We start from the raw sequence: 144,179 nt of genomic DNA on the forward strand, positions 1-144,179 counted from the left end.
GACAGCAAAAAAATTCATTCTTTCATCTGCTGGAAGTCAGATCACAACAAATCCAGCCAGGAGGAGAGATCCCCAGCTCAGCAGTCCCTAGGTTCCCCTGGGGAAGCATTCCCTAGCATAGGCTCCCTACCCAAACCCATCCATCCATTCAATGATTGAGTGAGAGGCAAGACGTGTTGACCATCTAAACCTGACCCTGTAAGACCCAGAACCAGATGTATTTGCCCAGTCCATGAGACTGCCCTACCTTCCTTCTGCAAGAAATTCTCAGGAGTTTAGATGCTGGTTGCTCCAGGACATCAGCACAAATTTTACACCAGCAACTCTTCCAGCTCTTACTCTCCTCCCCTGCAAGAGGCACACCATCACGCTCAGCCAAGAGGGAATTTGCAGGTGTTCAATCCAACACGCAGGAACCGACTGGCAACGTTTGTTCAGTAAAATTTAACAAGAATCTCCAGCCCTCAGGTTAAAGCCACGCTGAGAATTTGAACTCGTGCCTGCCCAGGTGCTGGTGCTGTGGCAAACACTGACACCTGGATGCCATCTCCTGCTTCCCCGTGCTCAGTTTCAGGATTTATGTCAGATGAGCACGACTTTCATGCAAAACAAAATGACCCTCTAAATTCTCTTGAAATGTTCTGTTGTTCTCAGTCAAAGCATCACAGAGAAAAGTAGACTGAAAATGCTGTAATGTCAAGAGACTTTTTTTTTCACTCCAACAATATTTCTAAATGCTGGTGAATATTTACATCAATCATAAATACATCCTTTGCTCACATTTACCTTGAATTACGCGGTTACTGCTGAGGGTCTTCCCCTCTGATAAACTCTAAGGCAGATACTTTGCCCCAAAATCATATTTCACTTGGCTTAATTTCCCCAAATTCGAGAATTATCAAAACATTCTATCTGCAACAAACCAACAATAATTTGGAGTATTTCAGCTTCCTTCTGAGCTGATAACTCTCAGGATGCAGAGGAGCAGGTATTCTTATCAAGCCTCTGTGAGATTTACAGGGATAGATGCACCAGGGCCCTGACACATGGAGCCTTACAGATAAAACAACACACAATATTAAAATCAGAACAGGATTCACTACTAACACATGCCATAGTCTCTAAAGCTTCCAATTTCCAAAACATTCTATCAGCTTGGTTAAAGGATGGAAAATCTAAAGGTTAAGGTTTGTTTAGAATGTATTTTGTCAATTTTTCAATTAAGGTATCAGAGAAACCAAACTCCTTCCTGGTGTGAACCTACCGGTCTGATAGGAAAATAACTCCAGTTCCACTTGTGGTAATGCCTGCAGAATCAGGCCCTCCAAATTAAAAATATAAAATAAAACATAGCCCCATATAGAGCACAGGAAATTAAATGGCAAGGCTCTGTTTTCTAGTGGGACAGCCCAGCTCAGGGAGTTGCTGTACCCTTACCCCAGGCAGGGAATTGGCAGCAGCCAGTGTAATTCCATGGGGAGAGCCATGCACAGGGATGCTGGTGTGCTCCAGTGGGATCCCTGGGCAGCAGGACAAAGCCTGGGCTCTCCTCTGCTTCAGGGGTGGCTCAGTAGGTGACTGAGGGGGAAGCAGAGCTGTGGCTGAAGGTTAAAATCAGAGATTTTCAAGCAGAGAAAAAGGAAAGGTGTGCGGCATTTCCAGCTGTGCCATACTCAGTTATTTGCTTGCTTCCCACAAGGTGTGTTTCAGTGATTGACTTTCACTAACAATAATCCATAGGGAAGCCAAGTCCTCAGACTTATTCATGAATATTCCAAAAAAAACCAAAGCTTCAGCAGCACCTTGTGTTTGGGCAAATGTAAATATTGCATTTGCACATACATGTCAGACCCAGTTATCTACACACTGTACAGTCAGTGGACACGCTTCACATTCCCACATCTCCATGATTCTACAATCCAAAAGACCCAAAGTTAGACTGGAACTTCTGAATGGCTTCTGGTCTTAAAGACTTTAGACTGCAAGTGCCCTGAAACAAGTACCTTGAAGTAAAAATGTAATTTTTTAATTTCATGCTATACATTAAATAGATTAAAAATGCAAAACCTGATAATTTGCATGGGGAAATGGACACAGAGAGATAGTCTTGCTTTAAGAATCTCATGACAAATCTGAACATAGAGTTTGGTAGTGAACTGTGCAGCAAGAATACATAACCCTCCTTTCCTAGAAGTAGAGAATAGAAAATCCCACTAAAGACTTGTAGGCAGGTGAGATGAGGCTTTACCTCATTTGCTGCTGCAGCAGGAGATGCACTTACACTGCTTACTCCAAACAAACTCCAGTGTGAATGGTTACACAGCACTGCCAGGGGATGTCTTTGCACACCTAGTCAGATACTAAATATTACAGCACAGCATTTTGCAAAGAATGAGAAACACATCTCCTAATCCAGACAAATTAAAAGCATCAGCTTAACCTCAAATGTTTATTGCATTTCAAACAGCATTTATCAAAACAAAGAGCTCATCACAACATATATAGGTACTGGACCATCCAAATCCCTTCATTTGGTATGTCTCCAGCAAAACAATTAACACAAATTATTCTGAAACCCAACATATCTACACCAAAAAAAAAAAAAAAAAAAAGAATAAAAAGATATCACCCTGTCTCCTGAACAGAAATCAGTTCCATGTGGAAAAACCTACAGAAAAACCCTCTAAAGTATTGAAGCATCAATCTGAATTTCTGAATAAATAAACAGTTGTTCCTGTAGTTGAATGTTTTCACTCAAATCAATGATCAGATCCCACACGCCTGCTTAAATATGCCTGACTTTGGTCCTTACAAAATGACAAGATTACAGTATGATAAACCAGATGATAGTTTGAAGCGAGACAATGAGGCATTGTTTACAGAGAAGATTGAGAAACTGGTTTAACAAAAGGGTTCCGTGGACATCTATTGTATGTACAAGAAGGAGATTTACTGGAGATTTTGTAATTTCTACAAGGCTCTTTCCAACCAGCTTCATTAAGTTGAAGTAAATCAAATCATGCAGAGATCTGGCTCAGCCAGAGAGACATGCCGGGAAAGATAGAAAATGAAGAAGAACAGACGCGAGATGATAAGCTTTAGAATCTTTGGCATTTTTCATAAACATTTTCAAGGTTTTTAAATCTGTATATTCACCCATTTTCCCCCACACACTCGCCTATAAATACATTATACATGTACTCTTTATACACAACTCTGTATATGCATGGGTACACAAGCACACGTGCAAACAAAGAGCCATTTTTGTGGCTTTTTAAACCAGGATAATCTTTCCTCAATCCTTCCATTTGCAGCTACACACAGCTTTGCATAAGCAAAATACATGCTTTAGCCAATCAAGTATATGAAAATGTGCCTGTCCTTATTCAAAGGCACAGTGGGACTTTGAAAAATAAACTTAGGAAAAACTACTGAATCTGCCTAATAACCCAGTGGAAGATAGTCTGCTGTTAGTTTTCCTCCTTCAAATTTCCTGGAACAAGCCCACAAGATTGTGATATGGAACCACACACAACTCCATCTGGATCACAAATCCATAAGAAAGGTTTTAACAATTCTACCTTTTATTAGATGACTTTCAAAACCCTTTTTTTTTTTTTTTTTTGTAAAAAAGAATCCTATCTCTCAGGTTTCTGCATTTCTTTGTACTGTAAACTACCCCAGGGAATGATGGTGGTAATCCCTGCCTGGGAATCATATGCAACAAATCCAGCTCTCGTGCTGCCAATGACTTGTGGTGACAAATCACTCCCAAAATGTCCCACAGCACCTAAAGGACCAAGGGCTGCAGTATCAGCAAAATTAAGCAGGTTTTACACATGATTCTGTGTTTTAATTTCCCCAGTCAAACAACCTGACTAATGCTCATTTTCTGAAATACATAAAGCAAATGCACAATTGCTAAAAGATTGGTAAGCAAGCAAAAAATCACATTCTCCACAGAACACAAAATGGGGTCCTTTCTTCTGTCTTTCCATTGCTGTTTCCACTTGACTTCACTTTTGGGTCCTCTCCTTGTGAACCACCAGGAAAGACTGCAAGAAGACATCAGTGGTGGACCAAAGCCTGCACCCTATTGCACAACCACTTCTTTGGGCATGTGCTCTCTTTCTGCACAAGCACTTGTTTCTTTAAGGCTATAAAGTGTTGGTTTTTCTTTTCCTCTTGGATCTGTAGTGTTGACCCCTCTGGATTTAGACAGGAAAACAACAGCTATGCTGAAAATGTCTGATGAGATGGAATTATAAAAGGCAAGCCAACAGAGTCTTTTCAGGTCACCGAGTTAGCCTTTTCTCTTAATCCTTTCACGGCATAAGGTTTTCATGCATCCATTGCCAGCAATGGATCTCCGATGATTCCAGTGTACAAAGAGTTAACCACAGGCTGGGCTTTAAAAAAAAAAAAGGAATTTAAAAAAAAAGGAAAAAGGAAAACCCACAAGTGCTGGATGAAATATTGAGATACTGTTGGAGCTCCTAGCTCTTTCTGCTAATTATGATAAAAAACTTTTTAAAATGTACGCTGCTTGAACAGAAGATGGGTATCAAAGACTCGTTAATTCAGAGCTTAAACCTTTCTAGGCACAGTGATTTAACTCAGAAAAGAATAGCTTTCATATCTTAATGTAAATCTGTTGGATATGTTAAAAACTGGTTCAGAGCATCTCCTCACATCAGCTCAGCTGATCTGCTACACTAAGCAGAATTATCTCTTCCTACATAACACAGGGAGTGCTGCCACATCCAGCCTTGTCTCTGCAATCAAAGGGGGAAATAAAAAAAAGAAAAATAAAAGGTGCAGTTGCACCATCCTCTTCCATTCTCCTCCCCATCCCACAAAATAATTCACGTTTCACCTTGCTCTTTTTTTGGGATTCCGTGCCAAAAAGACAACCAAGAAAAGAAACCCAAGATAGGCGTTTATCAAAAAACCACATCTTCCAAGAAAGAGAAAGTCCGTGGCAGTGTCTCTAGTGTTGTTCTGCAGCAAGAGGGAGGGGAGGGGTGTGCAGTGCGTGCACGTGTGTGCAGGGAGGGAGGTGCTGCATTCCCAAACCCCGCTGCATCCTAGAGCGCGCTCCGCTTCTTCCTGATGGGGCTGGAGCTGCTGGATGGTTTCAATTCAGCCTGCTGCACCTGTAAAAACAAACAGGCATGACGTTCGCGCTTAGGTAACTCTAGCTCGCTGCAGCGTGTGTTAATGGCTCCCCCAGGACAAACCCAGGGAAACTAAGGAAGGTTCAAAAGTAATGAATCATTTTCTAAACACAGGAACATGGGGGATTAATTGCAGGAAGGATTTGAGAAGTCATGCATCATTTCTTGAAACGAAAATATTAAAAGCAGATTTTTCTAATGAGATACATGGGGTTCTACCTGATTTCAGAAATCTTTTTAGGTTTGTTTTGGTTTGGGAGTTGTTTTCCTTATCTTTCTGGCATTAACCTATTAGTTTAATAAACTTCTCTCAGGAGTCTCAGTTCAAGTGGATCCCAATAGACAGTAAGATGACAGTTGTCAAAACCATACACAGACCCTGGGATGCTGAAATACTTAATAATTTCAAAAAAGGAAAGTATTCTCCCAAATAGAACCTGGACAAAGCTACCTCCACCTTTCAAAACAAATTCATATACAATATAATGATTAAAACATGTGTGGTAAAATGTCAAGGATGATGTAATCTTCAAATTGTCTGTTGTGTGAGACAAAAGTATTCCCACTGAAATCATGTGGAAAATTTGGCTGAAAATGCCATCTTTTTCACTCCTCCTCTGTCTTTTGTCCAAGACATGTGTTGTAAAGGGGTACAGTACAGACAGGAGTAATTTCTAACTCACTACAGCACCCCAGTGAAATGCTGTGCATTGATAACATGTAAAACAAAGCAGGCAGAAGGGCTTTGGAGCTTCCATGGATGACTTGTCCCTAAAGTGTGTGGCTGGCACTATTTTCAGCACTGGTGGAAAACTCCAAGGTTTGTCCCATGCAAGGAACTTTTATCATTCCTCCCATAGAAAATGGTGATCACTTCCCTTGGAGAGCTCAAAGGATCCCAATATGATAGAAACCATTCAAGGAAATGTTGTTAGTGTAAATGTTAAATAAAGCATAAATAGAAAAGCAGCTTATCTTTAAACATAAACATTTAAAGGGCATATGCAAACCATCACTGCAAATCCAGTGGCCTCTGCAAGAGCAATGACAACAAATAAAAATACACTGAAGCTTAATGGCTCTATGATTGCCCCTGTTTAGTGTTCTTCCCTCCCACCAGTCCATGGTGAGATTTCTTTCCAGTTATTAGTGCCGCCACCAACCAGTGTGGTGGCCTCTTGAGATAAAGAAGCTTTTTCCAACCCTGCTTGGGTTGGAAAACCCAACACTGCACATGAGCAATTCAGTTTCTGTCTCCAACAGCATAAAGTCACTATGGGCAAGATTGTGATCCCCTTATTCCCAGTGAGCAGCACCTCACAGGGAAAGTGCCACAGAGAAAGGCACAACGTCAGAGGGATCCTGGGCGTCAGGATCAGGGCCTGGGGACACAGATTCCAGTCAGTGAAAACAAAAGAAAGAATCCTTTATATTGTGTGGCTTCATTACCCAGCAAGACTGTGTTCCCTCCTCCAAGAGAAACAAACAGATCTTGACATTCGAAAGGATTTATTGTTCAAATAATTTCCAGGAAGATAGGCAAGATTGCTGAAGACAATGCTGTTGTTTCAAAGAAATGGGAGAAGGGACAAGACTTGACTGAAACTGAGGGAGGATAGATTCTGGTTAGATTAAAACTTATAATTCCATAATGGTAGAAGATTGATCTGATCAACTGTAGAGTATTTTAAACACATGTCAGGGTTTCCTTTAAAGAAAAAGATGAGCAGGGCATTGTCCAAAGGAGGCCTGGAGTTCAAGCACAATGTCACAGAAATAATTCCCCCCATTCCTCCCCCTATCTTGAGAAAGAGGAGAATTCAGCAAATCCTTTTGGATGGTTATCTCTATCAAAGAGACTATTTTTCTCCTCCCTCTGCACAAATACCGGAGCAGAAAGGTGACGAAAACCATAGCTCAGTAACCGCGCTGAGTGATTTTCCAGATCATTTTTAAGTAGGTCTTTTCAGGATAATTTTTCCTCAATCATTTTATCCTTCTGACAAAGGATTTTGGCTCCCCTCTCTCCCAACAGTCTCTCTCCCCCCTCCTTTTGTGGATTTTCCCCAGATTCCTTATCTCCCTTATTCAAAAGTCTTTGGCATTGTATTCCCAAAGGGAGCACCCAGCCGCTCTCAGTGTCACTCCCTGCCTCTGTTGGCTGTGGCCATTCATTACTTACCTTTTGAACATCAGATGGTACCCTGGAGAGGAAATCTAGTAGCTCATTATTGTCGATGGCATAGGGATTTCTAAGCTTCTTAGTAAATTTATTTATGCCTAGGATAAAAAAAAAAAAAAAATTTAAAAAAATAAAGGCAAACAAAATAATACGAGCCTTTTCTACTCCCTCCCTCTAAATTTGCTCAGGAAAGGTGAGAGAGGGAAAGGGAATTCACAAGTAAAAATTAGTGTGAAAACAGTGCCTCAGACTTAAAGCCACACACATGGTCCCTGTCATGTGGAATCACTCACAAGTGCTTCCTGGAGGAAGTGGAGGACATCATTGGTAAAGGTATTTCTCTACTTTGTTGTGCTGCCAACAACATGGTGAAAAGTGATTGCAGCAAGAATTCATCCTGAGGGATACTATAGGGAGAATACACACACTGAAAACCAAGTGTGCTGTTAAATCTGCTACCCTACATGGTCAAATGAAGGGCTCTGAAAATAACTGGGAAAAATTTTCCTTCCATCTCTTCAGAAAATGAAAGCTTCCCTTCCCCATCCCTGATGGCTTATCCCCTTTTTGCAGAGCCACAATGACCAAACTGCCCATATGTTATGGAACAATTAAAAACCTTATGATAAGGCTCACTTTAGTTTGATCTTTGTGTAAATAATTAGGCTTATGAACTGCAGCAATAGCAGTCCATCTCCATGGACCTAGTAAAGCTGCAGTTGGCAGAGGTGGTCCCTCCCTAATCTGGACAGAAGATCCATGGGAGAGTAATGATCATATTAATGTGAAGTTCATAAGGTCTTCTCTTGCCTCTCTTAAGGTCTTCTAGGTGAAGAAAATCAGCTAACCCATTTTAAAGAATAGCAAAAGAAATTCAAATGTTGGTTGCCTCTGAGGATCATAATACAGCATTCAATTCCATCATGCCCCTGTCCAAAATCTCATAATGGTTTCCCTGAAAGTGATTTCAAATATGATGGCTGCTCCAGCCTTCTCCTCTCCCTGAAATGTACCTGCTTCACATCTGAGATTCAGCTTTTAAGCCATATACTTGTAGCAAAATGACAACACAATTTTCTGTGTACCTGATTTTTAAAAAACAGAAAATACCATAAGGTCTTTTGAGGCCTTGCCACAGGGTAGTTGTTTAACATGTATCATATTTGAAGGCCCTGTCACTCTAGATGATGTTGAATGGATGTATAGTTTTCATGTACTCACCATGTCTTCCATACAGGAACAACAATATTTTGTTACTGAACTTTTTACTCCCAGCAATTTCTCCCATTTCTTTTTGCTCTTTCTTTTGTTTGATTTAATCCTGTATTTCTTTGTTGCTGTTGCCCAAGAACGGCTTTTTTTTTTTTTTTTAATGCCACCTTCTCATTCCCTCCCTTTTCCACATCCAAGCCAGCAGCTGATGGCTCAGCCCAGGGGTCACAGGGGATCCCTACAACTCAGAGGCACATCAGGGCTGAGCTTCTGCAGGTCAGGGAGGATTTACCTGCACTGTGCTCTCCACACCTTTCTACCTCAAGGCGAGATAAAAGTTAGCACCCTAAATAAGACAGGAGGTGATTTGGAGAGGAAGAAAGCCTTCAGCACCTGGAATCATGGAGTGGTTTGGAGGGAGTCTTACAAACCATCTCAATCCAGCCCCCTGCCACAGGCAGGACACCTTCCACTAGACCATGCTGTTCCAAGCCCTGTCCAACCAAGCCTTGGGCACTTCAGGGATGGGGCTGCCACAGCTTCTCTGTGAGCCTCACCACCCTCACAAGAAAGAATTTCTTCCTGATATCTAATCTAAACCTGCCCTCTTGCTGTTTAAAGCCATTCCCCTAACTCCTATGCCCTTGAATGCCATCTCCTTCTGTGAAAGATGACTTCACATTTCTTCATAATGCCACCAGGAAAGTTTTGCTTTTTAAAAGCTCCTCTTTTAGTTCATTAGGTATCTTCATACAAATACTATCAAATCCATGACAAAAGGAGATGCTCAGTGTGTCCCACTGGGCACAGCCTGTCCTGACTGCCAGGATACTCAGACCCAAAAGGCTCCCAGGGTCCAAATCCACATGGTCCAGCTCTGCAAACACATCTTGTCCACTTCCTACCATTTCCCAGCTGGAGGGCTCCAGCACCAGGAAGCTAATTACTTTCCTGCAGAAGAATAATAACACTGAAAGTAGCTTATCTAGGCTAAAGCTCTTCTTGTGGTGCTGTTGGAAACTTATACAGAACCCTAAGAAAAGCAAATTATCGGATAACCCAGGGGGGAGAAATGGTAATTTTAAGAAGTTCATAACATCTTTATTCACCTCTAAGCAACAGCACTTGTTTGTCTGTGTAACAGGTCATTTAAAGCTTGTTTGATTTCACTCTGTAGACATATATTGTATTTATCTCATACAAATGAGACACAGTGGAGTACTTACCCCAGATTAAAACAATGTACCTCAGTGGTATAAAATACAAAATAACTGTTGCTGCTGCCAGGACCAAGCAGGCCAGGACAGAAAGGAAAGGCACCGTCCAGTTGAATGTGCTGTAAGGAAAAAAACACAATCCCTCTCAACATTTCTGTTCTTGGACACTGTCTGTGCTCTGCTACCCAATAATAATTTAATGACTCCTTTGCAGTGCTTGGTGCAGTCAGACACGCTGTAAATTGCAGGCCCTTTGGAAGGTGGATAAGTAGATTCCTACATCAGGATGCTAGAATGGATTAAGGGAGATATCTGAGAGGCAGATATCATGATAAGGAAAGAGAAGAGCTCTGGGGAGCTCAGTGAAGTTGTTAGGCACGTGAGTTGTTTTTGTTTCTTCTTCTATGTTACACACTTGTTACACATCCCTGCTGGCCACTCAGCTCTCCATTATGCATGAGCAGATAATCTGATCTGGAGACAGGGTGAGCCACTGGGTCACAGTGGGTGACACAAGGTGTGTGTCCCCTGCACGACCCAGGTGTGGCAGGTAGCCAGAGCCAACCCCAGCAAATAACTTGCACTGGATTGATTATGATGCCAAACTGTGAAGGAGCAGTTCGAGTAATTTCTCTGCGTAACATTAGGGCCATAATATTCTATATAAATCTGTCTATATATATATATACATTTTGTCCTATATCTTTACATTTCCAGCAATTCTTTACTACACTGAGTATAGGATGCTGGCTTGGATAAGCTGCAATAAACCAGCAGCAGCCCAAGCTTCTGCATTCCAGCAATCCACATCGGATCTTTCCCAAGAGGAGTACTCCTGAAAGGCTCAGTTACTACAGCATTTCAGGCTTTGGCCACATTGTAGTGAAAAACAGGATTTTATTTCACTCAGACCTCTCATCTGCAAGTCAATGATGGACTGAAGGTGAGAAGCCACTGCTAACACATCTTTGGAATTACTTTGCTCCCCCTGTGCTGTTGTAAGACATAACCCTATGCCTTGCACCAAATATTGAGATACCTGGACTACAAGGATGCCTGCTAGTCCACAGGAGGATTTATGGATCTGGGCATCTCTGTTTCACACAATCTGCCTGCTAACTTCATCATATCACAATGATGCAGAGTAGGAAGAAGAGAGAATGAATCTGGACCACTTATCAGGCTATAAAATAAGACAAACTTCCCTTGACAGACAAAATTAATAGGATGCTTCAAGAATTACGTTTAAGCTTCAATAGACGTATTAAATATTAAGTAAAAATAGGTGGGAGAGGACCCATCATTATCAATCAATGTAGCTTAAGTTAAAGCAAAAAAAAAAAAAAAAAGCAAAACAGCTCAATTGAGTTAAACTATGAAAACTCCCTGTGATTGTGTAACTGGAGTGACAGACGGAAACTGTAGCACAATTCAGTCTGTCACTTACAAAAAAAACTTTGATAGCAATTTTTTAATGGCACATCACTGCCGAGCTACAACAGAATCCTTCTGAAATCACATCGGGCGTCCACATTAATACCCAACGTGTTCTTTAAGACCATTGTTAGCAAAATGAATGCAAGAATTAATAGTGTTTAAGTGCTTGGAGTCTTCCTGCCATGCAGCTGGGCAGAACAGTGCCCTGTTCATAGACTGGAATACATCTTTGGGCCACTTCCACCCCAGCTGGGGTGTCCAGCGTGGCACCACAGCACATGTGGTTGTTGTATTTTTAGCTTGAACCCAGCTCCTTATTAAAGTGAGGCTCGGTCACAAACCATCACTTTGTGTTCAAAACAGACATCAATATGGATCAATTAAGCTCCAATAAAGACTGAGTTATAAAAGGTTTGTGTGTGTTTGTCCGTGGGATTTTTTTTTATTTTTGGCTCTTCACCTCCTTTGTAAGGTCAGAAATATTCTCTGTGTGTCCCCCCCTTGCCATGAGACCCTGAAAATCCCCTTTGGGCTTCCTCGTGGCAGCAGCAGGAAGCAGACAGCTCAAAATGGCAAAGGCAGAAGGAGATCAATGTGCTGGCCAGGGACACAAGTGACTGGTGACCCCAACAGCCAGGTCAGGATGGGGAGGGCGTGGGAAAGGCAACACTGACCACCAGCACCCACTTTCTGCAATGGGACTGAGCAGAAACACCTGATGCTTCTGTGCCCACATCTTCAAGCAGCATCTGTGGCATCCATGACTCCCCACCCCATCACAAACAAGCAAAATTCGGGCAAACATGAAAGCTGCATCAGTAAGGAACACTGCTTCTCCTCTCCTCTGTGCTCTGCAAAGGTTTTTTGGAATAAAAGACTGTAAGAGAGGAAGCAGTGGTGGGACTGGCCGGCTTAGCCTGCTGCACCTTTCAGCCATTTTTGGAGCAAGACAATTACTCCACCTTGATCCTCCTGGTTCTGCTTCATTGCAAGTCATGGTCAAGCAAGAAAAGGTTATTACTTACTTTTTAATCCTCTCTCCAAACGATGCTATTTCTTCCAGGATGCTTTGGACAGCTATGATGATCTCCTGGACCATGTGGATTCTCTCAATCAGCCCCTTTTTCTCAGATTCCTAATCAAAAGAAACCAGAAAACCAAAACTCTTAATAATTTGCTAGGGTGTTCACAGACACATGGTGAAAATAAGATTTCCAGCACTGCTGATCCATCCATGACCTCAAGTATTTCACTGAAGGAAGGACAGAACAAACACCCTGGGTTTATCACACAGAAACAACATTATTTGTATAGATCCCTGTATTTTCTTCCTTTTCCTCAACACATGGGCAGAGGTTTCTTCATCTTCTAACACAACTTGGCTGCAGGATCTCCACCAGGATTTCACACAATTGGGTGCAAAAGCACAAGAGGTGCTGGCTGCTCAGTGCTCCTCAAGAACAAAAATATTCTTGTGCAGAACTTCTAAATATCACATTTCTGAGCTTTGTAGGCCCCTCACAGCCACGCTGGTTTGTGTATATAAATTAGCAGCAAGATAGTGAATGCAATATTTTTTGAGCATTCTGTATACAGAGACTTATTCTTTTACTGGGGAAAAAAAAAGATCAAAGGAAAAAAAAATGTCATTTTCCCTTTGCAGCGGCCATCTCAACTTCATTTCTTACTGCTTATTTTAGGCAACAACATTACAGGACATTACTACACATGTGCAGAAATAAAAAGGAAGCACAGAATGAATTAAAAATCAAAATTACTTAAATCAGGCTTGAAAACCAGTATACAATTATCAGCATTCAGCATTTCTTTGCCAGCAATCTAACACACATACAGGCATGCAAATTGGCGTGGTTGCAGATATTCTTGCAAGAAATCAGCAAAACATTCACTTATTACAAAATGCAGAGCCCTGGACACCGATTTTACATCACATTTAGACACTTAAAAATCAGTCCAATTTAGAAATAAAAAAAAAAGAAACAACAAAAAACGAACGAACAAATCATTTTAAGCTGTTTTTTAACCAATCTGTTCCCAGAGAAGGGAGATGATGGTAAAGAGGAATGCCATCCACATTCCTCCTCCATGCAGGACAGGGTCAGAGGCTGTTTAAAATCACACAGGGCCACAGAGGAGAGGGCTCTTGCTCCATCATTTTGGCATCACCAAGCTAGCAGAGGGTCTGTATGGGGCTGAGGCAGGGCAGCACTCTGCAGAGGGTGCTGGAATAACCTGTGACCCATCCCTGGATGCTGAGAGGCAGCCATGGGAATGCAGCCCTTATCCCTCTTTGAATTACTTGCTGCCCATTTCTCTTCCCAGCAATTTCTGAGTTTAAAAAGCCAGCCAAAACCACCATGGAGTTATCAAGCTCCAGACATTTGAATATTTGCCTTTAGGTTGCAAGTCAGTGCACAATGAATAGAAGCAGCATTTTAAATAATCACACATTTGGGTGTGAAAATGAGTATTTTTACATTAATAAAACAACCAACAAAAAATGAAACCCTTGGGGTGTGAAATAACCCCAGAACAAAATAAATAAATAAATAGTCAGTTTATGTGAAAATAGCACCAAAAAGTCATTTTCACACAGCTCCAGTTATAATCTCGTTAGGCTCAAATGTAAATGACACATTGAAATTATATTTAACTATTTCCTCACTGGAATGGTACAACAGTCCTTTGGCCATAGCTGGCTTTTTTCCCACCAAATTTGCAAGCAGAAGCTGAGGAGCAGCTCATGGAAAACCAGACAGTGGGAATTTCATTCTGTCCAGATTCAGGCAGAGGGGTAAAGAAACCACTTAAATGAAGTGATATTGCAGGGCAAGCCTACTCTTGCTGCCCGGAGCTGCAAGGCAGATCATCTGCCAGCTCTGCCTGCATCATGCTGACTTCATTTACACATCCTCGATGGAGCTCAGAGATGTGGTGATAACACAGTTTAACCAACACAACACAACACAACTCCTTCTGCAGCCACGAAGCAGAGCCAGAAAATAAAAATAAATAAACCAGAAACTGCCAGTCCCTAAGTTATGACAACTGCATGCCCATGCTCACCTGGCTGCATGCTAAAATCACCCCTGGACAAGAGTACTTTCAATTTCTGATGCAAAATACGGCAAATAAATGTAAAGGCAGAGACAAACTGGGATTAGAAAACCTTGTAAATAAAATTAGTTATTCAAGAGAAAACAGGCTGCAACTGTGTGTACGCATGATGGGCATAATTGTTTGAAAATCCTGGGAATTTGTCAACGTCATTTCTTTATTATTTTTCTTTGGTTCTGGAAACCTGCAGTCTAAATACATGGACAGGATTATTAGGTCACTGGTTAAGCAACAGAGGAGCAGACAAATGAAGTACAACAAATGGGATTTTCCAAATTATTTAGGCTTTGGAGTGTTGTTTATGCTTTGTGAAGCCAGCACCTCAGAAAACACTGTCAGAAGCAGTAAGAGTCCATCAGGATGACAGTCACTGGACCCTATTTATCAGTAAATGGACAACTGTCATAGAGAGAGCTATATCTGAACATTGCCATGTTCATGGAAAATGTAAAGAAAGAATCCAAAATACATCTTCCACTTCACACACTTCTTCATCCGTGCAATGTCCCATCACCCAGACAATTCTTCTCCATTCTCTCCAGGTGTCATTCCTTTCTGATTTCTTTTGGACTCCATGTTATTACACTGCTTGAAAACTGGATTTGGATACCTGTAGCTTAAGATCGCAGCTCAGAAGCTTTTGCATGAATTGAAAACAAAGTATCCTGCCTGTTTCTGGCATTATTTCCCTAAAACCAGTTGTGATAACTTCCATTAATTCAAGGCCTTTGTGTCCTTTATTTCTTAGCTGATTACAGCACTGTGGGTGGACCAAAACTGGTCTCCAGCCTCTGGGAAAGAATTAACTCCATCAAAATGAATTTACAGCTGAGAATTAATTATATAATCAGTGTGTTACTTCAACTCTTCCTTGCATTTCCTGATTTAAGAATCCTTCATTTCTACGTTAATTGCCTGAACAAAACCACAAAAGGGGGTTTACAAAAGATTAAGTGTGTCAGGGGAGGGAAAAAAAAAAAAACAACACCAACCAAGACCCAGCAATTTCAGAAATTAAGTCTTTTGTTTGCAGCTAACATACACCAACTTGAAATCAGAAATGAAGAGACCAAATTTCTGCTGTACAAGAAGATGCTCCTAGAGTTTTCTATTTCTCAAATATGCAAGAGTTAAACAGGACATATAAACACACTCAAAGAGCTACCACAGCTCTGAGATCTCCCTTCCCCAGAAGGAGCTCATGCTGCTCTGAGACATTTAGGGTCAGTTGCAAAAGAAACCTTCACACAGCCACAGCATGGAGGGGCTCCCAACGCCGAAGACTTTAAAGGAGTGGGAATATGGGGCAGAGCAGGACAAGATGTCCCCAGCACTCACACAGCAATTCACAACAGGCAAGCTGCAGCAGTCAGAGCTGCTCTTGCGAGGGAAAAATCCTAAGAGTTATGGGGGAAGACACTGAAGGCAAAATTCTTCAATCATCTGCTCTGGAACAAAGGCCAAATGCCACCCATTAGTGCTTCTTCTCTAGCCAAGCATCCATTACTGAATTCAAAGCTTGGATGGTGGAGATCCCCTAACTTCTTTTGATCATTTGTTTCAATGATTAATAGCTTTCATCTTTACAGAAAGCTGTTTCCTATTTTTTAAATCTATCCTTCAAATATTTTTCCTCTGGATACATCCAAAGCAGCAAGCAATGCTCCAATTGCACAGACAAATTTTGCTGTTGTTCTCTAAGTGTATTTCTGATGTATACTGCAAGTATCATATGCACACAAGGAAAAGTTAGGCTTAAAGCCATGGGTAAGTTCTACATAATACTTGCTCACTTGGATTTCATAGAAAACACTTGCAGAGAAAAATCTTGCATGCAACTTTCAAACAAGTGGTATTCATCAGCAGATTTCTGGCATGCCAAGGGGAACTCAATATATAAAGCTGAGGAACACTTGGGGGCAAAGATGAGGAAAAGGGGAGGAGAAAACATAAATATGGATTAATGAAAAGGAGGAAGAAAACAGGATACAGGCAGCTCAGTCAGGAATGAAAATCCTGGATCTCTTCAGGGATTGGAAGAATTAGTCTGCCAAGCCCTGGGTTGGCCTAACTTTCAGGATTAGCTTTCTTACAGTAGCTGTCTCATTATGCTACTGCTGCTACAAGCACATTAGGGTGATGTTTTACCAGGATTTATCTAATGTACCAGTTATTAATTCTTCAGTGTATCAGCAACAAACAAGATTGATGGAAAGGGAAAAGAAAGGAAAATAGCTCAGGCATGCATTCCTTTTTGCTCCACTATTATTCTGCTTAAAAAAAAAAAAAAAAAAAACAAAAAACAAAACATGCTGTAGTTATTTAGGGAAAAGCAGAGCTGGGCAAAGTTGGATTTAATTTGCAACTTGCTCTCTGCTGGACTACAAACCTCAGACCTTACCGGTGTCCAGCAAAAGCTGTGCCAAAAAAACATCTCAGGGCCAAAACACTCGTCCACGAAGAACTTCTGAAACCAAAAGGATTTTATTGGGCGTAAACAGCAGACCACTGGCCTCTGCTGCCAGCAGGGAACACTTCACTACCGCTCCAGTCTAGCAGCAGAACGAAGCTCTTGTGGGAGGTGGCAGCCATGCAGTGACAGACAGTCTCTTGGTAGCGGAGACGAATTCCAGGCAGAGCTGTGCAAACAGTCACCACAGCAACCTTGAGCGGGCTCCTGCCTTCGGTGGGAGCCAAGGGCTGCGGAGCGGAGCCCAGCGATGCGCCTCGCTGAGTCACTGCCCTGCCCTGTGCTGCGTGCCCAGGGGAGCACGGGCACGCCGAGGGGACGGCCGCCAAGCTCTGAGCAACTGCCTCGTGCGGCCCTGCAACTGTGCATCACAGGATCTTTTCGTTTATTAACGCCACGCCGCAAACGTGCCCGCCTGCCTGCCTGCGGAAATTTAGCGGATCCAAGCGTACTCGAAATAATCGCCAAATAGAGGAAATGCGACACGTACAGGTCAATTTATGCTCTCAGTTAAAAAGGTGTGAAATCTGGAATAATTCCACCAGAGCCAATAGAATCACTTCAGGCTGGTATGAAGGGGAGCAACACTGGTCTTAAAAGGACACATTTGGAAGGCAATAGCGCATCATCCTACAGCTCAGGCTGGGGAACACTCCCTGAAGGGCAGAAGATGACCACTCCATGCCTTGTCCAGCCATGCCTGCACTTTCTCTGCCTGCATTAGATGAATTTCATCCATGCACAGGGGACCAGCAAAATTCTCCTAAGCCAAGCCCAAGAAAAATCTTATGTGAAAAACTCTTGGTCATAATTCAGTTTCTTTCTCTATGCACAGGCATGAAATGCAGGGGGTTTAAGAAGCATTATCTGTACATGCTCACGTTTTCACAGACCTGTAAACCCAAAACTTCACTGGTATTGCCACAGGTTTTCAAGCAGTATCAGCAGTCACAATAGAATAAAACACAATTCAGGTGAGGAACACATGCTTAAGAAGCAAGAATCAATCCTGAATGGAGATAAAAGTCATCAGTCATCTTTGATTTAAAAACTGGAAAGAGAAAGAAAATAAATTTTGTCAAAATAAGTGCTTTCTCCTGGAAACACATGAGACTTAAGAACAATCACATGGTTATTAGAGTTAAAACTCCTGGATCATCATCTATAATCTAGGTAATGACCTTCAGCAATTTGGGGTACAGGAGAAAGAGGTATCTATTCATATATCTGGCCAATTCAAAATAAAATTTAACAATATTATGAACAGTTGGAATTTTTAAGGGAGGAGAACTCCCTGAGGCTCATCTGCTGGGTCCAGTGACCTGCCTAGTGCTACTTTAAATTTTTCCAGAGATTTAGAGAAATTGCAGTGTTGGCTTTTACCTACATCTAGGCAGGCAATCCTCTTTATGAGGGAGAATTCTCTACCACCATTCTCTCCTCCACCTCTAAACCTATGAATGGGTGGCTCATGGCACTGATATAAGAACTGTGCCAGTTTATGGGATGCCTACAGATAAGAGCAGCCCTGGACAATGCTGCTGTTCAAATAAGATTTTAAAAGAGACCATTTAACTTCCAGTTTCTTGTACAAAGAAGGCTCCCAGGAAAAGAGCAAAGCAAAACCAAAGCAACCCCTGCACTGGGTCTTCTTGCCCACAGTTTTCTGGAGGACATGGATGCTCCTTGTCAGTCTGAACATACCCTGTCTATCACAGGGCATTTTCAAGTCCTTACCATCACTTCTCTTCAGCAATCTTAATGGGGGATGTTGAAATATTATATTGCAATTGTTGTATTGAAGAGAAAAAGAAAAAAAAAATTAATGAAATTATTTATACTTCCAGGGAAGAAAACAATGAGATGATATTGTCTTGAATGACCTTTCCTAAGTATGGGGATATAGCATCTTACACAATAGACTCTTGGTTCATGTTTCAATTACTGACCTTTACTGCGGAGAAAATTAATGCAATTTTCATCGTAATCCACCCGTACAAATAAGATCCATACGGAAGGTTTCCACATGCTGAATCTAACTCAAATGGAAAATGTCAGCTCTTTGCTACTGGATGGATTTGACTTTAATTTGTTCAGCTGGAGTCTTTTTGAATTGTGTTCATAAAACTTTGTATATCTTCGGTACCTATTTTTGACAGAGAATTTCCTACATTAAAGGCATTGAATTTTTACTCTTTGGTGATTTTCTTCCACTTCTGTTTTTTTTCCAATACTAAACATTTCTTGGAAGTTGCCAAATAACTTGGCTTAAAGCCACAGTATCATTTGGTTCTTCCCTGTTACATTGCACTAGCCAAGCAGGACTACACTGCCTCACCACAGGACAAAAACTCTTAAAAAAAAACCAAAAAAAATCAACAAAAACTTCACATAGAAATTGTTGTTGATTTACTTTTGTCTCTGATTTTCTTTGAATCAGTTACCAGACCTGAAAATGTAACTAAATTAATCTTTGTCTGTTGCGGAGATGTAAACTTTTATTCAGACAATGGAGAAGACTCCAAGGCTCTTTTCAGTCTGGTGCTATGACACAATCATTCACAGGGTAACTGTCTGTTCTTGAAACTCTACAGTCATTATCAGAAACAGAAAATAAAATAAAATAAATAGAACTAGTCAAGAATCAGACAAACTGAGTTGCATGCAGCTTGTCTACACCTTCTTACTGGCAGACCAAGGATGCTGCAGCGATGTAATTTTAAAACAATCCTTGCTGAGGCTGACAGAGCCCAGAGCTGACAGGACACAGCCTGAACTCCGTGTCCGAGATGGCACAAATCCGAGCAGGCATTTATCCAGGGAAGAGCTGGTGCCAAAGGGACAGAGCACTGCTATCTTTTACAGCCCTCCGTGCTGGTATGTGGGGAGGGCAGAGGGGGAAACGATGGGGGAGTCAGCAATTAAGCCCTGTCATTTAAGACAGATAGTCTAGGTGGAGGGAGTTAATCTGCTCTTGGGTTTTTGAACTAAGTGTCTGTGTATTTATAATTTGTAAACAGTTCATCTCTTCGAGGGTGTGTTACAATTCCCAGAAGCACGGTCTGTTATGTCTAACAGGCAGCAGAACCCAGAAGGGCTCTGTGTGCAAGTATTTTGATACAGCAGGATGACAGGAAACAGAAACAGTGACCTCGTACACCACAACCCAACTAGCAGATTTCAACTTTGGGAGCTCTTGTATTAGGGAGGAAAAAAAAATACACAGACTTCTTTTTAAAGTAGACTTGTCTGTTTAAATGTTGACATTGCCATGAGATAGTGTCATAAAATTACATTTTTCTTACACTCCCCAGAGAGCACTGGCCACCCTCAGACTTGGAAAAGTATCTTAGAATGTACCTAATGTAATTAAAGATGTACCTAATGTACTTGAAGATGCAAGTCATGGGAGTGCAAGCATGGCCCATCACTGCTGCACGGGGGTACACACAAGGCACAGTAAAGACATTAAAGCAATTCTGACAGCACTGGCCATGGGACAAATGTAGGGGCTGGCAATTGTCTCTTCTAGCAACTCTGTGCCAGAATTCCATCCATAAGAACTGGAATGTTGGGATGTAAAGTGTTATCTTCGTGAGAAAGCCTGCTGGGGCTATCTGCTGTGAGAGGCTTTAGCCAGTGCTACCAGCTCTGTGTCAGAGAGTCCTGAAATTTGTGTGGAATGGAGACAGAGGCAGCTCCCATTAAAAATTACAAGGCCAAACCATCAACAGCTCAATGCTGACTCCCAGGAGTTTTACCAAACCTGCACACTTTGGTAAAATAAGCCAAGAAAGGGAATAACAGCGAAGCTGTTTGGAGGGAGACAAAAACGAAGTTCATTAAATCCATATTGAAGTGACCCTGTTGTATTTGTACAGAGAGAACCAAAGTCACTGGAGTTAAATGTAGGGCAAATGTAACCTAGAATATCTTAGCAGCAATGAATCTATTGCACACCACAGGAAACAGAGGATTTGATACCTATTTAGTACATTCTTACTTCTCTTTTCCCACCTCAGCACATGCAAGGGAAAAACAGGAATATTAAAATAGAAAAAAAAAATAAATGGGATTGTTACAGTGAATAAGTTACACCTTTAGGCATCACACAAATAACACAAATGTCTAGAACCAGATACCCACTAAATAGAAATTATTGACTTCTACAGATACACAGTATTCTTTTGAAAAAGATGCAACTTTCATTTAGCAGCTTTTGAAGAGTTTCAGATATTGGTCCATTCACTTGACAAATTTTACAATACAAAGAGTAAATTATAAATGAGAACATTTAAACAACTACTGTGTGTTGCAAGAAACCTGTAATTCAGCTGGATTGCCTAAACTTCACTTTGTAACTTTGATGGATTTCTGGCTGCTCATTAAAATATAAGCACAGCAGAGAAGCAAGTTAAATTTAAATAACTATTCCCATCAATTAGTCTGCTGAGCTTCATTCCTAGGGTCTGTGACTGAGAAGAGTTAAGGTGCACTCGCTAGCTGCATTATTGATTTGCTTCTTAATGATCAACAATTTCACTGTAGCATTTTTAAAACACAGAATATTCAAGAAGAGTCTTATTAACTTAGTATGCAATTTGAAAGTTTCACATCCCCTCATGAACATTTTTTTCCTAACAGCTAATGTTCCTTTGCATGCTGTTGCTCGTTAAATAATTCCTCACCTTTTAGCTTTAAAGTATTTATAGATTATCAGATCCTCCTTCACTTACTTATGTTTTTTCAAGCTGTATACATTAAGTTCTCTTAATCTTTCTTCATATGTCATGCCCTCTAATCCTTTTATCATTTGTCACTGTGGTTTGATAAACTTGGAAAAAAATCCAATGAATTTTTCACAGTGAGAAGAATGAGTAAGTATGTTCCAATAAAATAAAAAACAGGCCTTGCCAATTCCAATTCTTTCCACATTTCAGCTGCTGAACTAAAACTGTTTTTTTTCCCAGGCTCTGAAAGAAATGCTGAGAAAATTCTAACCAGCCCTCCACAAATCACACCAATTCTGGCCTAGTGAAGTGGAAATGCCAAATTGTTTGGGGAAAGCCATTAGCGGGGAATGTCAACCAGCAGCGAGGGGGGATTGCACATCCTTGCGTGCATCTCTGCACCTCCTGCACCAAACATCCATGAGCGTGTGCCCACTGAGAGGCCAGGCTCAGCCTGGGGCTGCTCACACTCAGTTCTTGTTCAGGTCTCGCACAGGTATCACCAGCTCTGGGATGCTACACAAACCAAACCCTTCCTGCTTTCGAACCTGCCAAGCAGCAAACTGCTGACAACTCTTTTAATACAGACAATAACTGAAGATTTATGGAGAGATTTATTTGTTTGTGTTCTCCCACCTTTCCTCTGATTCTAGCCAACACAGTCGTGAGATATGCTTACCTTATCATCTTCATCCTCTTCTTCATACAAGCCCATAAGCTCCTGCAGAAGCAGATGTCCATGTTACAAAACACAACAATTATTTTTTAGTGACAGGCAATGTTCAAAAAGCTTATGATACTCCCACAAAGTTTCACTATACAATTTTCTCCCACTTCTATTGAAAGTCATTTAAAAAACCCACCACTTTCTCCTTTCCAAAACAGTGTTCTTTATTCAAGGACTTTTCTTTTTTGTGGTATTCTGAACAAAGCATGCAATACCCTATACAAATTTTAAGTCTAAATAAAGCATTAGTGGCCGTGTCCAGTAATCTGAAGGCAACAGGCTTTCAAACACATTGCCAACTTTTACTATCTGTAAACAGCTTTGTTCTCAGTCTTGCAAATGAACCAACTGGTATGTCAAGGCTGAGGACTCTATACTCAACTTGTTCCATCCCCACTGCCACAATGACTGCTCCCTCCCTTTAGGGCCATTACTGCAACATTAGACTTTAGAAAACACATTAGTGTGAACATAATCAATCTCACATAGAATCCCAGTCAGATTTCTATGCAGCATTATTTCCTCCCTTTAACTTGTGTGCTGACAGGTAGGACAGAAAACAAAAGACTTGGCGAGGGCTTGGAATTAGGAGCACTTGGCTTTCAATTCAGGTATTTAACAAGCTGAGCCTTTAACAGGGTCCTCCAGGTTTTTTTTCTTGGTTATTTAATAGCTACATTTGAATCTGTGTACTACAAGTTTAAATACAGAAAACATGCAAAGAATGTGAAGAATCACAATAAAAAGATGTTTTGAATTTCGGGTTTCTTAGGGGGTTGGGTGTTTCTCTTTTGGAGTTTTTAAATTTCTTTTTTTCTTCTGAAAAGCAGTTTCATCTAGAATGTAAAAGATACTGGGAGTTCAGATAGCCAGATTTATTCTTTGGCTCTTTGCAATACCCTGAGCAGCTGAATTAACACTGATCATGGTTTAAATTTCTATAGAAGCTCCCCATCTGTAAATCATAAAACATTTTACCAATATTCACGAATTTAGCCTCCTGGCAAGTGGATCAGGAGTACAAGGTTAATACTGTTATTCACATTTTATAGCACAGAAATCAGAGAGAATTTGAGGTTCACTTTTGCAAAGACTCTTGCTTGCATTCCTCTGTACACACAAAATGCATGTGCTGGCACACAAAAACCAAAGGCAGTGAATATCCAGCCAAGGCCTGAAGAAGCAAAAAACAAATAAATGACTGTGTAAAAAGCATTGGTATTTTGAAGAAAACCTTTTCTCATCTGCAGGACAGATGTGACTGGGGCTAGCACCTGATTGTCTATTTTTGACCTACAGATGGTTAGAATCATAGACACACATAAAAAAGGAATCAGGTAATATTAAAGGCACTTTGACTACTTGTTCCATATGATCCCAATCCTGCAAAGCACTTTGGCAGACGTGTGATTTTGCTTATGCAAAATGCACCCCTGAATTTCATGGCATGGCACTGCTTACAGAATGTGTGACAGGAAAAGAGCCAAATTCCTGATGGACCTTTCTTTAGTATTACCACAATTAGCTGTATTTTTAGAAATAGCCTTTTTGCAGAGTCCATCTGATGCTCTGCTCAATTTTTCTGTCTCATGTGAGACTCTCCTCACCTGAATATGCAACAAACTCACCACAGGATGAGGGAAGGGGCTGGAAGGCACCCTCTCTGTATTTTTTTTTTTTTTCTGGGTAGGTTATTATTGTTAGTTTTAGTGCCTTTTGTATTAAAAACAAAAACATCTGTCTGCCTGGGATTCTCCCACATGGGAAGCTCTGCTTTTCTTGATGAAATCAAGTAGTCACTGAAGACACACAGTATCTTTCTGCATTATTCTGGACTCGGCTGAAACTGAAGAAAGGCATTTCTTTTACCATGTTTTCAAATTAAGCCTCCTCTGGTCTGGATAATGCAACTTCTCCTGTTTTCTAAGAATCTTTCCACTTGGAAGTGGATGAAAACTAAACCAGGAGCAAATTTTTCACACAAAAACTAATAAAAATGCCATTGAATTTTTTAATTATAGGATACTATGCCACTTGACTCATTTTAGGTAAAGGTATTCTTCATGGTTACCAAAGCCAATTATCTTTTAATCAAAAGTTAGAAGGAAGCTATTCTCTGACTTCCATTTCATTACTGTATTTATTTCCCTTTTAAAAACAGAATATTATGGATATTCATGAATTTACTCTCCTTTCTAGCTCAAATTACCATTGTTAAAGACAGTAGTCAACATCAAACAATCATTTCATACCCCAACAGTAGGACTTTGTCACACTTGGTGATTATTTCTGTGTTTAAACCTTCCTTTCTCCCAAGTTAAAAACCAAAGCTTAAATTTCTGGGGGAAAAAACCAAAAAATTTTTGGGTCTTTAAGAGCTGAGGATGGAAAGAGGAATAAAAGCTTCTTAAGACCTCAGATCACAGGACAAGGCTTAAAAGAACTACACTTTCTTTTGGATTCTACTGACTTTCCTCTTCTGTGAAACACGAATCATGAGTGTCTTGCAGAGTGCAGTGGCAGGAGGGGAATGGCTTTTAGGAACTTGCTGCTTTGCAAACCTTTTTTAATTCTACTTAAAAATGTTTGTAGGTATTTAGTAAGTGAAATCCACCTCCTACACACTCTCATCTTCTTCTCCTACTACTCTGAATGTTTTATTGCTCTAATTGAATAATGAAAATTGAGAGGGTTGAGGTTTCTTTTCAGTAACTTTGAAACAAGAGTGTTGTTTAGCCACACAATCAACTTAATGCCAATAGAATGTGTGATGCTTCACCCGGGGCAAACTGGGGCTGCCAGAAATGTCACTCTACTTGCCTGGGCATCCTGGGCATTATTGACCTTCCCTGTTGTGACGAGGGAGAAGTTGTATGCAAAGAGCACCAGCAAGGCCAGGGGCACCATGTACAGCTCCACGGTCCAGACGGTGACCACAAACACCTGGAGAACACAGACAAGTGTGGAAACAGAGAGACATGTAAGAAAGGCTGTCAGCCATCATCACTGTGCACATTCAGCCTTGAATCTCTGCTAACCCCACCCAGATTATTACTATTTTGGCAAAGAAATCTGCTCCCTCTCTTCTGTGTGAGCTCATTAGGCTGCTGCTTGTTGGCTTCTCCTCCCCTGTACCTGGGGAAGGAGAAGCCATGAACACGAGGTCAGCCCAAAGCTTCTCCACTCCTTCCTGGGATCCCTCCAGCCTGAAAACCTTTTGTGCTTGGTGCTGGTGTACAACAGATGGATTAGAGAGGTCAACCTGCTCCACCCATCAAACTCTAACTGCCAGGGGTCCTCTCCAGGCTAGGGAAGAGCATTTTCCTCTCGTGCAACAGGAGCTCCCTTGTCACTCCACAGGGGATGATCAGCAAATGCATCCTCACCATTAATCCACCAATACTCTTGGCACAGCAGCACAGAGAAAGGACTGTCACCTTGCAGGAGGCAAGGCCTTAGGCTGCACATGATTCATTGTTTTGGAAAGGGATCCAGTCAGCATAGTCTCCGTTCTCATACTCTTGCCATTTTTCAGCACAGCATATTCTGATTTCACTGGTTTTTTGGAGTCTCTTTTCCTAACAGCCAGTATGAGTCTGTCTGTTTGGACTGGTATCTGACAAAACTCACCAGAAGCAAAACCAGAAGCCAAAACTGGAACTGCAAAACACACAAATAATGTGATGGGGATCTAAAAAGCACATAGGATTTTTCAAAAAAACTGCATCAAGCCAAACTGCAATCCTATCTTACAAGTACCAACAACACCTGAACAGACTGCAAACTTGGAGGGGTTGGCAATGAAAAGTTAATAAACTAAATCCAGAACTGCCATAAAATGTATGTTGTGATCCCATTTCCTTTTCTACTCAGACATAGTGTTTCCAGAACTGCCTAATGCTGGTAGCAACTTGAAGCTATTTTAAGCAATCTCCTTCAAAGACAAGGCACAAACACATTTTTCTGATTTTTCTTTCCCCAAAAGAAACTGGTTTGATCAAAAACAACAACCACATTTTTAGAATAATACAGGTAAATTGAAATGAGTCAGATCCAGTAAAAGTATCTCAAACAACAACAAAGGGGAAAACTCTTTGGGTGATGAGGAAACTAAATCTCTACCTCGCCTCATCTTTGGCTTGCCAAATACTACATAAAAAGACAATGCTGGCAGTTGTAGAATGGGACATTAATGGCAATGTATTTTGTGTTATGGACCTGAAAGTGTAACCACACTGTACCACAGAAACACTTCCCATTGCATTCAGCAGTGTGAGAATTTACACCCCCACAAGACAGCAGCTTTTTAACTTTTTAAACAGAAAGACTTGTCTGACATCAGACAAATGGCCAGCTAATACCTGCCATGGGCCAAACATAAACCAAGAAACAATGCCTGTATCCATAACCTTGCCCAAACAGCACTTGCATTTTCTGGAGTGCACCTGATTTCATGTTAGCTGTTGCTATGCAAGGAATTCAACTGTCATCCTGTTCTTGGCATTTGTTGGCCTGTAAAGCAATCTTCAAGATATATTCATTTATAAAATGGGCTGACATCCAGGAAATATATCCCCATGCTATTGATTTGCAGCACAGGAATGTGGAAGACGATTTGGTTTGGGTTTTTTTTTCCTTTTTTGATCCTGTTGTTCAACATACTAAAAAATTAGAAGTGATAATGATTCACACAGCCACATTTCATATGTAAGCAAGGCAACAGAAACACGTGAATCCAGGCCAAGAATTGGTACTTGATTTGTCTTATAGGAGTCATGCATAACTTTAGCTAATAAAACCTTCAATAGTTTTGATATTCCCAGCTAAAACGTCCCCCATAAATGAAAAGTTCTAACCTGAACAAGTTCCTCTGAAGCTATTCCAACTCCCTTGGATGAATATATGCTTGTCTTTTAAGACAAAGTGAAGGTGATAACAGCTTCTGTCCTACCCTAAATGTTACTTAAAGAACAAGGACCTGTTATTATACACATCTCCACAGGTATCTTTCTCAGGCACACATAGATTAAAAAAAGACATCCATACAAACATACATCTGATCCTTACGTAAATTCCTTTCATAGAAATTCCCATTTCCAGATATTAATTCAAAACATTTGCCTCAGCCCAGGGGAGGGGGTTGCATTTGCACCTCCTCCCTGGGGTAGAAGCAAACTCAGCCTTCCCTTGATGCAGCAAAAAGACCCCACCAGCAGCCAGCCAGGCAAAGTCCTACAAGGAGTCAATGAAGCTCTTGAGGAACCTCTCTTCATTCACTCAATTGCAGGACTTGACCCAATTTTAGTGCATCTGTCACCATCCCATGTGAACATCACCCTGCTCGGCTGCAAGTGCAACACAACCTTGCAATCACAGGTCACTCAGGCAAGCTACGAAGCCAAGACCTTGGTGATTTTAGATCTTACAGTACATTTTGTGTATTATTAAGTTTCAGACCTCAAATAAAGCTTCATTACAAGATCTCACTGTGGGCTCAATGGGTAGCTGAGGCATGCTGTCTCCTCCTTTCTGATGCTGGCTGGTTAATCAACTGCTGAGTTATAACTCAGACAGTGAAGCTTTGATAGAGCTCCCACATCTCCTTAACAAGAGCTGCTTTGCTGCTATTGCCACAGTACAGGGAACTTTCATTACTGTGACACGACACAGACACAGGACAAATTGATTTAGCTATTCAGAAATTATTTAGCCTCGGAGGTATGGGAAATGATTGCTGTGAACATACAGTACATAATAAAAGTTCAGAGTGTGTTTATAGAGCGAATAGAAATATTTCTGCTGTTCTAACAGCCTTTTGAATCGTTCTGCAGCATGAGTTTTCAAAGCAGATCCCAAGCAGGCCCATGTCCTATTTTATCAACTTTCAGGGAGCTCCCTGACACTGACCACAGCACCAGCAGCCCTGTGACACAGATATCCACTCCCCAAATGACAAGGCCCTCAATCATGCATGTTTTTACTCTCTCCTCAGTGATACTTTATGCCTGGGAGTTCTTGAATTATGCTCCCTTAATTATTTTCTTATCAATAGTTTCATGCTAAAACTCAAGAATGCTTCAGCTGCTGATGTAAATAACAGCTAATGCAAGAAAGAGTATCTTGATTTCTTGTCATCCCCAGTCTGCTTTTTCCTAATGCATAAACTAGAAAAAGAACCCATTAACAGGTTCAGATCACTTTCCCAGTGCCACAGAAGTCAGGGACACAAACCATGGCCCTGCTTCAAATGATCCAGTTTCAACAAACCATTCCTTTCTTCAATGTTTCTTGTTGCTAGACCAAGTTCTGTCAGACAAAATCCATTACATTAATTGCTACTTTTTCTGCCGGGCTTCACACTGCTCGTGGGGGAAGTTAAAAGCACAGCAGCCAATTTCTAAACTAAGAGTTAAAGTAGTAGAATAGAGTTTTCCACACTACTCCCTTTAATGCAGTTTGAGAGTATAAAAGCCCATTATAAAAGTGAGCACTTTAATTCACAGCATTCTAAAACAATGATCAAAATAGAAACAGGAACAGGATAGACCTATCTTGAGGAAAAGAAAGAAAAAAAAGAGCTCTTGAAACTAATATTTAGACTAAAGCTCTACCTAAAAGACAACAGCAATATCACAGCCTTGGAGAAAGGACCACTTGATTTCAGCTGATTAATGTGTTGCTATTTCAAAGGGCCTAATAACTACAAGTTAAAGCTCTGGAGGTTTGGGAGCTGTTTCATCTGAAAATCATTGAAGAGGGGTCCAACTGTTCCTGTCAAGAAGCATGGAGTTTGAACAACCATGAGAGTGGCCCTTTTGACAGCAGCACAAAAGATGAGAGAAGGCAGTCTCAACTGAAAGTAAAAACAAACCCTTAGAAACACGTTTCAAATCTGGTTTTTCTGCCGCTCTGGTTCCAATTTAGCATCTGACTATTAAGACCAGATTTTAGACGGGTGTCTACTAAAATATGCCCATAAAACATTTGTCACCAGCAAACCCACAGTCATGGGATAGAACAGTTTTAAGAGGCTTAGAAACCTAGCACAAGATAGGATTTTCTGCGTGATTTTTCCACACAATAATTACAATTTTTCTAACTGTAAAATTAACAGGCTCTTTTTGACCTGGTAAGCCTTTTTGGTGCAGTGAGGGATGCTGTATTTTGTGACAGAATAACTCTTGGAGACGAGTGATGGGAGGAGAGTGATACATTCCATCAGATGGAAGAAATAAAAGTGAAAGGAGATTAAATGCATGCGAGGAATCTATGGTATAAAGTTATTTTCTTGGTCAGTGCAGGCTCCAATGCTAATGAAATGCCTCATCAGCAGAGCTGTGAAAAATATTGTTTGAAACCCCAAGTTTCAAAACCCACAATTTAACTGAACTCTAAACTTCTAACAGCTTCATCAAAAGTTTCCTCGCGATTTATAAACACGTTCTGTGTAACTTGTGAAGGCATGAGAAAAACTTGGGCTGATATTGCTGTGAACGTCCAAGTTTGGTTTTGAACTGAGCTACACTAAACCAGATCAGTGAATTTGATTTGAAACAGAAAGACGTGCTCCCCCTTATTTACAGGGGAGAGGAATTTTGTGTTTTTAACTTATTTCTGGGCTACAGACTTTCAAGTTGCCATGAATGCAGAAATGAAGCCCATAAAAAAGAAGAAATTTTTGAGAATAAATATTCAGAGATGAATTCTCAATTTTTGGGGGGTTTCTAAGCTTTCTGCTCCAAACAAAATACAGGATATTAGCCAATAACATAAGATACTGGCTCCCCAAAAGGGCGCTCGAATCCCTTGGAGGCAATAAGCCTGTCGACAACAAATTATTTCTGACAGATACTTATTCCTGCCCTTAGACAGGGAGAGCACAAGAGCAGAGGAGAGAATGAACACACTCACAGAGAGCAGTACATTTGTGCACATATAGCTGTGCATATGGAGACATCTCTTCCAGATATGGGCGATATGGATGCAGGAACACAGCAGGGCTGAGCCTCCACTGACAAAAATCAGGGTGCCTGGTGAGGGCCCAGCCTGATTGGAGTGCAGCAGTGAGGGTTGTGCTCCTGGGCTGGCTTTGCATGGAATTATTAAAAAAAAGAAGTTATGAAAAAGAATGGAAATTATCTTAATACAGCCCCATCTCGAGGCACAGCAAAAAAAAGGTTGAGGAAACCACATAGCATGTACTTCCCACTAAAGATCCTCTTCCAAAGAGGCATTCCAGAGTCCTTGTGACTGATACCCTCCTTCCCACATTCACCTGATGCTCCCTCACCTCACAGCGTGCTCTTACTGCACTTCACAGCTGCGAAACTGGAGCTCAAGGAGGGTCAGCTCTGAGCAGAGTCACTCCCTCATTGCAATGCTGTGCTGGAGAACGTGGCAGGAAGAGAAATTACACTTAAATAAACCAGCACCGGCAGAAGAAACCTATTTACTTTAGATTCAATTTGTTTTTTGTGTCCCTGGCAGAAGAACGGGGAGCATCTCGACGGCGGCGCGGAACGTGCGCTGTATTGAACGGCAATGACCAAAATCAAAAATGACCTGAAGGAATGGAGGCCTTTAAATATTTATGCCACATTACAAATCATCTCTGCATTGCTCCACACACCAGCGTACAACTTACTAATTTTTTTGAGGGTGTACCAGAAGGCAAAAAGCTCTTTGAAGTAATTGTGAGCACAACCGGAATTCAAAAACAAAGGCACAAAAAATCCACTTCAACATCCCAAAAGCCACACCAAAGAATCAAAAAACCTCAGTCTGCCTAAAGTGTGACTGCACAGAACCAAGAGGTAGAAATAAAGGACATGTTTGCACAATTTGTTTTACCATATGCATGAAGCTAATGTTCTTTTTTTCCTCAGGTAATGCCTTGGATAACAAACAACAAGCCGTGGTTGCCCAACCCAGTTTTCTGCGTAGGCTAAATGACACAAAGCCATGTCCTGCTGCCATATCCACATCCCAACTCTTCCCAACTGCATCTTGCTGAGTCAATGGCCCAGGATTAGCTCAAGGAGGAAAAAGGGGGCGCAAATTGCTGGGGAGTACTCAACTAGTACTTGACAATTTACATCACATGTGAAGATTAAACAAGAAAAAGGAGTAAAAGAATAAAGCCTGTGGAGATGGATGGGAACTCTGGTCAGCATGGTCACAATTTTACAAAATATTCAGAAGCAAAAGAAAAAAAAAAAAAACCAATGTTCCCCACTCGCAACAAAAAAAAGATTCAAAACCAATAAAAATAGTCCCAAAAAACATGCGAAAAAACTCATACTGTTTAAGTCAATATGTGTTAGGGCCTTTTTTGTCATTGCCTGATTTAGACTCTTCAGGGGGATCTCATTTTCTCTGCTGCTGGTAGGAAGTAGAGACTCATTTGTGTTTTAAATGAAAGCTGTGATTCATGTGCAATCACAGGACTCCTAAGAAATGGTGCTTTAAGAAGAAGCATGTTCTGCAAAAGTCGCAGAGAAATCAGAAGAGCTGACAATATTGCAATCTGTTCTCCACCATCCTCTTGGGACACTGCCGTCGGAAACTCCATCAGGGAAGGTTGGGATGCTACACTCAAGACTGCAAACACTTACAAAATGTCCCCACTCTGAGCCTGAATTACTGTTGTCATTACCACGTTCAATGGATTTATCCCCTACTCATAACAATGCCTGGAATCAGAAAGAGATAACAACAAAACAAAAACTAAGCTAATTAAAAAGGGACGGTTTTCTTTTATTCTGATTATTTTTGTTACATTAAATGAGGTTACCCAGCCTAGAAAAGTGGAACCAAGATCCATGGGTATATTTCTGTAATGAGGAGGTCAGGGAAGAGGCACTCAGTCTAAATTTATTTCACTGAATTTATCACTTGTAAAGTCTGTGTGTAATCTAAGATTTCTATATTGCATTCCAGCTATTTGACAAATACCTGGCACATTGGTCAGTGTGGATGATAATTCCAACATGAAGGGGTGCAGGCCTGGGGGTGTCACCTCTGTCCTCTAAAATACATGCATTTAACCCTCAAATCCAATACCCACTAGTCTAGTGGGTGCCCTGTCCAATTTTCTTGTGGTTCCTACTTTATCCCTAATCCCTATAAGAGTTTAAACCAAAATCAGATCCAACAGGGGTTTTGGGTTCTATATTTATGTATGTACAACAGTTTTAGAGTAAAAGATTTCAAATCCTTTTAGGCGGCAGACACTGAAGAAATAGCTGTTTGCCAACATGCTGACTGGTCTAATTTTTCCCTCATGCTTTTATCTAACGTATTTTACATTTCCTGTGCCAAGTAAAATACAGTTAAGACCCTCAAGCAGTAAAGCTTAAAATCAGGAAAAAAAAAAAAAGGAAAGAAAAAAAAATATTACAACAGTTTTCTATGTTTTGGGGTAATCCTCTGGGGATAAGCCAGGGGAATAAATCTGCATGCTATTTCTAAAGAGGTTACTATCACAGACTAAGGTGACTGGAGAAGATCCCAAAATAAAGAGGGGGTGACATGCAAACATGTAAGGGGGAAAAAAACAATCTGTTGCTTTATATCATAGATAACTTAAATGGTCATTTTTAATTCTCATGTTTTCATTTGATTATCAGTAGGATCACAGCTCTGGAATTATTCTCATACACAAAGTTACAATCTATTTGCAGGGAAGACAGGCACTATGCAAGTTAAAAGCCTGATCTTATAGTAAATAATTCTTCCAAAAGGCACCAGAAATAAAATATTCGTGCTATTTAAAAGAAGGCAAAGACGTAGGCAAATTTTATTTATTCTGGATAAGGTGAACACCTTAAAAGGGTCATGAAAAAAAAATAATCATTAGCTGAGCTGATAAATGTCCACTTATTTGGAGATATATTTGTAAACATTTTGAGAAACATTAGCAACAAGAGACAGATGGTGACGTAATTGCTCACAGTGGAAGGAGTGGTGGTGGAAGTGCTCTTAAATTTGGGCTCTCAACTGGGTTCCAATTGGTAACAAATGGGAGTCTTAAATGATCATGTTTAAAGTACTTTAATGACTCCTCCTTCACGTTCATAATGTAAATTAGAATGGGTAAAGGAAAAAGGGCTCTCTAATAAAGCAAACATGTTAAATTAGACTGTGTTCAGCGAGAATCACACATAAGGTTACTTCCCTGGCATCTACAGCTATGGCACAGGGGGAAAAAGAAAAAATCAAAAACCAGGTTTGTAGAACCTGGCAGTAAACCCAGACAAATGAGGAATAGATGATTGTAGCACAATTGGTGCAAAACTCCCTGGTACTCTCTATTCAAAAACCTCCAGTCCTAAAAAAAAAACCATTTCCAGACTGAAACAGAGCAAAGGAACAAAACAATAATTTTTAAAAATCCCAAACCAGTAAACCAAGACCACAAACCCAGAAATCTAAAAGCACCTCTAAAGCACATATAAAGCAGTGAGATTATATCTTTAAAGGCAAAGAATTCCAGATTATTTATCCTCTGTCCTTAAACTGTACCTGGGATTCCCCAGCACATCCCCATGCCAGAGCCCAGAAAATCTCTTTATCTGCCTGGGATAGATTTCCCACAGTGAAGAGGAGAAATGCAGTTCATAACCCCAGCCCTCCCCACACCTGACACACACCCAGGACACCAGGAACAGTGTGATTACACAACACTTAAACAATTCCAGCAGGTTCATAATCTGCAGTGTGACAAAATTGCTGCGTTACAGAACAAATGCATGGAGCTGACTGAGGCTCACTGTAATTATACCCTGGATATGTTACCATTGTAAGCTAACAGCAGTGACACACAAAAACACCCCCTGTATATTGACAGCATGACTATGTAACAGAGATTTTCCACCAGCAGACCTGTAGCATCTTGCTTTCCAAAACACAGAATAATCTTTAAAAAACTAAAATTCAAAAAATTGCAAGACTCCCGCAATTTCAGGCAGCTGTTCAGGTAAAGCTAAAGCCAGGAGATTGTTTATTTTAATAAAGCTATTACATGTGCAACTCCAAATTAGGAATGGCAGGAGACTGGGGGATGCCTAAACCATCACCACCTGTTTGCCCTGAAAATCAATTAAAGTCACACTATCACAGCAATCCCTTCCTAGCTAATAAAAGTTATACAGCTTCAACATGCAGCTTTAGGTGCTTTGAGGGAATGTGCCTGAAATCTAAATCCTGAGTCTCACATTACTTCAACACTAAACACAACTCTGAACCACTGTAAAACTTGCTTTTTTGGGGTTAGAGAAGGTGTTAAGAGAAAAGAGATCCCGAAATGCTGTTTTGATGCAGTGGATTGAACTAATAATCAGTAAATTCTAACGATTCAGCCAAGAACATTATATAGAGTTTGAAGTAGGAGAAAACTGAAGTCCTTTATGACACATGCCTGTTCAACATATTCTGTGCTGCAGAACAGATCCAACTTTACAAGTTGAAAGCAAGGGCAGTAGAGACATCCCAAGTGTTTTAGTAATTAAACGAATATGCATAATGAACCATATGCCCAAAGGGCCTGTTCTTCATGTGGGCCAGATTTTTGTTTGAATTTTTAATTTTTATATACAGATGAAACATTTCATGTAATATAGCAACAGTGCAAAGGAACATGCTATGCAGGAAGGGAAGGAGGAACTACCCATCTGAGAACGATCAGAATACACTTGATGAATTCTGCTCCTCAATTTCCGATTCAGAGCCAAGAGGGCTTTAAAAAAAAAAAAAAAAAGAAAGAAAGAAAAAATCTTTTTTCTCCTTTGAACAGCTGTATTACTCATCTGCTCAGAGTCTAGAAAAGAGGCATTGAATATATGTATATTTATATAGGTCATATTTATACATTTATGTGTGAAATGGATTTGATACACCAACACATTTAGATGCTGCAAGACTAGCAAAAACACAGACACTATCAAATTGAAAAGCTTCTGATCCACCAGAAAAAATAACTACAGGATGGATCTCTGGTCAGCAGGACCTGTCACATTGTGTGAGATGCAGTGAAACAGGACACACTCACATCTGTCTGTGAAACAGGAACGGGCATTTGGAAAAAGATGGGTCAAATTCCACTCCTGTTACAGTAATGTTGCCCTACTGTGAACGTGAGGATACCACAGCCTTGTTGCAGAAATGTTAAATCTCCCAAGTTCTCCTGGGGTGGAGCTGTGCTTCTCCTTTCTCAGTAATATTTACCTTTTTGGTAAATAGGTAAATTTTTTTGGCCATCCCTTCCCCTAAAGTACTTTCCAAGCAAAAGCAGCATCTTTTGCAAATGAAAACTAATTTTAAATATCTGGACTGCCAAATAATAAACTGGTTCTTTTAAGTGGTTCTGATCCACTTAAAAAATTAGTGACACTGTTTTTTTACCACACTGACAGGCACTTGTCAGTGTGGACATTCTAGTTCAGAAGCAGAAAAACTTTCCTGCCTTGAGCTTTACCAGCTTTCTGAGTGCATTTTTGTTTCAGGCTTCATGGACCAAGAGAACCCAAATGCTAATCAGACTTAGTGAGGGGGAGGAAAATTTTGGGAGTAAATAGCAGAATGCCTCACAGTAGCTGGGGAAACACCAGGCCAGCAATAAGGGGTGGAGACCATAATGTGAGCACTTCCCAATTAAAAGGGCGACTTTTCATCAAATTCAGCACTTAAACTTTTTCTGGCACTTCAGGAACTCCTATAACCAAAAGTAAGTGGCATGGCAATGTAAGAGCAACCCTAGTCTCAGGACTTAGAGTATTTAAATACTGAAATAGTCGTAAATAGCAGCATTCATTGCTCTCAGTCCTAATTTGGGATCTGTGCTTTTGCCACTGCTGGCTTTGCATGATCTAGTGGTCTCCATGGAAAGACAGATAAACTTCAACAGCTGTCAGAAGGCAAAAATTGACAAGGAGCATCACCTTGCCCGACTGTTTAAATCCTTTAAGGAAGTGTTGCAGCAATTAGAGAGGGAGTTTAATCTTTGCAGAGTGCATTAACACTCTCCGACCTCCCAGACAATAGATCAGGCCTCAGACACATAATGCTTCCCCAAGGCTTTTTAACCAGAGCATTTGATCTCATCCCCTTCTCTGTGTCTTACTGTAGGTATCCCTGTGTGAGACAGGATTCACTGGGCACTAAAGGACCACTGGCTCTGCCAGTATTCACACAACTTTCAAAAAAGAAAGCAGGGATTGCTTTCATTGCAAGGCGTGCTGCTGCAGTACTACCGCTTCCCAGAAGAAGGAGAAAAAAAAAAAAAAAAAAAAAAGAAAAAGAAACAAAACAAGATTAAAACCATCCAGAGTAGCTCTGCAAAATGTCTTCATTTTTATTAATCTCATATTTCCTTTCTACTGCCACTGTTTATTTCCCAGCTTTGGAATATAAATCTATTTTTTGGAAAAAAAAAAAAAAAAAAAGCTTAGATTAGTTTTTTATTCATAGAAACAGTTATCTGATAATATTTTCAAAATACTTCATTTCTTAACCCCTGCAGAGGGACTTAAGGGAAAGGGAATTAGGAAGACAGGTCTAGTTTATTAAGGAAATTGAAATATATCATTGCAAATAATTTTCCCAAATGTGTACATGGAAGTATCTGGGGAAGTTTTCTTAACTGCTGGAACAAGTCATCATCTCATTCCTGATGGGCATGTTCAGTTAAGAAAAAATAAAGAAGCTAATATCTCTGTATCAATTATGCATTTCCCATTTAATATTCTAAACATTTTAAGAAAATTTGCTTAGTGCAAAATTTTTAATGGAATTAGGCTGTCTTTGCCATCGTGTTCTGACAGAAGCCACATCTCCTATGGCCAATACATAATGGGAGGATAAAAGCAGCTCACTGGATTCCTACCCACTGCTAAAAAATGGGTGTTGCACTCTCCCTAAGCACTGGGGGCTCTCCCCCCTATGCAATGCTTTTGAGGTACCCTTATGGCTCAAAAATATTTAGACGAGGCTATTAATGCTTTTCATTAGCAGCAGGGTTTTATTTTACTTTTGCAGACCTACAAAAAGTGCCTTTTTGTGGAGTGCCTGCATTACAAAAAGGTTTGGCTGCTGTTGAAATGGGTATCTCAAATTTGCCAAGCCAAGTGCATCACAAATGACAAAAAGGTCACATATACCCAGTATATTTAAAAACAAGCAAGCCTTCAAAGTCAAAGTGTAATGCAGTTATTTCTAATCTGAACAAACAATAGAATGCATCTAATGAAAGCTGACAATTGGCTTTGATACAGAGATGTGCTGCTCTCCTCTTCCATTAAAAGATGAAAGCTGAAGGGAAGTACAGAAGACAGCGACTTCTCCCAAAACAAAAGTAGAAAGTTCTGAACCTGAGCTAGCAAAGTAGTTAAAGGCTGTTTTAGTGAAGACTTTTGCTCACCTTTGGCACTCATCTCTCAGTAAACATGCTGACTTTACACAGGTAATGCTAAAGGTAAAATAAATCAGCATATTAGACTGGTACAAAACACTACATGTTCTACATACTTATTAACGCTTCTCAAAATCACAGTACTACCTTTAAAAAGGAAAAAACACCAAAAGCAACCAGCTAAGCTTGACTACAGCGTGAATGCCACAATTAAGAATAAGAGATTTAATTTTCATGAAGTTGTGGGGGAAGAGATCAAAACTCTATTGATGTTATTGGTAGCAGTGCAAACCTTTACTGTGGAAGCAGTCAGATTTATAAATAATTAATAGTAAAGATTTTTTTTTTTTAAATCAGATTTCTGGGATTTTGCAGTCATCCCACTGCTCCACATTTATTTTCAACTGAATATTAAAAAAAAGAGAAATGTAAGGGACATACCCTTACATTTAAGGTATTTTTACTATTACTGCTATCCTCAAACAACCCAAGAACTTTCTGGTTACTTAAGAATTACCTCTAAGTTAAAGCACATCGTAGTTGCTAATAAAGAAAAGTAAAGCTAAATGAGAACAAGCTTTTTAAAAAAGTGTATTTGCTCTGCAGCTTCTCTACTAATCTCTTTTTATTTCAGAACTTGTAAAGGATCCAACTCTTTCTTATTTAAAAGAAAAAAAGAAAAAAAGAAAAAAAAGCCCAACAAGCAAACGCCTTAAGAGAAATCCCTCAAGGTGTATCTATCTCCATCATAAAACCAAATGTTGCATTACCTTCAAATAGGAAATTTCTTCCAGTTGTCACGATTTCTGCAACTAGTGTTACATTAGCACTGAGAGAAAGGGTGAATTAAATTAAAAATAAAATAGTTCAAGCAAGAGAAAGAAAACCTGCCAGAAAAATCTGACAAAAGCCTGAATGCCAGAGCTGGCTCATTCCTGAGGGTCCATCGCCATCTACAGGCTTTTCCTCCCCTCAGAAAACATGATCGTTCTATTCACACAGGATCTTTGCCCAAAACGAGGATGTAGATTTTTTAAACTGCAGTTAAATAATACAGGTTTGCTGAAGCTAATGGAGTTACAGTGATTTAATCCACCTAAAGATGTGTCTCTACTTATTCCTTCATTTTGGAAGAATTAAAAACTTCCTCTATGCTTCAGGGGAAAGCAGTGTTGCTCTAAGCTTACATTTGTGTTTAATAAAAAAAAAAAAAATCTACATTTTTAAAACTAAAAGAAATATAAAAAAAAAAAAAAAACACTGAAAGAGGTGTTCCACCAATGAACCAATGACATGGGCAATAATAGTCAATGTCTACAATTTTCCTGTAAAACTGACTGCTTTAAAGTACTTTCTAAGAGGTGTCAGGTCAAAGTAATGTGAATAATGAAACAAACCCAAGCAGATGCTGACTGAAAGAAAATCAATACACCTGTGGCTATGGGGGGAAGAAAAGAGCACACTAAGTATAAGAATTTTTAATTTTAATGGAATTTTCACTTCCTTATATATACCTTTTTCGTCCTACATGCCATGGGTTTCCTGCCTTTTTTGTTTGTTTGTTTGGGCTGAGCCTTATGTTTTTCCCATAAAGCTTGCAGAGTCTAAATCCATGCCAACTTTGGGAATTTTACAAATAAGCTTCTCAAATTCTGGTATTTCCAATAGTGGTGGGTAAGTAGCTTCTGTCTCACACTCCTGTTTAATGAGTCTCACGCAGATGCAACATTCATTCAACTCAGAATACTAATTTCATCTTTGTTTATGCAATTTCTAGTCTATGAATAAAGTGAACTTTCAGAAAAAGCACCAGGCAAATTGGGAAAATGAAAATTACAGAATCCTGACATGGAAAATCATCCCTTTAGGATCAGATAAGGTAGCAAATTATTGCAGATAAATTTCTCTTGGTTTTCAAGCTGCCACTCAGTTCAGAAGAATTACAAGTCAGAATCCTGTGATAAGAATCAAAAATTCAGAAGATGCCCATGAGTTTTAATGGGCATCTGAAGTTTCTCTAAAGAGAGAATTTTAGCTTCACTGAAGAGAGTTTCATTTAAGACTGCAAAATAAATACAGCCCAAGAGAAAAGCAGCTTTCAGGTAGTGGGCATGTCAGCCTTGTTCAAATTTTTTTCTGGCAAATTCCTGAAGTCAGAATGGAGGTTTGTAAGATAACTATAAAAATCATGAGCTAAATTCATCTTTGACACAATCCAAATTTTTGCAATTTTGTTGGGAGTAAAGGAACCAGTGCTGCCTTGCTGGAGAGAGAGTTTCACTTTTTCTAAAACAGTTAAATAATAGTCAAGGTAAAAAAAAAAAAAAAAAAATTAAATGCTAATGTGTGATTACTCTCACAGTTGGGAGAACACAGAATATCTGCTAGTGAGGCAGGAGTGTTAGACACAGGAGTTCAGCAGTGTTAAATATACAAATAAACCCAGCAACAGGCAAGAGTATTATTTTGCTGTGCTGAGCAAAGCAAAATAAATACAAGGCATGCAAAAATAAATATGAAAAGTACAAAATAGCATAAGATCAACAACAATCTTTTGCAAAACTTCAGGACTTTAAAAGACACAAGGCGTTATATATGAAGGAAAAATAAAAAACAAAAATTAAAAGGGTTTCATAAATCAAACGGTGAAAGTACAACACAATATAGCAAACTCCAGCCAGACCACAAAGAGGGTTTGCTCTTCATAAACATCAGATCAGGCAGCTAAAATTATTACCAAAGCTCTCTTGTAACTGTCACCTGTGGTGGGTATAATTACAGGCTACTGCTGCAAGCACGCCCACGTCATATGGCAATAAAAGGACCTACAGCTTGCCAAGACCAGGCAGACAATGGAGAACACACACCACCTGACGAGAGCCCAAAAAGATCAGCCAGGGAGACTAATAAAAATGACAGCTTCGAAACAAATGACAAAGCTTCAACCACAAAAAAAAAAAAAAAAAAAAAAAAAAGAAAAAGGAAAAAAAAAAAAAAAAGGCGATATCAAATTAGCTGGAAATGCAAGCACTGAGCAGAGTTCTCCAACAGGTTGCAACTTGAGCACAAAGGGAGGAAGGATTTGTGGATGCCTTTAGTTCAGGTTTTTGCTAGAAAGAGCCCTTTTTAATTTGCCTTTTCTTTTTTTAATTAGATAAAATGTTCCCACATTTGACCTTGGCTTTGTGGGCTGTCATTAAATGGCCAAAGAGATGAAAACTACATTTCCAATCTGGTTTGGGAGACTGACAGACACACGTATCTATTCAGGTATCTTAGCACCAACACCTTCCAGGGATAAATCCACACACTATAACAAAGCTGAATTTCTTTCTCCCTGCCTTAATTCTCGACTGGATGCCTGCATACACATTTCTGCTGACCAGCTGCAGAGAGGCTTATCATACATCAGGACTGTTCTTTTACCCAAATACTTGGACCACAGAGTTGAACACACACAGCCAAGGTATTAAAAGGCTTTATCATCAATTAAACCCAACAAAATGCAATTAAAGAGGGAGAGGCAGTGATTTTGGTCTCTCTCATTACCAGGGCTGAGGGAATCATTTCGATGTGATGCATTCAAGTTTTGAGTACATGGCACAGAAAGCCTCAAAAATATCAGCACAGCATAATTTAAGAGGAAGATCCCCAACCCCAAAATTAAGGGAATTCCTATACAGGGTAAATGCCTTGTTAAGAACACACAGAAGAAGTGACTCCTCAGATGCAAAACATAGTTTTGCTTTTTATTTTTATTTAGGAATATTTCACTGGTAAGAAGCAAATTCCCAAAACTTCTGAGCTGGAAACATAAGGCCATCCATTTTTTTCAAAGTTAAAAGGGATATTTGTACTGGTCTGCACTCAGCTCCATCTCACCCTGAGTCTAAAGCTTCAAACTCTGCTTTTTAAATCTTGTTTATTGTGTTGTCAAGGCTCAAAGTGGTTATTTCCCTATTAACTTTGTCCTTGTTTGTTCTTGCATTTTTGAAAGAGCTGGAAATAACATGTGTTTACTTTGCTGTGTGTCTCTCAGCATCGTCAATATCACTGTTGCTATTCCAGGAATTTTAACTGCTGCAGCAGAGCAAAGTCTGGGATCTCGAACTTAAATCGTATTTCCCCCTTCAACCACGGAAGAACAATAGTGGAAATGTAAAAACTGCAGGGGGAAAGGGTGAAACCATCCCGTTTAATTGTCTGGAGGAGCCTGTTTCCCATCCGAGCAGCCACTTGTGTCAGGTACCACCGTACTCCTGACAGCTTTGCTCCAGCCCTGCTGCCTTTGCACAGGCACTGCCACGAGCAGCCAGGGGCAAGCAGGATGCAAACGTTTCCTCCTTCATTAGGAAAATATTCTATTGGGATATAACAGCCTGAAATAAAAACACACCTCTCCACTCCACCCTTTTCACACCAGAGTTCGAGACAACGGTATTAAAGATGCGCCTTTGCCTGGGATTTGCACAGGGGAAAAGGGGAAGAAATGTTGGGGGCTCTGAAGAATTACTTACTAGGTGAAATTCCTCCTCCAGCACCGGCTCTAGCCTGAACATGAACGAATTTCTGTAGCAAGGATATTTTACAGCTCCCCTATTTAAATAGAAACTGCCTTCCATCCTTTGCCGACTGCTTCTTTAAAACTGCAGCAAAACACAAGCTGCAAATGGGCTGAGAACAGCCCTCAGCAAAAGCTCTACAGTAAAACGGATGTAAAGACCATCTCTTTTGCATTAATACTTTTTTCCTTCTTTTTTAAGTTTTTTCTTCTTCCAAGTTCCCTATTCAGTGTTTGAAGAATACTCATTCTTCTCTCTTTAGGATTACATCTATTCATTTTATTTAGCTTTTTAATGTGGAGACATTTTAATCTACCATTACTTTAATGCTGTTCCCGAATAGTTTGGGAACAATGATTTATATTTCATCTTCAGCTGTGAGGATGAAAAAAAAAAGGGGGGGGGGAGAAAAAAAACTAAAAATGACTATACCCTTCTCATCAGTTACACATGTAGTTAAGGCAGGGTGGTTTGTGTTTTGTATCAGGGAACTGCTTGTTCAAAATTAGCAGACAATCCACAGGGAAAATCAGAAATATTTTAGGGGAGCTCATGTGAGAGCACATTTTGCTTCCCCACCCTATAAAAGAATGAGTTATTACCACCTACTGGTAAATACTCAGTTAAATTAAACCTCCCTCCTCTGCTTGGTTGGCCAGAGGTGCAAGAGAGGTTTGGTGACTCCAGTCTCTATATTATTCCATAGCTGCTACTGGTCTCCCTTCTCCACAGATTTCTCATGTTCCCTGTGAAACTTTCATCCCAAGAGTTTCCTCTTATTGATCTATAACTCCCCTCCCATCAAGGAAAAAATACAATAAAATAAATCACTGTGTTGCAAAACAATGCAGGAGTTAAATTGGATGTTTTACCCGTATATTGTTGTCATCTCCAGGGTTGAATTATGCTCAGCACAAACAGGGCTGGAACATTTTGTGCTTTGCTTGGGAAAGCCAAACCATAACATGCAGGAGACACTTGTCCACATACAAAATGAGAGATTTACCCCAAGTAAACTCCAGAAGGCTCAGATTTTGAGTTAGCAAATATCTTTCCTGAGGGGATGAAGAACATTTCCCTCTTACTGATAAGCAATTAGCAATTTCAGAGGACACTGTCAACAAGCCAATGGCCTTTTGCCTGCAGTTCATCACTATAAATATAGCCCAGCTCAACAGGGATCAAAAATTGCTCATGTCTAATAAGATGATTGGTATCTTCTCTCTGAGATGAGTTTAGCTGGGCTCAGATCCAGCTGCTGTATCAGGAGCTGAAGTGGCAGAGTGCTCCATCACACACTCAGCAGGGATGCCCACAAGTTCACAGGCTCTGTCCTCTCTCTCTCTGTCACTGCCCCAGACCTGAAGCAATCTGGCAGAGCAATGCACACCCCTGCAGCCTCACCCAGCCAGCCCTGGGGCTCCTAAACCTTCCAAGCACCCCCAGCCCAAAGGGACAATGCCCAAAACCAGGCATCCCCAAGCTCCCTCTAGGTTTAAAGAGCTTTGGAGATCTCAATGGAGAGCAGTGACAAAATCCCACCTCTGCAGCAAGGAGCACAAAAGTTCACATTTGGGTTGTGCTCCCTTACTCTTGCATGAGCCAGCTTTCTGGGAAGCCCAAAGCGCTCCAAAATGACCCCATGCCTGTCCTTTTTCCCAGCTGCCCACCATTAAATAGCTGCAGGGAGCTTGACCAGAAGCCCCACATTTCCAACACATTATGCTGCATCACCACACGCTCCTCCCAGTACCAAACCATCATAAAATAATTAGTGGACACAGTGCAGTGTCACTGCAAAATAAACAAACACTGCCTGTGCCTGCTGCCTCCCTTGTCCGGCTGGCCCCTGCTGAGCTGGAAGCATCACTCCCACCTGTCCCCACCCTGGCAGCAGCCTGGATCAGCAAGAATCCTGAACTTGATGGAGTGGGAAATGCTGCCAGTGCAAATGAAGGATTCTGGCATGGCTGAGTGTGCAGGGACCCTGAAGGAATCCAGAGCAGCACTGCCAGCCACACCAGAGGTGCTCTGGTGGCTGCTTTCCCATCGTTTGCCTGATCCTGTCAACGTCTCTTGCAACTATCATGCAAACTTTAAAAATATATATATATATGATAGTAAAAATTCCAGTCAATATATCCTTTTAATTTGCACCAGCTTATATTTTTTTAATGCAATTACTGTAATTTCATTAAATGGCATAATTACCATTAATGCAGAGAAAAGTGTCAATAGAAGGTGTAATTATGTTGTATGAAATCACAAGCACAATGTGCAATGATGCATAATTCCTCATGAAAAGCATTGTGACTAAAATTAACTTTTAAATATTTTAAAGATACATATAATACAGTAAGAATGATTTGGTTATTACAGACTTCACTTCCACAACCAGCAAAGGGGGAGCAGAGCAGGCAGGGAGTGTTTGCATACAGAAGGAAGGTTCAAAAATTTGGCTTAAATGCACAACAGGAAGGTAAGAAGACAAGTTTTTGTATGCATGAGTGGGGAAAACAAACAGGTTATAATCAGACACAAAAGCTGAGTTGTGAGCAGACATTCCCCCAAGCACACCACAGGACACAAATCCAGATTTTGGACACTAGTAATGCTGTGTGGAAGTGATGTCTCAATGGAGAAAAGTGTGGTGAGGAAGGAGTGAAGAGGACCAGGCTAAAATTACAACACTGAGAGTGCAAACTGGTAGAAAAATGTCCAAGGTATGATATGGAGTCTGCCAGGCACATGGGAAGGACCATACAGGGATGTACTGCACTATGTGTCCTTCACTTCAAAATAAAGACCTTTTTGTGACATATGTTTCAATCAAAATGTATTGTGTTGAATACAGAGATAACTATATCAGGATTAAACAGAAAGGGATGTTTGAAGGTCTTTTTGGTCTTAAAATCTACAAATTCCCCCCAAACCCTGAACTAATGGAGAAGAATACACTAAGTAATTAATGGTTATCTCTTGGTATATGAACACTGTCAACTCTACATTTTTCACATGGGGGAATATTCCTGATATTCCCAGGCAGACACAACCATGTCTGGCCATTTTTAACACCAGACCAGTGAAGAGAGGCAAACTATAAAGAACCCAGAAATTCAATGTGTGACCCCTTCCTCTGACCCAGGATGTTTTCTCTGGTTGTGTAACACCATTTCCACCAAACCCTTTATGCACAGGGCAAACATCACCAAAAGTGAAAATTTGCTCTTCATCTCACCTCCCTTTTAACCCTCTTTCCTAAACCTTTAAGCTTGAAAAAAATCTGATTTTACATGTGCTTCAGCACATCCCAGTGTCCTCTGTGCCTATACAATTAACTCAGATGAAAAATCATCAGATTAAAAGCACAGAACGCTGATGAAAAATGTGATTACATTTTTATAGCACAAAAAAATTCATCTACTCACATGTTCTTGGACTGTCTCCCCTCACCATTACACCCTAATAAAGAAATTTAGCCTGGGATGATGAATCTTATAAATGAGGCAACAGAGTGAGAGCATTTTTCTCATTCACTCGTGTCCTGCCTGTGCTGTCCTCTGTTTCCTCCCTCTTCACCTGTCCCTCTTTTTCTCTTACACCCCCAAAAGCTGCTGATGTCCTTGTCACACACACGAGCTGTGGCACTAATGGGGAGGGAAGACTGAAACAGGAAGGTGAAAGATTCCATGTCCTTGGCTATTGCTGTCCTCTGACAACCTCACAAATATTTTATCTGTCTGGCAGCGGGTTTTGTCTGATTGCTGAGGAAAACAAGGCTCTCATGATTACACTGCCTGCTTGTCTTCCTCCTCCTCCTCCTCCCTCACTTCATTCCCCCTTGGAAGAAGGGGCATGGGTTACCTGTAGAGGGAAACCAAGGGAAATACCGGATCAAAATGGTAATTGCCTGGGGCCTGAGAGACATCATCTGTAAGGCAAAATAATTTTTAAAAACCACATTTTCTAGTTTGAGGGCCTAACTGGCATCGAAGCTACCAATAAAGGGTTTCATGAACTCAGCTGAAAAATGGGTAGAGAAGCTTTGTGCATCCTCCTCACCTCATCTTTTATCCACATGAGGAGTGGATTTTCCACACAGACTGGGCAGGGAGGGATGCTGCACCTACTGTGTTGTGTGCGTATTTTCAATACTATGAACACTCGCGCTGGAAATAGTGAGAGAGAGAGAGAGAGAGAGAGTTATATAATTAGCATTTCATTTTTAGTGCCAGAGCTGAATTATCTCCATGTGAGAAAAATCAGATAGACTTAAATTTTGGGTTGTAGAAGAAGCCTGTGGTAATTATTCTTAGAGTTGAGTATTTTTATTCCTTTCCCATTACCCACTTCCTTTCAGGAAACCAGGAGTATTATGGTATCCAGTAAAGATGCTAACAACCTGTAACTTGTAACCTGCTTATAACTCTTTTTGACTGGAAATAAATTCCTTTTTCTGTGCAACCATTTTCCCACCTCTCCACCCCTTCCAAACTTTTCCTAGGTCTGGAAAACTGAACTTGACAGCTGTAACTTCACAAGCACTTTGGTGAAAAAGAGCAATCCTTTTAAGTATGTGCTTAGAATTCTGCTTACAGTGATGGCAGGACATGGACACTAGGATTTTATCCTCTCATTCCAGCCCCAGCATGAACAACCACCTGATCGCCTTGGACACAATCACAGAACTCCTTTGCACAGCCACTTTTATTTCAGTGGTACCAACCACTCTGCTCTCCAGCCTTAACTATATATAATATATATAATATCTTCTGAATCAATTTCAAGAAACAGGAAGACAAAAAATTAGAGAGAAAAGACCCTCTTCATCCTACCCACTCATCTGTGTGAGCCATCCCTCTGACCTACAGAGTGAAGACAGTTCCTCTGCCCTTGTTTTGAAGGTTCTTTCAATCAGGACCAGTCTACTTTACCCATCTGTGGCAAATACACTGATGTGTTTTCCTTAAAAAATCCTTTAAGTATGTTACAATTCACAGACAGTAAACGCAGGAGAAAATCTTAGCGATGTGGATGTTGTATTGCTTAATAAACAATAAACTCAAAAACTTACTTTCTGCATGCTGGACCACCACAAAACGATTTTTGCAACCTTTAATGGCATGCCAAACATTTCAAGCATGAAGAAAATGTCACACCACAGAATAAAGCGCAGGCAAAATCTTTTTGTGCTTGAGTGGATTATGAGAAAACTGCAAATGGGGTGTTTACTACCAAGAGGAAAAAGAAGAGAGATGAAAAGCGGGATAGGCAGGTGGAGAAGTTGGCTTTTGGTTTACAGAGTGCAGTAGAACACACTGACCAGCCTTCTCCTTTTCTTTTCTTTTAAACAATGTATTATTACAGTCAGGAGAATAAATTTGCAACAGGCAATGCCAACACAGGCAGAGCAGGAATTGATAACCTGCTGTGAAGTAATGCCTCACTGCAATGGAAGATGGAAGGCACAAAACCCATCAGAGCTCACTGTACCACTGAGATCAAAAGCATCTCCCTACACCATCTTTTTGGCCACCACCTCCTGCCTTTCCTACCCCACAGCTGCCATGTTTCAAATTAAAATAATTCAAAATTCCAGAGTGGCCACACAGTTACAGCCTGTGCACGGCGGCATCACCCACCACAGACATGGACATCCCCAGAGCTCAGTGCAGAAGGTGAATATCTCTGCTCCCAGCCAGGAAAAGCAGCTCCTGAAGGTCTCATTCCCATCCCCACCAGGCCCAGTGTGGCCCAAGCTGCCCTGCAGCCACAAAACAGCAACAACAGCCAACGAGAAAGGGCTATGCGCTAGTGGGGAGGAAGACGCGGGAACACTGATGGGGAGGAAGGCACAGAACACTCCAGATCCTACATCACTCAGCCCCATGCAATAAAAGAAGAAATCCACTTACCACAAATGCTATCAGGCTCTTCACCGTGGACTCCCAGAGAAAGCAGCTCCAAAGGAATTGTATTGTATTCCATATTGCCATGGTGATTTTTTTCACGCGATCAACATTTCTTGATAAGATCTGATAAATATTGAGTGGGAGGAGGGGAGGAGAAGAGGAGTTTAATCAAACACACTAATATCCTACTATTGCTTTAGAAAAAGGGATAATTTAGTCTACAAACGCATGCCAGGGCACATATTACAAATAAAGCCTCTATTTCAAACACATTCGCCAGCTCCTGTCTGCTTTCTGATTACACCCAAACCTTCCAGATTTTCCTCATCTCTTATAAAAAAAAGGGGAAAAAAAGGCACAAACTGCTGCCAAAACTAAATAAAACAGTTATACAAACCTACCTTTATCGTCATTCAATTCTTAAAATACATCAATGTCTCAGGGAAAGGGACAGAGAGAATGTAGTCTGCTGCTCTATTTTACATGTTTTGGACTAGTCCATAGAAATAAATAGGGATTTTTAGACTTATTGTAAGGCCTCTCAATTTAAAAAAGAAAAATGGCTATTGTTCTTAAATCCTATGGATTCTCTACACAAGGAATTTAGCCTTTCTTCACAAAGAAGGGAATAAGGCTCTCATTGAGCTTTAAGTGCTGCGAAGTGTGCAAAATCCACAGCTATCATTTTCCTCACTCTGAAGCACAAAGCAGAACTACTGATGCAAGCCAGATCAGAAAGCAATTTCATGTTAACACAAACAAACCTTTTAATATATACAGAAATACACTGAATTTACATGTGTTTGGCATTTTATGCATAAATAGGTTTTGTTCTTGCAATTGTGCTACAGCAATTCAAACCTTACAGATGCAAAAGCTTAGCCCAGACCCAATTTTCACCTTTTTAGAAAATTTGCGGTTCTCCTCAGTAAAGCGCTTTTCTCGGGGCTTGAATGTTCTAATACTTGCTTTTATCTAGAAAAAAAACAATTAATAAAAATAAGACCATGTAGTTTTAAAGGGATTATTTAATTTTCATAGCACCAGCACTGCTCAGAAAGATCAGGAATTTCAGCATCTCTCAATATTTCCAGACTCTGTGTGACATAGCAGCTACTTTTAGTACATATTTGCTACAATGAGGATGGTGAGGCAATGGCACAGGCTGGCCAGAGATGTTGGATGCCTCATCCCTGGAAACATTCAGGTGGACAGGATTCAGACTAATCTGTGTAGGGGAAGGTGCCCCTACCCATGGCAGGGTGGGCTGAATGAGATAAGCTTTAGGGTCCCTTGGAAACCAAACCACTCCATGATTCCATGCTGAGGAAAATGCAGACAGGTTAAATTGGGCAAAGCTGGACTCACTTGAGCAGGAGGAGAGATGTGGCACAGCCCACGATGCCCTTAATAAATAGGAGTTAAACTCAGTAAAAGACTGGAGGGCATAAAGGATTGAGACTGACTCAGCCACCTAAAAACTAAGCACTGTGTCCACGCCTCATTAATTTTCCTGTCAACACCCTGGGAAGAGAACATCCTGGGTCAGCTTTTCAGGGGAGAACTAGGTATTAAAAGTAATGTATAATAAAATGAACCTGAAGCCCTGTTTTGGCTTGTGCAGTAGAAGTCGTGGCTGCAGCAATCAGCACCTCTTTCCTAAAGTTCTTGTGGTTATTTGCCCCTCCAGAAATGCCCCTTCTCTGTCCCATCCACAGCTCTGAGAGCCCAAATCTTCTTCACTCACAGCATCAAACATCCCTCCACCACCAGATGCAATGGGGACAGGACTCTTCTGGCTTGGCTCCTGGTTTTAAAAGCAACACCCCCACCCTCGTCCTTGCAGATTTGCACTTTTCTTCACTAGTGATAAGAAAAAAGAAAATACTTCACTTACAGGATTAAATAGGACATCCAGCTCCAAGTAAATTACTCCTTTTGAAGCACGTTCCAAGTCTTTATTCTTCAGTGTGTAACAACTTTGTTTACCGTTTCTAATCTATAGTTTGGGGTGGGGAGGAGAGAAAAAGCATCAATATTTTCCTGGTTGTAATCCTCAATATAATTTAAAGACAGTGCAAACAAATAAATAAATATTTATAACTCAAGCACAAAAGATTAAAAAATAAAAACTTCTCCCAAACCCTGATAATATACTCAGAGCCTGAAATACAAAACAACTGTTGGATTAGAGACCTATAAAATTGCAGATTAAATCTCTTACGGTCCAACTTTAATTTTCAGACCTTGTACTTTATAGTAGAGCATTGCACGCAATAACCAGTCTGAAAATTCTGCCCTGGAAGCCAGTGAGTTGATGGGAAGTAATCAGCCTCTGTTATTACAAGTTTAAAATGGGATTTTTCTTCCAAAGTTTAGGAAAAGAGCCACAAACAACAACTTTAGCTACCTATTGCACACTCCAGTACACGAAACCACTTCTTAATGCTTAGTTTATTGCAACGTTATCAAATTATTACCCAGCAAACAAATGCAATCCAAAGAAATGAGCAGGCTGAAGTGGAGCAAATGCTAATGTAACAAATGTTCAAAATTAACTAATTCATGTAAAAGACTTCTCCCCCCACCCCACCCCCGAATTTCAATACCACTTCTCTGCTCTGATCAACCCATTGGCCCTATCTCATTAAGTATCTATTAAACAAAAAAAAACAACCAGCCCAAAAACAAAATACCTTCCTTGCCATTTTGTAAACTATTTGGCTCAAAGCAAAAGCATTCTCTCTTCAAAAATGATGGCAGAAATGTATTTATTACACACAGTGGGATATGTATTGATTAAACATTTGGCTTTTTAGGAAGCAGACCAGTTAATTCTAAACAGCAGTAACATAAAAACCTGCAGCTTACCAAAAAGCTATATTGAGGGACTGTAATGATCAAAGATTAAAGATAACGGAGGAAATTTGGGGGCATGAAATTGCAACCATATTTAAAATGGCTATTGCTGCTCTGGCATTTAGAAGAGACACTCCTATAAACCATGGTGGAAATGAGTAAGGAAAAAAAAAAGGTGTAATAGGAACAAAGTGATTTCACAAGACAAGGGAAAGGTCACTTTCCTTCCCAATGCTGCTCCACCCTTTCTATACCAAAACAGCTTGTCAAATGGTACATGGGATTTTTGCCCAAGGGTTTCTAAGGGATCTCACAAGGACCAACTTTGCATCCTCAGTGGTGTACAGCCAGGAACTCCAGCTATTTCCTATTTTCTCACCCAAAGCTCTACAGTTACAGAGACCTCTGTGGAATTCATTTAATACTAATAAATAAAAACAATAACACTAAACTGATCACAAAGCACCTCTGCTTTCACCACAAGAGAGCACACAGAGTGCTGGAGCTGGCAGCAAAGGATGCTGCAGGAAAGGGGCAGGTAAAAAAACATTTTGCAGTCCTGCAGGCTCAAAGCAGAAGAGCTGCCAAAGTGATTAAACCCTTTTCTAGGGCCAAATGGACTGGCATCAGAAGGTCCTTGGGCCAACTGCCACATGCAGCATTGTCAACCCATCATAAAGGTGTCTGCTCTCTTACCAGTCTGCTTTTCCCCCCTTCAAAAAAAAGGCAAAACAAAATTGAATTTACTGAATGAAAACAAAATTTTGTTTGGAAAATAGTGGTTTGTTAAATTTTACAAATTAAAGGACAAATGGTTTTACTGATGGGGTTTGAGGTCCTTGGTGCAAGCAGCAACAGGTTTAGCCTGTGCTTTGATTCATGGATTCTGCTGTGAAAGGACAAAATGTACTTTATTCCCAGTGTGTCTGCAGAAATGCAGATGTCCAGTATATATCACAATACCCTAATTCTGGATTCCCCATGGTTATCCATTTTGGAGCTGAATTTCCTTATATTTCAGGTACATATATTTCTCATCACATTTCAGCCAGTTACACCAGAAGCAACAGCTAGTGGGAAAGCCTCTTTATATTCTTTGGGATATATTTCTTTCTTACATCTTTCAAGAGCATAACCCACAAGGAAAAGAAATGTGACACAGAGCTAAATTGATAGAAAAAAGGAAAAGAAATGTTTCTGAGTGTTTGAGCCTGATAGTGGTGTTCTGCACTCAAAAAAATGCTTTGGGAAAAAGACTCTTCATTTTAAAAGCTGGAGCTGAATCAAACATTTTGGGTGTGCCTGCAGGTGTTTTCAAACAGTAAGTTTTAAATCAGCAGCAAGTAATTTCCACTTCTGTATCTGTAAATAGGGGTTGCTTGGGAAACTTCTTGAATGGTGTCATTATTATTGTTGCTCCTATTCTTAAATTGAACAGGGCAGGAAGTAATGCAGTGCAAATACAGTTTTAGAGTCAGATTTATTTAGCATATTTAATTCTAAGTGTTCAAACTATCTGGAAAAAATGTGCAAGTATAACACAGCCTAGGACTAAACATTTCTACAGATATTTTAGCTTCAGACTTCCTTCAGAGGGAAAAAAGCACAAGAGAAGAATGGCAGCCTGTGAAATGGCCTGTCTCCACTGCATTTTCATTTTGATAAAAAGAAAAAAAAAAACCATGAAAAAAAGTCAACAAAGGACTCCCTTACAGTTTTGGCACTGTGCTAGGGCAGTGTGGTTCAGCAAAAGGTACTTTTGGGTAATTCTAAGACCCATGACTGCATGGAGATTACACTGGTGGCTTGGCTCAACTGTGCCCACAAGAAAACATGCAAAAAAGCCTTAAATACTCCTCATTTCCCCTGTTCTTGGGGCACAGTTCAGATTCTGTCCAGCTTCTCCCCCAACCTGAGAGACAAACAGTCACAATAATTTCATTTTGCATCTATTTCTTTCTGCTCTCTCTCTCTCCCCAGTCTCTGCTATTCCCAAAGCGCTCAAATGCTCTCTCCAGCTGTGGAGAAGAGCAGCCAGGGCTGGGGTCGTAGGATGAATCTCAATGTCAGAAAGATCAGGTTTCTTCTGCCACCCAAACACCTTTTGCTACAAACCTGATGATGTCACACAGACTTGTCTCAATGAGTAGTTCTGATAACTGTGTCTAAAACTGCTTAACATCTGCTTATGGGAAAAGGAAGGGAAAGTTCAAATTGAATGTGAAAATATCTGCAGGTAAGCACCTTAAAGAGACATAATCAATATTATTCCTTTATTGATGATGTTTTATATCCTCACAGAATACTAATGCCTGCATTCTCTGAAAGCTTCTTAAATAGCTTACTGGGGCTCAAGCACCAAGAAAGGCCGCCCATAACCCTGGGATTAACACCAGGACAGCAGAGCCTACCACACCCACATGCTGCATTTTGCAAGGTCACCATCAAAAACATAGTCTGGGTTTTTATCCCATGGGAATTTCTGATATTTGGGGCATTTTCCTCTTCTGAATCAGCCCAGAAAGACAAAATCACATCCATATTTTCACAGAAAGAACTGTATATTGTATGTCACATCCCTTCTCCATAAAGAGCCACGAAAAGGAAATTATCGGTTGGAAGAAAAGCTGAAATTCTTTTTTTGCAATAAATATTTCAACCTACAGAGGCACTTGAGGCAAAACACTCCCTGAAGTTGCCTCTAACTGAAGGAAATGTTGAGATACACGAGACCACCATCCAGTCAAGGTCCAAAGTGCACCAGGTTCCTCTCAAATGAATGAATATATTTGCTAAACTCTTTGCACAGATGTCCCCAGTAAAACAAATGTGACTAAACACAGTATTGATGTAGCCAGCCAATGCTAAATCTATTAAGCAACAACCTTCTGACCGCTTGGGAATTTTAATGAAATAGCAAAAGCCAAGATTGATATGACACAAAACACGGAGAAGACAGGACCCTTACGCAGCAAAGCGTGGTTTTTCATTGCTCTTGTCTTAAAGAAATATGGTTTAGAGGCTTTTTTTTTTACATTGATTTTAAGAAAACTTCACTCTGTATCCAGCTTTGATGCAGATTCAATGTCATATATTGATGACCTGACAGATGAACACTGGGTTAAACCTCTGTACATCAACACCTGTGACGTGTGGAGAGGGTAATGGCTACTCTCCAAGGGTAATTCATCTCAAGCATTTGGAACCCCTGATATTCCTGCTTGAGCTCATTGCTGATGCACAATGTCATCCCATTTGCCCTGCATAACATAAAGCTGTCTTGTAATAGACACACACCTCCCCTTATCAAAGGACGCATTTCCCCAGGAAAAGATGAAAGCAAACCACATATTTGATCCACCTGCACGTGAATAAAGAGGGTTTTGTTCTTCCCCAGTCTTGCCATATGCACCGAACCAATTTTGTACAAAATGCTTGTTCCTTCACCCCAAACTCTTTACCCTAAACATCTCACTTTGAACAACCTCCTGTGGGATCCAAAGTGGAATGGAGATTTGGGTTTTTGGCAGAGGACTGCTATCCAAAGACCAAAGAGATATGGAGCTGATGGACTGAAAGAAACCAGGCAGGGCTTTCATATGAGGGCCTGGAGCCAGTCTGAGGAGGAGCTGAAAACCCTGGGAGCTCAAGGATCCTAGGTGATACTTGAGACAACATCCCTGTTGGTACTTTTTCAGTGAGCAGCCAGGGGCTGGGGGAGAATCTAATGCCAGAAACAAGACTTTGTTTTCCCTGGGAGAGAGGTGGGGTATTTTTGCCCATTCCAAAAATCCTGGTTCATGATCAGGATAAAAGTCAGAACAGACAGCACCCTTCAGAGCTGCCTCCATTGCGTAAACACAGCAATTTCACTTTTCTCAAACTCTAAAACTTTCTCCTGGAAAAGACTATGCACTTATGGTAAAGTGCTAAGTAAGTGCGATCGTCAGGTGTCTCCTCTCTGAATCCAGACCATGCTTTATACAATCAAGCTTGCCAAAGGCACACTCCTTGTTTTCAGTGTATCGTTGGCTACTAACCTTGCCTGGCACTTCAGAATATTTCATAGACCTCTTCCTGTTGGCTGGAAAGAAAGGGTGCAGCTGAGGACTACTCTGACCTGATAATCCAGCAGATAAAAAAACATTCCATTCTGCGCTACAACTCCTCACTCAAAGGCCTTTCTACATGAGGATATTTGATATACTCTGCTTTCAAATTCATTGAAGCACACTATATGCTCCCATGTCTCTAATAACTTGCAGCCTTCTAGGAGATAGGAGTCTCTTGAAGCAGAAGAAAAAAGACAGACCCTCACAAAGACACACGGTTGCCTTTACTAAGATCTAGGACACAAAGGAACACAGAGACAGAAAGGACTTCTTTGATAATTAGTTCAAGTCCCCCAGAACCTACAAAACTTCTAAAACCTATCAAACTTCTTTCTTGAAGTAATAAAGTTTTTGCCCTACTTCTCCATTGCCCAGGTTCTTCTCCAGTTTCTGGCACAAAAGCTTGCTCTGCTCAGTGCTCATGGGCTTCCCTTTCACTCCCTACCCCCCAAAATCTGCCTCCCAGCCCAAGGCTTGGCCAGGCCACACTCTGTGATCACCTCTGGCAAGAGAAGGATCCATTTTGCTTGATACTGTGGTACCACTAATTTCTTTCTTTTCTAGTATAAATTGTGAATGTGGCTGAGCAGAGCAGTGCTTGAGATCAGGTTTTACACATGCTTTAGAGGAGGACAGTAATTTGACAAAAAGAAGAGGAGAAAAAAAGTACAACAGGTTGATCAACATGGAAAAGTTAAAGCTAAACTACAAACTTCTCTCCCTCTGTCCCCAAATTCAGTTTATTGCTAGTAAAATGTGCATTTATCCAATTCTGCTTTATCACCTCTACCAGAACGTGAAGTTTGCAGCTTTATTCATCATTTGGCACCTTAAAACTCTTCTCATGCTGCCCAGCTTTTTATTTTTCTTATTTGGTTCCTGTAATAACCCTACATGACAGTCAAGGATCAACAGAAAGAATACGTAATTTCACCATCCCTGAATTTTTGTGCTGTAAGGTTATTCCTGTGCTAATGTGATGATGAGGGTGTAGTTGTGTTTCCAAAATGCCAGTGTGGGACTACTGAACACATTTAACCCAAAATTCGGTGTCATATTAATTAAACATTTCATATCCCTCCAACACACACTTTATTCAAGGCAATTTTTCATTAAGAAAAGAATCTAGTCATCCATGAACAATTCCTGAAGTAAACTTACTTCATGCGCTGACAGCTCACATGTCAAACTTGTGCATTTTTAACATAAAAAAAAGAATGGCAAAAGCACATCTATTTTCAAAAGACAATTCAATGCCAGGCAAATATTAGGCCTGATTACATAGATTAAATTAAATCTACATGGTTGTGAGGCTTCCTTGAGTCTTTAACTTTTGTTCTCTTTTAGTATATTTATCTAAATGGTTCAAAGGATACATTCAAAGTTACAGTCAAAATGACAACATACATTGAAATTCCTATTTGAAGAAAAAAAGCTTAGAAAATTACAGTTCTCTGTCTGAGCAGACCAAGTTAATAGGTGCAAAATGTTTTTAATCAGAAGCAGAGATGAGTATATTTACACTAGATTTGACTGAAATAGGAGGCAGAGAAGTTTGGATGGGAAGGAAGAAGATCAGTTGGCAAGGGAAAGCATAAACAATTTTTTTTTATTTTATTTTTTTTGTCCCAAACCTTGGACGCAGAAAAACCTACACTGAATAGTTTGGCCATTACCACACACATGCACTCCCCTCCTCTGCCTTGTTACATGCTTCCTAAGGGATACTTGACAAATGCCTATAAAATCAACAGAAAATCCAAATCTAACATCTTCTCACTGTGAGCCCACACAGCCTGCTGCTGATCATGCAGGCCATTTGGCAGGCACTGGGTCTGCAGGAGAGCAGCTGCTCCAGCCACTCTCTTCCAGTAACATCAGAGATACGAGGACTTGGGGAAAAATTAACAGAGTGATCAGAAATGGAATAAAAGATGTTAAGAGGTTTTTTCCTCCCTGCAAACATCAAATAATCCTCCATGCCCAACTGACTCTAATATTATTCTGAAATAGAAGATATTGGCGACTCGAGCTACAAAAATAGATGGACAATCCAAAATATCCCCAGAAAGATCACATAGCCTGAGGGAAGAGTATTGTAAAGCTCAGAACAGCATGTGTGCCACTGAGAGCTCAGTATTTACTCCTCAGATCCTGTACCTTAGGCTCTTCATATCCCCAAATTGCTGTTTCAGACACCAGCATGAACAGCACAGGGTGGATGAAAGCAGATACACTTTTGTAAAGAGATTCAGAAGCCACACAGGTTTTAATTCACATATACAAGAAATACACTTATTTAGACAAAATTACAACAAAACTGGAGTACATACACCTATTTCCTTACCACTGTAAAGCATTCTTTAGTTTGGTATCATATCCTCTAAGTCAGTTCAAAAGTTTTCTGGGCAGTTAATTATTTATTTGGAAAAACCAAATGTTTCAGTCCCCCTCTCTGATCTTGACTGGTTCCTTACCTAAATTGTGCTTATGCTGTGAGGCTTATATGGCCTGCCTTGATCAGAGGGGATCTTTGCTTTCCCCCTGGAAATCTCCAATTTCTCCAGTCTCTGCTGGGACAGAGCCCCACAAATCCATCACTGCCTTCTCCTACAGCAGCCAACCTCCAAAGCTCAAAGACAAACTCTTGTCTTAACCCTGGAAGATGTGTAGCAGCCTTCCTGCAGAGGTGAATCTGCTTTCACAGGGGTGTTTCAAAACAAGACTGCAATTTTGTACTCTGCAGTTTCAAACAGGATCCACCATCTGCCCATTTGAGAGTGCTATTACCCACAGCATCACACCGAGCACTACCAAAAGCATCTCACCACAGCCTGGGCTGCTGTGATTATATGTGGAAAGCATCAATATCATCATAGAATACCCTGACTTGAAAGGGACTTACAAGCATCCTGGAGTCCACCTCCTGCACAGGACAACGCTGAGAATGACACCAGCATGTGTCACCACCTCACACTCCTGCACAGGGCTCAACTGCACAAATATCTGTCACAGCATCCCCTCAGCACAGGGAGCTCCTGCAGAGCATCACTGCCTCCCAACTCACAGCAAACCCCATGCTTACAGCTAAACCTGTTTATACAACTTGGCTAACATGACACAAGAGTCCCATGATGTTTCAAGCCTCAGCTACTAATTGATTTAATAAGTCACAGCCTAGAAAGTTCTTCCTACACATTACAGTAAAAACTATCAGAATCTTCAGTGACACTGCACATACACATGGAGCTGTTTACATCCTCTTGATCTGGTTGCTCGCTAATACCACCAGTCTTGTTTCAAAATTAAATCAGTCTTACCAAACACAAAGCTGCTTTTCCCCTATTCCTCTATTAAAGTCTTTTAATGATCCCTTTCATGTTCCACTCTCTTTAGCTTGGCCTTTTTTTGGCTGTTTCTGAAAAAGCTTCAACTCTCCTTAATCTCCAGAGCAACCACTTTCCCCTGAGCTCGCTTTGTTTCCAATTTTGATTTTGCACTCCCATGGTAGCGCTCACTCCTCACGTATTTGTTTACAGAACAAAAGCCACCAGTTTTTAAAAGCACTATGGAGTGGAAAACACCCCTTTTAGGTAATTTCATTCACTTGTGCCAATAACAACAGCTATCTCTAGTCAATCCTACTGCGATGTGCAATTACTCTCTTGGAGGAAAAAGAAGCAAGACAGAACAAGGACATGTTTAAAATGTTACCTTCAGAATATGATGTGGAAACACACAGAACAACTCCATTATGTTCTCAGACCTACGTGGCACTGATGAAGTACAGACATTTCTGCAATTTGCTTTCCAATCAACCAAATTTGTACTAAGATGGGTGGACAATGCTCGTTACACTAAGGAGAACTATAAACACTGCCAACTGAGGCATGTATATAGATCACAACAAGATCTCAAAACCTGTTTAAATCTGCGGGGTTTTGTGCTAAGGGAGGGAAAAAAACACAACTTGTTTCCAGCCAACCATGATACATGTGATAAAGATAACTTACAGACAGCAAAGGGATGGCAACTTTCCCAAGGAAATCAGGGGGTTTGTCTCCATCTTCATCAAACACTGTCACCTCCAGAACATCGTGAATATCCTTAATAGGGCTGGAACAAAAAAGTGCAGACACATAAAAAATAATATTCAATACACATGCACACAGTCCCCTCCACAATGATCTGAGATTACTTTTTTGCTAATTAAGTTTGTATTACCTTGGGGTATATAACTATCATTTAATTAAATTCCACCCCAAAATGAATCAAGTGATGGGCATTCCCCACATGGTTCAGTTGCAGAACTAGGTCCAGACAGTGACTTTTTGGTATTTTTTGTATTGGTGATGCTATCAATGTGAAAGTCAGCTCTCCAACAGAGAATGCTGCTGCTGGGAGAGATCAAGGGCTGAATTCAAACCCAAGTTTCATTGCATTAAAACTGCACAGTGACACACACAGATAAGTGTGTTGCAGAAAACCTGGATATAATGGGGATAGCTTTGTAGTGGTACTGAAAGGTCCAGCTAAAATGGACTCATGCACCCAAAACAATCCACGCTGCTCCAAAATAAATCTAAATCATCAATAGCTTTTAAGGGGCTTGATTAATTTTCTTTTTTAAATGGACAAAAATCTAAGGAGAGATGTGAGTGCCTGACTGGCTCTGCAGATTTGGAGCTTGGATCAGCCTAAGAAAGTTAGAGAAAGTCCATAGCTGACATATCTGAAACCCACAGGAAGTACAGACACAAACTTTCTTTTCAAATAAAATAAATTTGGATTGTTATTGGATTTATTTTGCTGGCTGAACATCCGACAAGACTCATCTGCTGGCACAGTCTCAGAAAAAACAGTGATGAGTGGAAGCTTCTTGAGAACAAAGTACAAGAAAGGACTCCAAGAGACAAGCATTCAGCTGCACCCCTGAATTAAACAGAAATACAGCAAAGTATTTCTATTAAAGAAATCAGATAGTTTTTCTTGTGTTCTCATCCAGTCCAGTATTTATGAATGCTGCTTTAGCAAGAAGTTCATAACTTTCAAACTGTTCTTCCAGTGGACAGATGCAAATGTCACAAATGCTTTGTTGCCAGCCTTTGCACAGACTGCTGCAGTCTTGGGAGACAGCAGCACTCACCACTAATTCACAAAAATCTTTATCTCACTCACTTATTCACAAAAACTTTTGTCAGCATACAGCAAGATTAAAAAATTGGGCTGCCTAAAAGCAATACCTAAATTATAACTTTTATTATTAATAAAGTGACAAATAAAAGAATACCTTGATTTCCATAAAAATTTAAGCATCTAATTTGCATTGTTTGACTAGTTTAAATTCAGAAGATAGACCAACACCAACACGAGCTCTCATTCTCTGCTTTCTTCAAACTAAACAAGGATTCGACCAAGATTCAATGAAACATTTTATTTTAAGTTATGGAAAATGTAGGCGTGAGTATCTGGTCTCAACTTTCTGTTACATTATCTCTTGGATCAAACTATGACTCCATTATGTCTAGTCATGATTCTTCCTATAAATATCACAGTAATTTTTCTTTTAATGACTTCTATTAATAAACTCCACGCAAGAACTAGTAAAAGGCAAAAGGCTTTAATTAAGTTATATTTGAGATTTCTCCAACATCCTCTCTGACTATGAAAAAATGACATATCTTAAACTTGACCTTTGCATTTTCCCAAAGTCAATAGCTTCCCTAGTTAAACTGCTAAGTGGAGTTGCTGCATGGTTTCCAAAGCAATCCACTTACAATGTGAAAACTTTGTTCCACTCAGGGTTGAGATTCTTGTAAACGGTGTGTGTTTGAAGCATGTCGTTTCCCAGCTCCAAGACACAGAAAGGATCACTTTTGCCTAGGGAAAGGAAAGGAAAATTAAGTGGATCAGTTATGGCATTTAGTATGCAGACTCTTTGCAATAGGGCTGAGGAAGTGATTGGTTTAATAAAATCAGATCCATTAAAGCAACTGCAAAGTGCCCCGTTCTGTTGGAATGACTTGCCAAAAAAAAAACAGTATCTCTGATAATCCCCAGTTCTGGAAACTCCAACACTTACCTTACAGCTCATTTAGAGGGCTTCACTCTAATACCTGACATCTCAGACCTTCAGTGAATCATCCCTCAGTCCTTACAGCAAGAAAGATCTGTTCATGGTGACAATGACTCAGCACCCTCAGGAGAGTCAAACCACTGCTCTGAGCCAGGGAAGGAGCAGTGCTGCACTTACACTCCCTGTTTTATCCTCTGCTTAGAGCCTGTGGTCTTCTTCAGTTGATTACAGGATTAAGTATCCACATCATGAGAAAAGAAGCACAACACTGACTGAAATCAGAAGCATCTCTTCAATTAGTTCCATGTGAGCAAGTCCTTGAAGCTCTGAAGGATCTACACCGTGTCACAGTTTAAACAAAACCCAACATCAACTGGAGAATCCATGCATGATCCAAGTATTGTACTTACAGCAAACAAACAGAGCAAACCCCCACAACAAAACAAAAAATAAAATAAAAAATAGGCAAAAAAATTCCTCCTCTCTAAAGAAGGATGCCAGCATGGAATCTATTAGGTGAACACATGTTCACTAATGTATTTTTTGATCACTCATATTAAATGAATTTGTAGTTTTACCAACTCATTGCAGCTCAGCAGTTTCCTTTGTGAGCAGAGTGGCCCCTTATCAGCATGTCTGGCTCAGGATCTGATTTAATCTCATCTCCAATGCTCATGTACAGCTCCGCCACAGACACTCCAGCCTAACTTCTGTGTAGGCAACTAAATATGTCAGCAATGCAGGGATTTAGATATCAGGCAAACAAGCTATTTAAGCAGAAGCTGTCCTTTTCTTAATCCTTATTTTCTATATTATTAATGCAGAGCTTTTAAGGGTCTTACTCTCAGAAGTTTATAAACTAAACAGGAATCTTTTCAGTATGTAAACACTGGGTATTAACTAGTCAATATTGGTAAAGTTTAAAGACCATGTGTATTACTGGAATCTATTTGTCTTCTCCTTTTCAGCTTACATGCCCATTCCCTGATAGTGTGGAAAATGCATGTAGCCTTTCAGAGAAACTGCTTGAAATGCAAACTGGTATATGCCAAAAACAATCCCACTGTATAATTTGGTATTCTGAATGCTATTTTTTGGTCAGTGAGCAAATGCAGTGTTTGAGAAGAACTCTCATGCGTACACAGAAAACATCCAACAAAGCAGAAAAAGTCATTTCCACATCAACAGAACTATTATCTAGGAATATAAAAGTATGGAAGGCTCAAACTGGGCTAGCTGTGGGTGAAGAGCTTCTACATATATGATACAGCTGTCTGGAAACCAGCCCAAAAATTTATGTCCAGGAGTAAAATATGGATTTCCAGAACACTATTCGACACCAAAGCAGATAGTATGTGTGTTTTCTGATCACTATTATTACAGCAGGCTAAAAACTTGCGATTAAAATCTATGATGACAACATACAGAAATCCCAATCACACCAAAATCCTATCTTTACTGTGGGAATAAGGTATAAGGTAGCATTACACCCATCATACCCACCAGGCTGCAGGACTTGGGGGATTTAAGACTCGTGGCTGCTATAGGAAGGGACAGGGAGGGGACACTACCTGCTCACACTGCTCCTCTATTAACCCTTGGAAATCTTTGTACCTCTGAATCCCTCTGTGATTTTCCCTTTATTAGATTTTTAGCTGGGACTTTGAATTTACTTTTATCAATAACAATAAATCTGAGCAGTCTCCTTGGCAATGCAGGAAATATGGCACTGCTCTAGGAGGGCTCTATTATGGAAGCCCATAATTGCTGCACTAATCATTTATGAATGGCTCAGAACAGATAATTAATCTTTATGTCTCTCATTTCATGATCAGAAATTATGCTATTTTTACCTAAAATGGCTGCATCCTTTTGCAATTTGGTGGGTCTATTACAGCATAATACTAGGATATTTTCAGCACTGCCATTGAAAAACAATTTGTCATTTGCTTCATGAATCAGGCTCAAAGCCTGGGTTATTTTGAATATAATGACAGACTGAGTAACCTTTTACTTAAGCAGAATTTCATTCTGTGCTATGCACAAGGAATGTGTATCACATACTCCGTATGAAAAGTCTTTGAATTGCAGAATCAAGAACCTGCGTGTCTCTTCCAATGTTCATTATCCACCCACATGCTCCTGTTTGAGTACTGAGGGAGAGGGGGCCAAATCCATCACTGATGCAACTGCTTCAGCATCAGAAAAGTTTTCCAGAGGGTAAATAACCTTCTGGGCTCAGCTCTTTCCACGAATTCTGTCTATATTAAAACTCCACATATTTCTAGATGGAACTTTTGGCACATGGCAAAGCTGGGGCTGCTCTGCTGTGCTGCACTTATCAAATTAAATTAGTCAGCAAGGTGCAGTTACACTCCTAATTCCATGTGGACCTATATATTATGTCAATTTAGATATGGATTTCTTTACAAGTTACTTTTCATTATTGACAGGTTTTGGGCTGCTTTTTGGGTTTTTTTTTCAAATTAAGTTCTTCAGTTCCTTGAAGTACTGCTTTCTGCAGTAAACATTTTTTTCCAATTCAGGGTTAGCAGTGAATTGAATATACCCCTAAAACAGTACCATGATTAATTGTGGGCTTTCTCCTCTGCTCCTTTTTTCAGGACAAGCATTCTCTTATGTAATAATGCCTTCACAAAAACAAGGGAATGGGGTAAAAATGTTTTCCCTCTACCATCTTTCCTGCCTTTATCAACAAGTTATCTTTAAAAAATGACTGTGTCAGCAAATACACAACACACAATGCTGTGCCTGTGAATTATGAGCTGCTGTGAGATAGAGAGGGGAATTAAAAGGTCTCCAGAATCCTGGAGAAGATGATAATAAAAATAATAATATCCATGCAGTCACTACAGAGAAGTATCAACCTCCTAGACTTTCCCCAGAGGTACAATATAAAGTTGTGGTTTTAAAAGGTGTTAGTGTCCACTGCTGTCAGGACCAAGCACAACCTGAGGAACAGCTCAGTGGAAAATCCATATTTTTCATGGAGTAAGAGCACCAAAAAGGTCATCCCAAAGTGAAGCCTCAAATAAGCTCTAACAGAAAGCATCACACAGCCCTGTTGCTGACAAGCTTCCTCTGTCAGGTGACAGCCTGCAGCATCACCCAAGCCCACACACCCAGCACCACATCAGACACCCCAACACCTTTCAGTCTTGCTCCAAACCCACAAAACACCTGACAGGAGATGGAGAGGCTTTGCTTTGCAGGTGCTCTGCAAGCAGCATTGCTGTGTATCAAGTCTTACTTTACATATTCCTGATGGAAAAAACACCTAGCATGATGTGCTGTTGTAAAGTTATCTGTCAGATTGCTCAGGTCTAATGGGAAATTAAGATCTCCATCCACTGGACCTTCCAACATACTTTTGGCAGTCAAAGCCATTTGGTATCTCAGTTCCCTGAGGCAAGTTTCAGTGCTAGAGAGATGATTCACTTTTCCTTGATCAACTTATCATTTGCAATATATTACAGCATCATATGCTGCAAAACAGAAATAAAATACCTGAAAAATCTGCTGCCATCAGGTCCACTGCCTTTAAAACTTTGACTTGTAAGAAGCCAATGTCCTTCATGTCCCGAAAGGAATTCTTTATACACTGCAAGGAGAAAAGCGTAAAGATGTATTTTGCTTGTAATTCAGCAAGAAACAGAGACTATGGACCACTAAATAGCTTATCACAGAATCAGTCAGGTTGGAAGCAACCTCTAAGATCATCAAGTTCAACAACTAACCCTGCACTGCCATGCCCACCACTAAACCATGTCCCTATAAGCTGCATCTACTCATCTTTTAAATACCTCCAGCACTGATGATTCAACCACTTCTCTGGGCAGCCTGTTCCAGTGCTGAAAACCCTTTTGGTGAAGAAATGTTCCCTAATATCCAATCTAAACCTTCCCAGGCACAAATTGAAATACACTTATTCCATCCTGACCAGCTTTTGAGGATGTGGAAGCCATCACAAAGCTTCATCTCCCAACATTTAAATTCCAGAAAATAACCTTCCCAAAGGAGGGAATAAAGCTAAGTGTGTTATTGTCTCTTCATGATATTCAGGGTCTCATGATATTCAGGGTCTCATTCCCCATAACAATCTCCTAATACAATTCAAGTTTGAAAAGAACAGCATTAGTTTAAAACTCAACAAATACAAACAGCCAAATTGCTTGGGTCTATCTGCCCTGCCAATCTCCTCCTCATCATTCGACACGCTACTACTCCATTTAATAGTTTTCTTTGGTAGGGGACAGGTCATTATGAATGGAGAAATTTTTTTTTCTGCAATTTTGATTATTTCAAAACCAAAAAATAAAAGAAAAAAAAGAAGGAAAAAAAAAAAGAAAAAAAGGGAAAAAAAAGTAAAAACTCACATAACGCTGAGAAATCTGCTGCCGTTCATTGGGGTCTCCCAAGGGACAGACACACAGATCAGAGATGGACACTCCTGTACAAGGGGCAACAGCAATCAGCATCAGCAGGGACCCTGGGTGTTTCTCCAGAGGCAGCTCCAAGCAGTTGGTCTGCTTTGCTGGCAGGGCAGTAATGTCAACGTGGCACCTGGAATGACATTGCCAAGGGTTAATAAGGAAAAAGAGGTGATTAAAAAAAAACAAAGCAACCAAAACTTTCTGCTTCTTCAGTGCAAAAAATAAAAACATCCCAAAATTAAACACGGGAAACCAATAAGATTCTATTGCACTTACTGTCAGATTTTGCTTTCTGGTCTGTCTACTGGTAAAGGGAAGTAAAAGGTTTGGGTTGCAAGTACAGGAGGAAAACTTAACTCGGGCCTGCCTCACTTCCCCTCTAAAATCCCCCAGTGTTTTGTGATGGATTTGAAACACAATTCAATTTCACCTGGGGGAAAAGAAAGGGGGCAAATGCAAAATTTAAAACATTAGCCTAAAATAGATTAGTTTCTTTAAAGTCACATACTCCATTTTATGCTACATTATACTGTATGCCCCAATCTCTTTTACAAGCCTTACTAGAACTACATTTTCAGTGTACTGTTATATTTCCCAATGGGAAGGATTGTCTTAAAAGTCCCCCCTACCCACTCCTTGCACATAATATGTATCATTAACCTGATGCTTCTCCCAAAAATAAAAATAAAGAAGATAAAAGAGAAACATTCATAAAAAGACAACAATAAAATATGAGCATGGACTAAAGCAGAGAGATCACCAGGCAGCCAGTTACACACAAAGGGAGTGGTTAAATGCAACAAAAAGTGCAATCACTTGGCTCAGCTAAAAGCTTTCTAAATAGAAGTCCAGTAAATGGAGTGGAACTTTCTTGAACCTCCGTGGGGCTTGGCTTGTAAGAACAGGCTGAGCAAAAGTTACAGATGAAAAAAGGGTAAAAAATAAAATATGACAAAAGAAACAAACAAAAGAAAAAAAAAGAAAAAAAAAGAAAGAAAAAAAGAAGAAGGAAGGAAAAGGTTTGCTGCCACACTGCAAGAGGAGGAACATTCCTCAAAGGGATGGGCAGTGGCTGATGGAGAGCGAGAGGTTTTGCTTCACTTAATGCCTGCCGACAAGTTTTTATTTAAACTAAACTTGTTAAGGTGTTGTCTTAATAGGCTAAAATTCCACAGGGTTCCCCCAGGTGTGTTTCTTCTGGGTAAATGGTGCATGTAGTGTTCCTGATTGATCCCATTCCAGTAGTAGAGCTGGAGCAGTTTATGCCCATCTGCTATAAATTGCATGCTTTCCGCTTCTTAACAGCCTATTTTCTGTGAATGCTAAAGGGGGTGAAAAAAAAAAAAAAGAGGAAAAAATAATCTCAAAACATTTCAGCCTGAGAACCCAAGAAACCATGTTATGAAGTAAAAGCCGCTGCTCTGGTGAGTTTCTAAGCTGTCCAGTAGCTCTGTGTATCAAAACACAACTCCTTAAGCTTCCTCTGACCACAATCAACGGGAATGACTTTGCCTTAAGTGTGCTCTTTTCTCTCCACTGCTCTAGAGGTACAACAGGTTTCAAGTTTACTCTTATTAACTGCTTTCAAGTGCTTTGAAAGAGAAGGAAAATAAACCAGGCAGAGTACCAAGACGGCTTGGTGCGTAGGCTGCCTCTCAACACCATTTCCAAGTGTGAGAGGTTGCATTTAAAGCTCTGCTACACCTAGACTCTTCAGAAAAATATGACAGGAAAAGTTACAGCAGGAAAGAAAACAAAACAATAACAAAGAGAGAGAAAAAGACCTTATTTCTTTCTGAGAAAAAGCCCTTATCACTTCCACACTGGAGGGTCAACATCACCTTGGCTGCATTAACACCACTGTGTCTCAATTCCAGTGATACTTTGGGTATCAGTACAGAAGGGGGATGTATCCTTACCTTGGAGTTTAGTTTTTTGTTTTGGTTTGGTTTTTTTCCTAGATGCAGAAACTAAAGGAAGGAGAGGGGAAATCTCAAGGTCACCCAGCTGCTCTGTGGTTCAGCTGGCAGTAGGGACCATGTCTCCCACATCAGCATTTCATACACCACCCACTCAATGCAGTCCACAAAAAGCTGGGAAAAGCTGCAGCTGATTTTTTATGTTTAAAACTTTCCATGGACTAAGACAGAAAACAACTTGCTCAGACAAGAGCATCTCCCCCCAGCAGATAACCTCGAACTTCATCAGATGTCAAAGGCAAAATTAAATATAATTCTATCTTGTTTTGGCAAATTGGAATTGCTTCTCTTCTTAAAAGAATTTGATTTGCATAAGGTTAAAGAAAAGATGGAGTACAAGGGTGTGGAGGTCAGAGGGATGCACATGTGGAGGGAACAGCAGGAGGTGGAGTGTAAATATTTCTTCCTCAAATCATGTCTGATTTCTGTGCAAACTAACTTTCCTTAAAACATCTGTGTTCACTCAAGGTATGCCTATATTTTCTTGAGAGAAAAAAAAATCTTGTGAGAAAAGAAAATCCACATTTGCACTGGCAAAAGGCTTAAGAAAGAAAAGACATTCTGTTTCATTTAGGTTATAAAATCAGACTGTAGAGAATGCAGCTTGGTAAAACAATTAGACATTCAATTTACTATATAAATTCAGCAATTTCCACACTAACACTTCTACACTATTAAAACGAGTCTAATGATTTCCAAACTACTTCCCTCATTCTTATGAAACAGAAACTCTTCCTTTCCTTGTTTCTCAGCCTTTTATCTGCAAGATCTTACCACACATAATTATTTCACAGGAAAGTGGTAAGAGACTTGTGATGGTCACAGAATCAAACGAATGGAGGTAATCCACTTTTGTTTAAAAGTTGCCTGCTCTGAATGAAAAGGGCAAAGCTCTCAGAACATTTGTATTTTAGGTGATACAAATGATCTCCTGAGTTAAATTCTCGACAGTAATCCTGACTTATGATAGAACAGCTCTGCTTGTTGTCATCTTTTTCTAAGCTACATATTAAATTCAGACATAATCTTTCACACAAGTGGCCACATGCACAATCTATAGGGGCTGCAGTTCTGTAAGTTAAGAATGCATTGTGCACCCAAATGTATCACTTTCCTTTCTTTTAACCACAATTAATTAAATGCTTTCCTTCCTCTTCCTGATCTTCATCTCTCTATTACCCTCTAGTCCTGTACAGCTTTAGTTTTCATTTAAGACTGTTCCTCTGACTTAAAGCCCTCACCTGTAGCTTCTCTTTTGCCCCATTTTTTACTAATTTTGCAGAGAACTAGTACTTGAGAACAGTACACAGCAAATCTGGGATTAAAATATTTGTTTATCAGGGAATCACATGTTAAAATTTCACTGAAAGGTGCTGAGGCTAACTTCTTACTAGCCATGAAGTTGTATTTCATTTTCCCAATCACAGTTAATCAAATTATGACAGGAACCTTTAAACATATATAAATACATACAAAAAAAATGTGTACACAACAGTGCCACTTTACCCCCTGCATACTTCTTGAAATCCCTTCATAAAAGAGATCAGAATCATCAGAGAGTAGAGACAGATGTATCTGTGATTAATCCTTGACATTTCAAATGCCACAGGTGTCAGGGGAACAATTAGTAAGGTTTCATTTTATTATGACTTATTCAACGGACAAATTTTGTTTTTTCTGATTCATCCTACAGCCTGGTGAGATGTAAGTGAAGGTTTTGGTTGCAGCCATAATGGGGATTTTACTGCTCCATCCCAACAGCACAGCCTCTAAAACACGGGGTGTTTCTTATTGCAAAGACAGTTTCCTGGAGGCATTCATCATAAAGATATTGGAGGCACTCCAGTCTCAGAGCTTAAGTTTAGCAATTTTTGTAAAATCTCTTTCTCAAGGTAAATATGTGAAGGAAAACCCTTCAATGTTTTGCAGCATCTCTTTTTCCAGAACACATCCCCTAATGCAGAAACACTCTCTAACAACCTGGCATAAACAATTTAACTCTGCCTGGACAAATTCTGCACACGTTAACACCTTTGTTTATTCATATACATTAACATCCTCTCCTGTTTATAGCGTGCCTCTTCTCCCAAAGGACACAAAAAGCACTCAATAAACATTACTAACAGCCCTGTGCAGACTAAATAGAGGGATTATTTCAGCCGGCACCAAAATGCAGTTAGCCCTCAGTGTCAGAGCCTGCAGCTGAACCACTCAAGGCTGTGGGATTTTAAGTGAGGAAGAGAAATTGGACCCAGCTGAAACTCTGAGGAGACTGCAGGTAGGCTGGATGTAATAATTTAGCTTGTGATGTGCACTGACAGTGAGGGTTTGCTTTGTGATAGAAGGGTGACATGAAATGTTTCCTCACTAATTCAGAAGCAGACAAACACCCCAGGTGTTTGTGCTCAGCAACAGAGGTCCAAGGCATTCCTTATTCTACACGTTCCATGCTCTCCACAGACACTTCAGGTCCTATTTCAAGAACAATATTTTACCTTGAAAAACAAATTATGCCTGGGAGAAGAACCATATTCCAGAGTCTTAAGGCATCCATACTATCTGAAATCCTGTGTCTAAAGGAATTAATAGGAGTCTTCGTGTCACAAAAGTTTATCAGATTTGACTCTGTTGTGAGCATGTCCAACTTCATTTAAATATTAAAAATATGCATATATTTAAAAGTTTAACCAACGCAGCTGGAGGTTGAGCAGGCTGGAAGGGACCATAATTAATTCTAACTCTATTCATAAATTGACCACAAAATTATTAATTCAGATCCAGAAAATTTTGTTTTTTCCTTAAAGCCATGCAAATTATTTGAGGGCAGTTGGCTGCACTGCTGTGTGTAATGACCGAATATAACCCACAAACATTTTACTAAAGACTATTTCTTACAATGATATTGTGAAATCCAGAAATCTCAAAACTCAACTTGGAAATCATGGAGACAATAAACATGGCACCTCATAATGCTGTTTGTCCAACAGAATCCTTCTCCAGATTAGACTGCATTTGAACCCTTCATAAAATATTATTTATAGGGTGTCAAAAAGTTTCTACACTGTAAAAACAATACTTGTTATTATGCACTTGGTGTTTACCTATTCTTGCAATTGCTCTTCAAAAACCAGTGTATTTTTTCCCATTTTGATGCTACAGCCAATTTGCTGTGCTTAAGACAACAAAAGCAAAAAATTTTTTCTCCACATAGACATCAAAAATAAATTTAAACATGGAATCAGGGAATTGTTTGGATTGGAAGGGATCTTAAAGATCATCTTGTTCCAAACTCCTTCCATGGGCAGGGACAGCTTCCACTAAAGCAGGCTGCTCAGGATCCTATCCAACCTGGCCTTGAACACTTCCAGGGATTTACCTTGGAAGATTTGCATTTTCTTTAAGGTAAATCTACAACACCTCACCAGTGCTGAACAGAATAAGCATTTCACTGATTGTTTTTGCCACACTAAACACCACCTGCCAGAAACAAGTAGGAAAAAGAGGCAGGGGAAGCTTAGGGGAAAATTAAAATGAAGGGGGAAAACCTCAGGAAGAATTGCTCCAGCATCAGAGACTGACCTGAGGTAAGCTGCAAACACTGCTTTATTTCTTAACTCTAAACAGAGTATCAGAAGTAATGGAAGTAACTGTGAGAATGGAAGGAACAGATTCATCTTCAGCCACTTCTCCATGTGATGAGCAACAGCACTCAGCCAGAAAGAATTTCCTGCTCTGCAAAACCACAAACATTTGTAGAGCCAAAGGGCATTGTTCTTCTCAGTGAATAGTCTCAAACTATTTGAACGCCTAAAGTTAGAGAATGTTCTTATGAGTTACTGCTATTTAGTCAGCACATTGTGAAACCCTGGCCAGGTGAGAGCAGCAAACAACTGCAGGCAGGTTCCCCACCCTCAGGAAATTGAGAGTTGTGGCAATGATCCTGCCAGCAGATGAGCTGGACAGACCAAAGAGGGTGTCCAGTGGAGTGAATGGTTCTTGGTGCTGCTGCATGTCCCCAACAGCACAGATGTTGTTTAGGGAGAAGGGTCCACAGGACAATGTTGAAAACCAAAGAAAGGAAGAGAGAGGTACTACTAAGAAAACAACACTGTACAAATTCAGACAGAGTGGAATGGAATTAAAGAATCTTATAACACAACATTGAAGTGCAAACAGAAAAAAAGGGACACCACGCTCAAAAGGAGCAAAAAATCCCTGGGGTGGCACCAGCAGAGCATATATAAAGATGTGGAGCAATATCACCAGAAAAATACAGAAAAATCCTGCTTCTTGATGCCACTGAGCTCCCACAGTATTTCAGGTTTTAGAGGCGGCCTGGATGTCTCTGCATTCAGATTTTGGCTAGTCAATTACCCACTAATAGGTTTTAATAAACATAATGGAAACATAACCTATACATGGCTGGAATAAGGACAGAAAAATACATTATGATGCCTGTAATGAAAAAAAAAAAAGTTGATTAGTTCTAAAAACAATTTAATTTTTTTTTTATACTTAACCCATTCTCCCCCAAAAAAACATAAAATCTAACTCAAACCCAACTTACCTTCCCAAAAGCTCCTCGTGCTTTTTGTTATCCTTTCTCCACACCTCAATGTCCAACATATCCTTCCTGTCAGAGAAGTAGTGAAAATCAAACTGTTCCCTCCACTGAGGATTTGCACTCTTACACAGTGTCTAGAAAACATGCAGTTATAACATTTACTTTTCTTAAACAGCACTTATTTTCACAGTAAATCAAAAAGAAGAAAAAAGAAATCAATTCTTCAGAACAAGACTGGGTGTTAGAGCATCAAGTACTAATGTCATTCCAACCAAAGCTCCCCAGCCCATTACACACAATCTCATCTTCCTAAATATTCTCTTTCCTCCCTCTCAATAACAATAAATATACAATTGTTTTCTGAATGAATGGATGGAAAAAATTCTAAAATACAAGGTAGATCCCACCAGCTCCATGGTCATCATTCACCATCATACACCGGAAGAAATCAGGAATAACCTTTTTGAGGACAATCACCTGGAAACAGGTTTGAATGAATTAAGGAACCCAAAACAGTATTTTTTCACCCTTCTGTGTTAAGCAAACATCTCAGTCTTGCAGATTCACAACACATCTATGGACCATTAAAGAGACACACAAAAAGGGATTGTAACGGGAATAACATCTATCTATTTATTCTAAAGTAACTAAACCATTTGTTATTTTTCAAAACTACTTTTCTAAATAAAAAACATATCATGACCTTGGTTTGAGGTCTGATGTGAGGGACAGAGTGCAGGTTTCAGATGCGCCTACATCCAAATGTTATGTTCTGTGAACTTGCTCTGTACATTTTGTACAGGAGGAGGTTTGTTTTCTCCTCCTCTGCACTTCCAGTTCATGACATGCAGAGCTCTTGCTCTCTCAAAAGAGTATTATTTTAATTATAGCCTTTCTTCTTATTAGACTTTCCAGATGAAATGTCTATCTTTTGGAACCTCATTAATTTCTTAGACTCTTATACAACTGAACTGTAGACAGATAAACACAGCCTAGAAGAATAAAAATTAATATCAAAACCATGAAACATCTTATCTGTTTGGGGGGCAGGTTCTGCAATATGTAACATATTATTCAAGAAAAGTACTTTAAAAGAATAATAATTCCCCTGCACTGGAAACCATTTTAGGTCTGCTTTTCCAGCACTGCAACCTCAACTTCTGTATTGGCAGAGAACAAAACACATGTGTGATGCATGTAGCTTTATTTCATTCCATATTAATATCAAACATCCATCAACATGATGAGTATGTTAAATGCACAAAACACTGATAACACACAATATTCCTAACTTGCTCCTTCTCTACTGGCATCAAAACAGAGCAAAATGTTAATGCTTCTGGCCTGGTCTGATTTTGAACTCACTTATCAAAGAGAGTATCAAGAACAGTTCAATCTGAGGTAGCAACACCAGTAAAAGAAACACCAAGCCCCTTATTGACTTCAGACAACTTAAGGAAATCCTTAATACCTACCTTGCTCTTGTATCTTTGATCCCCCAGTTTGAGGAGAATAAAAATCTCTGCCAAGCCTCCTCTGGGCATGTTCTTGCCCTCCAAGAGGGTGATGGTGACCAGCCCATTCCACAGCTGGTTCTTGCGCAGCGACTCCGAGAGCCGCAGGTTCCGCGTGAAACTCGACTGAAAAGCAAGGCAAAACACGGAATGTTTTGAGACCCAAACACATTTTCATGCTCACATTAACTCAACTGAAAAGCAAGGCACAATACAGAATATTTCGAGAGCCAAACACTTTTTCATGCTCACATTAACTGAGCTAGGAAAGCACACCAGGAGTGAGAGGGACACCATGCTTCCCTAAGGGTAAGCAGGCAATGGAAGGCAGTAGGATGCTATGGATTTTCTGCCCAACTGTACTATGGTCCCTGTGAAGGGACAGGGCTCAATGTGACAGCAAAATCAGCAGGGTTTGCTTAGGAAGAGGTATTTGATGTTAGTTCACCAGAAAAGTCACCTTCAACTACCCTGGCTGAGGTCTGGCAAGAGCAGACCTCAAGCATTGAGAGCAGTCTGGTACCTTGGCTCAGGGAAAAAACCTTGGGGAACAGAACAGGGAAGAAACTAAAGTAAACTCTTAAAACCTCACCGGCTACAACCATAAAAAGCAGGTCTGTCCTTTCTGGGGAGGCAGCCCAGGATCATAAAGCCCACGGCCAGGTGAAAGGCTGAGCAGCATCTTCCACCTCCTCCATCACTCAGCCGCCCGCCTTAGCTCTTTGCTAACTTTGCTCTTCCTGCTTCCAGAAACTGAGCCCACGAATCAAAAATACTGATGCCTGCTGAAAAAACACTGACACCACCAGGCTCTTTATCTGGAGTTATGGTTACCTGGTAGCCACATTTGTTACCTTCGCAGCTTCATCTTGTGCAGCACGGCTGCGCTAACAGTTTGCTAACTGGCAATATTTTATTGGACAGAGGATGATTAAATAGGCCTTTATTTGGGGGGAGTGAGCTGGAAACATTAAAACTCAAGGCTATACTCTTCTTCCTGCAGTAAAAATCCTGCCATATTTTATTCTCCTGAAGCAACTTTTAACTCGCCACACTTTGGAGCTTCAATCATGTCATGTACAGGTGGGAGCAAGACGGAGGAGAAGATTTCACAAGTCACTTTAAAACAGGACGTGTTAGCTTTAAAAGCAAGTAAGAAATGTTGTTGCTAAATAAAACGATTGCAAAAGCACCTGATGTCTGAAGATTACTTTTTATGGATCAATTACCCGGCAACAAAATTCTTAAATCATAGGTGGTGAACTCACAAATTTTTTACTTGCTTTTTACTGGTTAAAATACTGAATTCTGAATCCCACAAGCATATTAATATACTTCTATTTAAACACCCCATTTGGCTTTCCTGGCGCAATGGGTAAAAATTCCTACCTTTAAAAAGAAAACGAGATTTTGATTCATAAATCCAGCTGCAATGTAATTTCTTTTCTCTTCTTTTTTTTTTTTTAAAGTTCGTCTTTTGGGCCAAAAAGCTAAAGCATGACTGTTCCCATGGACATACTTCAAAGTCCCAGCAGATATACTCCTCCCTAAACACTGCAACTATTTCAAAATCCTTTTTATAAAAAAGGGAGTAATGTCCACAAGGGATCAAAGGGCATTCTACAGTCTGGCAATCGCCTTAGAAAAATGGCAGTGCTTCCATGAAATATGCCCTAAAATAATTTTGCAGCTTGGTATGTCCTAATTTCGAATTGGATGTTTATCTTGGAAAGGCTTCTATCTAACTTGTCCATAAAACAGCTCCACTTAGCTCTATGAGCCCTGTGAAAATGGAATCCAAAGCTGGCTATTAAGGGGGCCTGGAGATTGCTTCCATATGGCGTAACAGCATGGGAGTGGAGGGCTAAGGCCTACAGCAGGCGCTGCTTGGCTTGAGCTCCCCATCTATCCATGGACACTCATTGCATTACACCATAACATCTGGATTATTGCTTGTAATGTCCCTGGGAAATATCCACTTCCCATCAAAGCCTTTATCTATCTCGCTTGTACTTTGAACATTTCAGTATTTAACATAGTCATGTTTGATGTGATGTACTCGCTGCTTTAGGAGCAAGGATTTTCCCTCCCCCTCCCGCTCCTTCCTTGGAGGAGGAAGAGGTATTTGATGTTAGTTCACAAAAAAAAAATTAAAAAAATAAAAAACAGATGAAGTTTATTATCCACGTTACAATTTCTTTTAAAAACAAAGCATCCAGCTCTCTTCAAAGCTTCCAGGCTGAACACAAAAGACAGTTGTTATCACTCAGCTTTCAAATCAAACTTGGATTCTTTTCTTTTTTTCATCCAGGCCAGTATTTCAAGGAGTCACTCAGCATTGGGGACCTTCCTACCCAGCTCTACAGCACACATAACCCCACCCTTGTAGCTGCTGACTTGACAGTTCAAAGGACTCTTGGGAGGTACCCAAACCAGCCTGGATCCCACACAGCCCCTGGAAAAATCAGCACCTGCACTCAATATTACTGAAACACATTGCAATGCACCAACCTTGACCTCCCAAAACAGGTGGCCCCAAGCAAAGAGCCCCGTGCACCCCCTTCTCTGGCTGTGCAGAGGGGTGTGCTGCTCTCCAGCTAACAGGACCAGCATGAGATCCAGCATCACTTGAGAGCATCCCACTGCAGAGTAGAGCCAAGATGTTTGCAACAGGTTCAGGGCACGGTGCTGACCTGCAGGAGCTCCTCACAGGCTCCATGAATCCCCTCCAGCTTCCCCACCTCTCCCAGTCCAGCCCTGCCACTGGCACAGCGCTCTCTCCAAACTGAGCATGGGCAGGCTGCTTGTCTCACAGCCCTGCAAGACACAGCACATGAGGAATGCTTTGGATTTCCTGGACATGCCCAGGTCGCCCCCACAGAGTCTGCTCAGCAGGTCTGGCACATTTCCTGTGCCTCACAGCACCAAAGAGCCCCTCTGTGCTTGCTCTGCAGCCACTTCTCCAGCCTCCCCAGGTATTTGGCAGGCTGTTCCTCTGACCACCCTGATGGAAATCCCAGTGAAACAGGCAGTGTCTCAGATTCCACTCACAGTTTCTGGAAGGAAGCACGTCTGGGGAAAATCAGATGTGTGGTAGACCCACAGACCCAGGCCTTCAATGAGTCAACTTTAGTGCTGCCTAGGGAAGTCTGCACGATGGAAAATGCCTCCCAGGTGATAAGAAAATTATATTGCCTTATTTATTTTAGACTTACCTCCTCTCTGATACCCCATACCTACTCATTTCAAACTGATTTACACAGAGCTAATTGATTCAACTTCACAGCCTCCCTCTGAGTTGGCAAAACTACTGCAGAGCAGAGCACAGAGGAGCACAGCCTTTAGTCCAACAGAGTCACTTGGGCAAAACAAGCACTGAAAAAAAACACTTCAAACCCTCTTCCTTGCCACCAGCCAGCCTCTTGACCTGCCTTCACAATGAGACCAGAAAAACCAAAGCCCTGGTCCAAACTGGCCAGGAAATGAGGACACAACTGCTTAATCAGTGACAATTTTGAAGTGTTTTATCTATCCAGCTCTCCCTTTTGCTGTTACCTCCCAGGCTACCGATGCCTCCACACTTGGGTACTGCAGCTCCTCCCCTGCTGAACCTGAGCCCTTTCCAGCTGGGCTCCCACACTGGGTGCCAGGTGCTTCAGGCCTCTCCTGCTGTATTTTCCTGTAAACTCTCTGCTCACACTCTGGCTACATCCCAGACCCAAGCAAAGGTGCCTTGCCGAGGTACAGAAAAGTTGGCTGAAGCTGGGATCAGGCTACAGGGCTGGAAATTAGGAAGCACATGATTTATGGTGGAAGCTGGCACAGGTCCCAAGCACAAGGCATTGGACAAGCTTGCTTAATCCTTCCCCTCATCGTTTCTGAAATCAAGGTAGCCTTGAGACCACAATTTGAGGGTTGTCTCTAGATAAGCTAGAGCTCTGATTTTGGCTGGGCTCTGTGTGCAAATAAGCAGTAACACCATAAAGGTCACCTTTATGAGCAGTTCACTGCTGTAAAATGGATAAAAACTGGAACTAAAGACATCCCTCAAAGAAGTCAGCCAGGAAAAAAAGAAACAGCAACAAAAAAAGCAGATAATAAACACTAAAATATCCAGAGATTCTTATTCCTTAGAACTAACTAGATGCTTTTTAAGTTTAATAACCCATGTCCACTGCAAAATTTAGAACTCTAACTCATCAGATAAGTAATCTCTGAAGCAAAAGTATGGCCTGGTCATAGAGCAGGATCCTGCCACAAAAGGACCAGAAGATGTTTTTTCTCCCAACTTAGAAAAGGAGAAAAATTTGCCCAGAAAGCATCCCATAGCTCTGAACAGAAAAATTAAAAATCAGTACTCACATCATCAAACTCAAAATCTTGATCCTGATTTCAAAATGAATATAAAAGTTTCTCACATCACCTTTCAATTTTTTATCACTTCCTGGTTCTGGTTTAAAAAAGAAGGATGAGCAGGTGGGCTATATTCTGCCTTCACAAAGCCAAACACAGGAGCTGAACAAGAATGACAGAGCTTTGGAGGGGAAAGAACCAGCTCATTGACCCAGCTTCACAAAATCCTTTAGGAGCTCCAGTCTCCCTGATAACTCCATTTGTCCATAATCTCCCTCCATAGGCACCCAGCAAATCCCCTCTGGTGCATCAGGGCTGCTTTCAAATCTGTCTCTTTTCCTGACACACACATACATGCCCCAAGTTCAAACTTGTTTTTGAAGCAATAAAGAGATGCAGAAAAATTGTACATTTAAATGACACGGCGAGGTGGCCAAGTGTGAAGTGAGCCCATCTCTCCCATCCTTCATTTAAAAGGATGAGACAGGACAACAGAAAGCCTGCTGCAATCCCTGTGAAGAGGTCAACGTCAAAACTGGGCCACGTAATTTGCCATTTGAGAAAACAACAACACACAAATAGGAGGACTCTTCGGACCTCTCCTCATTAGGCAGAGAAACCGTTTCTGAAAGAAGCAGTTTCCCCTTGGGAAAGAGGAGAGGGCAGTGGAAAGGCAAGTGAACCAACACGAGATTGGCACCACGACGTGCGACCCTGTGGCGAGCGAGTCCCCGCGCTCCGCGCTGCCCACGGGGGATTGGGGGAGAGAGCCAAACACAATGAGGCAGACAAAAATGAAACCTAACAGCCCACATAGGAACACACACACAAAAAAAAGATAGGAGACTGAGGGATTTTCCCCTGCGATGAGATGCTTGAGGAGCTCTTGGGTCTGGCCAGCCTTTCAGCCAATTTATTCAATCAGCTTAAGCTATCCAGGTGGCAATTCCGTCGCTTTTGTTTCAGGACTGAACTGCTGCAGGTCAATCCACCCCAAGCAGACCTGCTTATCTGCCTCCTGGATGTTCAACACTTAAAGGTTATTCAGCTGTACAAATGCAGGAAAGAGCGTGCAGGGCACTCAGGGTGAGACTCAAGCCACCCGGGACAAACAAGGGTAGTGAGCATCAGCCTGCTGGGCTCCAGCAGAGAGCTACCAACTCCCTCTGTGCCCCAGAAAGGAGAGCAGAACAGAGGGGAGAGCATGTCAATACACAGATAAGAGTGAATACATTAATGCTGCCCAACAGCATCCTCTTCCCTTTGCAATGCCACCCTCCACGAGGAAAAGAAGAAAGCCACACTCTTGAAAACAGCTCCCACGGAGGACAATGCTGTTCTCAGCTCCCATGAAAAATGAGGGATCTGAATGTGCTGCCCCATGTCTGGGGAATCTGCGCAAATATGTAATGATTCCCTTCCAGCAGCAGAGAAAAATATATACTGTGTAATAATCAAGAGACACCTAAATCATGCAGTTCAACAGCTCTTGCTCCAAAATGATTTAAAAGACCATACTGAGTTGCTGGAATCCTTCCTGTATACTGCCTGTAATGACCATGAGGCTACTGGAGCTGGACTGGGGATCTTGTGCTGACATTGTTTTTGCTGCTGTCTGAAATGCAGCTTTTTCTCCAAAAACCAAGGGAGCTCAGAGAACACACATGAAGAGAGCACAGTACCCACAACAGCCCACGTGAGCCTTGCTGCCAGTCTGACATGGAGCTGCAACAGGTACCAATGCCATCAACATTTGGGGTAAATTTGGGAAGTCAGCAAGAATCCTGTGATTAATGTGAAAAGACTCATTTAGGACACTGATGTGCCAAATCTGCATTAAGACAACATAAAATGGTCAAATTAGAGGATAATCAGATTTCTTTCATGTAGGCAATACAGATTAAAAAACAGCTGTGAAAGTTATATTCATTTTGTCCATCCCTAAAATAAGTCATTTTCCCTGTATTTATAGAAGAGGAAAAGCTAAATATTACAATAGGGGTCAGCTGCAGTTCAGCACATTAAAAAAAAAATCCCAGGAAAACTATTTCAAATAGAAAACTTTTATTTGCCTAAACCTGGAGAGAGGAAATTTAAATGTTGCTCAAATGGAAAGTATACTGTGTGTTCCTCCTGCAACACCCAACCAGAGTCAGCTCAGGAGCCAAAAACCAGACAAGCTTGTGTATCCATTACAGAGCTCTCTCCATTTCCCCTGCACTCCTTATTCCTGTATCTTTATCTCGTCCAGCAGCATTGTTTTCTACCCCATCATACTCTCTGGCTATTCTTCCATAACCTCTTGTGCCTTCCCTAGACACCTATATTCCCCATGCACACAATTTTTCTTCCCAGCCTTTATGTTCTGCCACAAACTGCTAGTACTGCTTCCACAGAGCAGAGTTTCCTAACTAAAGATGGTTATTGATGTACAGTACTAGTGTTTTAGTGCAGTAGCAGAATCAATAAACCAGGAAATACTGCTTTGTCAGATTTTTTCCAGCGCATGCTGGGAAATATTTTTTACTGCCTTTGGATGGTCACAGAGGTTTTCTTTAGAGATCACACTGGAGCATGAACTGTGTCTTCCCTAGGAAGAGCTGAAGCTCTCCTACCCTCTAGTGACTGGAACAGAACAGAGCACAGGGTTGAAGCTTTTTTCCTTTCAAACAATACTTTCATGTCTCCTAAATCAGCACCACGCTTCAGCATCTCTTAATTTTATTTTGAAAGGTGGTAAGGCACGAGACAGAGTCTTGAGAGCTGAAAGGCTGACAGCTAAAGATCCAAAAACATGTATGTAAAAATATTATACAAAATGCAATAAGATATTGAGTAAAAGCAAAAAGGAAAACCAAACAAAAAAAACCTAAACAAATGGGGAAAAAAGGCACCCCAAAACTTCCAGCAATAGCAACCGACACAGAATTTTGGCTATTCTGAAGAAAAAGAATCTGAGTTTAAAAACCCCAGTCCATTTCCCAGGTCCCAAAGCCAACCAGCATCCAGAGACAGCTGTGTGAAAAAGATGGGGATCAAGCAACACTGACCGAGCCATGGCACAGTAATTTCCAGAGTTTTAGTTAAAAACTGAAATGATAGGCTCTTCAGTTATTTCATCACTGTCTATCATGTGGCATTCAGGCATTCCTGGCAGCTCTCTGCTCCAAGCACTGCAAAATCCCTGCAATCAGAGCTCCAAAAGCTGTACTTAGCACTTCTTCTATTGACAAAAACATTCTTGCTGGCACAATACCTGAGATGGTTGGCTCCTCTACACAGCACACCACAGTTGTAATGAATAAAACAAGAGGAGGTTAATGATTCAATTTATTTAGGCACAAACCGATAGTTACAGAGGGAAAATATCATGAGAGTACACTCATCTTAAGAGCCAAATTCTGCTTTTCAGAGACTGAGACTGTACAGCTCTCAAGCTGGGTACTGGGGCTTGCAGTGTCTGTATCATTGTTATTTACTCAATAGCAAATTAAAGCTTTACAGAACACATAAAAAGCCACAGTCTGCTTCCTGAACAAGTTAAAATCTAATGCAAAAATGATACAGGAATATAAAAGTAATGGAAACCTGCAGGGATCCTACAGGAGACCAAGGGAAGCAAGCTAAACAGACATGTGGCATCACACAAATCTTGGAAATCCTGTTACAATGGAGGTAATGAAAACTCCCTGCTCAGCCTCCATCCCAAGAACAAAAGGAATTTCAAAACCCACAGGGGCAGCTGGAAGAAATACTGCCTCACAAAATTCCACCCCTGGTGAGAGGCAGCCCCAAAGACAGATCCAGGAGAGCCTCGTTCCGCTCCTGCACCAACCACCATCGGTGCATTCTGAAACAACTCAAACCCTCCACAGCTTCTCTGGTTTTGGCTGAATTTACACCCCTTTCTTTTGTACATGAAGATTTTCTCTCTTTCTACAGCTCTTTGTGAATGGGGTCTTACGTTCACTTGCCACTAGATACAACCACGGCACCTACAATTAGCAAACAACAGGAATTTCCCATCACGATGAATAGAAAAATCAAGAAAGCAAAGGTTACCACAGCCATCACATTGTGACAGGTTGCCTCTACACTTCTGAGTTTTCCTTTGTTTAGACTGTTTCAGAGGAGGGCACAGATTTTGGGAGGGGACCTTCATTTCCTTTAAGTAAAAAAAAAAAGTATTACCTTGGATGAAGTTCTTTTCTTTCGACTTGACCATCTCTGTTCATGAGTCCCCATTATTGTACCAAAGAGAATCCAGGGAAAGGAAACGGGTAAGGAGTAAAATGGGGAAAGTGTTTAGTAAAATTATTCAAACAGAACCTTGTCAAATGAGTTAGAAAAGGCTATTACAAAATAGAGGGCTAAATCTACAACTACATCTCCATCTACCTTCCCTGCTTCATGGAACATAACAATCAACAAACTCAAAATACCTGCATTGCACCAAAAAAAAAGAGGCAATAAAAAAAAAGTAATTGAGAATAAAAAGTGGAGGGACCCAGAGCCATTAGTAAGAAACATGGCTTATACTTTTGGTGCCATCTGGTTCTACAGTAAGCTAATTTAAAAAGGGGGAAAAAAATCATCTTGCTGTTAAGTGCTAATGTGGACAGAGCTATTTCACTGTTCTGACTCCTTTGGAAATGGCTGAGCAATCTGCATTTGAAATATGAGGGCTTAAAACATTGTCTTTTAAAAAAATTACAGTGTGCACCAGCTCTTCTATCATCTATACTCTGAATGTTAACTAAGCACCCAAGAGTACCAAAAGCTGCTATTTAAACCAATAAGCTTTGTCTCACTGGCTAGGTCCACTTTAGCCCAGGTTTTAATAATGATCCTAGAATTCCTGAGGTTCTGACTTTTTTGCTAAAGTAACTTTACATTTTTGCTTCACCCCTTCCTGCAATTCAGTAACACATGCCAACATGCTGATTGTAGAAGTGAGAGGGGAATTCACATTCCAAATAAAACCCATCTCATATTATAGACATATAAATATACCATTATTTTAAATATTGTCATTAAGCTTTCAAATAATCATACAGTGAGGTAAAATTAACTCTATCATTACTTTGTTATTAATTAAGGCTTTACAATTCTCAAAAAGGCATCTATTTGAAAAATAAATAACGAACAGCAGATATTCCACATTAGCTTCTTCTCAGTTTGCTTTCCAGCCCCTTGAAACATTTATGTTTCTATAAATAATCCCATTCAGGCTGGAATTCCATACCTATAATTCACTAAAGTGCTGTAAACAGCAAGTTTCATATTCAATTTTACAGAAAACTTGTAGAAATATTTTCTCTTAATATGCATTACACCTACTTAAAACTAGGTCTGGTTTTTAAGACAGTCCAAGTAACTGCCTGATCTTGGGTATTCTCCACCCTTTGCTGGCCAGGAGCACGATTAGTTCATCAATATTTGTGTGCTGTACACACTATATAAAACACTAGGAGAAAACTTTACAATTAGAAGCAAAAAAGCCACGGCAGGACCTGAAATTTTAAAAAAACTATCAGCTTCAGTTATGGTGTTCCCAGTCTCTGCCCAGCTTCTCTGGGTTTCTAACATCACTAATCACCACATTCCTGCGTCAGGAGCCAAGTTCAATTAACTCGGTGAAGAAACTGTCAGTGGGAAGATCAGGGTTTTATAAGCAACCATCTCCTCTCAGCCTGGTGCTCCTCCACACGACTGAGGCAGTTTAAATCTTAACATCCAAGCTCAATTTTTAGATTTCACATGAATAAGTTTTTTCATTGTTGCTTAAAAAAAAAAAAATGGAAATATAACAGCTTTTCTTCAGCCTGCCCATTGCAGTGCTGGGCACATACCCAGAGCACAGGGAGCGCTGCCACAGTGCACATCACAGTGACAAGACAGAAGCATCCAGCCACAAATGTCTACACAACTTTAGCCCAGCTAAATACAAGGCTTTTTTTTTTTTTCAAGTTATGCTCTATCTCGATTTCAATATTGAGTCTCAGAGGATGAAAATAAAGGTGGCATTTCCCAGTAAACCACATTATGCCAGCTCTTCTTTTCTCCCCCCTGCAAATTCCAGCTATAAATTTGATTTCCTAAGCCACTTACATTTCTCTTGAAGTCTCCTTGCTTGACTGCTAGACTCAAGTTTAATACAATCACTCCCATGTCATCTTCTAAACTGTTGGGATCTTCCAGTTTTAAAACCTGTTCAGTAGTTCTACAAGGCAACAAAAGAAAAAAAAAAAAAGAAAAACAAAGAAGTTGTGCATTTATTGACTCCAGTTAACTCGAGTTGATTATTAAAGGTCAGGCTGAGCTGTGCAAATTTCAGCTTCTTGTCTGAAATTCCCAATATTGAGTTTAAATGTTAAAATGGGAAATCTGGAGAGTTCTTTCTTGGTTCTGACAAAATACACCCCTCTTTTAATAATGCAGCACAGTGTTCCTATAGCACTGCTCACTTCTCATAACTCTCCATATGCAGGTACATACTGAATTAAGTTACTACTACCTCCACTACACAGAAAAGAAGAGTGACAGGGAAACTCATCCAAGTGAATCTTCTAATATTATTGGTTTGTATTTGACTCCAGAGATATTTATTCTGCCTGCTTTTAATCCCCCTCCATGACTCTGTTCCCTTGCTGAAAACAGGAATGCTGGTATTTACCTGATGGCACTATCTCATGGACAAATTAACATTTCTAGAAATTCAGATACAACAGCCACGGGAGATACAACAGCCCCTGCACAGGGAGAACTCATTTTCCCCCCAAAAAAAGTCATCGCACAGCAAGGGAGTATAAAAGAAACAACTAAAACTTGAATTCCTGGCTTCCAGCTCCACACTGAGCCCGAGCAGCAGCAGCAGCAGACAAAAGGCAGAGGGCTTGCCTCGGCACTAAATCAGGGCCAGATGCAGCTGCTGCAGGCAGGGATGGATGAGGGGGAGGCTGGAAAAGGGGTGCTGGAAAAAACCTTTTCCCCCTCTTCCTTCTTCAACCTTCACAAATTGTCCTGGTGTGGCTCTCCCTAAACAATGCTGCACACAGAAATTCTTAGTCCTAGAACTGGGCTCTGTCCAGGTTGGATTTTAATCTGCTGCATAATGCTGGATAAAAACGTGTGCAGAAGATTTACCTCAAGTGATTTCTTTTGAAATCCCTGCGCTTCTATCAAAAATAAGTTTTCACAAATAGAAAAATTTCAAGCCAGAAAAAAAGCATTCTACCACTTCCCTCTGTTTCTCCATTAAGCTGCATTAATAACCTTTAATTAAATGAACTGTTACCTATTGAGTTCAAGTTCAGTGAGCGCCACAGATGCCGAACCCATGAAGTCTGAAGAGGTTAAATCACGATCGTACACCTGGTGGCAAAATAAGACAAATATTTCCAATTTTCACATCATAAGCCTGTTTTATCCCAGGCGATGAAAGAACAGATATTTTAAGCCTTTTCAGTTCAATTTTGTATTTGAAAGATCAAAGCTTAGATATAATTCAGGGATCACTTTCCATCTCCCCGCTTTAATTTGTATTTTTAGCTAAATATTTAACCAGCATTTTGAAAGTATCTTCTTAATATTATGTAAACAGAGACATGTGTGCTGCTATGGATTGTGCCTGCTCCTTTATACTCCACACGACAGCATAATGAAATGCTGCACAAAAAATCAGGTACTTGTGCTTACAGATGTTTTAGCAATTAGCGTTCACAACTGGTAGCTTGTGGTTCTGGTAACTGTAATGTTACTCATAACCAGAAAAGGCTTTGCTACTTGTCACGGCTGCATCCCAGGTAATAATTCTGTGCAGCCCAGCCAAACTGCACACCTAAAACGTGCTTCTAAAACTGCCCTTGGTTTCCCTGAGTTTGCACAAGCACGGGGGGAAAGAGAGAGGGGGAGAGAGAGAGCAGAATTCAGCTCCACGGCTTTAAACAGATCCAGTCAAGGAGTTTTATTTCAAACTTGGGTTTTTGCAGACGGAAAGCAAAACATGCAAGTAAAATCTGGGAAAGACATATGTGCATTTTAATTTGAAATTGCTGAAGCTCTTAAACTGGATTTTGTTTTATGCCATGCGGCTGCAGGGAATAAAAATCAATATGTTTCTAAAGTTGAAAATAATTGCTTAAAAAAATATTGGGCAGACTTTCAAAAATCTGAGACCGAAACTTACCTTGATCCAGAGGTTTTGATCGAGGGTCTGTATGGGCAGCACAACAGTTTCATCCCAAACTGGGTTGAGGTTCTTGTAGACTACCTTACTTTTGTAAAGAGTTTTGCCATTCAGTTTAAACTTCACGTACGGGTCACTTGTACCTGTGATAATTAATTAAAAAATAGATTAGCATCAGCACCATATGCAACTCCACAACCTTAAATTATATTTTCATAAAATAATTTTAAGCAGTTAATTGTAATTACAGATACATGTATTTCCTTAATTACCTATATAAAAATCACTCATTCATACAGGAAACTTTCAGACAGAAGCAGAAAGCTGCCTGAAAGCAGGCAACAAAAAAATCTTCTTTGTTTGCTTGATCTCTGTTGTTTTATTCTTAAGAATACTAATTGTTGTTTAACAACTCTGTTAAAATTTTAATTTGGTAAAAGAGCAAACAGAAGCAGCACTGAGGCACTATTTACAGGCCAACTAATGACAAGTGGAAGAGAGAAAATGTGATCCTGTGACTAGGAATATATTCAAAGGACCCAAACTCCAAAGCATCGTAACTGGGAAAGGAGCTCCAAGGAAACCAGTAACAATAGCTAAAATACCCGTCAGGATTTCATCACTGGTGTCACTTTGCCAATTTACTTAAAACCCAATTTGAGGTTTCAGTGAAAAAAAATAGTAACATTATTCATCAGCTCAGGATAAAAAGCACACAGAGAACAGACTCTGCAAAAACAAGCACTGTCCAGGTAACACGTTTTTAATCCAAGTGGCACAATTTGCCAGGGCAATAATGTCCCCTGTTTTTATGGAGCAGATGTCCATGGACAGAGCGTGAGGCTCGTGCCACTCGGCAGCAATAGACAGACTTGCATCTGTCAAAGGAAAACAGAAGAGGGAATCAACTTTTTATTATTGTTATTAAACTGGTGGCATCTGCACCAACACCAACCACCGTGCAGGACACCGGGTAAGAGGGGGAACAAGGCACAGGGAGGATTTAACTAGAGGATGGTTGATTTAGTTATTCGTATAGACTTTGCAAAATAATCTTCACAGGCTGCAAATAAAAGGGAAAAATCAAACTGAGATATAGCAGCATCTACAATTAACTGAGCCTAGGTGCCATTCATCTGTCATATCCAGTATTTTTTTTATCGTTCATGATATTTGGAATTAAACTCCCCTCCTAACAGTTGAATTTCATTAGAAGGGTAACAGCTAGGGTGGTGGTCCTGGCTGGCCCCAGCCTGCAGCAAGGGCTGCTGGAGGAAAAGACTGATTTCTACAGCAGACTTCAGAGTCAGAAATAAACTGAACCTGTCCTCCCTGGTTCCCACTGGCCTGACAAACACATGGCAGTCCAGGATAACCCAGCCTAAGAGTAATACTCAGTCTTGCCAATGATTTGGTGCACCTGTGAGGATGTGAAAAATCCATATTTAAATATCCAAAGCTCTCATCAGTGTTATGTGAAGGCAGACTTAAACACAAGAAAAAACAACTATGTGTAAGCATCTATTTGGAATTACACAGCGCTGTAAAGAACTGTGCTCCTGGGAGACAGACATATTTCTAAGAATTATAGAAAGTTTTTATTCTGCTTTAATTTCAAAAGGGAAGAGTTGTAGAACCTGGTCCATTCCGTGCATAAAGTGTGTTTCACTCCCAGAAGGAAAATATCAGTTGGCTTTCAAATACTGTCTGCAGCTGATCCTTTTTCTGAATAATAACTGTTGAAAAAAAAATCACTTTTTCTTTTTGGTTTAAAAAAAAGCTGCAGACTTCTTAAACAGAATTCTCTTTTTCTTCTCCTCTAAGAGAGACTAATAATAAGGGCCTGATGGAAAGCCAGGAAAGTCAGAGGGCAGCTTCTTATTGTTCCCAGTGGGTTAGGACTAGACCTTTCCCTAAAAATTTCTCAGAACTATGAATATACTCTTAAACAAAGCATGCAGCTTAAAACCAGCACAATGTCCAGGAGTGGGAACACACAAATAGATCACAGCCCCACAGTGTGGGGGGGCAGTAGACCTCAGAGGATGCAGAATTAAAAAATAACAGCACTGAGCTCTTTGGTGTCACTTCAAAAAGATTTTAAAAGACCAAAAAAAAAAAGGCAAAAAATCCCCTGACTTTTATTTACAGGGTAAGCTGGACAAAGCAGCATAATTAAAAGTAAGAATAATAATAATGTCCACAACCTATTCTGTGCATGAAATAGCAACTGGCCAAGACAAGGAAAGCAAGTGATGAAATGAAAGCACGAAGAGACGATGGAGGCAGGTGGTTTATGGCCATAACTCATCTGCTTTTGGCACAGAAAACCCATGAAAAAGGACAAAACCTGAAAAGAGAGAGAAAAATAGGAGATACAGAATAAAAGCAAACAGCCAGCAAGTTCAATACCAACAAGCAGAAAACTCCAAGCCCTTTCTCTGAGGATGGGAAGCAAGAAGACTATAGCTAAGTAAGCCTCCCAATTGCATTATGGCTCTGAAAAGCTTTCCAGGTTGTTATACAGCAAAGGAAAATAAAAGGGGGGGGGGGGGGGGGAGAGAAGGGCTGCCCAGCACTGCTCATGCAAGCCAGGCTTTAGTGATCATTCTCATGCATTTATTTTCAATAAACTCTTCCTTTATATTTACACGTATTTATATATATAGAAACATACATATATAAAAGCAATTTAGGTAAAATGAATATATACATAAAATGAATATATGTAAAAGGAAAATATATTTTGTTTACATAAAAATATATATCGTACATTAAAAAAAAAAGTTAGGGAGGGGGAAGCTATAATAAAAAGAGGCCTTTAATTAAATAAGATTGCCACTCTGGGATCAGGCCTTCATGCTTGTCAGCTTACTCTCAAAATAAACATCTCAAAGCGGGGCCTCAGTGGTGTCACTTACTCCAGCAAGGCAGCCTGGGTAATCCCTCGCTATCTTGACAGCTCCATAATGTTCCAGCGGCTTCACGGGTGAGCGGCGGCACCCGCGCCGCGGAAAATATTAATGCGGAGAATTAACGGCCAGAGAGAGGGGGACGGCGGCTTACAAAAGCCAAACAAGGCAAAGGTGTCAAGTTAGCACCGGTGTTAATTGTGAGGGAAAATAATTGTGGTGGGGAGTCCTGTGGTGCTCGCCTGTCGGGCTGTCACGGGGGTGACATCTCAACTAGGCGGGCGAAGGACGGGGTGGTGCAGCTGCCGCGGCCTGCAAACGGCCACCAGCAGCTGGATTGTCACCTGGGTGGGGGGACACAGAGCACCTGGGGGTTGGTGGTGGTCACTGGAGTGAAGCTGCTGGAGAAATGTCAGGATGGACATGGCAGCACAGGACCAACTAGTGGCAGGCCCTGGGGGCCAAGCAGCATGGGAGTACAGCTGCCGTGTCCTACAAACGGCAGGATGGCATCTCTGTGCCACTCAGCAGCTGGATTGTCACCTAGGTGGGGGGACACAGAGGACCTGGGAGGCGGTGGTGGTCACTGGGGTGAAGCTGGTGGAGAAATGTCAGGATGGACGTGGCACCATGGCCCACAGGGCCTGCCCCAGGTCGGTCCCAAGCGTGGCTGCCACGTTCTACAAACAGCAGGATGGCAGCTCCATGCTACCCAGCAGCTGGATTGTCACCTGGGTGGGGGGATAGAGAGGACCTGAGAAGTGGTGGTGGTCACTGGAGTGGAGCTGGGTGGCTGGCAGAGAAATGTCAGGATGGATGTGGCAGCAAGGGCCTACCCCCGGTCGGTCCCAAGCGGCACCAGAGCGCAGCTGCCACGTCCTATAAATGGCAGGATGGCAGCTCTGTGCCACCCAGCAGCTGGATTGTCACCTGGGTGAGGGGACACAGAGCACCTGGGGGTTAGTGGTGGTCACTGGGGTGAAGCTGGTGAAGAAAAGTCAGGATAGAAGTGGCACCATGGCCCCCAAGGCTGCCCCAGGTCAGTCCCAAGATGCTGACATAGCCTCTCTGCTCACAGCGTCTGGTTCTGGTTTCCTTTAAGACACCTCAGATTGCATCTAGGTGACCAAAATAGTTGACAGGGAATGAGAAATAAGCCAGGTGGGCAAGCCTCTTCTGATGGGATGAACAGCACAGACTGCAAATTACTGACTGCATTTGAATTCAGGGCTTGAAGCCTTCTGGATTCAAGCTCAGAAAGACGTCTGGGTCTATTAAAAGCTATTTATAAGAGACAATCTACAATCTAGGCAGAAAAACATAACTTTTTTTGAAAAGAGCCTGGTGATGTTAGAGATGAACCAGTCTAAAAAAGGGGTTTTTTGTTTATAATCTTCTTTTAACTGTGACAGAAATGGATAATTTACTGAAAAAGCCAGACCAATTAAAAAAAAAATGCTTTTTAGCATCCATTTCCTAGTGAAGGCAACTGAATCAACAACTTTTAAGCACATGCATGCAGGCTCTTCTGAAAGCAAGGTCTCACTCACATCAGTAGCAGTATCAACAGGGGAATGGGTTATTGTTAAACCAGTTGAGAATTTTGCCCCCAAAAATATCTCTCTGGTGGGAAAATCAAGGTGCTCTGAGGTTAATTTGTATATTGTACAGTGAAACAAGTAGATGGCTCACACCATAAAATATATGGACAAAATATATATAAAAATACATGGTAATCTACTTCTCAGCCTAAAGCAAACCAAAATAAAGGGTTAAAATGAAAGCTGACCTCTTAAAAAAAAATCATTCATCATCTAGGCCTCTTCCCCCATGAGAGAAAAAAACATTCATCTTGACAGTGATGCTCCTTGGAATTCCTTTGCATAATACCAATATAATTTCTATTTTCTTCCACTAGCACTAAAAAGCAATGAGTACAGGCAGACCAGACATCACCTAAAACTGAGAAATTTTCAGTGAGCAAAAAGTTGCTGGGACAGAGCAGCAGGAGAGGGTTTAGTAGCCCAAGAAGCTAAACTGTTAAAGGTGTTTTTGAATGGATACTGCTGCCCTCTAGCAGCTACCGAGAGGTGGATCACATCCACTGCTTCAGAACGAGGGAAAAAATAACCCAACAAACCCAGAAGACCCAATATAATTTCAAGCCACACACTGTTTTATGAGAGCAAACTTACTGGAAATGTAGCATATGAAACAAGTCTCGTTCCATAAATAAATAAATAAAAATGACCACCAAATTGCCTTAAAATCTTGAAAAAATCAAAGAGCAGTGTGAAATATAACCTAGACCATCTTAAGTTTTGGTTAAAAAACTAAATTTTAATCTGAAGAAGGAAATTAAGGATTTATTTTATAGGCATGTAAAGAATAAATATCTGAAAATCTTCCTAGAAATAGAATTACTGGAGTTATTTACGACAAGGAGTAAAAGACATTCTAAAATAGAACACACATTTTTCTTTTTAAGTGGAAAACCACTACATCCTTGCAGAGAAACAGCCGAGATCAAGGCTTAAAGGGGAAATCAGAAAAAAAAAAGTATTCTGCTGGCAGGAAATTCAGGTGATTTTGGAAAGTTTTGTCCCCAGCTAGTTTTACGTGGCCAGATGGAAATGAAACATTGCTTGGAAACAAGCAGTCCCAATAGGTTCCCCAAGGGAAAATAAAACCAACCAGAAAAAGAAAAATACACACAAACCTAAAAAAAAAAAAAAAAAAATCCAACACAAAAAAACCAATAAACCAAAAAGACCAGAGAAGTGTGAAGAAAGTGTGCAAACAGTTTAAGGGAAGGTGAAGGAGGGGAAAAATTGCCTGAACTTAATAGAATGAAAGATGCAGACATAGCACTTTCTATTCAAGACACTTCAGAAACACCAAAAAAAAAAAGTGAAGGGACTGATGTGACAAACATTAGGGACATGTGACATAAAGCACAGAATTGTATTTAGTAAGAATTAGTCCAACTGAACACTGCTTTAGGCACTGGCAGAGGCTCCAAGAGCTCCCTGGAGCTTTCTCTTCTGCTAAACAACCCCAACTCAGCCTTTGTTTCTTGTAATCTGAATCTTCACCCAAATAAAAATCTTCTTACAAGGTCCCAGAAAGATGCAGGGTTAGCAGGCAGGTGTCCCCCAAGACTCAGCTCTGACAACTGATGGAGCTAGAACAGTTTAAGAAATCTATTTTTTAAACTATAATTCTGACACAAGAAGAGTCACAGGGTGTTCTCTGGGCCCAAATATTCTCTTCCTATGCTGTCATTCCAACATTTCCTAAATTAACATTACAACAATGGAAAGACATAGAAACTGCTTTTGTTTGAACTCCTTCTGTTTTTCTGAGGTTCCTATATCAGGGCATTCCTTTCCCACACCAGTGCAGGCAGGATGCTCACAGGGATCACTGTGCCCAAGGGCAAAGTTTCAGGGACTTTGCACTTCCAGAAACTGGGCTTAGCACAGACAGACACTCCCAGCACAAGCCCTTGTTCACATACAAAAAAAAAATCCAAAAAACATCCAGAGAAAACATCCAGACGAGTGCTCAGCACCATCCAAACTCTCAGCATTTGTAAATTAGCCATGATTACGCCTTTCAAAATGAAATGTGAGAAGTTGCCTTATACATGGCAATAATTAATAAATCTGAAGGCCTAATGATCTAATTGCAGATACCCTGAAAACAGAGAAAGTCTAAATTAATCAGCATGTTTGCAGAGAGCAATTCAGCCTAATTGCTCTGAGCATTTGCTTTCCAAACAATTACTTGCTCTAAGCTGACAAATACCCAGCAGAGCACACACACATCCCTTCCTCTAGCACTCTGGTATCAGCACAGACCCAGGCAGTGAAACGCAGAATGATAAAACACCCTGAGTTTGGTAAAACCCACTGGGACCACCAAGGTCTAACTCCTGGATAGCCCAGAGCTATGACTGGTGGGTTCCTGCAGGCTCACTGCTGCTGGAAGTTAAAAGTGTATGTTATTCTACAAGTTTCTTTCCTTTTATTTTGTCCTTGGGAGGCTGATCTCTGGCACAGCTCACAGGGAGCCCCCCAGGACCCTGTGGCAGTGGGGGCTGTGAGATGTGAGAGCAGAGGATGATGTGCTGAGGACAAGGAAAGCATGATGCACCCATGGAGGTGTTGCATCTCCTCCCCTTGCTCCCTTCACACTGCCTCCATCATGAGAGGAAAACCAAAGTGCAGCAACAGGAAACCAATGAAACCTGAAAGGAAGAAACAGAGATGGGGCACAAAGGTCCCGTAAAAAAGATCTACAAAACACAAAACCAGGTAGAAAAGAGACACACACAAAGTTCAGGTTGGAACATGTGGTTAAAGGGGAAAGAAAAAGAAAAAAGACACCAAGCACTGTGTCTCTTGTAACTGCACTGTTTAACAGATGAAAAATGAACTTTAAGAGCACAGGCTTTGGAAATGGGAGGGGCTTCTCACCCTCACAGACACTCAAAGCCCAGTTTCTGTTTATTCTTACAGCAGCAGAGCTGGGTTTGCCACCTGAAGGAAGGCAGCCCTTCCTTGCAGCTGTGGCATCCCTTTGTTCACTGCTCTGGAAGGGTGACTCCACCAGGAGCAACATGCGCAGCCACAGCATCCCAGTGCCAAAGGGGAGCAGGACCCTGGAGATTTCTTCAGGTTGACCCAAACAACCACAAGGCATCACCCTGCCCTGTGAAGGTGAACCAGCAGGTGGAAATGGGATCCAGCCTCTCCCAGCTCAAAGCACGAAGTTGGACTTGACAAAACAACAGTCAACAAGGCCCTAAAACCACTAAGGGTGAGACAAGATGCCAACACTTAGAGCACCAGTGATATTTTTTTAATGCCAAATGAGATACAGAATAACCATCTCTCTGTTTTGCCAAGCTGCTGCAGTGCTCCACAGATTTTTCATCAAAAAAATACATTTCTGCTTTCTTACTACTTGCAGTATTGAAACTACACAAATGCAAACTCCTTGCCATCACTGAAACACATCTAGTAATAATAATGCCATAGAAAATATATTAAAAAATCAAACTTCTGGTGCTGTGTATGCACACACACACATAACCTTCAACGTTTGGCTCAGACCCTACAAGAAATATAAATGTAGGAACCATGGACGGCCTAACATGGGCCCCAAAGGTGCACAGAGGTAACATGCCAAATTTACCATCTGCTTAGGCAGTTTCTGCTCTGTGACTGGGTGAGACTGTAAGCAAGTAAATCAGACTCCAAGCAAGCTGAGGACCAACAGGTAACACCTCTCTCATCCTGCATCCCTAGACAAGACACTGATTTAAACCCAAAAAAGAGGGGTTTGGAGCTTCTCTACCTTCCACCAGAACTAAGATCCTACTCTAGCAGCACTTGGATTCCTTGGCTGGGGCACATATGTTGGGTGTTGCTGTACAGAGGCTTTTTCTTTCACTTACCCTTCAAAAATAGATAAAAGAGGAGAAGAAAGCACTGAAACTGTTTTATTTTTCTCTTCTACATTGTTGTGCAATTTAGAGGAAGCACATGCATCTCTGAACAAGTGTCCTGAGCTGATGCAGCCCCTCAATAGAGAGCAGTACAAGGAGAAGAGTTGCAGAAAGTCAGGGACTAGAGAGACACAAGAGACAGATGAAAAGCAATGCAAGAAGTAAAAAGTGAAGGAAAAAATAGGAAAGAGCAGATGTTAACAGGATTAATATTATGAAGAGGAAAAAAAATGTAATGAAAATCTGGTAAAGTGAAGGAGGAATTTATATCACACCAAAGGGAACATATCCTGGAAAGAGTAGTGAGGCAACGAGTCAGGAAAAAATACTGGGAAAGTTGGAAAAAAGTGAAGTCTGCAGTTTTAAGTGGAACTCCTGCTCACCTTTGCTTGGCCAAGCATAATTATTCCCAATTAATAACTTAAGCATACAATGAGTAAATTCAGGGAATTTGTGAATTTGATGAGTAGTGCCAGGATGGTTTTAGCAATATTTAAAATGTCAGAAATATCTCTCCTCGGTCACACAGCTTAGATTTATTTTTACATTTACACACAGATAAATACTTACACTGGGACAAAACAGAGGCAGAAACAGACTGAACATGAGCACAAGAGACTTTACTCAGCTGCCAGGAGAGGGCATCACCCACCCACACTGCAGCCGCTAAGCCTGAGCTATTTAAACTGTTGTAAAATAAAATTATGGGGGAAAGTGCAAACATGAGAAGAAGGCAGGACACCAATCTTAAACACCATTTCCTTTATCTTTATGTAGATAAAGAAACTCTCTCAAAAAATATAAACTGATTGGTTTGACGACTGCTTTGAGATTTTTTCCCAGATAAATCGCTGATTGCATACTAAATTAAAATTAAAATTTAGGAAAATTACAAGACTTATTTTAAACCTTCTTTAGGCTAAAGATGCTGGGGCATAAACTCTCCACTCGGTCTGTGTGAATATTTGCTAAATTTAAATTATTCAGAGGACACTGATACAGCCCAGCAGAGCAGCTCTAACCAGCAGCAGGGTGGGGGGAGAGGAGGGAAGTCTCACACTGCCAGCCCACAAGTTATCTCTGGGGCTTTCTCACACTGAAGAGATGAGCAGAGCTGACAACCTCCCACTTTCAAAGGCACGTTGAGAAAACCCAGTGGCTGCAGGTCAAGCCCCAGCATCACACAAAGATGTCACATAACCAGAGTGACAGCAGAGGCCTGAAATGATGGGCACCCACTGTGGGCTTTTTATTTTTTTAAGGAGCCACCACTGCAGCATGGTGGTGACTGATGAATAATCATTACGGCTCTGTTTCCTCCCCTCCTGCTGCCTGTGCAATAAAAAGCAGCAGTTTTACTAAAGGAAGCATCCCCTCACATATTCAGTTTACTAAATGAGAGGTCATTTGCCACAAAGCAACAGAGACTCATCAAAAGGGATTTTTCCCCCCTTATGTTGTTTCCCTGTGCTGTCCAATGCTTTACTAAGACAAGCATTTGCTTTCTTACACAACAAAACACAGCCTAGAGCAAAGTGTGCTCTGTCTTCTCTAGAAATACTTCTGTGCTGGAATTGCTCATTTCCAGCATCTTTTTCCTAGGAGCAGTTGGATGTGTCCTGGCTTGTGCAGCCTGCCAGTAAAATCTGATGAACTGCTACAGTTAGGAAATTCAGGCTTTTGTATAACCATAAAGATCTTAATCTAAGTACTGGTTCACTTCTTCCAAAATATGGTAGGAAAAGCAAGCATACACTCAACCAAAAGTTACTGTTTTGGGAAGCCATGAAAAACCAATATGGAAAAAGTTAACTGAGATATCAGACAAGAGAAATCCCAATGAGCACTTCATGTGAAATCAGACAGGTCCCTCCAGGTGCAAACCTTCAACCTTCACAGGCCTTTAGGCTGTGCAAGCTTATTTTGTTTAAAACCAAATGAATAAAGCCCATGGCTTCACCTCAAAAGAAGCTGCTCAGACATTTTGCAAGACAAAACTACCAGAACTGTTTCCACATGCAGGAAAAAAAAAATATGAAATCAAGCCTGGATGCACGGAAGAGCTCTCTGACAGCTTCAGATGGAAGGTCCCACCACAGCTGCTGCCTCGGGGTCCTACAGGCTGCACAGAGCCTCTGGCAGGGCAGCTCTCCCTCCACAGCAAGTGACTGGCTGCTCACAAGTATTTCTACTCCCTCTTTCAAAATCCTGAATAAAAGCCAGGTTAAGGGAAGGCATTTTCACACTTTTTTCCAGGAATTCCCCAAATATTTTTACAATTTCTTTGATATGTCATTTGAGGGTGGGTTTTGGGTTTTTAGGATGCTGTCATTGCTCAGTCACAGGCCAGGTTAGAGAGGATTGTTGGCCTACAGATGTGCTCCTGTGGTTCCTCCTTTTATCAACATCTTTGCAGATAACCCCAAAAGCACTCCTAAGAGCAGCTCTATCATTTAATGAACCTCCAATTATTCTTTGGAGGTTTTTTTCAAGCTCAAATAGAATTCTTGCAGCTCCTGAATGGGTCCAGGTGCTAAAGGCAGCCAAGAAGGAGCTTTGCAGCTGCACAGGCAGAGGGCAGCTCCCTCCCCTGAGTTTCCAGGGTGGATAAACCCAACCTCTGAGTGCTCTGACCTACAGGAGAGACACAGAGGCCACAGCTCCTTGCACTGCTGATAATCACAGAATCACAGAAATTCAAGGCTGGAAGAGACCTATAAGATCATCAAGTCCAACCCATGTTCTAACAATTCAACTAGATCATGGCAGCAAGTGCCACATCCAGTTTTTTTTTGAACTCTTCGAAGGGATGATGACTCCACCACCTCACTGGGTAGATGATTCCAGTATCTGACCACTCTTTCTGTAAAAAACTTCCTTCTTAATTCTAACTTGCATCTCCCTTGACGCAGCTTGAGACTGTGTCCTCTTGTTCTATCTGTTGTCGCCCGGAGAAAGAGGCCAACCCCCAGCTCACCACAGCCGCCCTTCAGGAAGTTGTAGAGAGTGATGAGGTCGCCCCTTAGTCTCCTTTTCTCCAGGCTAAACAACCCCAGCTCCCTCAGTCGTTCTTCATATGGCTTGTGCTCCAAGCCTCGTTGCCCTCCTCTATAAGCAGCCAGCTTGCTGCCAAACAGATCAGTGATAAAGGAGTGAACAAAGTGATAAAGTGTGAGAATTCTGCAGGAAGCCAGAGGGAAGGTGGGGCTCACCACAACGATCCCTGATAACCAGGTTCCTGCCTTCCTTCAGGTGGATGGTCAGCAGGTAGGCAAAGGGGCTGGGCAGCTCACTCAGGCAGTCGTTGGCTTCCTCCAGAGCCTAAGGAGAACAAAGGAATCAGTCACACACCTCTGGAAGCAGATCATAAACTAGGCAGGTGTGCTCCCAGTGCTGCTGCAGAGATAAAGTTCTGCTCTGTCCTTAGGGCAATCCTTGACAGAAAGAAAAAGTAAAAGAAAAAAAGAGGGAAAAGAAAAAAATATTTCTTTCCCAGGCTTTCCTTCCCTAGGCAAGTAGCTAAGTATCAGCATCAAATATGTTCAACAAAGCAAGGATTTTACCTGAAAATGAGTGGTGATATAACAATCACAAACGCATGCACAGGCTTTCCAAATCCTTTCAGCACATTTTTTCTGAGCTGTTTCTTGTGCATTCAGAGCATCTCTCAAGTTGGAAGAGACCCTGAAAGTCCTTTGTATCCACCTGATAAGCTCAGGAGGAAGAACAGATCTCACAGAGCTGCTGAGAGGAGAGCACAGCACTTCTTTGTGCAGCTCCAAAAGAGAGAAGGCCAGTGGCAGGCAGTGCTGGTTGTGAGCTTTAGCAGAAGCAAACTCGAGAGCATTTCTGCTCCTCAGAGGTGCTGCCACAGGGTTACACAGCTCAGCATCATCCTCCAGCTGGAACACTTGCTGAAAACAGCTCTGGACAGCACTTGAGAGGTTATCAGAGGGCAAAGGTAGAGAAGTTCATCCACAAAGCAAACATGTTTTACATGAGAATAACATGTCAGAACTGCCAGTGCCTCTTCACACTGCCCCAAAACTGATTTCGCTATCTGTCAAAGCCTACAGTTGTGTTACTTCTTGTATTTACTTTAATCTGGTTTGTTCCTACACTGTTATTTGCGTATTTATTCTGCTGCTCTCACCAGTTACCAGTACAATATAGATATTATAGAGTTCTTCAAAAAATCCAGAACATTTGGGTTTATTTAAAACATTAACAACCACTTTAAACTACTAAAAACCAAAAAAAACCCACCACTAAATAAACAAATCCCCCACAAACTGAAACACCCCCACAAAAAAAATCTCAACACACTCTAGGCAAATCTCCAGATAGGCTCTTCACCAGATGAGTTTTTGAATTTGTAAGAAGCAAAGAACCTAAATCTAAAATAAATTTTGTTCCTGATCAAGCTTCAAAATGACACGACTTACCATTTGGTCATCAAAGTTTTGAGATGATAGGGAAGAGTCAAAATCCATTTCTCCAGATGGGTACTATAAAATAAAACATACAATGAATTAGACAACAATACAGGAAAGTAAATGCTCCTAGCATCAGTCAAGATTACATACATGTAATGAAGGAAATTCTCTTACTTACGCTTATAGATAATTTAAATATATATTTCTTTTTCCTGTTTTACAGTAACTGCTCTTGAGTTTAATCCAGGAAAAATAAGTGCCTGCTTCCAGCTAGGAATAAATTTCTTCTTCTCCTCCCCAGCGCTGGGTGCTGAAGGTTCTTATCACAAACTCTCTTGATGTCTGAAGGTTGTTGTGTCTGGCAGCCTGCTGTTCTCACTTGATCACAATTTCTCCTTCACCACACAAAAAGCAAGTTCCACTTTAAAGTTTTTTAAATAGTTTTTTAACTTGGTTTGGTGTTTGGGTGGGGTTTTTTTGTTTGGTTTGAGTTTAAAATTAAATTGCTCAGAGGAAAAGTTAAAAAAAAATTGTCAAAGGGAAAGGTGTCCTTGTTTTGGATGAGTTAATTCTCCTTCTAGCAATTGGTACAGTGTTCTGTTTTGGATTTAGGGTGAGAAAAATGTTGATAACACACTGATGTTTTTAGTTGTTGCTGGACAATTACTGTCCCTCTGCTGAGGAACTGGCTGGATATCAGTCAACAGGTGATAAACAACTGCACTGTGCTCACTTGTTTTGAATACTTTAACTGCTGTATCATTTCTATCAAAATATTAATTATTTTAAAATATCATATAACATGTATAATTAATATAATTAATTTTTTTAGATTTTTGTGTTATAATATCTTTATAATACATTAAATATTATTAAAATAATAATATCATTCTTCCTTATTATTCTTCCTTTTCTGCCCTTTCCTGTCTTTATCTGGACTCATAAATTTTACCTTTAACCCCCAATTCTCTCTTGCATATGATGGTTCCCATTGAGCAAGGAGTAAGAGAGAAAATGTGATATTTGCTGCCTGGTGGGTTAAACCACAACAAAAGAGAAAATAGAAATACGAGAAACATGCTGCAATAACTGGAAGATCCAAAGGATTTTTTAGCAGAGGAAGTCAAACACTTCCTCCTAAATACTGACTCATCCAACACCTTGAGGGTAGAGTGGCCCAACCTCAAGCCCGTCTGAAGTGATTCATCGCCCAGGACATCTCTGAAGCTCCCCTGGCTGCTCCAAGAGCCCATGACCATCATTTCAGCTGAAGAGGACCAAAGTGCCTGGGAAACTCCTCTGGTCTGATGCAGGGCAACCACAGCCCGTTCAAACACAAAGATTTATGCTAAGGGCAGTTTCTGTCTGCAGAAATGCACACAAGGTGGAATTCGATCCTCCGTGAAAGGGTGGGAACATCCAAACCTCTCCGATGAGAGCAGCATTGTGTGCAGCATCACAGAAACATTTAAAAGTCAACCAGCTCCTACACCAAAGTACATAAATCTTAGCTGTATTGACATGCTGAAATAAACATAAATACCCTTTGTGTAATTCTTTCCCTCCTCTTCCTGCAAATACATATATTAGATATCAGGAAGTACAGCAATCCAGCATTGCAAGGAAGATTTCCCTTGCACGACAGACAAAAATCTAACTTTATGGTTCCCACAGTAATCATAACTTGGCCACCTTGCAAAAACACATTAAAAGTGGAAAAATTATCATCATAAAGAGCGGCAGAAGAATTTTCTCACACAATGGAGCTGAGTTACAGCTGCTATGGGAACCCTAACTTTGAATTTTCTGACTAGTATGCATAAAATCTCACTCATGTGCATTAAACTTAGTGTTTCTTGGAGTCTCTGGCTTCACAGGAATCTCCTTCAGGCACCATCATTGGCACTGGTAATGGTCCCTCTTTACAGCTTATTTTACACGGCACTAACGGGTTCAAAGAACTGCATCGAAATTATAATTTTAGAGGTATTGCCTTGGCTAGCTTGATATAATTTATTTTAAAATTACCCTCAAAATTATTATTTTGTCTTTATTCTGTTTTTTGTTTACTTGCATTACATCCACCGATATTGAACAATTATCATTTTAAATAGAAAAACTTGGGTTCTTTCAATTTTAGCTCCACATAATATAAATTACTGTTACTCTAGGTAGCTAACTGCACTGAGATCACTGAATACAGATAAAAGTCTTGGTGAAAACATGGTCCTGAAACCTTGATTTTATCAAACTACAGTGACACTTCTCAACTTTAAACAAAAGTGGGCACACCCGGGGGGGTCACAGCCCCAAATATATTTGCATGAAAACAAATCAAGCAAGAGTAGATGTATGAATATACATAAATTGAAAGTTCTTCTTGACAAGCGTTCCCACCTCTGCCTCCCCTTGGTTTCTGCAGAACTATTCAAAATACAAAACCACTGAGTGCATATGCAACAGGACAAAGCTTTGGGTTGCCCAAATTCGCCCTAAACCAGGACAGTGACTCACTGCAAAGTGCTGGCAAGGAGATAAAGAGATATCAGAGCACTTCAGCAATGAGCGTGGCCATGGACAAAACCCAATGGCAAAAAAAAAAAAAAAAAAGGCATTACAGGAACCCTTTACAACCTGAATCACGCAGGGATTCAACACAACTTCACCTGCTTCTTCAGCCTTGCCTAGCTGGGTGCAATGGGGAACAGAGAGCCAACAAATGGGAAAATGGTATTTGGGCAGAGCCTTGGTGAAGATGGGCTGTGCTGAGCTCTGCAGGGGAGTTCACACAAGTGAGAAAACCACAAGCACACGCTGATCTCACGGTATCGGGTGGCCAAAGACAACCAGGAAATGAGTAGGTGGCATGTGACAAGCAATTCAGGGGGGAAAGGAGCTCAGCCTACATTTCTGCTTTTTTTAGTTTGTTTTGTTCCAGGGATCTGCCTTCCTTCTGATTTACCTCCCTGGGCAGGGAGTGATGCTCACACAAGAACAATGGGAACTCTTGTGTTCCTCAGAGCAACCCCACCCAGCATTCAGGGACCAAAATCCTCTGTAACAAACTACTCCCATCCCAGGCACACACGTGTATTTTTACACACAGTACAAACCCAGTAATTATTCAATTAAGTACAAGCAAAGCTGAATATTGAGGTTGTCACAGAATCATAGAATATTGAGTCTTGGGTTGGAAGGGACCTTACACACCAAATAGTTCCACTCTCCCTGCCATGGACACCTTCCAATATCGAATTTGTTTTGCACCAGATTCAATGTAATTAAATTTGCTCAATTCTCCTTATTTCTACTTTCCTTTGCCTCACTCTCTCCTTTTATTCTCAAGGAGAAAGATCTTTATAAATTGCACTGGAGGCAGATTACAGTAAGGAAGCATATTCACACAGAGAGATGATTTGCCATATAAGTGAATACCAAATGATTTACACACACCAGCAAATACAGAAACACACATTTAGGGAAAGTTGTAAGTGTTGTAAAGATGTAAGTGTTGAAAGAGGTAAGTGCTGCAGAAAATAAGTCAGACTTGGATTGTGCATCTGGATGAAACTGGACTTGAGGTTAAACTGTTTCATTACTATACAGGTACTTCATTCTCCTAGAACACTCAGTTCACCCAAAATCAAAGTAGGACTTAGTATTAATTTCGTTGTGCTGAGGCAGATTTTAGATGAGGGTTTCTGGCATGCAGCAGCAGGAAAAAACTGCTGCTATCATTAAAACAACCTGGAAAAACTTCCAAAATAACTAGAGTTCATATATTTACCATATACCAAGTGAAGTGCTACAACTTTGAGTAATGTTTGAGCAGAGAAACAAAGCCCTGTACTATTTCAGTTGCTTTTCTTAAGTAGCCCTCAAAATAATGAACACTCTAGCAAGGTGAAACCAATTTGTGAACAATTTAGCAACCCTAAACCACAAGTGATGGTCAGTAACTACCAGTCTGACACTCTGCATCACAACAGACCGGGAGCTAACACCCATTTGGTAGGAATACACAGGTCTCTGAGATGCAAAACAAGCAGTTTATATCAGAAAGGACCACCTTCCCCACATCAGTGCTAATCATCCTTTTGAGGGTGAAGTTAAAAAACAATTAACCTGAGAAATCCCTATTCCCAAGGGAAGACTTGAAACAAAAAACGCCCATTTCCTATTTTGGCATCTTGAACGACTACAGAGGCATCTCCCACAACTGCAACAATCAGGTAATGAGAAAAAGGCCTCAGAAAGTTCAAAATGTAACCTTCCCAGAGAGAACTCAACAGGAGCAGACATACTTCCGCAAAATCTAACTAAAACAAATTTTTCCTGAAGTGTTTCCTGCAGCCACAATCTTCACCTACTGTCTATATAATGAAGATATCAATGAGCTCCTCAGGATTCCCAGTTTGCTCAGGGCAGGCAGGAATTAGTTTCATGACAGTATTGGTCTCTGATCCTCCTGGGACATTATGTCCAGACACAAATACTGAGCACAGAGCAGGGGGAAGGAAACGGGGACAAGACAGCGCAGAGAAAACATTTTAGTTTTTCACCTCCTCAAATCACCATCACAAAAACCCAAAAAACAGTCCTGAGAATGATGCTACATGTTCTGTTCCCCGTCTTGTGTTTGTTTTGGTTAATTCCAGGTGCAGGCAGAGCTCACCTTGCTCACAGCTGTCTTTCACCTATTGCCTTCATCAGAGTCTTCAGTGGGTGGATGGAAAATTGATAGTGCCACATAGCAATCCTGGTAATTATATTAACTAGAAAGCAAATGTATCAGCACCTCAATTCTGAGCTCAGAGAACTGCAACAACTTTTGATTTGAGGAAGCAATTCCAACAGATCTGAAAAATCTCAGGTATCTTTAAAAATAACAGAAGAATAATAAAAGAACTAAAAAATTGGAGCACTGTTATTTGCAGCTCCAGACTGACAGGAAGGACAGCTGAACTAGTCTTGAATAATGTGTACATCATGTAAAGTTTAGGCTTACTTTCATTGCTCATTCATTCCTTGAACAGAGCCCCCTCCTCACAGAATGGTGCAGGTGGGAAAGGATCTTAAAGCTCACCTCATGGGCAGGAACACCTCCCACTCCACCAGGCTGCTCAGAGCCCCGGCCAGCCTGGCCTTGGTTGGATCCTCCATCCCTTTTTAACCCAGAAAATGAAGGAGAAGCACGAGGAGCCCACAGGAGGTGGCGGCTGAGCCTCGCTGCTGCTCCAGCACCCACCTCTGTCCCCTCGTCACTCAGCGCGGCACTCAGCCGGGAGCTCTGCAGCAGCTCAAAGAGGTCCTCGCTGGATCTCCTCTTCTTCCCCTCGGACACGGGGCTGCCCACAGCCTCAGCTCCTCGTGAGGACAGCAGGTGATTGCCCACATCCTGCATGTCTGGGGGGGTGACTGTCACCTCCGTCCGCGTCCTCTGCTGTGATGCCCACAGCCAGTCCTCTCCCGCTGCCTTCACCGAAGTGTTTCTGCTCTTCAGGGACACTACAGACCTGGAAAAGCTCTTGGGGGAGCAGCTCGACAACACCTGAGCGTTGGAGTAGGTAATTTCTTCTTCCTCCTCTTCTTCCATGAGAGTGTCCACCTCCAGCATGTCAGGCACGGACACGCTGAGACAGCGGTCCAAGGAGCGGCCCTTCCTCTCCAGCATCTTGCCTGACCTCTTCTTCGTCCTCCTCACGCTGAGGTTTCGCAGGAATGGCCGCGTCTTCTGCTTCAGGGATCCCCACACGGATTGTTTGTCCAAGTCCATTGCTGCAAGGGGAAATCTCAGCAGTGCCTCCTGCACAGAACAGCTTCAGCGATTCCCAGGGTGACTAAAAGGAACGTAGGAAGGAGGCAAGTCAATCACAAAAGTGAACAGCCGCTCAAGACTATGATTCATGTTGTCTCATCTTAAAAACTTTCAGTCATTTCTCTGAACAGTTAAAACGGAGCATGTCACATTAGTAAGTGCTTCCAAATACAATCTGGTGGGTAGGTTTGATTATTTAGGAGGAAAACAGCCAGAGCCAGTATTTATTCCTACACAAAAATGCAACGCCTGCCCACTACTTCATTATTTCTAAGAGGGGACATTACATTTCTTCTTCTGTCAAGCCCTGATTTGTGAAAACTTGAGATTTGTCCAATTTGAAACTGTTTCTGTACAAAGCTTACTGACGGGAGTTAGATCGTGATAATGCAAGCACACAAAACATGCTGGCAAAGCTGGCACTGACATTTCTGCTGCCACTTTCCCAAGCCATGTAGGGCTTTGTTGACTATTTCCAAGGCTACAGAGATTCTTACCGGATGCGTTGCTGGCAGATACGTAAAAACTAAGTAGCTGAGGCTGAAGAGAGGACATTGAACTTGAGGAATCCCAACTGGAACCCCAAAACACTCCCTTACATTAACACACTCCCTTACATTAACCCACTGTCAGTGAAAACTGCAAAATTATTTTTCCTTGTAGAGTAGGCAATTGAGAGAAAAATAATACAAAAATGGATGGGTGGATCACTTTTGAAAACCTACTTGTGGACTCATCTTTGAGCTGATTCACAGTGAGCATTTACGCAGCTGGGAGGGTCAGGAATAAAAGAGCTAAAATAAAATCACTCACTGTATGTGCATCGTAAGGGAACAGGGACACCTCTGTGCACAGGAATATCCTCACAGACAGACTCTTCCGTGGTTAACAGCTGAGCAATCATCCTTATTCTGTGAAAAGAGGTGGTCAAATCATCATCAAAACCCAGTAAGAAAAAAGGTGGTGAAACCTGCAAATTTGCTCCTTTACAGTCACACACACAGAGGTTTCAGTACATACCCACATCCTCAGAAATATACACCCATTTACTACATGAGGGCTGTTCCTAAACTCACAGCATGTTTACCTTCTAACTATTGCATAATCAACAAAAAATTACTTCCCAATGTTTTCCTGATTACTAGGAAAAACACCAGGAAAGGCAACAGAAACACAATTGTTAGATTAATGCACAAAGAAAAATTACTGCCTGCTTTCAAAGAAATCTACTCTTGCATTCATTAATTTGAATGAGGCTGCATAACCAGTTACTTAATAACTTATTTAAATAACTTTATGACTAACCATGCCACACTTGCAGAGTGTTCAGCAATGTACAAAAAAATTCTCTAACTGCATTGCTTTCTAACCAAAGCTGCACAATCCTCCCCTCCCCATTTACATTAGCAAATAAAAAATATCCGCATTATTATAACACAATAAATGAATAAGCTTAATGGCACTGCATGCATTCATAAGGCAGTAACAGGTTGTGTCCAAACAGGAATGTATGTTAGTGTAGATGTATCAACATGACACAGCCACAATATCAAAGTGCACATGGACAAACTGAAATTGGGGTTTTGTTCCTTACAGCACCACTATGTAAAATCAGTGTTCTGAACCTCACAGAGGAAGATTTCACACAGAAAGGCCCACCATTCTTTTGTATTTCTCACTGAACTCAGGCAGAACCACAACAGATTTACAGAGGGAGGAGCAGAGACACAAAAGCCAGCCCAGTTTGATTGGGAATGGAGAGATGCCTGTGCTGGAGCAGCACCTGATGCCCTGCACAGCCTCAGGAGACATGGCTGGATTTGCTCACACCAGATAAGAGCTTTCACTGAGGCCCTTCCCTGTCTCCATAAAACCTTGACAAGGCAGGCACAGCCTCCCTGGCAGCTTTACATCACTTGCCAGCAACAGAAGTTATTGGGCTAAACACGTTTGCACAAAACATTATGAAACACACTGCTGGGAGTCATTTAAACAACTCCTCTTCTGCTACTGCTCTCTGCATGGCTCGCCTGCTTGCACTGAAACCTGCTGGAGCCAAGATGTTGCAAATAAAGGCAGAGCCCAGCTCAACATGCACTTCCCAAGGCACTTACTGCTTCCCATTCCCTTCCTGTTATTCTCCACCTCTCTCACTTTGAAGACCCACTGCCGTTGTTGTTGTTATTTTGTTTGCTTTCAGATTTTGTTACCAAGGAGCAGATTTATTCCTGTAGGTTTTTCCAGTTGCTTTTCCCAAGTCAAATGCTTTTTCCCAGTTAGATTGCCTCAGTTGCTGATTAGAAATGCCCGTTCTAAAAGGGCCCACACTAGTCTCTGATATCTACCTGCATTTAACCCATAGTGGGCAGAGTCCTCCTCAAGCCCAGCAGCAACACAGTGGAATCAAATTGTTAAAATAAAATTTAAAAGGGTTTTGTCAAGACAGCAGGGATGGCTCCACTGAGCTGCCACCTCACAGCTCCTGCACTGGAGCAACACATCAGTGATATCTGCTGCACAGGAAGCAGCAGGTTGTCTGACTGAGGCCACAGAAGAAATAAACCCATCCCTGGTCACTGGATTGCCTGGAAGTTTAACCATACTCTGCCTCTGGACCTTTACATCCACATTGCTGCTGCAGCTACAACTTCTCTTACATAAGTATTGTATTTACAAATAAATTAACTCAAATGATGGCTATGATATGCAATTAACAACAAACACACAATGTGTTCTCATCTGAGAAAAGGGTAAATACAGTCTGAAGGCCAAATGCACTCTGACATCAGCCATCTGCTTTTTCACTTCCTCAGCTCAAGAAGACTCATACAGATCTCCACCATGACAAGAAATGTTCTCTAGGGAGATCACTGGAACATTGGGAATGGGGACCACCCTTCTCCACAGTGGTGCTGGAGCTAAGATTGCTGGGGCCAGCCCATATTCACACAGACAACTCTTCTTTCTTCCCACATCAATTTCCTCTGCTTGTCTCTTCCATACAGAACAGCATCAATAGAAATGCTTTATTTTGAAGAGAGAGAAATTCTCTCTTGCATGTAGAAAGTGTGCCCTTGGTACCAACATGTTGTTCATGTAGTCTTTATCCTCCACAGGCCAGAAGTTTTCCCTTTTCCTTCCTCAGCCTCAGAAGTTCATGGCCAACTGTATAGCCAAATATTCCCTAAGCAACCACAGGGAAAAAAAAACCCACATTTTGCCAAATTATTGGTCTAAGCTTGGCCTCTTTATTCTTCCCCTTTCAATGGCACATTGTGGCAAAAATCTGCTAACAGAAAGCATTCAAAGACACACACTTCCTGTTATCAAATTAACTCTGTTGTTTTTGATTTCATTGAATGGCTCCTTGTTCTTAGGTAACGAGAAAAAGATAATGTTTTCAGTCTACCTCCTTCAGTTTTCTCTTTAATATGCTGCCAAATCTCAAATGCTTAGAAGAATCCATATACTTTAATCTCTTCCTTCAGAGAAACTGCTTTTGATTGCACCTGTCATTTTTATTACATCCTTTTATTTTGCCATCTCCTCCTCTTTTGGAGGCAATAGGGACAGAAAGGATTACAGACAAAAAAAGTTGGTCATAGCTCACTATGACTGAACAAATATTTCTAGCATTTTATTCTCCCTTAAGTATCTTCTAATTATGGTTCTTGGAATTTTTTAGAATTTTTTTAATGTGCTTTGGTTTCTTTCAGTAAAACACTCCATATGCACTTCCTTAAATTCACATAATATTTGGAGCTAAATGATTTTTTAGATGTTCTAGCAGGTGGCTATAAGAGATATTTCAAATGCCACTGAAAGCCTAGAGAAATCATCCTGCAATTCTACTTCACTTACTGACTTGACAGGAAGCCAGCAAAGCCACAAGTGAGAAATACTGCAAGACACTTTGAAAGTATTATAGAAGTGCCAATATAACCAAGCAAATAAACTGAACAAACCCAAATTGATTTACACTCTGGAATTATGGAAGAAATTGTCTTTCTCCACCATGGAACCATTCCCTGCACACCTAGAAGTGCCCCGTGCACACTGAAGATGCTCCTGGTTAATATTTTTGAAGCATCATCTTCAAAGTCAGCCAAGATGACAAAAACACACCTGAGCACCATTCCAGCAGTATTACAGCTCTAGATTAATTAAATCCATTAATCCTTGTACTCATTTGTTTATCCAATGAAGGTGAAAACTTTGGGTCAGCGTGCATGCCAGCCACCTTTAAGTTCAAATTCAATCAGTGTGTTTTCAGCTACAACTAAATGCTAATAAACACCTAAATCCATGGCAGCTGAAATTACCAACACACGCATCAGAGGCTGTTAGGAAGGTGCTCCTCACTTGAATGCATATTAGCACAGGTTCAAATTGGAAGGAACTAATGGAACTCCCCCAGTGTAAAACCTCTATTGATTCTGGCTGCTCTGGAATAGGATATTCACCCCAATCTCTGCCTGTCTGGCACATTCACTGGCTTAAAACCTAATGCATGAGACATTGTACAAATTACAAGAAAAGATAATTACATTTCCCTTATGCAACATAGTATTTGGCTATGGAAAGTTCTAATATGAGTTTATAACCTCCATTAGGTTTATAGCGTCTGAATTCAGTGCCCTGAGAAACAAGGCCGACAAGAAGGTGATAACAGAGCAGGGGGAAAAGGCACTGAGGACTTTTTTTCATATTTTTATTTTATCTTTTTGCTATAAATTGAGTGTTCCGGCTCTAGGAGCCATAAATGAAATAATTCCTCCTTGGGAGAGAAAGGAAAATATCAGGGAAATAACTCTCTGCTGGCTGAACAACCACTTCATGGATGGTTATTTCTATAACAGAACATACCAAGTATCCCAGGTTTTAATATCATTGCAGCTCAGACACAGCCAAAGATAAACCTTTACAAGGAATGGAATGTCTTCTTGTAAAGAAACCAACACTTCCTTCTTTGCAATAAGGGCTTATTTCAGTCCCTTATCTGGCAATGCTTTATGATAAGCACCAACAGCCACAGAGATAAGAAAATATCATCCAAATCAAGTAACCCTTTGTTGAGCATTACCAGTTTGCCCTGGATATTTCCAAACCCAGCACCAGTTATTACAAGAAAAGGGAATACTTTACCAGGGGCAGGATGTTCCTTGGATCATCAACACCTTCAAGCAAGGATTGTGCCCCCTTTGCAAAAAAAAAAAAAAAAAAAAAAAAAAAAAAAAAAAAAAAACCCAAAACAAAAAAATATAAACTCCAATAAAATAAATAAAAAACCCCACAAAAAAATGGAAAAAAAAAATTGAAAAAAATACAAAACAAGTCCCAAGTGGAAAGCTGAGCTGGGTGTGATTCCAGAGGGCAGCAAGGGACACTGAATTCCGTAGAGCACAATATGGACAAATTGAGACAGCCTTTTCTCCCTGCAGCATATGGCAAATACCTGGACTTAAATTTGATAAGGCACCAGAAAAAAGAATCTAATCTCAATCTGACTCTGCACAGGCTAATTACCCAGGGGAAATCAGTGTTAGAATTATTTTTAGCACTAACAAGCATCACGGGGAGTGCACTGATGCAGTGCAGGTAAAATCTTCACTGCACAGGTGATTTGCTGCTAAAGCAGGGTCATGGCTTGGGCAGCTTCCAAATCTTCCCACTGAGCTTAAGCTTCCCTGTAGGGCTTCAAAGGATGCCAATCTGTGGATACAGATCCTGCTCTGCTGTAACAGATTCATTTGCAGAGCGTAGCAGGATGCTAAACTCAAATATATTAAATAAAATGAAGACTTGACCTGTTGCTGTCAGCCAGACTAGAACAAGTGCTTCATAAAAAACAATTTTCCATGCTTCAATGGCAATAAGATATCCAAAACAACCCAGCTTTATTTTCTTGATGTGGGATGAAAGAAATCTACAGTCTCTGCAGAAGATCACAAGTAACATCCAGGGTAAATACAAAGCCTAAAGAAAAGCCTGTTTGTTACATGCAGATAATAAAGGCATCTAAAGTAATATTTTCTATTTTAGGTTTGAGGTTTGTTGGTTTTGGTTGGGTTTGGGATTTTTTCACAGATTCATGGGGTTTTAGGCTCTTTTAGATCCCATGTTTCACTTTTTGATTTTTAACTGGCTCAAACGTGATGAGTTCCATCTTTCACAAACACATGAAACAAGCACACATCCTCCTCCACTTAGCAGCAAGAGAGGAACAGGCCCACTTTAACTCCTTAGAGGCTCTTTTGCATAATCTGGAGGGCTTTTTTCTCAACATTTATGAGCAGACAGTAACTAGGAGAAATAAGAGAACGACCAGCTGCTACAAGCATCTTAAAATAGCATCAGATAGTGAAAGTTACTGAGAAAATACCATGCACCTGCCTCCAGCTTATGAAAGTATTGCTTTCATTTTGCTTCTGTCTTTTCTAAAACAGAAGAAAAATGATGAGTATGTATAGAGGAAATGAAGGAGGAAGTGTTTGGGTGTATTTTTACAAACATATTTCACAAGTTCCTTCCACTCTTTGAGCTTCCTTCAAAATATTGTGGCTTGCAGTTGTACCTGTGCAAGCAAAAAGGCCCTTCCAACCTTTCCAGCCAAATTTGTGGGATTGTACCAGAATGGGGCAATCAGATATGATCTTTCCAGTGCAAACAACACCTGCTGGGCAGCAGAGCTCTCCAGGGACACCTGTGCACAGAGATCTGCTTCCTGCAGCGGTGATGTGCACCTCAAAGCAGGCTCCAAGGGAGATCCTGGAGGGGCAGATCCTTCTCCTGAAGGCACTGTGCCATCTGCTGAGATCTCCCCAGCAGCTGGGACACTTCTTTCTTACTGACTGGATCTGGTTCATCATTTGTGTCGTTGTTCCCAATCCCGTCAGAAGATCCCTGGGAGCAGGGGGAGAGGGAAAGCTGGTGAGCAGTAAGGGGAAGGAGAGGTGTAAGTACATACAGAGTAAGAATGGGATAAAAAGAGCTCTAAAATAACTGGGCTCACATGAGGGACAACACAAAATCAAGATAGAAGCAGGTACAGACACGCTGAGGGAGCTGGTCCTTGTTGGGAATCCTCACTCTCTCCTTCCAGCCCCTGCTCACCTCCCTCACAAGAAAAGGTTTATTTTTATAACAAGAGGTGCACAGAAATAGATCCTCCCTTTCCATAACTCTCAGGGAAAACAAACCTAGGAAGGAAATCAGAGACTGACTTCCACTGGAGGCCAAATCAACTCATGCCTTTTACTAGCACTTAAATCATATATTTCAATAAAAGCAGCCTGCGACTATACGCAAATTACTTGTCCACGTGCCAGAATTTTTCCCTAAATAACTACTATTACTGTCACACTTCTTATCAAATTTCAGTGACTATAGAGGAGAGGTCTATTAAAAGCTCTGTGTGATTCTTTATTTAACAATTTACCAAAATAACCCAAACAGAACATTTTTGATTCATAAAAATGCCCTGATGACAATTTGAGCAGGAAAAAAACCTACTGGTTCGCCCTTTTTTTTTTAATTTTCTCCTTACTACAGCATGTTACTCTTTCCAACAGTAACATGGCAAAAGCCAGCCTCAGAGCTTGGGTGTATCTGCGGGTAAAGTGAACCTGTGCTTCTGCAGTCTTTTAATTCCCAAAGGCAAGAGGCTGAAGATCCCTAAAGAAAAGAGAGTTTGGTGTGTTGCAGCACAGCACTGAATGAGGGAATTGCACCAGTAGCAGCCCTGATTTTCTGCAAGAGCAGAAAATAACAGCACTTAAATACCTGGAGCTGCGCACCACACTGAAAAAGTTAGAAGGGACACAGACAGAGAAAGCCCTTAGCAATCTCCTGGTGAAGTCAGGTGTTTGAGGGTCTCACCCTGGACAATAATTTAGTACTTCAAATATGAAGAAGCCAATGAGTACAACTAAAACCAGTCACGTTGCTCCCCTGAAGTCATGACAGCAAAATGCTCAGCACACAAATGGCAGCAAACCCAAAGACTCCTTAAACTCCTTTAAACTTCCTTTTTTTCCAACTGTAAGGACTGAACATATGCCAGCACAATCTCTAAATGCCAGTCATTTTTCACAGGAAAGAGCCACCTTTGAGGTTTCTCTTTCCATTCACCATCTGAGTTTTCAGCCTCCTGGCACTCCAAATCTGCACCTTGTCTCCAGTTTCTGTTACAGCATTACTTTCTCACTGAGAAGATCAGGTAAAGTTTGTAAATTTAACTCATGTGCATTGGCAATTACACTTTGGCACTTCCAAAGCCTTAACACTGGGGTTTTGGTTTGCTAAAGATGAAGTCCCTACACACAGGCAGCAACAGCATCATAAGAAAACCACAAACTATGATTCCAGTAACTATTTAAAGCTTGAATAAAAGAGACAAAAATCAAAGCATAGGAATACTCTGCTGGGGTCAATAATAAGTGATCTGTTCAGGATTTTATTTGCAGAAATTCAGAGAATCTCAACTATAGCAAAACCTGGTTTTGTTAATTCTAGTTCCTGGAAGTGATCCAATCAGGAAAGCTCCACAAAACAGGAACATTATCATTGCTGAGCTAGGATGACACGTGATGAAGCAATTTAAAATTCACTTTTCTATGATTCAATATGGCACACCTGCTGCATGAAAAATTGCAGACACATTATGCAGTCCATAAAAAACTATCTGGGCCTGATTCATCTGGGGCATATTTGCTATAGGCAGGGTGGGGTAGATTGTTAACTTTAAAGACCTTCCCTTAATCATATTTACAGGTCTTGCTGCCCAACCACACTGGCTTCTCCTTTGCACACTGCTACCACCGTGGGGGTTTTTGTATGTTTTTAATCCTCCTTTCATGCACACATAGCTTCAGGCAGGATAGCTTAGTACGGATCAAGCTGACCACTTGTCATTATCCTACCCCATTCACATATTCTCAAAGTAAATGTTAAGTGCACAAATTATGATTACTTAGCCCCTAATTAACCAACAAAACACTGGGTTTATAATCATGGATGTTTAGTTCTGGTGAATACTGACTAAAAGGTATTTTAATTCAGCTGTCAGAATTATACCATTTCCTCGTTTGGCTCATGAATTAAAATCACATAAAGCTCAAATCCAGAAGTTTTCAGCAGGTGTCAATAAACCCTTTAAAGACGTAGTAATGTTTTTTAAAAGGATTTAAGAGCTATTCACATTTCAGTTCCTCCGTCCAGCAGATATGGACTGGAGTCACCAATCTGACAAATGTCCTGAAATACAAACTGCTCACAGTCAGCTGAACAGATCTGCAGGTTTTCTGGTTCAAACAACTTTTGCACCCAAGTAGGTGAATGTTTGATCAGCTTTCATTTGCTTACTATCAAAGGCCAGACAGATTATTTGTTAAATGCTACTGTAAAGCATTTGGTAAATGGGAGGGACAAGAAGCCTTCATGAACACAAACCCTTGTAGTGAGATTTGTATCTTACAGTTTTACAGAAAATTCAGCCACTTATGCAATAAAATAAATTAAAATTGCACCACAAGCACAAAGGCACCATTCCCACTATTTGAATTTAAGTGGGGAGCATTTATTCTAAAATAATTACAAGCAATCCCAAATAGCAGGAATCTACAAAATCCACTAGAATACATAACTGGAATTAGATGTTTGCATTCAAAAGGAAAACAAGACAAAATAAAACTCTCCAGTTAATTGTTTCCAAGTCGAAGAAACTGGGAACAAAGCCTGCTATTGAATGAACATTAATGATCTGCCATTTGGATCTGCAGATGTTTCCCATGAGGGAAGACAGCAAAAAAACATTCCTCTTCAAACCAAGGGAAGCAGCAGCGACAAGGGGATGAGTTATGTTCATTCATTTGGATATTTTTATTTGAAATTGTCAAAACCATTAGGTTCAATAAGATTTTACTTCAAGGGGAACCTGCATCCAATAAAATTTCAAAGAGCTGAGCTCTTAATCTCTCCTCACTTAAACCCAAATGAGTCAGACTTTCAAAAAAAAAGAACTTTCACGACCGTGATAAAGTGAGCTGAGAGAAAGACTGCCCCATCCTCGCTGACAGCTCCTGATCATCGCCACCTCCACATCAATGGCAACACAGACAAATGCCTGCTCAAATAAATTAGCGTGGCCCCCTCATTTCCATTCACCCCTATTAAAAGTTTATCAAACAATATAGATTATATGCCCTGCCCTGGCTAGAAAACTTAACTTCAAGAGCAGGGCTTATCTATATGGGAGGAGAGAATGAAAGTGCACACTCATAAATCCTACAGAGCTGCTTCTGTATCTTAATTTATGGCGTTACGCAAAAGCAGAATTGTTTTATTTCTAGATCGGCTCTGATCTCAAGGCAGTAAAACTATACAATTCCCAGAATTCTCAAAACTGAAATTTTCCCAAACCTAAAGTTTCCAGTAAAGCAAAATTTACTCCACAGACTACATCTATAGTTCTAGGAGTGGGCAACAGGAAGAATTGTCAAGGGTACAAGTGCTTCCCAGAAAGGAAGGATATGAATAAGATCTCCCTTTATTTCTCCCCATCCCAAAAGGCCAACAAAACCAAACAAAGATCTCAAAAGCTACGTTAGTATTTAGCTTGCATTTCAGCAAGTTGTTTTTGTGGGAAAGTGAAAACAAGCCAGTGAAGGAGCATCTGTGTAAATACACAAGAACCAGGGCACCCACCACAGCAGGAGGAAAAGTCAGTGTGCTCCAGCTCTCACCACCACTGACCAAAACACCAGGAGCAGCAAGCAAATTAATTAGTTTGAACTGAAGACCACCAGAATTTGTTACCAAGAGGCTCTCCTTTAAGGCTAAAAGTGGTCACAGAGAACATCCAACCTACCCATCATGAGGGTCCTCTCTGGTGGCAGGAGGGGTTAGACACCTACATGATCAGACTGGAAGATCCAGCTTCAATTCCACAGGCAGACTTGAAGACTCTGAGCTCTGGGGTCTGTTTTCCTCAGAAATCAATAGGAAAGCACAGACAAAATTTGTCCCCATTAGTCCCCACCTAGGGTTTGACAGGAGGCAGTGAAAGAATCAGAGCAAGGGTTAAAAAATTGCCTAAAGGTCAGCAGGCTGCTTATGTGAAGGAAAGAACAAAAAAAAGCCTTCTTAGAAAAGCAGTGTGCATTTAAAAAATAGAAATCAAAACTGAAATTATTACATACTCCAGATTTTCCCACAATAATCCAGTTATTTCACAACGGAGTTTTGCAGCAGCACTGTAGCCTTGTAAAAGGTCAACTCCATCTGTGTTCTTTACAGATTACATTTATGATTAGCCAGTTAATCAAAACTTAAGGAAATACAGCATATTATTTAGTTGAAGTTTTTTTTCCCCCAAGTGTGGAAATTGAAGCTGTATCTAATGTTCACCTGTTTGAAACTATTCCAGACAAAACAGCAGCAATCCCAGGAAAACCAATCCAAATTTCCATCACGCACAGGACGCAAGGGGACCACATCACTCCAAATATCCACTTAGCCCAATAAGCTGCCTCTCACTCTGACCAAAAACAGATGCTCAGGGAAAGACTATAAGGTCACAAAATCATACTGTGATTCTGCCTGCAGAATAATCCTTGTTTCCAGGAATCTGTGATTTAGGAGCCGCTTCAGCTAGAAATTGTACTTGCATCTTTGTGATTAACAGCCCCCGGCGTTTTCTCTCTTGATTTGCCAAATAACTTTTAAAATTCATTTATATCTTTAACAGGAAGATATTCGAGTAATGAGCTCCACAGATAAATAATGCTTGTGTGAAGCAGAAGCATAATTTAGCTATGGAAGATTTGTTTTTATTGAAGAGGATCTTAGGGAAAAAAAAAATCTTTGAATCTTGCTCATTTACTCTTACCTCTTTAACATCTTGAATTATGTGAAATTATAAATAATTGTTCTTTGTTTATTCCACATCACTCAGACTGTTCCCACTCCTGCATTGTCCTCTCTAATGATCTCTCTTAATTGAAAGAGAGGTTCATTCAGGGAACCTGCTTACTGTTACACCATCCAAACACCTGACCTGGCACACACCACAGGCTTTTTTCCCCCCTCCAAGATAATTGATTTGTCTGAATATATAATGCAGTGCAAAACAACCTAAGTTCAAAACCATCTAGGAATGTTTCAAGAAAAGGTAATTAACATCTAATTTTCTACAGTCTCTACAAATATTTTACCAAGTAATTTCTAAGTTGAAAGAATAGTTTAAAGGGTTTGAAAATTACCTCTGGCTGTGTAGCTTTTTAAAGGACCAAAGTTTTTGATTAAGAAAAATTTGTAATCCCTTAATATTTCCAATAAATAGAGCAAGACCCTTCTTTATATTGCTCCAGAGTAGGTTTTTGATGAGTTACTGTAAATACAATTATATTCCTAAAAGTGTTTACCCTGGCACAGCGAGGCATGAGGCCACAGGGGTGCCAAAAGTCAAATGTGCCTCAGGAGGTGACAACCTCAGGGCAGGACAGACAGATTGCACATCCACAGTGCCTTGCAGCTCACAAGATACCAAATATCCAGGGAAGATAGAGAACATCTAACAGCAACAAAGTCTCTATCAGCAAAGCTTCCTTACTACTGATCCCTGAATTGGACCAAAACCATCTGCCCACGCAGCAATCAACCCACTCCGTGGCTATGCTGGTGAACCTGTAGTTACACCCAAGCTAATTCCTCCAAGGCAGAAATTGCCAGGTATATAAAAAGGTGATCAATCATTTGATCTAACATGGGAGACTTGGCCCAGTTTCTCTTATCACTCTCGTTCCTCATTAGAACCTTCACACAGAAGACAACGGGGAGTTAATTTTTATGTGGATCACAGAAAATCTTCTATGGATTACAGTGGGATACACAAAGAAAGCCTTGATATTGAGACACGTAAATTGTTCAAATATGAATATTCCATCTGGTTCTATGATGATGTTACAGCATCAACATCTTCTCAGGGAACAGAGGTGCACTCAGGATTAGCTGTTACACTGATACACGATTTAAAATCAGAGTTCATGGCACTCATGGCTCCAACATCCCCACAATCCTGAAAAGACTAGTTAAGCCTTAAGAAACACACCCCTTGGGCCCAGGGAACATTTAAATGCTTAAGCTGAATAGGAAATAGTTGAATAGATTGAAAAAAAAAATGTTCTTTTTCTTATAAACAAGCTCCTATGCAAGCGTGTTATCTAATAAGTACAACTGGAAGTAAAATGGGAATGTGGGAAGGGTGCCAACGTAAATCCTCCAATTCTGAGGAAATCAGGAGCAATTTTCCACTCAAGGGTGGAAACAACAGAGAGGAAATGCAGAGCATACTTGGCATGCTTTGCTCTCCTCTGTTGAGGTAAAGGTTCCCTCTCCCCCATGCCCAGGCAGAGGGACCCCAGGGGATGAGACCCCCAACCCTCTGCACTTTTGGAGCCTGGAATTCAAAATCTCATACTAGAATTAGTTCATGGTACAGGTGATGGGTGAACAAAACAGTTAAAACCGAAAATTCTCACAATGAAGTGACAGCAGAAGTTGTTGCACACATCCTGTCTGAATTTGACAGCCACTGGTGGGGGCTTCATGCCAACCTTCTGCTGTCTATGAAAATTAAAGATAAAATGGGCAAATCTGCACAGTGTAGACTCAAGGAGGAGAAGCAGACACTCAGTATTGCCTGGAAATGTCATTGGGACCAACCAAGAAAGTTCTGGGGTGAGGTTCATCCTCTGGCCCAAGCCACACACGCAACCTGAGTCCAGCTCCACCGAATCCCACTGAGCTTCAACATCCAAGGTGCAAACACTGTTCTCCCCAGGCGTGTTCCTTGGCTAAGCAGATAGATTTTTTAAATAATCATCTCTTTAAGTAAGAGGTGCAGTTAGTCCAAAAGCAGCTGCTTACATTACCAAATGCAAAAGACACTGGGGAAAAAAACAAACCCTGCAGTGAAATGAGTGAAATTGAGCCAGTTATGGTTCTAATTACCTTGAATGACATGATAAGCAACAATTCTAGCATTGGCACAGCCTCATGCACTGTCCCAGGAGGGGATGATTACAGGAATCCCTGGGCTGTTCAGACACCCACCTTCCTGTCTATGACAGCAGTGCCTCTCCTCATGCCCTTGTTTATAATTGACACCTTAAACCCACACATCTACAAACTATCCCAGAGCTCCTTTAATATAATCAAAGCTAAACTTGTCTAAATTGCACAACATTTGTCATTCTTATTTTTTAAAAAGCGCAAAATTGTTTAAATGAAAATTTATATAAAATGAAAATTTCCTCTCTGCACTATTTTTGGTTTTTTCTTTCCACAGGCAAAGTGAAACTACACATACTGAATCCATCTTCAGGATACAGCACATGCAAGTTTATTTGCTTTATGATAAGCTATTTTATGATGGCATTGAACAGCAGCAAGAAATCAAACAAGTAAGATTATTACTCAAATGCACTCATTCATCTTGACAGCTAAATCGACTCACTCAACAGTATCTTTTCTGAGAATTACTGCAAAATGCATGACAAATTCTACACATTAATCACAGTAACCTAAGAGTATATAGATATCCAGGTGAGAACTTTTATTTTCTTAATGCCATGTAGCAGCAATTCAGCTATCAGTGAGCTTTGACCAACTGTCATAAAACTAAGGACACCAGCTGGACCCCTGCCAGTTGCCATAGTTGTGCTACGCAAATATCAATGAAAATTCACACTAGTACTCATTACAATCGTACGAACAGCTCTTAAAAAAACAAAAAAAAAACCCTGTGTCTTACACACTACAATTTCCATCAAAGTTACCCTTAAAACAACCCTGCTATGTCAATGTACTAGCGTGAATGTTCCACTTTGTTGTTTGTTTTTAGTTTAGGGATTGTTTTATTATTACTATTAAGTGGCTTATTTATTTAGTCAAAGCCAACAGCCAACCAACTCAATTTCAGCCAGCAAGTGCACATGGGGATGCGCCGGCTCAGTGAGAGCTGCCTGAGGAAGCCGAGAATTTCCCCAGCATCATTTTCTGACACCAACGGCAACAAGAAGCATTATTCGCACACGGTGCGAGTCCCAGGAGCAGCATCACACAGCCAAAAAAGCGAAGTAACCCCGAGCGTGCCCAGCAAAGTTCGTCCTGCGGGGCGCCTGGGGAAGCACCAGCAGCGGAACAGAGAGAGCGACCGAGCTGGCAGAAACGCGCCAGACCTCAAAACAGCAAACAAACAACGAGAAAAAAACCCAAACTATAACCCGAACTATAGAACCTCCCTCCCCGAACCCGCCGGGCTGCCCTGTCCGGTGCCTCTCCCCTCCTTTACCTGCCGGCCGCGCCCGCCGCCCATCGGACCCGCTCCGCCGCTCCCGGCCGGGCACGTGTGGCTGTCGCCGCTGTCACCGCCGCCCCGTGTGGCCCCGTCCCTGTCCCCGTCCCCGTTCCCTCCCGCCTGCCGGGGCGGTGCCGCCGCCGGCGCCTCCCTGCGCGCTCCGCTGCCCGCCCGCCCCCGAAGCTCCGGGGCTGCCCGTAAACAGCCCGCCCCGCCGGCATCCGCTGTGCGCCGCTTCCCTCTGGGCATCCGCTGTGCGCCGCTTCCCTCTGGGCATCCCCCTGGAGGATTCTACTGGAGCACCTCCCCGGGACATCCCCTGGAACATCCCCTTGGAGCATCCTCCTGGGGCATCCTCCAGGGGGATGTTACAGGAGGATCCTCCAGGGGGATGTTCCACGGGGATCCTCCAGGAAGATCCCCTTGGAGCATCCCCCTCGGACATCCCCTCAGAACATCCCCTTAGAGGATCCCCCCAAGGCATCCCCTTGGAGGATCCCCCTGGAGCATCTTCTTGGAGGATCCCCCTGGAGCATCCCCTTGGAGGATGCCCGTGGAGCATCCTCCTGGAGCATCTTCCTTGGCATCCCCTCGGAAGATCCCCCCGAGGCATCCCCTTGGAGCATCCCCCTGGACTATCCACCTGGGGCATCCCCTTGGAGCATCCTCCTGGAGCATCTTCCCCTGACATCCCCCTGGAGGATCCACCTGGAGCGTCCCTCCACAGGTCCTGTCACTCACAGCATCATCCTCCCCCCTCCTGGACCTGCATCCTGCCCGCCCACTCCACACCAAGAACTCCTACCAAAACCAGCACCCCAGGGACATCAGGGATGGTGGTGGTAAAGGGCAGGGACTGGCAGCACTGCCCTGGAGAGCCCTGGGTGAGGGTGGAGCTAGGAAGGAAACGACACGAATGACGACAGGCCAAGGGAAATACAATCAACAGCAGCGCTGCTGCCACGTAACACTTGTTCTTGGCTGCATCTCCCAACAGGTTTTTTTGGCAGCATCTCCAGGTGCCTGACAATAGAGCCAAGGGTGTAGCCGTGTTGCAGGCAAGGAAACTGAGGCAGGACTGGGTAAGATGAGGAGCTTACCTGGTGTGTCTGCCCACGAAACGTGGTCCCACACGTGTTTCTTCATGAGTTTGCCACAGCGTGGAAAGGCAAGCGCCTCCCAACAACGCCTCCAGTGCCAGGGAGTTTCTGGAGCAGGCTGGGTCACACACCTTCCCGGAGAGCTCACCCAGTCACCACTCCCACCTGCCCTGTTCAACATCCCTAGAGTGTGGTATCACTGCAGGAGGTGCAGAACAATGAAATGGGGAAGGACAGGCTTGTGGTGGAACATATTTACATTCCATACGTGTCATTCTGATCAGAAATTACACCTCTTGCAGCTGACGTAGCGACACCCATCTCACACCATCGAGTGAAACTTGGTGATGTAACCACCTTGTGTCATTGCAAAACAGAAATGGTCGTGTGGGAAGGGTGTCACAGTGCAAAGAATTGTTCTCTAACCACTGAATAAAAATGTGGGGAAAACATGAAAAACCATGATTCCAATTCTTTCAGCAAAATCTGGAGAGGAAGAATTCACACCTATGCACAATCCAATATGGATTCACAAAAGAAGGACCAGGAGCCATCAGTTCAGGAGCTGGGAGCTACACATCAGGAAGATTATTACTTGAACACATGAGCAATTTTAGAGGAACTGGAAAAAAAAGCTGGCAAAGCTTTATTTTGCCTCCTGACTTAAAGGTCATGTTTGAAGGGCCAGATCCTATGTTCCAGCACAAGCTCAACAACAACACTGGTTACTGCAGACAGTGTAACAGGTATACAGCAACTCCTAAATTGCATAAACCTTCCCAGAGTTTGTCTGCATGATGAATAGGACAGCTTTACTCAGCTCATGCAATCAAAAATCTAAGGGGAAGTTGGCTGAGATCAGAAAGCTAATCAACGAGCTCAGCTGAAAACAGAGAAGAAAGGAAACTTATGGCACTAATGTTTTTGTTTTCCTTTCATCTAAACCAAGAAAAATATCAGCTTCAGATAATTAGGTAAGTTTAGAACTAAAACAACACAACCTTTAAAACACTTTTCTCTTAGGTGTGTGATCCCACAAAATGTGTATCAAATATAGTTCTGTGCATGTTTTGCCAAAGGCTGCAGCCAAGAGAGAAAAGACTGTAGACATGCCCAAAGGCAATCTAATAAAGGTGGCTGTTGATTTAGGGAGCAGCAAAGGAAAGCAGCCTGTGTGTGCCTCTGCCAAAATGAAATGTAACAGTGCTCCTTGGATGCAATAGGAGAAAGAGATACAGAAACTAAATTCTCATAGCCAATATGAGAAAAGCTTGCCACAACATAGTGGCAATAAAGAGATAAATTGATTAACTGTCACAAGATTACCCAAATATGGGCTCTGCAAAACATGAGCTTGAGAAATTTTCTTGTCTTAGGCATCACGTAGCTGTATTAAAGATGCTGATAAGGCCACAGAATGCTGAATATCAAGTTCTTTGTTACTTCACTGCTAACTAAGAAAAAAAAGGAGGACAGTACTGGGAAGATCCTTGGCATAGGAGCTTTACATCACTGGCAGGATAAGGGGAAGAGAGAAGGAAACACCAAACTTTGGAAATGTCACCAAGACATCAATCTGGGGGTATTTTTTGGATGTATCTAATGTAATCTGAAGTCATCAAGAGCCAAGATATGCATTATTATAACAATAAGTCATTAAGTATGACTTAAAGATGAGCACTAATTAAATCCCCCTGTAAAACACTTTGTCAAAAAAAGACAAAAAGGCACAGTTAAAAATCCAGCAAACAGAAGAATTTCAGCAGGAGAAATTGAAATATGTATGTCTAAACAAGATTTCTTATTAGCTTTCCATACTCACAAGGAGCCCCTGTACACCTTCTCTTCGTGCACACAAATGTTTTTCTTCTGGATTTTATTAAAAATGTCATTATCAATTCCTGTGAGGGAAGAGAAAATATATAATTGAGAACCATAGTTGGCGTTATCAAATCCTACTCATCTTTTGTGTGAATATCTCATTTTCTCTGGAGGGAAAGAAGACCTGTCTTCTCAGCAAAGAAAAAAAATCACAACTTTTCTTCTTTGCCTGCATTTTCTTACCCTGTATTCTGAAATGCTGTATGCATAACCCTGTATGCTGAAAGAAAAAATGACCTTCTCAGCCTTCACCAAAATCTGGCCAATGTGGATCAATGTGAGGCTGCTGAAAATAATGAGTTTAGCTCCTTTCTTAATTACAGGTTCACTGCAACCTTTCAGAGAGGCAGCAAGTGAAGCATTTATATCCAGCCCACCCCTCTGCACAGCCTGTTTGCAGCAGCATTTCTTTAGGTTTGTGAGGAAGAGGCATGAGGGCACAAGGAGATCAAATCACAGAAGAAAAGAGTCACAGAATGGTTTGGGTTGAAAGGAACCTTAAAGCTCACCCAATTCCAGCCTGGGCAGGGGCAGCTCTCAATAGAAAAAGTTGCTTAATCCACTTCAGCTTGGCCTTGGACATTGCCAGGGATGGGGCAGCCACAGCTTCTCTGGGCACCATGTGCCAAGGTCTCATCAATCTCACAGGAAAGAATTTCTTGTGTATATCTAACATGAATTTCCCTCCCATGTAAGTTAAAACTCCTTTTCCTGACCTTGCTGGTAGGGTATCTGCTAACAAGTCTTTGGAGCTCCATCAAGTTAAAAGCTTGTCAGTAACTCCTCCTCTTATCTCACCTACAAGTGGAAGGTGTTCACTGGAAGCACCACCAGAAGCTTTGAAGATGTCCTTATCAGGATTTTGAGCAATTCTGTTTGCACCCACGTGCTCACCACCAGCTTTGCTGACGTGTTTACAGCACTTGGCTTGACAGATTGCTTGGGACATTTGAGAGCCTGGGACACAAGCCCTCTGCCAAGCAGCTGATAAAGGCTTTTCAAAACCCCAAAGTGAAATCTCCTGCAAGAGTTGAGTGCTATGTTTCATTTCTTTTGGACAGGTGGGTCCCAGAGACCTGGTGACCCCAAATACAGAATTACAAGTCCCAAAGTTGCAGCCCATTTTCCTTGCAGCTGAGCACCTGGTTTACAGGCAGAATTTGGAGCAGGACCAAAGGTGTGTTTGCTCCCAGCTCTCAGTGTTAAGCCATTCCCAGAACACAAACTAAGCCAACTGCAAGGTTTAAGTCATTCTGTGCAATTGCACAAATAAATGCACTCAAGACTTTAGGAGACTTAAGCATGCCAGTAAGTCTGGGATTAATAAATGAATAATGATAATTAGTTATGGTTTGACTACTTTCTTTCAGCTCCAACAGGTTACCTTGGAAAACCACATATTTTCAATACCACTTAATGTCATTATGATTCACCTTATCAGTTAAACGTGTGATGCATTCTTGAGGGGTGGACTCTCTGCCCTGAAATGTCACTGACCATTTTTTTGTCTCTGCCCATGTGGCATTTCCGCAGCTAACCTGAGCTTAAACTTCTCAGAAATGAAACCATCACAGCCTCAACCTTCCTCCTCACTTTTTTCAATCCCATGCCCATGTTTGTGTGCAGCTTCACCATTTGAGCAGCACTGACAACATTTCCATCAGCTGTACAAGGAGAGAAGGAACAAAGATGTGAGACAATTGTTTCAACCGCTCAGGATTCATTATTAGCTTTTAAATGCCATTTAAACAGGCTGTATTTTGTGACAGAATTTATAATTCAGAATCCATGCAGTCATTTTCCTGTCAATCCATTGAGCAGCAATGCTGGGGACTGCTTTTTGTGCAAACAATGAGCTTTTAGAACATTTGAAAATTCAGCCTCTGGTTCATCCCAAGAGCAGAGCAGAGCTGAGCAGTGGGTCTGTGGGCTCCCAAGACCAGATAACAACTTCTAGAACCAAAATGTAGTCAGGGATTTAAATAAGGGGTTGTATCCTGGAATCTCCAAGGAATTTATCAGCATTAATCAATGCAACCTAATACATCTCAGAGTATTGTCAGAAAAAAGGCTGATACAAGCAAAGGGGTTTTTTCATGATTGGCTCAGGATTAGACAGGAAACCAGTGAGAGACAGGGATAAACCATGAAATCTTGATCCTTCCAGCAATATCAAAGTGTTTGGTAGGGGAGGAGATGATGAGAGACTTATTTTGGTTGGGGTTTTCTGCTTGTACTTCTTGAAAGGGGAAAACTGAACCCTGGTGTTTGTAGCTCCCAGCCCCAAGCTCTTACCAGAGCTGCAGTGAGACATTTGGTCCTTTAAAGAGGGGAGGTTGGCACCTCACAAGCTATGGAGAGTCTGAATAATGCAAATAAGTTATGAACACAGGGCTGGAAAAATGGAAAAAAACAATACAAAACAAACCAAAACGAAGCAAAAAAACAAAACAAACAAACAAACAAAAAACCCAAACCAGTCTTTCAGTATTTTTGTAAAATTTCCCCTGAATATCCTCTCCCCATTCCTTCAAGTACAGAGTTGTTACAAGCTGATTACTGGTGTACCATCACCTCTGTTTTCTCACAAAATGAACCTCCTGGGAAGAAGATGCAAACACAAACTAGAGATTTATAGTGTGCTCCAGACCTAGTCGTGGATCTAGACAACAGAGCATGGGGCTGGGAGTGAATGTAAGGAAGAGTTTTATTCTCTTCCAGACTCTACCAAGTAAGGAATTCTTTTCCTTTTTGTGTCTTTTAAGCAAAATGTGTTCAAGAAAGACAGTATTTTCCTACCTTGAACCACACCTGTTGGAATGGGCATTTGCTCATAAATTGTCATCTGGGGTAGCTGAAGGAAGAAAGTTACACAGGTTTTAACACAGCAGTTTTCAACTGTATTTTCTAAAAATTGACAGCTAAAACTCAAGGTTTACATTCCTCACAACTGACTTGAATCAGGAAAAATAAAAATAGCTATTTGCCTTTTTTTTTTTTTTTTTTTGCTACTGTTATTGTTTTGGGGATTTTTATCTCTTGATTATAGCAGAAAACTCTCACTAAGCTGAAATCCATAGCTTAAAACTGGAGCACAGCAGATCCCATCCCTGCTGGTAATACATATTTCCAGTGCATTGTTTAATCAGAATAACATATTACTACTGACACTAAGGGTTAGTCTTGTACATCCTCCTAGATGTTGAATGAATTGAATTATTCAATGTTAAGGTTCCTGGATCAGAACAAGTGTTTACATGTAGGCATGGCCACAGATCTACTTAGAGCCTCACCTACTATTGCTCTCCAAGTGTTATCCCATGAGCAAATAGAAAGGCTTGGTTTTACAAAACACTGACCTATGGACTCTTGTTAAATTCAATTACTTGAGTATTTAAAGTCAATTACTTTTTAACACTAAAGACCCAGAAATTACCAAAGGTGAGCTGAGAACTACCACAACCAAGCCAAATTTGGTTTGAGAATGGCAAGCTAAAGGTGACAAGCCTGCAAAGCCAGGCCAGGTGTCATATACATCCTCAGAGCCACCAGCAGACAGATCCCTGAGGGTCCTGCTGGAATTGTTAGAGCCTCCCCTGCTTCCCATGCCAAGGACAGCTGCACTTGCCAAGGAGGTTATCAATCCCATCTGCACACTGCTCCCCCGTGCCAAACATTTTCACACACAGACCTGTCAGCAGGGCTGCAGCTGGGAGAGCTCATTAATCCTCTCCTGTCAGAATAAACTGCACTGGCAGAGCCCTGCTAATTAAACCCCTTCACCTACCTCCCCTGGCTGGTGCAGACATGTCCTAACTACCTCGTCCAGGAGCATCTCCTGTCCTGGGCTGCCCCAGGGAGGCTGCAGATGACTAAATCTGCAGGAGGGGTAATAAACCTCACCAAGCAAAGCACAGCTCCTGTGCTTCACTGTGATATGATCAGAAATGCTAAAACCCAGCAGTGCCCAGGAGCAGGCCCCGTTTGGAGACGTGCCAGGTGTGATCAAAGGCTGCCCCTCACCCTGCTCCCAGCCATTGTTCTCCAGGACAGCAATTCCTAACGGGAGAGGTGCTCTGCACAGGGGCTGACAGGCTTCAAAGCGGGTCTGTCATCCAGGCAATCTTCAGAACAGCCTGAGAGGAGGGCAGGAAATTGTGTCAGAACAAGGAAATGATAAGAATAACTGCCTATTTTTGTAACTATGGATTTGTTGGTACTGGATCATCCCACCGATCCATCAATTTCTCTGCCCTGCCTCTGTCAGGGACCAGAATTTATCAGGGCTGAGGAAAGTGGAAACCCCACAGAAGGCATAGGGGCAATTGCACAATGCTGGAAGTTCAGGGAATTTGTGCTCAGCAGCTTCAGGAGTGGTTATGTTTGTAAATGAAAGCACAATACCCAGGAGCAATTATTCTAGCTGTGTTTTTCCTACTTCGTCAGTCTGCGTGCTCCAGAATATAAACAGGAATACTGAATTACAGTAACTGGTGACTGCCTGTTTCCCAGCAAGGCCAGGGGGCTCTGATTCTCATTCTCTTGGCTTGCTGTGAACCAGATCTGATGGTTTCCCAGCCTACCTAGGAAAACCTACCAGGGATGCAGAGCAAAGAGTTCTCGTTGTGGAAAGGTGAAGATCTGGGCTTATTACAGAGAGTGTTGGTTGAAGAGACACAGGGTGGAGCGTGAAGTGCTGGGGTAAGGCCTCAGCTGCTATGATTTAAAACAGCCCCTGAGGCTGCTCTAATTTACTTTGGAGCCTTTCCTAGAACAAGGTTGAACATTTTACAGAGAGGACACGAAACACACAAAAGCCTTTTTGCACAGGCAAAACCAAACGAAACAATCCCTAGGCACAAGTGTCTAATCCCTCCTCTTTAAAAGCCCAGGTGTTTTGACTGGGAGTTTGAACCCTTGCATAAATCAGGGGTTTCCAGGTGGAAACCCCACCTCTGTGTGCACAGATATGTTCCCTTTCCTCTGGGTTTGACAGAATCCAGCTTGAGTGTAGATAATTAGAGGGAAAAAAGCACAGAGCAGCTCTGATATAAAATAAAAATAAAAAATGGGAGAATTTGAGGTGTAGAAGCAAGAGGTAGCACTTAGCTTTGAGAACGCTCGTTAAAATTCATTTTCCACATGTCTGAGTTGTTTATGGAGGATCACCTCAGCCACTCAGCCCCGATAAACTATAGGAGCCAGTCTGGAGATTTATGGCACTGCAGCCTGAAAAAAAAACACCTAATTCTTGTCTCAGCAGCTTGAGGCTGATACACAATATATATGTATAACAAAAGTGCTTTGAGCTTGCTTTTCCCCCTGTTTCTCTGATAAACCCAAAAGGTTATTGTTAAGGTTTTTAATACAAACCTAGGGACTACGGGGGTGAAAAAGCACTAAAAGTTGAGGAATGTTTCCAGGAAACAACCAGAGCTGCAAGCCAGGTGCTTTATACATCCAGCTTCAGCAGAGCTGATAAGAGATAGGGCAGGCATCAATAAGTTGAGAAAAAAGTGTATTCTGCTTTGCACAGAATGACCAAACCCATTTATGTCTGTACATTTACCATCCTCAATACCTAGAACTAGGATGCAGCAAAAGAAAGCAGAGGAGAAAAACAAACCTGTTGAGTGTGGGTGTTTTAAAGGGTTTTGTAATGTATAAATGCATTTGTAATGTATGTATGCTTTTTTTATGGCATTTCAATAAATTACATGGCAAGATGTTCCAAAATGATGTATCCTTTAAGCATCTTGTTGTTAACTTTCTTTATAAATCTCCAATTGATGCAAATAATTTAGTACTGAGCAGCCAAGTTGGGAGACGCTTTGTTCTTCAAAAATCAGGATTTTTACCACTATTGCAGTGCAGCCCTGACACCAGAATGTCTTATTTTCTCTAAATCCTGGGGACAACTGATGCAATCCCATTGTTCATCTATTTCAGTGGAAACCAGGGCTGCAAATCCCCCAAGATTCTGGAGAAAGTATTCCTGCCTGTTAAAACTTTCAAAACTTTCTTTCACCACAGACTGCATTTCCATGCTGCAAGCTGTGACCAAGCAGCCAGTGAAGGAAGTTGTGACATGAATCCTCTTGCACCAGGGGGAAAACACCAGAGCATTTTACTTTCCTTTTAACCCCCACAAGCAGTTTCCCAAGCCTTTTCCTGGGTGATGGGAGAGGAAGAGGAGGAAGGAAGGGGGAGAATTGTCCCGCAGTGGCACAATAGGCCGAGGGCAGATCTCAGCACTGCCCCTGGCTGGAATCACACTGCAACCAAAGCTGCATTGCTGGCAGCCAGCTGCTGCTGCAGCCTGCCTCCACCTGTGCTTCATAAAGGACTAAAGAGAGCAATTCTCTGGGATCAAGGCAGAGGGAAACCAACCTAGACCATTTGCAAATCAAATCTCTACAGGGAACAAGGAAAGTTCACGAGAGCTTAAACATCTTTTTCACACAGCAAGACAAAAACTGCACTGGTGTATGTCTGCCTGAATTTAGTGCTGGAAAGAGTCAAATGATGCCAGTGAAACATCCACAGAAATGCCAATCAGCATGCACTACACTCAATATCCTTGAACTTCGAGCAGTATAATTCACCAGGCACCAGCTGGTGAGTGCTTTTATTTGTTTTCCTATGAATATTCCTTTCAAAGAGATGAGACACTCTGTTCTGCTGAAGGCCAAATGTGAAATTATAATTGCAATGATGCCTGAGTGGAGCAAACTGGGAATCCTTCCAGACTCTTAGTTTGAAAACATGTAAGTAGACTGGAGAGTTAGAGAAGGAACCATGGAAAGAAAGGGAGAATGTACTGGGTAAAGGAAACAAATATTTGTTTGCTTGTAAAGTACAAATTCTTCTCCCCATCACCAGTAAACACCTTAAAATTTAGTATAGGAAAGAAGGTTTGCAGTCAAAAGCAGCCCTAGAACAGGTGATCAACTCAGGGGGATGTCCACAATTTCACTTGCTATCCCAGATGCCACAAAACACCCTTGGTACCTAAGGACCAATCTACATGTATTTCTTAGGAGATTACAAGGTATAGAAAACAAAGTTCTGCAGCAAAACATCAGATAAAAACATCAAGAATATTTTTTCTATATTCCTTTAACAGAAGATATTTTATACATGAAGATGATAACTGTGTAAATATAAGAAGTAGTCCCTGAAAGCAGACCCTTGTGCCACATTGGAATAGAGACTCTAAAGGTCCATGCCAATAATGGTACAAACCCTCCAAAAATGAGCAATATTCTCTGGTCAGTCCCTGAATTACTTCCAGGTCCAGCCTAGCTCCCATTGCACCATTTGTCTGCCTGTGGCCAATACTCCAGCATGTTCCATTACTAGATGGAGAAGACACATTCCAAGACTGATACATAATCCTGATGGAACAGCAAAGGTACTCTGACCAAAAAAAAAAAAACCCTGAAATGAGCAGGGATTCAGCATCCAAACACTTACCTGTTCCACCTGGGAGAGGAGAGAGGCCCCAGCTCTGAGCATCCAGGGTGTGGGGTGACAGGGACACACAGGAACAGAGAGCTCCACTGCTCTGGGACAGCACAAGGGGAAAACTGCAAAACATCTCAGTGCCTTCTCATATGGGTGCAGCTGAACATCATTAATTAGGAGAAGCCTTCAAGGTTTCCCTCCCACTGCCTCTAATCCTGTATTCAAGCACCCAACACGGATCTTCCTTCCCTTCACTGCCTTTTGCTAAAGAATTGCATCCTCCAGAGGTGAAAATCTGTTCTAGATTCTTTTCTTTCTCACAAAACTCTTCCCAGATAGCCTGGCCTTTGAGTTCTACTGTCATTCATCTCTGGAAACCCTGAGGTTCAGTGAGACTCTCCCACTTTGCCTGGTTTTGCATCGCTTGGAAAAACCCAAACTGCTTGCATAAATTCAAGTGGTTATTTTGGCTGACACAAGCTGACAATCAGGTTTGCCTGAACCCTTCTCCTCTGTAGCTGGGAAAGGGAAGCTGAGCTTCAACAGCATTTTAAACACTGGTTTAATGGGTCTGGTCGGCAGAAAGGGGCTCTGCCTCCTCCCCAGCCCCTTCAGAGGCTCCCTGCACTTGCTGCTCACTCAGCTCAGCCCACCTGGCACCAAATCCCTCTGCCAGAGCCCCCAACAGGGAAACCAGCACTGAGATGTGACATGGACCACCTGGGAACAGAAATGATTTCCAGCATCTCAGCTCTATGGGGATGAACCCACAGGTCACACCACAGGGCTCGTTATGGTTTCTCTTCAGGTCACACCTTCTCAATAGAATTATTGGTCCTGCCCTGGTTCCCAAAGACAGGGCAGATGAACTGGTTCAGATGCGGATTCTTACAAAGCAAATCACTTCCCACCTGAAGAGAACTTCCCTTCTAAAAATTGTTATTAATATTTGGGTTGAATTTGTCTGCCTAAAAACAGTGCCAGATGAAAACGTTTCCCCTTTTTGGTTCTCAATGCACAGGGGAAAAAAAACCCCACATGAGTGTGGGCTATTGCTTCATTTGCCTTTGTGAATATTTCACATGGCTGCCTTTAACATACCTTTAAACCTTTGTGAGAAGGAGTGGGAATGCTGAGAAAGTCTGATACGGCATAAAACCTCTTAAATCTTAGACACTGGCTCCAATTTGTGGCCAAATCCAAAATGCAACTGCTGCACCATCACCTTTTGTGCTTTTAGAAGAAATAGTGAATACTTACATGGGTATCTAATTTAGTTCCAGAATTTTTGAGAATTCTGGAACTAAATTAGATACCCATGTCAGTTTTCACTATTTTCACAGAGAAACTAAATTTAGGACTGTTTTATTTAAAGAGTCAAAATTTCAGAATTCCAGAAGGAAATAAACTTTTTTTAGAAGTCTGAATCTGAATATCAAAAAAATAAAAAAATAAATTCAAGAGTAAGGGATGAACTCTAATTTAAAAGTGAAGGTTAGTACACTGATTTTCAAAATTACAACACTAAGAATGAAAGAAAATGCTGCTTCTCTACAAGTCTATCACTCCTAACAGCTGATATATCAATGATGTACACTGACAATCTTGTTTCTAAGATTGGTAGTTAAATAGAAAATATCTTCAGGAATTTGCCAAATTTCATTACATAAACCCAAAAAGATCTTTACGAGGACTCAACAGAATCAAAACTGGGAAAGTTATTTTTGTAGCACTAGAAGAATTACAAACATCCTGTACAGAGTCCAACATTCATTTCCTCCAGTAGCTGTAGCAAGTCAGAGACTTCAAGGATAAACCTTAAGAGCAGGGAAAACAGTTTCAGGAATTGTGCGTGCCCAGAGTTGAGCTGTGCTTACAGTAAAGCAGATCGACTTTTGAGTCATTCTTTTCCTCCATGCTACTCTTTATTCAGAGCCTGATGTTCCTATATGATTTAGTAAAGTTATAAAAAAGCATGAAATATTTCTCTGGGGTGTTGACAACACTAGACAGACTTGATGGAAGTCTCTCCTTCTCCTCTGCCTGAAATGAATATTTCCTCTCTCTTCCTTTGCCTCTCTCTGACAGGGAGAAACCACATCAGAGCCCTCTTACAGAATATTATTTCCTTCTGGTTAGAGAAGGCCATGGGTTCTGCTGCACATCTAAGTGCATGTGTCAAATACATGTTTTCACCATTCACTGTATTTCCATTTTTAAATGGTCACAGCATCTGAACTCTACAGAAAATAAATAGCTGTTATGGTAAAAACAACTCAGATCCTCCATTTGTTTATCTTGCATAGGAATTGCTCTGTACCTGAATTAAATAAGGTTAAAAAGGTTTTTTAGCCTCTACTAATAGGCATCACCACATTTCTTCCACTTTCTATACCACTAAACTTCATGTCATAGCGCTCAGAAAAGCACCACTCTTACATGAGGGAGCTGAATAGAAAACACACCTGGAGCATCTTCCAAGGCTGATTTTCGGCTGCCTGTGTGTTTTGCCAAAGAAGGCCATTTCTGCAGCATTCAGGCAACAAATGGGCTTTGTGTGCCCTTACAAAAACACTCCTCCTTTCTGGATGAACTGCAGGTTTTACCCTCAGATGGGCTGGAAGGTGCAAACACCAGAGAGAGCAGGTCTGATGACAGAAGAGACAAAAGGTACCATGGATGAGCAAAGTGTAGTTGTGCAGCTCTGGTGCCAAATGCACATTAAGTGTCAGCCACAGAAATGGCAAACACAGGAGGAAAAGCAAAGAAATTGTCTTCTGGCTTGCCTGAGACACTAAAGATGATCAGTTGACAGCAGATGGATGGCTCAGAGGAAGAACTGTGGTCTGCAAGAAATCCACAGTGAATCTGAAATCAGATGGATAACAAATGGGTGTACAGAAATATCAAAAGCTTGAGCTCAAAGGGTATTTGAGCCATTATTACTGTTCAGACTCCCTAAATGACTCTATATCCTGAAAACTTGGCTTTCAAGCCAGTCTCAGTTTATAGCTGCCTGGTGAGAAGGTGGATAATGTTTAGAAACTTTTGAGAGGATCTGAACCAGGCAATGTGGTACCAGGCATTTTCCCTCAGATCAACATCAGGATCACATCTGGGAATCTTATCTTTGTACAAATTCCAAGCACAGTGATATTTGGGGTGGAGGAGAGGCCAGAAATTAAATCACAAGGTGACTAAATGGGACAAGGAGCTAAGCCCCTGGGATGCAGTGCATGTGAAGCACAATCCCACAGCTCTGAACACCAACTCACCCCCATCCAGGATCACTGCTCATACACAGATCCCAGGGCCATGTGCCAGCCAGGAAATACACTCCTGGTTATGCAAACAGCCAGCAAAAGTTCAGGGAACGTGTGCAAGCAGGAATGACTCCAAAGAACAGGATCCAGGCACATTCAGGGAAAAAAACCCAACCTCAGACTGACTGAGCTGATGGAAATGGGCCCTGGAGAAAGGGAAATGCAGGGACAGCTCACCCAACCCTGCTCCAAAGCTGGCGTGGCACTGAGGGGCTGAAAGTATGACCACCAGCTGAGGGTGGGAAATAAGAGATGTATCATGGAGGTTAAGAGTATACAGAGAAGAGGAAGAAAAACAGTGAGATGCATGAAAATGTATCAGATGCTATCCAGAGTATTTGTGCTACCTCTGTAGAGGTGTTTGTACCTTCCCAAGAGCAGCAAGAGGCTGTTTGGGGATTCATCAGGCTTGTCTATGAATGGGGTGGTAAGGATTCCTTTCTCTAAAAAATATACCAACCTTCCAGGTATCCATGTTACCTTCATGGTCAGAGTAGCCTTCCAAAGGCTACTTGCAGTGAAATAACTGCAGATTCCATGCTAGAACATTCATTTGCCAAGTATAGTGGAAAATCATTAGGAGTCTGCAGAAGCTGCGCCAGGGTTCAGCCTTGAACACAGATAAGCATTAATTTTGATCAATAGCACCTTAAAGAAATTCCTGGTTTTCTAGACAAGAAAAGAAACCATAGTGATTTATGAACCAGAACATGAAGATCCATTTTGGGTGGCACTATTTTTCTTTTATAATCAATGGTTAGTGATCAAAAGGAAAGTTTAAAATTGCAATACACCCTTTATTGCATCCAGCTGTCATAAGCTGCAAGATAATTTATCTCCATCTCAGCTGTAGAATCATGGAATTAAGGGTGGAAAAGACCTCTTAAGATGACTGAGTCCAACCACGAACCCACCTTGGTGCTGAAGGTTTTACTGCAGTCTGGGTTGATAACATCCCTTTCCCACAGCCCCTGGGCAGGTCACAGGAGGCCAGGCTTCACACAGCCTGGGCCTGGTGCTCTGGTTCTCCTGCAATCCCACCCAAGATGATCTCTCCATAAAGTTTCTTGGCACCCACATCACTCTGACAGGTATGTGTACCTCATTTCTCCCAAACTGGAATAGACAAGAGGACAAAAGTATGAAACAGGCAAGAGGTACAGCTCCAAGTGACAGCCTGTGCTCTGGGGGTAAAGCATCTTGAGATACCCCTTCCTACAGGACAGGCAGCCTTGCTCCCTTTGATGAGTCATTTAAATAAATTGCACCCCATTATTTCCTCTTTAAACTAGTAAATTACTCCATCTGTAGGAAATGGTGCTAATTGAGGGAGGTATTCAGGTTGTCTCTAATCCATTTACAAGGAAAGCAGAAAAAATTGCTGCAGAGCTCACACACCTGGTGGTGCTTTGCCCTGCTTTCCTGTGTGACCACATTCCTGCCACCAAGGGCTGTCCCCTGCTGCTCCCTCAGCTCACTTGGTGATTGCTTAGCAAACAGCTTCTCCCTTAACCAGTGTCCCATACTAATTATGGCTGCAAATAATGAACAAGCATTTCCCATCTGCTGAGCTGGACATGCTGCAGACACAGCCAACATCTTTTCTTCTGGTTGCAAAGAAATTCCTGTCCTTCTAGACAAGCAGAGGAATCATGAAGATTTATGTACCAGGACGCAAAAATCCATTTTGAGCTGCACTATTTTTTTTTTAATAATAGATTCTTAGTTGCCTTTCAGCCCTGTCCTTGCTTATTACTTAGGGCTCAGGCCATGGGGTAGCAAGTGGTTTTGGTACCAGGGCTGTGGTAGAACTTTGCTTTCCCTCCCAAGGATTTCCAGTGTCATTTTAGGCAAGAAGCATTCAAACCCTTGAAGACTTTATCCCAAGGCTCTTTATAAAGACTCAGTTTCTTAGTTGTCTTTAGAGAAATCCTTAGCCACAGAAAGGAAGTTTCCTCTGCCTCCATGCTTTTGTAACTCAACTGTAATGGAAGAGTCCTTTTCTTGTTGTTTTTTATTCAGGCTTCAGTGATTGCTCAGGGAATGGTTTCATGCTGTGTTTGTAGAGCCTAACAGGACCCTGAAGCTGCAATGACAATATGACAGCACTGAAGTAAAGCACATATGCTCCAAAGCCAGGCTGATTTCTGCTATGCCTTTAATTCATCCTCAGAGAGAGGCTAAAAAAAAAATTATTAATTGCCTTAAAAAACCATGCAATTCAACCAAAACTTACTGGAAATGTCTAGAAAAGTTTGTGTCACTCCTACCCAACCCTGCAGGAGCAAAGCACAAAAGGAGTCGAGTACTGCTGGAGGTGAATCCCCACCAGCCTTTCCCCACAGCAGGACCCAGCTCAGTCAAGCATCACCTGGCAAAGCTCTCAGGGACTGGTTCCTGACGCTGCTTTAGGACAAAAATCCAAAACATAAAAATCCTGTTTGGATTTTGCTGCCTCACTGTGGCCATGGGGAGCTGTGGCAGCAGCTCTGTCTGGTCACAGAGTGCACAGATAACATTTCCAGGCATGGTGCTGGGAAAAGTCTGAGAAAATCAGAGAAAAGAATGACAATTCTTATCTTCACTTGCTACACCTGGTATTGAAAGCATGTAGAACGTGTTATAGAAATTTGTTTATCAAAGGATAATTTTTAAATTAACCAATAGTGATAGTGTTTTACTTAAAAGACCAATTAAGTCAACCTGTAGTGAACGAGTCTATAAAAGAGCAATAAGTTTCTTAATAAAGATATTATCGATCAACCTTCTGTAACACATGAAGTCTGTGCCAATTATTACCTGGCTGGGGGCCCACCTACCATAATAGGGAGCACAGATCTTGAGGTGAGATGCTGCAACTCAGACTACTCCACAGCTACACAGACTCCAGCCTTTGCATTTTCTTACACAAGTGGCTTATGTAGCTCATTTTCAGGCAAAAGTAGATATTATCAAAGAAATACACTTTTTTTTTTCTGATGAGAAATCTGAAAATTAGGCATGAGCATGCTGGTGAGAGTTCAGCAAGACATGGTATTGGTAGAAGCTCTTGGCATCCCAAAGAAACAGTTTTGAGCAGCCCTCAGGTGAAAGTGGATCCTGAGGGACCTAAAATGACCCCCAAAAAAAGAAAAAAATAAAGTCTTCTCTCCACTGTACAGTTCCTAAATAAGAGCCCTTGTGGCTTTCCTGTAGCAGTTTCTATTCTAGATCCTCTAAATAGATCAGTATTCTTATCATTCAAAAACCAGTAAATCCTTTCCCACCCCCAAATATAACCATCTCTGGGTCAAACCACATGGAAATTTTGAGCAAGCCCAAAAACCAAATCAGTTGAGTGCAAAAGAGTGCAGAGGCAATATAAAGCAAAATATAAAAACTCTAATGTTGCTTCCCAGTGAATATTAACACTGATGTATAAAAAAAAAACCAGCAAAAATCTTCTTCAAATCCCACTTTGGCCCTGGCATTGAGGCTTGTCCCCATGAAACCGAAAGCAAAGCTCACTCACAGGTATCTGCTGACCACAGAGGAGCAGCACAAAGCAAAAGCAGCTTCTCCAACCCATCCAGTTCCCAGTCCTGGGGGCCTACAGGAGGTGAAAGGAAATGCAGAAAATTGCAGGCAGTGAGAGCAGCCAGTGTGAGACCTTCCACGGGCAGCTGCTTCCATTTGACTCCTGAACTTTTGTTTCTGTTTTAACAGCAAATCAAAGCTGGGTGCTTCATAAGCAGCCAGAGCATCCCCCAGCTTTGTCAAGCTCCCCCAAAAGTTGTGCAACAAGAGAGCGGATAAGATGCTGTTTCAAATCCCACAAATGAAGGGCCTTTATAAGTTGCACCTCTATCCTTCCCATGATTTAGAACAGGTGAAATTCCCTTTAAATTACACACTGAAATAATTTAAATGGCTGTGGCACTCCCTCATTTCACCCTGCCAGGTAAACACCATTTTAAGATGATGCCTGTTACAAGGTCTGATCACTCAAGTATTTCTCCATATATTTTCTTTTTATTTGTTCACTGACCTGGAAGAGGTGACAACATCCTTATATGACTGTCCCAGGATATAAACACATCCCCTTGCAGACATTCAAATTACCTCTAAGATGGAACTGAAAAAGTTCTGTCTTAAAGCAATCTGGTCCCATTAGTGCTCCCAGCTTGCTGGCAGTTTATCATTTTCCTTGAAAACTAATCAGGCTGTTCCTGTCAAAACAATGGTTTGCATGCAACCTGCAAGGAAATGAGAAAAGAAGGAAAAAAAAAAAAAAAGAAGGAGGGAAAAAAAAGGAAGGAGGAAAAAAAGGAAGGAGGAAAAAAAGGAAGGAAATAAAAAGAAGGAAAAAAAGGAAGGAAATAAAAAGGAAGGGAAAAGGAAGGAAATAAAAAGGAAGGGAAAAGGAAGGGAAAAGAAGGAAAAAAAGAAGGAAAAAAAAAAAAGAAGGGAAAAAAAGAAGGGAAAAAAAGAAGGAAAAAAAAGAAGGAAAAAAAAAAGAAGGGAAAAAAAAAGAAGATATTAATTTGCAGAGACCTTCTTGGACTTAAAGCAGCAATTCTGGGCATCCTCTCCCACCTGGCCAATGTTAAAACATGAAAAGTGATGGATCTGAAATACTATAGAATGCAAAGTGCTTGATCATTACTTCTTTTGGATTAAATATTGGCTCAAATTCAAAATGGAGGCAGTATGTCAGCTACTGCTGAGTTTTTACACTGCATTTCTCAGAGGAAAACTTTGTATTTTGTAGGAAACAAATACCTGCAACTCCACTATGAACTTGCTCAGCTCCTCTCATCCTACAGGAATGTCAGAATATCTGCAAACATGTTTCCAGTGAAAGCCTCTAAACAAGGAGGTATTTCCATGCAGTAATGTGAGAACAATGCTTTTTGCATTCTGTCATCTCCAAAAAAACAGGTAGTCCATCATAATATCTACAAATTCTTTTTACTGATAAATATTCTGTATTAATTTGAGTCATTTTGATCAACATGACAGCAAACACAAGTACCAATATCCCCCAGCAAAAAATCAGGTGCTGAAACTCAGAAAAGCTGATTTATATAAGTGCAAGATAGAGAAAACCACCCTCAAATGTGGCCACTTATTGACCAATGAGGGGGAAAAAAATCCATTTCCACTACAAGGTTATGCTTCTGCTTTGGCATCAGCTATACTAGTAATGGGCTGAAGATGGAGAATTTCTTTACAATATTTCCCCAATTAAGAGAAACAAATCTCTGGGAGATCTGTCCAGCAGGATTACTGGACTCACTTGGCAAAACTAAATTACTTCATTGATCCTCACAGACATCTTCCTTCCTTTTAAAGAGAGGGAGGCACAAAGGCTGAAAAATTGAAGCCTAGAGGTAGCTGAAAAACAGACTAGAAAGCTTGATTACATTTTCCATCAAGTTACCCTGGTTTATTGCATTGCAGCCCTGGAGAATGTGATTAGCAATTTCTCCTCTTCACTCATCCTCATGTCATCTGGATTTCAAACCTCTGATCTGTATCTGCAAACATGCTAATACAGATCCCAGCCAGGTCTTGTCACTACCCACTCCTGACATACCAGAATTTAAGTGTCAGAAGCTCCACTTTATTTGTGGTTAACTGGTGCAAGTTCCCCACGGGCAGAAACAAGGGAAGCCCAGGGCAAACCTGGACTGAAGTCAAAGCAAGGTGCATGAAGCAAGTTTATATACATATATTTTTTAATTTTTTTAAATATGGTGATTGCACAGAATGATATATTACCTCTAAAAAATTGAAGATTTAAAAGTGAATTGCCTTTGACACACATCCTGTCTTTAGGCTTGTGCAGTGCACATGGGCACCATCAGGACTCTGACACACACCCAAAATGTGCTTCCCAGCAGCAAGGAGGATAAAAAGATCAGTCCCCTTGCAGCACACACCATCCCAGAGCAGATGCTGTGATAGAGGCAGTGAAAAATGTAAATTTAAAGTGCAAATTTAAAGCATAAAAACAGCTCTACTGGGTTATCTGGAGTGCTAATTGCAAAAGGCAGGGAATATCACCAACTAACGTTGTTATCACAGCTCATCTTTGCTTGGACACATCCCTTTCACATACCAGAAAAAGGAAAACTTCCCTAATCCTCTGTCTCATGGATGTGTTTGGGTTTTTTTCCTTTTTTCAGGCCATTTCAGAGATTTGTCCAAAAGTAAATCTTCCATTGCTCTGAAAGCTTTCCAGCAGTGTCTTTACAGCCCTACCTCAGCAGTGTCATTGGTGTCACTCTACACCAAAGACAAACCCTATCCCTCAAAACCACATGGATTTAGAAGTTCAGCCTGCTAGGTTACAAAAAAATAATCTCCATCTGCATCTCCCCTTGGATCTAGGTCTGCTGCCATGGAGCAGACAGAATCCCAGCAGCACAAAGGCAGCTGTGGAAAGCCCAGCTAAACAAAACTCCAGGAGAGAGAGGTTTTGCAGGTGCTGGGCTGCAGGGAGAGCAAAGCCCAAGGAATCACCCAGCGTCACAGATACATTTTATGGAAAATCCTTTCATTAAGATCTTTTCTCCTGAGAAGCTGAGAGGCCTCAGAAACAAAATGTAAACAAAGATTATATGCTGCTTTGGAATGCAACAAGTGGATTTTTGATTGGTCTCATGTGATTGTTTTTAATTAATGGCCAATCACAGTCCAGCTGTCTCAGACTGTCTCGTCAGTCACAAGATTTTATCATTCTATTCCTTTCCTTTCAAGCCTTCTGATGAAATCCTTTCTTTTATTCTTTTAGTATGTATTTTTATACATATATTAATATAATATATAGTATGCTACAGTATACTATAATATACTATATATTAGTATATATACTATATAGTATATATAGTGTATATATAGTATATATACTATATATAGACTATATACTATAAATATAGTATATATATCGTATATATATATATGCTAATATGTTATAGTATACTATAATATACTATATTATAGTATACTATAACATATTAGTATATATAGTATATATATGCACGATATATATACTATATATATAGTATATATATTATTTTATATATACAGTATAAATATTATATAGTATTATATATTAATATATGTATATATACTAATATATAATACTATATAATATTTATATTATATTATTAATATATTAAATATAACATAATAAATTATATTTAATATAATATATATACCATAAAATAATAAATCAGCCTTCTGAAACATGGAGTCAAGATTCTCATCTCTTCCCTCACCCTGAGACCCCTGTGAACACCACCACAATCCAGGAGGGGTGGATGGGGGTGACACCATCTACAAAGAGCTGCAGCATCTGCTCAGGAGAGGAGCTGGAGAGTTTGTGCACATCCAGTTGTGCTGACTGAGCTCTGTGCCAGCAGATGGCACCGGGATCCCATAAATCCATAACCTGCAGGATCGCAGCTGCTGCTGCTGCCTCCAGCGATCCTGCACTCAGCCGGGCTGAGTTTGATAAATACGCTGATAAGTGGAATCGTTCTGCGTTAACTCGTGCAGGGTTTTTTATGCTGCAGCGCCATTTATTTACTTCCTGCCCTTGCTGTGGGAAGCTGATAATAGCTGTGTAGAGAGAGGGAAAAAAGGAAGTGGGAATTCAGTGTCTTAACGTTAAAATTTATAATAATACTATATATAATATATAATATATAATATATAATATATAATATATAATATATAATATATATAACATACATAATAATACTATATATAACATAGTATAATACTTTATATAATATATAATATAATAATATTTTTAAAAAATTATTCAGTGTCTATACTACAAAAAAGTAGCATGGCAAGGGCAAAAATTCTCCTCAGCACTCTTGTCTCAGCTGCAGGAAACATGATGTGAGTTTGGTCTCAGCATACCTGCATATACAGGCAGGTGGGGAGACTGGTAAATATTGTGGTTGAATTTTATTTCAGTTGTTTTTCTTTATTTGCACTGTATCTAGGCACTTCTTCATGAAAATTCCTCTCTTGTTTATCATATCATGGAGCACCTGAAACTCAGCTCAGATTTCCACAACCTTCTCAGAAAAATGACACCGGGAACTGACAAAAGGTGGGAGGGAATCACTTGGCTAAGTACAACAAATATTTTGTTTCTAACTTTGTCCCACAGCAAGAGGCCAGCATAGTTTGTCCAGCAAAATCTCTAAAAACTGTTCCCAGCAATTGCTTCAGAGGCTGGGGTATGGGAAAATGCTGCCTTGGTGACAGCAAAGGGAAACACTGGGGAACAGAAAAGAGCAGCTGTGATTGCAGGGCTAAGCCTTGGCCACGAGAAACTGTACTTGCAATATCCCTGAATTTCTGGATTTTATCCATTCCAGGTACTGCTCTGTAGTCTTCACCTCCAAATCATATAAAGTTTCCTCCAAATCTAAGGCCTTTTCCTCACGTTACTATTTCCTTCTATAGATTACTCAGAGGGCTTCCAGTTTTAAGAACAGCAATATTTACATTTGCTGCTGCATACCTCCTCCCAGAGCCATGTCTTGGAGCTTTTAGGAGTGTGCCTGAGCAAACACTACTCTTTATATAGACTTCAAGAAGAGGTAACTCAAGTAAACACTGTGCAACTTAAAACCTTGAAAGCTAATATTTGGCAAGCTCTTGTGTTCACAACTGTGGAAAGGCTCACCTCTGGAAATAAAGCAAGAATATCTTCTCCTTAGAGAAAAAAAAATAAAAGCCAGTGTGGCAAATCCACACACAGGACTAACAGTGGAATTCCTGTTGTTATTCCATACATTATCCTATGCTGGGAACAACCATACCCAGATGCTGTTTGATAGAGCCAGGTTTTACAGATGCAGACCCCCAGGACAAGACTTTCAAGAGGAGTCTTTGTACCTGCCTGATCTGTATGGGCAAGTTGCCCCAAGGCTTGTGAAAAAGCTGAATATCAGCACAGCAAAAGTGGGAGGAGTGGAAGCAGTCAGGGACTGATTAATAAAACACAATTAAACAAACAACCAAACAATCCCAACGACCCTGACACTAAAAGAACCCAAAACTGAGCACTTGGGGAAGCAGCTGTGAATGCATTGAGGGCTGTAAAGAGTGCCCCAGCCCTAACTGTGCTCCCAATAAGTAAATTCAGGTCTCTCACAGCTTTAGCAGATGCTCTAGGAAAGGCTGCATCTCTAAGCTGAGCTCTTTTGTAAACTCCTATGATTTTATTGCTCTCCATGTGAGCCCACCACTGCGGCAAAGCTCTCAGTTCCATATATTAGTGATAAGGAGGGAGGGTCCCACAGAAGAAACACTCAAACATTTCTTTCTTCTTCCAGACAAAATAATCCAAAGATCAGCATCATCTCCCACGTTTCAACATGAAAACTGAGGCACAGAGCAGAGGATGGGCTGTGCCAAGCAGGCTGGCCAGCAGTTTGATTAGCAGATCTTTCCAGATTGTGTTTGCTGTGCATTGGCTTGGCCCCACAGTAACTTGGAGAAGAGGCAGTGCCCAGTTACCATTCTACCATTCTTCTGCCACTGCTTCCAAACTCCTCAGCAGAAAAGGAACACAAAAATAATTTTCCCAGGAGAATATTGATAGCAGGATAGAAACAACACAGTAAACATAATTATCCTGAGCTATCTGGCTCAGTGTAGAAACCAAAGGGGGCAATTTGCAAAACAGCTGCACTCAGCTCCGTAGAGGTCTGGGGGAATAATTTCTCACACATGCAAGACTGGATATTTATCTGATTTTTTTTTCCTGCTCTTCCAGAGACTTTGAACACAGTTCCAGCTCTCCCAGTGTCTGTTTAGGAACTGCTCTCAAGTTGCAGGTGGTCCTTGCTGCAGTGAATGGCACATCCACAGGGACACAGCCTGTGAGCTACCACAGCCAAGAGCACTGCTGAGGTCTATGCCAGGGCAACACAAACTATTGCAATGCCACATCTTTGACAGGCTCTCCAGGGACCTCCACAGATGTTTTGGAAGCTATTTTGCAGCAACAGCTTCATTAGAAGAACTCAGCAGGAACTCTGTGCTCCCTTCTCCTTGCAACCTCCCCCTGCCACATTATAACAATG

General features: G+C 41.1%; 1 protein-coding gene across 1 annotated transcript; it reads right to left on the reverse strand.

Moving 5' to 3' along the window:
* Window positions 1-2,553: 2,553 nt before the first annotated feature.
* MCTP2 (multiple C2 and transmembrane domain containing 2) lies at window positions 2,554-120,380 on the reverse strand. Its single transcript, XM_059482272.1, has 24 exons — window positions 120,303-120,380; window positions 105,764-105,861; window positions 104,219-104,972; window positions 99,142-99,204; window positions 97,909-98,017; window positions 86,270-86,412; window positions 85,379-85,455; window positions 84,193-84,304; window positions 82,273-82,308; window positions 73,690-73,854; window positions 72,218-72,348; window positions 65,615-65,801; window positions 64,746-64,839; window positions 60,919-61,021; window positions 59,155-59,257; window positions 50,068-50,169; window positions 49,071-49,145; window positions 48,174-48,293; window positions 25,111-25,233; window positions 22,243-22,284; window positions 12,251-12,360; window positions 9,798-9,907; window positions 7,360-7,457; window positions 2,554-5,156 (listed from the first exon to the last, which is right to left on the reverse strand). The coding sequence occupies exons 3-24, from the start codon at window positions 104,906-104,908 to the stop codon at window positions 5,088-5,090; spliced, it is 2,862 nt and encodes a 953-aa protein (XP_059338255.1). The 5' UTR covers window positions 104,909-104,972; window positions 105,764-105,861; window positions 120,303-120,380; the 3' UTR covers window positions 2,554-5,087.
* Between the last annotated feature and the right edge of the window lie 23,799 nt (window positions 120,381-144,179).

This window comes from Ammospiza nelsoni, chromosome 14, assembly GCF_027579445.1.
Source record: "Ammospiza nelsoni isolate bAmmNel1 chromosome 14, bAmmNel1.pri, whole genome shotgun sequence".
NCBI lineage: Eukaryota > Metazoa > Chordata > Aves > Passeriformes > Passerellidae > Ammospiza > Ammospiza nelsoni.

Excerpts from the sequence above, each read along its gene's own strand:
- MCTP2 (XM_059482272.1), bottom strand. The coding sequence starts at position 104,908 with ATGGACTTGGACAAACAATCCGTGTGGGGATCCCTGAAGCAGAAGACG. Across the intron at positions 82,309-84,192 it reads AAGGAGACTTCAAGAGAAAT|AGATGGTCAAGTCGAAAGAA; the intron begins GTAAGTGGCTTA and ends ACTCATGAACAG. Across the intron at positions 65,802-72,217 it reads CACGAGGAGCTTTTGGGAAG|GTGCCACGTTGACATTACTG; the intron begins GTAAGTTGGGTT and ends ATGTCATTCCAG.